This window comes from Peromyscus maniculatus, chromosome 9 (genome assembly GCF_049852395.1).
Source record: "Peromyscus maniculatus bairdii isolate BWxNUB_F1_BW_parent chromosome 9, HU_Pman_BW_mat_3.1, whole genome shotgun sequence".
Lineage (NCBI taxonomy): Eukaryota > Metazoa > Chordata > Mammalia > Rodentia > Cricetidae > Peromyscus > Peromyscus maniculatus.
The window spans coordinates 35,408,450-35,550,453 of record NC_134860.1 but is presented as its reverse complement, the minus strand read 5'-3'; the positions used below and the strand labels follow the sequence as shown (position 1 = coordinate 35,550,453).

General features: G+C 44.1%; 3 protein-coding genes, 2 long non-coding RNA genes and 1 pseudogene across 14 annotated transcripts; 3 read left to right on the top strand and 3 right to left on the bottom strand.

Moving 5' to 3' along the window:
- Positions 1-26,690: 26,690 nt before the first annotated feature.
- On the bottom strand, positions 26,691-62,736 carry LOC143267293 (disks large homolog 5-like). 4 transcript variants are annotated; one of them, XM_076544591.1, is made up of 9 exons: positions 61,081-62,736; positions 48,182-48,297; positions 39,554-39,641; positions 33,884-34,043; positions 31,898-32,041; positions 30,864-31,044; positions 29,913-30,028; positions 27,903-28,000; positions 26,691-27,744 (listed from the first exon to the last, which is right to left on the bottom strand). In XM_076544591.1, the coding sequence occupies exons 4-8, from the start codon at positions 33,949-33,951 to the stop codon at positions 27,916-27,918; spliced, it is 594 nt and encodes a 197-aa protein (XP_076400706.1). In that variant the 5' UTR covers positions 33,952-34,043; positions 39,554-39,641; positions 48,182-48,297; positions 61,081-62,736; the 3' UTR covers positions 26,691-27,744; positions 27,903-27,915. The 4 variants fall into 4 exon arrangements, with proteins under 4 accessions (XP_076400706.1, XP_076400708.1, XP_076400707.1 ...); XM_076544593.1 differs by lacking the exon at positions 48,182-48,297; XM_076544592.1 differs by lacking the exons at positions 48,182-48,297; positions 61,081-62,736 and adding an exon at positions 46,377-46,472.
- A 7,100-nt stretch (positions 62,737-69,836) lies between these two features.
- LOC143267290 (glyceraldehyde-3-phosphate dehydrogenase pseudogene) lies at positions 69,837-102,695 on the top strand (annotated as a pseudogene). 2 transcript variants are annotated; one of them, XR_013042277.1, is made up of 3 exons: positions 69,837-69,984; positions 70,202-70,403; positions 101,470-102,695. The product of XR_013042277.1 is annotated as a glyceraldehyde-3-phosphate dehydrogenase pseudogene, transcript variant X1 (transcript). The 2 variants fall into 2 exon arrangements; XR_013042278.1 differs by having other exon boundaries at positions 69,850-70,403.
- On the bottom strand, positions 92,113-95,418 carry LOC143267292 (uncharacterized). Its single transcript, XR_013042284.1, has 3 exons — positions 94,230-95,418; positions 92,952-93,083; positions 92,113-92,296 (listed from the first exon to the last, which is right to left on the bottom strand). It is a non-coding gene; the product is annotated as an uncharacterized LOC143267292 (long non-coding RNA).
- Positions 102,696-103,378: 683 nt separating the features above from the next.
- On the bottom strand, positions 103,379-120,381 carry LOC143267291 (uncharacterized). 4 transcript variants are annotated; one of them, XR_013042282.1, is made up of 8 exons: positions 119,814-120,381; positions 118,348-118,433; positions 116,163-116,315; positions 115,883-116,045; positions 112,837-113,007; positions 111,548-111,661; positions 110,493-110,581; positions 103,379-108,319 (listed from the first exon to the last, which is right to left on the bottom strand). It is a non-coding gene; the product is annotated as an uncharacterized LOC143267291 (long non-coding RNA). The 4 variants fall into 4 exon arrangements; XR_013042283.1 differs by having other exon boundaries at positions 120,121-120,381; XR_013042280.1 differs by having other exon boundaries at positions 103,379-110,581; positions 119,814-120,377.
- Positions 120,382-121,031: 650 nt separating this feature from the next.
- LOC143267115 (DNA-directed RNA polymerase III subunit RPC1-like) lies at positions 121,032-126,318 on the top strand. Its single transcript, XM_076544028.1, has 4 exons — positions 121,032-121,038; positions 121,504-121,667; positions 121,859-121,990; positions 126,181-126,318. Exons 1-4 carry the CDS (start codon positions 121,032-121,034, stop codon positions 126,316-126,318), a joined length of 441 nt encoding a protein of 146 aa, XP_076400143.1.
- A 2,884-nt stretch (positions 126,319-129,202) lies between these two features.
- Positions 129,203-136,726, top strand: LOC143267289 (disks large homolog 5-like). 2 transcript variants are annotated; one of them, XR_013042276.1, is made up of 6 exons: positions 129,203-129,376; positions 130,430-130,589; positions 132,279-132,410; positions 133,289-133,472; positions 134,467-134,582; positions 135,705-136,726. XR_013042276.1 is itself a non-coding variant. In XM_076544589.1 (5 exons), the coding sequence occupies exons 1-5, from the start codon at positions 129,244-129,246 to the stop codon at positions 134,482-134,484; spliced, it is 627 nt and encodes a 208-aa protein (XP_076400704.1). In that variant the 5' UTR covers positions 129,221-129,243; the 3' UTR covers positions 134,485-134,612. The 2 variants fall into 2 exon arrangements, 1 of the variants encoding a protein (XP_076400704.1); XM_076544589.1 differs by lacking the exon at positions 135,705-136,726 and having other exon boundaries at positions 129,221-129,376; positions 134,467-134,612.
- The last annotated feature ends 5,278 nt before the right edge of the window (positions 136,727-142,004 follow it).

Genomic DNA, 142,004 nt, shown 5'->3' with positions numbered 1-142,004 from the left:
AAAAGAAATCAGGAAACCCAGAGCTATCTGCCTATGTGTTTGTTTGTTTGTTTGTTTGTTTTTCCAATACAGCATCAGTGATAACCACACAACAGAGATAAGACCTTTCAAGTCACTTTGGAAAATAGCTTTTTGTAGATTCTGTTGCCCTTGACCATGTATTTGATTTTTTTTTCTTTTTAGATTTATTTTTATTTTATGTGAATGGTTGTTTTTCTTTTTGTACATCTGTGCTAGACATGACTGCAGTTCCTGAAGAGGACAGAAGAAGGCAACAGGTCCCATTATAGCTGGTTGTTAGACATCATGTGAGAGAGCATCAAATGCTCTTAACCTTTGAGCTCTCTCTCCAGCTCCTGCCATTGGCTTTTGACCTTCCAGCCGTATGGTGCTGTATTGTTGAACTGGATCACCTCTGATCAAAGAAAGAAGTCTCTGGTAACGTGTAGGGATGGGTACATGAAGTAGGCAGGCTAATTGTCTGAGGCAGCCTGGTACCTATGCAGGGCTCTGGTGTCCCCACTGATCTCTGTGGGTTCAGGATCATGTTCTAGAGTTACTCATAGTCAGGGTTGGAGCAGATCTGTCACCTCTCATCTAGGATGACAATGTAGACTAGGCACATCTGATGAAATGCAGAGTTGAGGTGACCCTCCTTGGGCCTGGGTATGGGGTAAGGAATCCTTGATAGCAAGAAAAATCTCCAGCTAAGCAGTGCTGGGAGGAAGCTCCAGGTCAGGCACAGTGCAAGAAGGCTGCTGCAGAGAACACAAGCTTCTGGGGGAGAGCATGACCATGCAAGCTTGGGAAAGAAGAGGGACGGGACTGTTGAAGCTGCCCTTGACCATGGCAGATATCAGAGTATATTGAGGAAGGGTGTAGCTGGAGGGGTTCTCTCCAGGTCCCACCATGCCCCCACAGTCCCACAACCCACTTGAAAAATAATCACTCAGAAGCTTATATTACTTATAAACTGTATGGTTGTTGCAGGCTTCTTGCTATCTAGTTTTCTTTTTCTTTTTCTTTCTTTCTTTTTCTTTTCTTTTTTTTTTTTTTGGTTTTTTGAGACAGGGTTTCTCTGTATAGCTTTGTGCCTTTCCTGGATCTCCTGTAAACCAGGCTGGCCTTGAACTCACAAATATCCATCTGCCTCTGCCTCCCAAGTGCTGGGATTAAAGGCGTGTGCCACCACTGCCTGGCTGCTATCTAGTTCTTAAATTAACCCATTTCTATTCATCTATACCTTGCCACATGGCTTGTTGCTTGCCAGTATCTTTACATGTTGTTTCTCATGGTGGTGGCTGGCAGCGACTCCTCCTCAGCCTTCCTGATCCCAGAATTCTCCTTTCTCTTTGTCCCGCCTATACTTCCTGCCTGGCTGCTGGCCAATCAGCCCTTTATTTATTAACCAATCAGAGCAACACCTTCACAGCATAGGGAACATCCCACAGCAGAAGGGTTTCTTCCAGGTGACTGTTTTATAATTTTAGAGCTCCCTGGAGTAAATCCAACTTCTGAGACTGTAGATGAGTCACAAAGTTAAGTGTGGAGGAAGTAATCCGGTGGGTCCCAAGACAGGTGCTGACAAGCTTTTACAATCTCAGCAGCCAGAGTAATGGGGTAGGGGCTTTGTTTACTCTCTGTCATAGGTCACCTTCTCTGTTTTGCTGACCCTATCAGAAAACAGGCCATCTATAGACACACTGGAAACTAGATGAGACTTGGTTTAGGCCACACTACCAAGTGACTACAATACTGAGTGGGTCTCCATGGCCATCTTCTCCGTGTCTGGAAGGAGCCTGGGGCCAGGTGTGCTTTAATCACTTGTGCGTCCTCAGCATAGTGTTTGCCTGGTTTGGTAAATTCCACCAGATAGGTAGATTAACCTGGCTTTTTCTACTGGCATTGTGTATGTAAATAATTGCATATCAACCTTTCTCACTCTAAACTGTCCTTATTTCACAGTGTAACCTGTGGACCTTCCTTTTATCTCTCAGATAACTAAACTTTTCTAGTCTTGAAAGCATTATCAGCCATTCTCTCGGACAGGTCTTTGGGTGCCCAAGTTGACAGCTGACAGTCTTCATCCAGCCTGCCTTTTAATTGTTGAAGAAGATGAATCAAGGTTCAGACCTGGGATGTAACTTAGTGGTCTAGTAGTTGCTTAGCATGCACAATGCCCAGGATTCAACCCTAGCTTTAGTGGCTAGAGGGGAAGAAAAATTGAGAACCCAATTACATCCAGAGAGTGTTTGACAACCAAAGGGGAGGGTCCAGAGAGGCTTTTTATTTCTCTAACCTCATGCCACCCCATAGCTCCCTCTATGAAATGAATTTGTTGAATGTATTTTCTCTAAAGTAATCATTCATTCTTGGATGAAAAAGAATCAACTCTATATGAATAAAGTTCTGATATGTACATATTGAGAATATACATACAGGTACATAGCTTCTTCAGGTCCATGGTTGAGGAGACTGGCTGGTAAGATGGCTCAGTGGGTAAAGGTACTTGATGACAAGCCTACAGTTCTGATTTCTTCCCTGGGACCCACAGGGTAGAAGGAGACAATAAACCTTCCAGAAACCGTCCTCATTTCTTCATGAATGTGTGCATGTGCACCCACACAACCACCATAACTGATTTAAAAATCACTCAGAAAACAATTGTCAAAGAAGCCTGAATATCTCTGTCAGTATTATCTTGTTGTGTCTTGCTAGTAAACACTGGAAGGGTTGGGCTACTTTATCTACCCCTTGAAACCTGTCAGTGTGGCTGTTCTCAGGGAGACTGTGATTTGCATTATCACCATGGAGAACAGCAAGAGTTCCATGTATTACATGCTGCAGTTCCCAAGGTGAGGAAAAGCCTCTTCTCCTGGAGAGACAGCCAGCAGTTAGGGGTCACTATTGAGATAAAAGTCTGCACCCTTTCCTGACCACATTTCCAAATGATCAGACAGGTTTTTGTGCCAGCTCTCACACCAGGACTCAGTCTATTAGGTTTTGTTCTGTTCTCTCATCCAATTGATTACAAATGGGCTGCATTTCCCTAAGTTGCGTTTCTCCCTGACCCAGACAGCACACAAACACTCCCAGGCTAAGTATATTTCTGATGGTCACTGACGGCAACAAATAAGGCATAGTGTTCCCAGTTCTTGCAGACACTCAAAGTTCCCAAACTTGCAGGAGCCTCCTGGTGTGTCCTTTTGACAACATAGTTCAGTGTACTATTTCTGACCTTGGCTCCTTTCCCTGTCTGCAGCTCAATATAGACACTTTGTGCCCCTGAGACAGAAGCCTGGATAGCCTCACCTGTGCCCACGTCCCTAGCTTCCCTAGGAATGGTTCCTGAGATGGGCAGCAGCTCCTGGCTCCCATGCCTGCACCATACAGTGTAGGACCTGAGGAGTGTTTGTTATTTCTTTTTTTTTTTTTTTTTTGGTTTTTCGAGACAGGGTTTCTCTTGTGTAGCTTTGCGCCTTTCCTGGAACTCACTTGGTAGCCCAGGCTGGCCTCGAACTCACAGAGATCCTCCTGCCTCTGCCTCCCGAGTGCTGGGATTAAAGGCGTGCGCCACCACCGCCCGGCGAGTGTTTGTTATTTCACAAATAGTGTCAGAACCATTCCTTCTGGACAGGAACAGGCCCTAGCCAGGTGTCCTTGCTTCATTCATACATCAGCTGCCATAGTATCACCATACTTCTACACCCAATGAACTCATGGAAGTATATTAGTATTTGTCCATTGGAGGGATTTGGACTTTTTTCAGTTTACTTTTGTTCCCAAGAAGCCATAGAAACCAAGAAAGCTGGCCTCAAACCATCACCTGAAAAACAGAATAAGTGAATGTGGCCATCAGAAATTTGTAACTGAGTTGAAACCTTTGTGACTCCCAATCTCCTCTAAAGGGTCTTCTATATATCTCTGGATAATCGTTTTCATTGTTTAGTTCTGAATGTCTCTTAGAGACACTTTTCTGCATCAAACTCAGGCCAGTCCCTGTGACTTGTTGAAGCCTCACTGGAGCTTAGAGCCTACTTTAGAAGGCCTGGATGATGCACAGCTGGTCCAGGTCACCTGCACTGTCTGATGCTGTCATCCACACCCCTCTGAGATGTGAGCAGTCTGTCCTACCACCCGGAGCCAAGGAATGCACAGGACTAACGCTTGTATGTCCAGACAGACACCAGCTGGTGTACGCAGAGAAGTTCATGCCAGCCAAGTCAAATTGTTGAGTGATTAAAAAGGTAATGTGCAAAAGGAAAAAAAAACAAAAGCAAGAAATCGAAATATTGAAGTAATGTTTTCTAAAACAAACACTATCTTCAGACTTCGCCTAGTTGATTTCCTAAGCTCTGCGTTCCTGTTGCTAAGGAGCTCAGTATGGCCATGGGTGTTTGGAGCAGACATGGAGTATGTTTTTCTTCCATGCTGACATGGTTTTATTCTCTAGCCCAGGCTAGCTCCTTCCACTCCCAGAGTCACCCCTACTGTTTTTCTTCCATGCTGACATGGTTTTATTCTCTAGCCCAGGCTAGCTCCTTCCACTCCCAGAGTCACCCCTACTGTTTTTCTTCCATGCTGACATGGTTTTATTCTCTAGCCCAGGCTAGCTCTTCAACTCCTTCTTCCTCAGTCTTCCCAGTGCAAAGATTTTAAGACTGTACCAACCACACCTAGTTCCAAATCAACAATTTCTGACCTGATACTTTTTTTATAACCAAGGGACAGGTTTCATGGGGCAGAAAGATTGCCTAAGACCAAAGCAAACCAATTCCACAATGCAAGGAAGGCTCTACCGTCAACTGAGATTTGTAGTTTAAGGCTGCATTATCTCTGCATCGACCAGGCTGACCTTCAGAGCATCAGTGATGTGAAAATGAACTTTTCTTCATTTGTTCCTGCTAAATGAGCTTTTCTGAGTCATAACAAAGGATCCAGGCCATTAAGTAATGATGACTCAGGCTTTACACTCCCATGAGATCCAGAGAGAGAGAGAGCCATAGAGTTTGTGTGTGTGTGTGTGTGTGTGTGTGTGTGTGTGTGTGTGTGTGTGTGTGTGTACAGCTACTACCCTGCATAGCTCTCTGAAAAGAAGACCCAGCAACACAAATCACACGATAGCAAGGAGCAGTGGAATGGAGCAGAGACCGACATCAGGCCATTCTGCTTGTGACCTACTTGAAATGAGAGTTGTGTCCTGTCAGGAGCATGACAAGTGTCCTGGTGGATGATGGCACAGATGGGTCCTATGGGTTTTGGGTGCAGGTAAGTAAGTGACATTCTGTGCATGAGCTGTCATGGGTCAGTGTGATAATAGAAAGGAGCACATCACAGACTGAGAAGTCACCCCCCAACTATTTCCTGGTACCCCCAGCCCTTCTGCAACCTCCCACTCCCAGGGTCACCCCCACTGAACATGGTGTGTTGATCCAAACCCTGGCTGCCATTCTCTCAGCTCTGTGGCTTTCAGATCATGCTGCTGCATCCGGGCCCTGGCTCCTGAAGACAGGCTCTGCTCAACAGCAGGCTTCATCCAGGTGAAGAGCAAGGTCCTACAGACCCAGCAGGTCCGAATAGAGGATGATCAGGACCACGGGCCTGAGTGCAGGTGTCTGAGATGGTCTGAGATGGTCTGCACTTGGCTGTGCTGGGGGAGGAGGTCTTTTGCTCCACCCCTTGGCGTCTCTATAAAAACCCTGGGCCAGAGACAGTCAGGGCCCGTTGGAATAGGTTCCAGGCCCTCTCGAGGTTATCCTTTATTTTCTATCTGTTTATCTCCGCAAGAGTCTCTGCAATAAATCCTTCTATCTAATATTTCCTGCTGCTCACACTCAAGAAAACTCTGGGAAGCTGTGGGGTTGGTAGGTAAACGCCCCACAGAGGACCTAGTGCAGACCCATGCATGCTCCCTGAGTATGCTTCAGTCTCTGTGAGCCCCTGTGAGCTCTGCTTAGTTGATTCTGTGGGCCATGTTCTTAAGCTGTCCTCCACCCCTCTAGCTCCTACAATCCTTCCTCCCCTTCTTCTGTTCTTACTAATGTTTGTCTGTGGTTCAGCTGCTGGAGGAAGACACTCTGGTGATGATTGGGCTAGGCACTGATCCATGGGTATAGCAGAATATCATTAGGTATGGTTTGATTTACTTTGTGGGTGGATTGGAATAGGAGGGATATAGTAGGGGGAGGAGTAGAGGGAAAAAGTACAAGGAGAGATGTATGAAATAGGAGTTCCTATAGGGGCCTAGCATGGAAACCTACTGCAGTGGAACTTATGAGGGTGACCCTAATGAGGAGTCCTGGTAATGAACCATCCATCCTCTATAACCAGGCAAGGCTCCTGGTAGTAGGACTTGGACCCATCCTTTTCTACCACAAGAAGTGTTGGAGTTATGGTGGCTTGAAGCTTGCATGTGTAGCCAACCAATGACAGGTCTAACTTGAGGCCCAAATCAAACACAAAAACCAAACTGACAAAAAAAAGTCAATGAAAGATTCACATGCTTTATGGAAAACTATTTTCATAACATATAATTTCCTCTTGGGGGCCAGAGATATGGCATGGTCATTAAGAGCATTTGCTGTTCTTCCAAAGGACCCCCAGTTCAGCTCCTAGCACCCATGTCAGGTATCTTACGACCACCTGTAACTCTATTTCCATAGAACCAGATACCCTCCTTTGGCCTCAACACGCATAAACACACACACACACAAACACACACACACACACACACACGCACAAATGCAAAAATAAAGGAAAGAAAAAAGGAATCCCATTGCTCCAAATTGCTTACTTTGGTCCTGAAGGCATCCTTACATTTCTTTTTCCATTCCTTTTCTTTTACCTTCCTCAACCTCCCAACTTACTCCATTTGTTTGCTTGCCTGTGTGTTTTGGTGCTGATTGAGTCCAAGGGCTTGTGTGTACTAAACATCCAGTTTCCCCTGATCTGCACCTCAGCCCTTTATGAACTGGGTTTAACTTCACAGACACTTATTGTTGGTTACACTGCAGCACTCGTGGCTGGCTGCCGCCCATGCTGGCAGAGGAGAGTGCTGATCGGAAGAATCACAAGACACAGTTACCTTTCTAGAGCTTTATTGGGAGAGGGAGGGAGGGAGGGAGGGAGGGAGGGAGGGAGAGAGAGAGAGAGAGAGAGAGAGAGAGAGAGAGAGAGAGAGAGAGAGAGATTGAGAGGAACAGAGAAACAGACCATGTGGAGGGAAGAGAATGGAGAATGGAAGGAGAGAGTGGGAAAGGAAGAGAATGCACAGAGGGCACATCTGCTTTTTAGGCTGGGATGCCGACACAGGCTGGTGACATAATTAAGGACAGAATCCTTACATCCCAGACTTTCGATTATTATAAAAAAAAAAAAAAAAAAGCAGGTAAATGGGAATAGGGGCGTTGTTCATCTCAAAAACTGCTTCCAGCTGACTTTTGGACATCAGTTGGATCTGGGGGAATGGAGAAGGGAAGTCGTCTGAGGGTAGACAGGTGTTGTGGGATGTTGTCTGTCATCTGTTTGTTCTGGAGACATGTATCCCTCTTGGCTGTGCCTGGGAACTTCCTATTTGACAAGATGCTGGTGACACAGAAAAAAACTTAGAGAAAAGAATCATTATTATTTTATGTTGGTAGATCCGTCCTGTCCAGATGGATTTTGAAGCATGTTAAGCTTTATCAGAGAGAGATTGTTTTAAAGTACCTGTTTCCTTTACTAGTTCAGTATCCAGGAGACAGATGATTGTTAAAATAATCTCACAGTAATAGATGTTTATATTGAAGTCTTTTTTGTAGCACCCAGGCGCTTTTGGGTCTGGGGGTGTAAATACCTTTTAGCTCTTAACAGATTTTTACTTGATGATATCTGAACTCCGGTTCTGTGGTAGTTCTGTATCATTGGCTAAACAGTGAATTAGAACAGGGAACTGGGAAGAGAAAAGCTTGTGGTGCATGGGAACTTATATTTTTGGAATTAGGGACAAGGCAAAGATCAGGGCCCTGTCTGTATGCACAAGAGAAACACAGGCAGTAACTCTAAAGGTGCAGTTAAATCTGGTGAGGTGGTAAGGCTGTCCTCCGTACCTGACAATAAAGGAGAGTGACATCCCAAAACTCCCAGGACTGAGTCAGTGGCTCTGGTGTCCAGAAGGAAAGAAACAGATCGCTTTTCTGCTGCTATCTGGGTTCCCTGTCATGTCTGTAGCCAAGCCTAGGTCTGCTGGATGTCTTAGCTAGATGTACCCATGTGTCTTGGCACCTGGGGGCAGTCAGCTGACTGGTTGTGTTTCTTTTAAAAGGCTGTTGTTCACCTGTAGCCTTTTCCTCACTTAAAACAGGGACCCAACAGCTTTCAGGAGTCAGCAATGCCAGCACTTGACAATTTTGTTTGGGGGCTTTTATCTCTTCCCTGGCACACCTTAAATGCCACAGATGACTCTCTTGCCTGTGGGGTCAGGAGCCTTGCTCTCCAGATGCTTAAGTTTTAGTCGGGGAGGTCTGGGGAACAAGAGACAGATTGTATTCCATGTACTGAACCTTTTTTCCTGATGATTGATGGCTTAAGGACAGCTATCGGAAGATCTCCCAGTAGACAGACTAAACCTATCCTTTTGGAAGACTTGTCTGAGGCTATAAGATGATATTTGGCTTAAGAGCCATCCTGATTACTGTAAACTTATTTGTATGGATCTTAGCCGCTTCCAGATCCTTCTGTGTCTCTCAAGGCAGTTTGAAAATGAGTGGGTTGAGTTAAGGTGAGTTAGGGCTAGAGTCAGTAGAAGCTGCCCAAGCCTGCCCATTTGAGCTCACCAACTGCTGGTGGAACTGAGACAGAAAAGGTTGCACATGGCAGATGCAGAAGTGGGGAGTGAGAAGGGTTTAGAGCTTTAGCAGAAAGTTTAGAGACAAAGTAACTCTCTTCTTTGCCTGTTGGCTGGCAGAAGTTCCCACGACTCTGTTATGTGGTCAGATTTACCGGTACCCGCACCTGTCCGCCAACGTAGGTGGTAAATGTATCTGTCCCTTTGTCCCATGGCTGTAGCCGAGAGAAAAATAAAACATTAAAATAACAAACCAGGATCAGACTCCAATCTCGGGAGTCCCCAAGGAGTAGAGAGAGATCTATGAAATAGCTCAAGTTCCCTTCCTCTTTGTCAAGGGATGGGAAGGGCTGCGGCTGTACTGCAGTTGGTCCACCGTTTACCACTAGACAGCATTGACCCCCTACAGAAGACACTGTTGAGGTTATCAGACCTCTAATCTAGGAGAAGATTTCCAAGATCAAACCCTTTAAAGTATTTGCCTCATATTTAGAAACTGTTTATGCTAACTATGAGGTTTTAGAACATTCTTTGTTTCAGCTTCTCTTACTTCTCCCAACAAGTGTCCTAATTTTAGATTAGTACACGAGAACCTGCATGTTTCCAGCTGTGTGGGATAATTTCTTACTCTCAAAGTATGGATTTGACAATGTTACCCTCTGATTTCTCCTTTTCCCTTTTCACTCTCTCCTATAATTCCCCTCCTCTGATATCCTAACAATTACCATCTCTACTACAAGACCACTCTACCAAGAAACATCACTACACAATCACCTGTTGGTCAACTACAAAGACTCACCATAACCTAACAGTATCTAACATCTCCCACAAGCCAACACCTTTCAAGGCATATTGACTGACTTCTGCTCAGTTGCTTGGTACTTCTCAACCAAGCAAAGTCAGCCACCCTCTTGGGTTTTTCCCTCCCAATACATACCTTGTGTGTGCTGTGTTGTATGGTGTGACTGTGGTATTTCTTGTCTCCTGATTGCCAGGATAACTTCCAGAGTAGAGTTGTAACACTTGCATTGGGAAACCTTCCCCTACCAGAGCAGAACTGTTACATTTCCACTGGGGAAACTTTGCCTGACAGGGCAGAGTTATGACAGTTCTGTTGGGGAAGCCATTCCCATCAAAGCTGTAATATTTAAACCAAGTCCCAAGTAGAGGCCTGAGGAAGAAGGAATGCTTGAAACCCATGAAGCCCTGAAAGAACAGGTCAGCTATCCTCAAGCTGGTGCTGTGGATATCGCTCTGTATGCTGTAAATGTGTTGCTCTGATTGGATGATAAAAAAAATGTTAATTGACCAGTAGCCAGGCAGGAAGTATAGACGGGATAAGCAGAGAGGAGAATTCTGGGAAGACAAAGGCTGAGTCAGTAGACACCATCCTGACATCCAGGGAGCAGCATGTAATGGCACACAGGTAAAGACATGGAAAACGTGACAAAATATAGATTAACAGAAATGGGGTGAGTTTAAATGTAATAGGTAGTCAGTGGTAGGCCTGAGCTAATGACCAACCAGTTATAATTAATATAAGCTTCTGTGTGTTTACTTGGGGGATGTGAGTAGGAGAGATTTGTCCCAAGTACAGGACAGTCAAGAGCTTGGTGAATACACAAGGTAGTTAATCTACCAATTATTAACATCAATATCCATGGAAACTAAAGTAATTAATGGAGGGTGAAGTTCAGCAACACCCTATCCTGATATGGGTCTTTTATCTGTCATCCTGGGTCTCTTGCTTCCCGGACTCTACTCCCAACAATAATAAAATTAGAGCACTCTCAGCCCAGTAGTTGCAGATTGATCATTCCTGGATCTCTGCCAAACTAACCCTCAGAAATCCTCCACTCTATGCCTGCTATTTACAAACCTAGAGAAGCAGGCAGACCCATTGTTTCCCAAAGTCTCCCAGCTGCTGAGTCCCATTCTTGAAAGGCCCAGCTCAAGGCCTACCTCCTCCAGGAAGCTCCCCATCCCCTGAACAAAACTCACTGTACCTTCACCTGGAACATTTATTTCTTGATGTTTTACCCTAAGACAGATGGCCAGCTTCCTTCTGCCCCTCTCTCTTGTCTAGACTGTCTATTCTCTCTCCGAAGTAGCATTCTCAGTCTCACCAACATGTCTCTGTGAACCCCAGAGGCACTGTGCAAATGCCCAAAATGGCAGTTGGTGTTGCCTCAACGGTGGTGACATCAAAGAGGATGCTCAAGGCTCTCCAGAGTACAGTAGAATGTTCAGGGAAGGTACTGTTAGGGTCACTGCCAACAGCCCTCATCTACCTGCTAACTAACTATTCCCCAATTAACCAGTAGTTACCGTTTTAGGAGCCTTCCCAGAGACACAGGGGATGCCCTTCAGCACCTCCTCCTTACAAACCCAGAGATTTCTCTCTGCCTCATTAGAATCTTTTCTCTACTTATCTGTAGGGAGTTAAAGACACATTTTCCAGAAATAGCCCAAGAAATACCACTTTCCTTCTTTAAGAGCTCTAATCAATAAGATGAGAAATAAAGATTGCTAGGAAATTAGTTTAGGATGATGGGGAGGAAAGACCAGTCTCCTGTAGTGAATATTCACAGTGAGTACCATCCACAAAACTATTACAATATGTGGGGGTGATGGGGGCATTCTGGATGTCCTGTCAGAACAATAATAAGTCCCGTAGGTAATGATGAAAATTTCCCCAAAAGCTTCAGCAGAATACACTACAGTCATCATGATGTTAGCAAAGGTGTGATCAACTATTGACAGGTCAGACCTGGCTCCCCAGGTGAGCCCTCAGGCACCAAGAACAAACACTCCCATGAAGAGACATGTTATTCATACACTTGAGTTTAAGGAAAGATGTCTGGCTAGTGAGAGGCTAATCAGGGTGATGTAAAGACATTCTCAGAGAGAAAATCAAACATGTCAGAGTCATGGAGAGAGTATGTTGTGTGTCACTGATATTGTACTTCACCTAAAGCTACATAAAATGCCAATTCCTTGACCTGGAGCCACCTGTGACAATGCATATGGCTTAGGAAAGGAGATGCAGTCAGTGTTGTGTAAACCATCCTTTGGATCTTAAGAATGTCAGTCAAAGGGTACTAAGAGCTGTACCAGAGCCCCTCTTCACCCTTTAAATTTACTGACAGCCCAGGAAGTGAAGAGCTGGTAACATGTTCAGCCTGGATTGCACAATCTGCAGAATGCTGGACTGTGGCTTCAGAAGTATACTTGGTGGACCCAGAACAAATGAGTGACACGAGGTTAACTGTGTCCTTTTATATGTTGTATCACACTGACAGTCCATGCTAGCCAAGGTCAGCTATCTCAGGAATATCCAATTCTGGAAGCCAAGGAACCATGCCTGCCCTACACACTGCTTCATCTCAGTCAAAGATGGCACACAGATACTTAGAAAAAGACTATCAAATGAGAATTTGCCCTAGCAGGTACTGAAAGTCCTGACTTCATTCTCCCCTTCTGTGGCTGTCAATTCTCCCATCCCTTTATAGGTAGAGGGTGTCTCAGAAGTCAGCTGGTTTCCTCTGCCTCCCTGTACAAGGTGACCCAAGAGACTACTTCCTTGAGCTTATTCACAGTTGCACAGGATGCAACTTGGCTTCAGAGCCTTCAGTCTTCTTTTGTCAGAGCCAGAAGAAATCTGGTACTATCCACAAGCACTCAGGAGTGTGGGGGGTGCCCAAGTCACTTGCTGGATGCTTCAGACCTTCACATTGATGGAAAATTCATGCAGGATAAAACTTGGTCATCAGATTCACCTACCCTTCCTCACTTACAGCTGAGGACACCCAGGGAAGTCAGGAAGGGGACAGTCTCTGTCCTAATGCACTACCTCTAAAAGCTCTTAGGCTACACTGGAGATCTTTGTGCCACTCATACAGAAGGGATCTCAGTAACCTTAGGACTCACTGGTAGACAGCAATGCCTGGGGACTCCTACCCTGCTAGTGGTTGTAATGTGAAGTGTGAAAACTTTAAGCTTTGCCAGGGCAGTTTCCTCTCCCTATTTTTAGTACAACAATTCCTAAAGAAATGGAGTGGGGATGAAGAGCAGTGATGATAGTAAAATAGTTCCCCTGATTCCTTCCTCACTCAGAGGGAAAGCAGAAGACCTCCAGCAGAGCAGGCTGTCAACTCCTGACTCTCTGCCAAACTAAACATCAGAAATCCATAACTCTGGGTCTGCTTTTTAGAAACTCAGAGAAGGATAGGCTCGTTCCTTCCCAGAGGAGCTGCTGAGCCTTACTCCTGGGAGGCCCAGGGAAAGTCCAACTCCTCTGCGAAGCTCCCTATCTCCTGCCCAGTAATCACTGTGCATTCCCCTGGAACATCTATTTTTTTTTTTTGCTGTTTTACATGAGACCAAATGCCAGCTTCCATCTGTGTGTCCCTGGTCTCCTTGTGCTCTCCATTCTATCTCTCTAGTAGTCTGCTCAGTCTTTTCTCTAACATGTCTTTGGTTGAGTCTTATAGGCACTGGACAAATGCCCTAAGGGTCATGGGTGTCTCCACAACACTGGTGACATCTCATCACCAGATGATGACAGAGCTCTCCAGGATACAAGAGATTGTCCAAGGAAGGAATTGCTAATGTCACATGGTACAGTCCTCACCTCCCTGAAGCCAATGTGCCTTTTCCAGGAGCTTCTCCATGGCCAAGGGGAAAGATGAGAAAGTGTCACCAGACACAGATGGAGCACTGGGTTCAACCAGATCCTAGCCCCACTCAGTGAGCTGAAATAAGATGGGGTGCAGGAAGGCTTCCGGGGCTGCTAGGCACTCCCATCCACTGTACTCTCTGAGGTTTACCGAGGCTCAGTGATTCCTTTCAGGTCGAGAATGAGCATCAGACAAGGCTGTGTCTTCTCCAGCACAGCATTAAGGTACTAAAAATGGTACTAATGACTACAGCTATAATCCCAATCCCCCAGCACCTCCCCATAAGTAACAGGTCACTGAAGAATGAACAACTGGTCCAGTTCAATGAAGGTCCAAACTGAGGGAGGTTTGCAAACTCTCTCTAATCCCCGAAAGTGGTGGCAGGTGGTGGTTTGCCACAACACCAATAATTATGCTGGATTAGGATCTTCCACAACTGAGGTACAAGATAGCAGCTGCAATCCTCTTCCCTATGGACTCAAGGAAAGAAATTTAGGCTAGAAGATTTTGTAAAGGTTCCTCTCTAAGTCCCTGTACTATTGCTGTGAAGAGACATCGTTGCTGTGGGATGGTCTGTATGTCAAATTGCTCTGATTGGTCAATAAATAAAACACTGGTTGGCCAGTGGCCAGGCAGGAAGTAGGTGGGACAAGGAGAGAGGAGAATTCTGGGAAGCGGAAGGCTGAGGCGGAGGGACACTGCAGCCGCCGCCATGACCAGCAGCATGTGAAGACGCCGGTAAGCCACCAGCCCACCAGCCACGTGGCAAGGTATAGATTTATGGAAATGGATTAATTTAAGCTATAAGCACAGTTAGCAAGAAGCCTGCCACGGCCATACAGTTTGTAAGCAATATAAGTCTCTGTGTTTACTTGGTTGGGTCTGAGCGGCTGTGGGACTGGCGGGTGACAAAGATTTGTCCTGAGTGTGGGCAAGGCAGAAAACTCAAGCTACACATCGTGACCAAGTCAACTCTGATAAAAGATAGGATTTAATTGTGGGCTCGCTTACAGATTCAGAGATTTAATCCATTACCATCATGGTGGCACCAATGCTGCTGTAGCAGTAGCTGAGAGCTACGTCCTGATCTGCCAAGAGAGAACTGGACTACTCCTGGCTTCTGAAACCTCAAAGCCCATCCCCTAGTGAAACACTTTCTCCAACAAGGCCACACATCCTAATCCTTCTCAAGTGATGCCACTCCCTGATGACTAAGCATTCACGTATATGAGCTGAATATAGGGATCTGTTGCTGGATCCTAAGTGCTCCCTTGAAAGAGGGGGTTAGAAGTTGTGTCAATGACACAGACACTGGGAGTCAATGGAAGGGAGACATCAGACTCCTTTAATCAGTAACAGAGAAGGCCTTATATACCCTCCTCCCAGCAACCAGTCTGTGTTCCAATCTTGTGGCATTACATAGTTGTCCCTCGTTGGCTGAACATGATCAGGAACTGTGACTGTAATCAGGAACTCTGACAGTGCCTGTTGTTAGGGCCTGTGTCAGACTCCACATGATCAGGAACTCTGACAGTGACCAGGAACTCTGAAATTGACAGTTGCTAGGCCCTCAGGCAGACTCCAGAGTGGCTCATAAGGAAGTATATTATGTGCATGCCTTGGCAACTGCTTTGAGCCAATATCCTCGACCCTATGGGCCTGTCCTACTACAGGGATCAATCTTATTTGAACCACAACAATGCCCATGTTTACAATGCAAGGTTGATCTCATCATCAGCATAAGCATCTATGTATATCTGGATGGCTCAGTTGTCTTATCTATAAAATAGAATGATAATGTTGAACTTAATTATTGTAGGAGAAAAATGCATTTGCTTTTTTTGGAACCACCTAATAGTCCTCCCTCCCCACCCCCACTCCTGTACCCTCTAATCTCAGTTCAGTGGCCATATAACATCCTTCCTCTTACTTTGAACACTCAGGAGGTCTGGTTACTTTCCTTTTTATTTCTGCATGGATCCTGACCTCCAGGCAGGTAACATGTTTGCTGTTGAAGGTGGTGCAAGTGTTACAGCTCCAGAGGGAAAAGTAACCTGACTTTTTGGGAAGTCAGACCATACCTGAAGCAGTGAAGGGAGGTATCCTGGATACCTACAGCACTGGAGAGAAAGGTATTCTGATTTGTTGGGAAGTCAGGCTATACCTGAAGCTGGGGTCTGGTGGAGGATGGTCTCCCTAGAATCATTCTGGCAGCCTCACCTTCTTTCATCGAACATTTGTTTAAAAATCTCAAGGAAAACATGGTTTTCCTTCATGATTTTGCCATAAATGTCTGTGTCACTCGAAAAGAAAAGTTTGAGAGCTGCCTGGTATGGAATTCTGTCCTCAAAAACTTTTATTACATTTACTCATCTGTATATTTATATATGTGTTTGCACACATGTGCAGAGCATGGATGTAGGTCAATGGACAAGTTGCAGCCATTGGTTCTCTACTCTCACCATGTTCATCCCAAGGTCATACTCAGGAATGCTGATTCTGTGGATGCCTTGGCTCTGGGTGGTGTATAGACTGCTCATAGCTAAGAGGAATGTGGATGACAACAGAAGGACCTGGACCAATTTTGAAACATTCAGAACACATTATCCTCATTTGAGGAGTCAGTCAGCTCCAGTTTGGCATGGACAAGTGTAGAGACTGTCTTGCATTTGCCACAATGTATGGATTCTTGGAGAAAATAAGGACACAATAAATCATGGTTAGCCAAGCATCTATAGAAGATGTGTTGGGGGCATTTGGAGAGCAACAAAGGTCTTAGCAAATCTACAAACTTGAGATGACCACATTCTCTTAATCTGTTTCTCTCATAATGTTTTGCTATTGACCTTCTTTATTTCTATGATTTGTGTAGCCAAGATAAATTAAGAAAACGTCCCAAATCACTCAAATGAAATACATAGTAATATATTTATATGTGTGCATCAGTTAGAGAGATTATAGCACAAATGAGAAATGGGAAGCCAGTTGTCTCAGCTTCAGTAGGCCAAGACCTGGCACCCCCAACTACATACCATTCAGAGAACAATTTGTGGCACATTTTATTCTCTCCATCAGTAAGGTGGGTCTCAGGGGTACAATTGCATGTCTCTAGGCTTGTCTGCATTATCTTTACCTGCTTGGTCATTTTCCAGTCCATCACCCAAACCACAGATTTTAACATGCTACATATCCATGTTTATGGTCTCTGTGTATATATGTCCTATACTGGAAATATTCATCCTCAAAATGGATGTTTGCTACAGTTAACTAAAGGGAGGAAATGGAGGTGGGAGGAGTTTAGAAGCTTCTAGGAAACCTCCAATTCACTGTATGACACTCCATAGGATGTACCAGTGTTCATTTTACATCCCCATCATCCCTAATGTACTAAGATTGAACTAAGCACATGTACTTGCTAGGCAAGTATTCTGTCTCTGAGTTATATTCCTGTCTTATAACTCCATTCATCTGCTACAACTACTAGAGGGCAGAAATCAAGAGGAGCTTTAACTGTCAATTTAGCACCCATAAGAATGGTCCACTTGAGTAGCTGACAGAAACTTTAAAAGAGTACACATGCTTATCTGAGACAGAAGAAGTGCCCCAGTCCACATTACACACTCTGCAGTTCAGTCTGCGAAAGGCTGATAGTAAAGGCTGATCTGAACAAATGCAAGGAGAAGAAGCCATGTAATCTATCTGGTAGCATTTATCATAAGAGCCAAGAACAATGCTGAGGATTCACATAGAATAAGGCATGGCTGAACATAGGCTCCTTACCAATAATGATAGATGGACAGGAAGACACATGCCACAAGTTGGTGAATGGTAGTGTAGGATGAATGAAGTCTTAGCTGGTTCCAGTGTGTCTACAGGTACTGTGTCAGAGTCAGTGCAGAATGAGAAATTGACCAATGAAAGGGAGGAACTGAAATGAACCACCTGCTTCTCTGTCTTTAGAGATCTTAAAAGCTGTGGTTTGAGAGAAAGAGACTGGAACTTACAAGGATAATTCCTTCACACATTAACTCTCTGACTAACTGTGAGTCGCAGGTCAGATCCATTCCAGGAAAACTTCAGAAGAATAAAGCCTCAATCTGAAAGAAAGCTTTCCTCAATTCACTGTGACTTCTGCTGTGGTAAAAGAGTAGCATCAACCATCCGTCTCCCTTTCAAGCCTTGCAGAGACACACTCTCCACTAGAGGCATGTGGCTTTGCTGCAGGTTCCATCGACCCAGGTAAATGTGAAGTTTCCACTTAACACTGCTTAGCTGGTGCATCACAGGTACATCTTACCCCATCTCTATTGTTGGAGACCGACTCTGGACAGCGGTGTCTTGAACCTTGTGTTACCTGCCACGATTTATCAAGCCTCGTGTAAATAAGAGGCTTTTAGTCTAACCTAGGAATGTAGGATTAAATAAACCTCTTTAAATCAGCTAGCTGCAGGGGCCTGGGACCAAAGCGACCTCCTGCTGACCCTCCTTAGGAATTTTCTTTGTCCTCTCCTCACTCCTGCTCCCCCTCCCTACCTGAAGCCCTGTTTATAAGCTCTAACACCCAGTCAATAAACGAGGCCTTGACGCAACTCAGACTGCTTTGTCTTTCTTCACGCGCTTGGTCTCCTTTCCCTCTCGCCCCCCATTGATTCACAGGTGGTCCCTCCTCGAGACCCTCGAATAACCTGGCCTGCTGGACGGGTCAAGTGGCGCCCGAACGTGGGGCTCGAGGCACGGCGGCTCACTACTGGACGGCAAAGAGAAAACGTGGTCTGGCCAGACTCACTAGGGTAGAGGTGCCCCAACAGCATCACTCGTGCGCCGCGGGCAGCCTTGAGGTAAGTGCCGTTCATCAATCAATGGGTAAAGCACTCTCTAAAGAGGCTCTCTTCATTAAGGAAATGAAGAAATCAGGGAGAGGGGAATAAGAGTCAAAAACAAAGAAAGAAAAAAAGATTTAACTAAGTTTTTCTGTTTCGTGGAAGAAAAATGTCCCTGGCTGGTTATTAATGGCCCGGGCATCCACCCTTTGACGTGGAATAAAGTTGGAAAGGATATCAATAACTTGCTTAAGGACGGAGAGTACGTCCCCGATGCATTCTTTAGTTTCTATGGAGTAATCAGAGATGTTTTAAAGGATTCAGAAAAAGATAGTAGGGTGTCACATCTTCTGGCACTTGCTGAGGATCTATTAAACGATGTGTCCATCCCAGAAGACGGTAAGAGTGAGGTTGCCACAAATCACATTGAACAAAAGACCAAAAGACCCCACTGGGACCCTCAAGGGTCCAGAGGTTTATTGACATCTACCGGTAAGAGCGCTCTCTGTCTTGTCTCTGTCTCTGTCTTGTGTCGTTAAGTTTTGTGCCAGTTGACTGATTTGTACTTTGCAGGCTCACTGGGACAGACGTGTCCGGACAGTGATCCTGGGAGGGAAAGTGAATCATCTCATTCCCTGATTTGGGCAAAGGACCCCCTAGTCCAGAGCCATTTGGGGCCACCTCAGAGGTGACCATTTGATTTTAGGAGTCTCCTCCAGGGAGTGCTCAGGAGAGGAGCATCTTTGGGTACCTTTCCCCATGGTGGGAGGAAGTGCCACTTTGTATTTTGTCCCGGGAAATTGTTAGAGCCATTTTGTGGGTTTTTTGTTTTTGTTTTTTTTGTATGTTTTATTGTGGTCATTGTTACTTTACACTCTGTTTCTCTTCCAAGAAATAAGGTACATGTCTGACTGACAGGGATGTGAAAGCCCCCTGATGTCTGTTTGATCAAGGACAGAGATCCTCTAGTCTGGATTGTTTTTGGTGTGATTGAGCCTGGAGGGTCACTCTCCACAGAGCACATCAGGCTGTCATTGTTCTTGGAGCTTTGTTGGCTGTCTCGTTGGGGCAAAGTTTTTTTTCGTGTGCCCTTGGTCTTGTGTGTAGTGTGTTAACTGTTCTCATTGTTGACTTGACTGTGACGGATGCTATGGGACAGTCCCCTTCTTCTCCACTAGACCTTTGCCTATCCCACCAGAAAGATGTGCGAGCCACAAACGAGGGGCTTGGTTGCTGTGAGTGAGGCCATCATCATCTCAGTGCTGATGTGCCGGTACTTGGATTGTCTGTGTAAATGTCATCTGTTTCTGCTACTCATCTCCCTTATTTTCCTGGAGAGAAGGAGAGAGAGGCACAGCGAGGGCCACCTCCCTCCCTCCCTAGCTCTCTTGCTATCAGGACTGCAGGCAGCTGGCTGCTCTCACAAGGGTGGGGGTGCGTGCTCTTGGTACAGGCGGGCTAAGATTTTCATGTCCTGCTCTGGACAGGACAATGGCTGCCTACAACTGACAAAACTGTGTGAACACTGAACAGAGAATCTGACTTTAGTCAGAGGAGTTAACAAAAACTTTTTTTTCAGGAACACTGGCAGCCAAGGAGATACTTTATGACCACTGCTCCCCCTCCCTTCCTTCACTGTGATAACTTCAAGGTCTCTTCTGCCAGCCAGGAATTTCTCTTGTTAACCCTTCTCTGTCCTGATTGTGAGACCTCAGTAACCCCCCCCACACACACACACACTTCATTCCCTACAGACAAAGAGAAGCTAAAACCAGGATTCTTAAATGTAGATAAGAACTTAGACGCCTTTTTCCAGGTGGCTTTATCAACTACAGAAACTTAAGAAAACACAGAGTTAGGATATAGGACCATCTGCCAGAGACTAAGTGGTCATAAAACATCCCAAACTCCCCAAACTCCCCAAACCCCGGGGACAGCTCATAAAACTCCTAAACACGGTTGCTAAACAAATGAAAAATAAAGATAACATGAAAAACTACTGATATGAACCCAAAGAGGGATGCGGGCGTGGGAGATGAATTATGTGGTCTGTATTAACTTCACAAAGAAAGGCATGTGCTCCTTCCAACCTCCCTGCTGTGTGTGAGAGGTTTGGAACTAGCCCCCCTGCCGAGGCTTGTAAACTTCATTTGTATAAACCTTGCTTTTGCATTCTGTACCTGAGGTCTCCAGTGGCTTCTTTGGGGACGCGATCTGGGCATATCACTGATATTGCTTAAAAAAGAAATGTTAAATTACCAGTTCAAGATACTGGGGAAATTATGCTTTTGTTTCCACAGGAAAAATAAAAATTTACATGGGTTTTGGTCATTTGAGTTCAATGTGTTACAAATACTTGTCATCATTTAAGAAAATTGGTTTCAAATTATTGTTGGTTAAGATAAAAGTTTAAATAAATGATTTTTTGACTTGAGGAAGCAGTTTAAGATGTAAAAATTTAAAGGCTTAAGCATGTCATGAGGTTTTAAAAAAATATAATAAAACTTTAAGGTCTAACTTTAAAGTTTAAGTAAACATGTTTCAGATTTCTTTCTCTTGCTATTCTGCTGTTACATGGAGACTCCAAAGGGTCATAGTTTTAAAAATGTCTGTCTATTCTGCAGGTATGAATGAAAATGTGGCCACATGTATGTTTGGTTTTGAATGTCTAAGTTTGCATGCATGTCCTTTTGTGTTCAGGAATACAAGTCAATACTAGTCATCTGGCTATCCAGATACTAGTTTAAAGCATAAACAGTTCTATTTAAATAAAAACAAACTGAGAGGTATATTTGACTAATATATCTATAGGAGAACAAATTAGCCTGGTCATTATTATCAAACTTAGAGATATTTTCAAGATTAGGCCTAGATTTGTTTGGCTCAGATACATTTAATAGATAATGGTCCTCAAACCTGTCAATGATCTGATGAATATGACATTTAAATTATTTGATTAAAAACTTACTATCAGAAACAGAGACTCCTAGCTCTCCAGCTCCTAGCAATGATTCCCAAGGTCTCCAAAGAAGATATGGAATGACAAGAAGATGCCACCTGAATTGCGAACAACACTGACCACAGGGCAAGATGCCCCAATGCAACACCTGCCTCCAGGACCCAGCCCAGACTGTGGACAAGTAGTAGGACACTGTCAGTCTTCCGTGTCCCTTTTCCACAGAAAAGGTACTCTGCCTTATGGGCTTGATGGTGGTAGAAGATTGATGTTGTTCTGACTGGTACCTCCAACGCTATAGAGACCTGGGTAGGGATTGATCACTGTAATTTATAGGATTGGATGCTTCTTGGTCTGCACTCAGATATAGTTTATCCTTCTCAGATCTTTGATGGCTAGGCTAGCTCTAACTTTGTCAGCATGGCAGCATCAGACAACCAGATCCTTCTGCAAGGCCATAGCTAGCCTTTTAGCTCACTTTAAAAGAAAATGTTCTAAGATATAAAAAGTTAAATAAATTATAAAGGTTTGGATATGAGTCTAAAATAAGATATGTTTCAGATTACTCTCCTGTTCTATGGTTCAGAGCTTAACATTTAGGAGTCCTGATGAGCTGATAGAGCAATGACCACTTACTGTCCAGTCACAAGCTCAATATTTTGGATTTGTTTTAGATGTCTTCTAGATATGTATAAATGTAAACCTAAAAGTGCTTTTCACCAGGCTTAAAATCTCTGTCCAACTTACACCTGGCTTTCTGGACAGAAGTAAAATGCCCAAATCTGTAGTTCTTGTTGGGACTCAAAGGTATAAGTCTACTTCTGCTGTTTTACAGATACCCATTATCTGCTTTGTCTACAATATGGATTTCAGTACAGATTGGTAATACTAATGTATCTAAAACTTTTATGTCATTTTGTAAGTAGGCCTCAAAGGATTAAAAGAGTCATAAAAACATAGACCCACTTCACAGAGGTCGAAAGAACCCCAGATAAGTATTCCTAAAGATGGTATTTTTCCTTTCTCCTGGTCTTGGGATTACTGCTTTTCCCATTACTATGGGTATAAACCTAAGGGTTCCAAATAAATTCATAAATTTTAACCTCTGTTCCTAGTTTAAATCTGTCTCAACAGATTTCTACTTGGCTGGCAGACACCTCCAAGTTTCAGTTGCTGACTCCACCACTCCAGATGACTGTGGACTCCGGACGTGCTAAAGGCTAACGTGGACCAGCCCAGCTAACATGATTCTTCTCTGTCACTATGGTGTCAGGCAGCTACATGCTACTGACGAATGCCCCCTGCCCAGTCTTTGACCAGATTTTCAGCCTTTTGGGGGAGGGGCCCTGATAACGACACCCCAATGCCAGCTTGAAGCAGTTCCAGAAGAGAATACATCGTCCCATTTTCCTTGATCAAAAAAGGCTGAAATGCTGAGTCAAAAGAAAACTCCCTGGCATAGAAACAAGATGGCTAATTATACATAGACTATGCATGGACATTACAGGCCATGAGTTACTAAAATAGGCCATGAGTTACTAAATGTAATACCATAATTTTAAGATTAAAATTTGCCAAAAAGAAAATGGGGGAATGAAAGACTCTAGCCCTTCAGGCATACACCCCCAAGCCTCAGGAAAAGAGAAAACTTCAAGCACCAGGAAATGAGAAACTAAAAATCTAGTTCCAAGAGCAACCTGACTTAGCCATTGTTCAATCTCCCCTGCAACCATATAACAATGTAAAGAGATTTCTGGTAAGAGATGTGCTCAACTGTGACTGGGATAGTTGCAGGTGTTCCAGGAAGGACCACTGTGACCTTTGTGTAAACTCCACTCCCGCCTTGATACCCCCCCCCTTGAGGTTTCAGGAAAAATGTACCTGTTGATGCAAATTACCTGTCTGTGATCACTCTGTACCCAGACCATGATCTTGTGAAACGAAATTGTATGGGAATTGTAATCTTATGGGTTTTTCCTTTATTAGCCTTTATGGGGCTGCAGTAAGATGCGGCTCTTGCTCTTAGGAGCAGGGTTTGCCCTTCTATATAAAAGCTTTAAAGAATCCCCTTGGCCTTTTACCCTGATCCCCACCCTCCTGGCCCCCCTGATTATTTTCCTTCTCCTTCTCATTACCTTTGGTCCCTGGGCCTTTCAGCGGTTGACTCGTTTTATCAAAAATCAGATTGATTTGGCCTTACCACGACACGTTTCGATTCATTATCACAGAGTAGATTCCTAGGAGACCAGCCAGGAGACCCATCAAGGACTCAGATTCAGTGTCCTAAAGCCCTAACATCCCCACGGTCTTGCTAGAGAGAACTCAATGACGGGAATAGTACAGGGCCCACGCAGGAGACAACAGCGTACAGAGGTCGTTGAGACCGGCTCAACATGGCACCTGTCATGCGTGGGAGTCCACCTGTATAGCCTAAGACAGAGGCTCTCTCGGACCTCCGCAACCCCGATCACATGGACTTGGTCCATTTTTGAGAAAAGAGGGGGAACTGTTGGAGACCGACTCTGGACAGCGGTGTCTTGAACCTTGTGTTACCTGCCACGATTTATCAAGCCTCGTGTAAATAAGAGGCTTTTAGTCTAACCTAGGAATGTAGGATTAAATAAACCTCTTTAAATCAGCTAGCTGCAGGGGCCTGGGACCAAAGCGACCTCCTGCTGACCCTCCTTAGGAATTTTCTTTGTCCTCTCCTCACTCCTGCTCCCCCTCCCTACCTGAAGCCCTGTTTATAAGCTCTAACACCCAGTCAATAAACGAGGCCTTGACGCAACTCAGACTGCTTTGTCTTTCTTCACACGCTTGGTCTCCTTTCCCTCTCGCCCCCCATTGATTCACAGGTGGTCCCTCCTCGAGACCCTCGAATAACCTGGCCTGCTGGACGGGTCACTCTATCCCCAGGAGGATCTTAAAAGTCTGCATTTCATCTGATGGGCCTACTCTGCATTGCCGTCTAAATGAGAGGTGACATAACTGCCCCAACTCTGACAATAAGAGATGTTGAGCAATGATCCTTATCCCGGGAGCACTCTGCTTGAATGCCTGGCATCTCAAGCAGTCTCCCACACCTACCTCATGGTCCTGTCCCTACAATTCTACAGAAATGTCTCTCTTTAGTTGGGTGTAATCCTGTCCAACTAATACACTAGAAGGCAGGAAGGACAAAAGTCAAGTGCAGGAGCTGGAGGGATCATTCATCCTTTTAGAGTAGCTCTCACAGAGAACCCACAGGGGAGCTAACAGTCTTCTGTAACTCCAGTTCCACGTGGAATCCACTGCCCTTTCTGGCTTCAGTGCAATCTGATTGCTTGTGGAGCATAGAAAGCAGGCAAAATATCCATATACATAAATACAAGTTAATGAATCTCAAAGAATTCCATGCAAAATTAATAGTCAAGGCAACAGCACATGAAAAAGACCACATCTCAATAGTCTTAGAAGGTTACTGGCCCTGCATTGCCACTGTCACTAGTGGTGTATTACAGGAAAAGAAAGGCAGACAGCTATAGGTTTCCTCGTTTCTTTCTTTCTGCTATTGAAGTTTTTATTATCACCACTTCAATCTGCAAAGCTACAAAAGTCATAGATGTATAAGCAGGCTTGGCAGTGCACACCTATTATCCCAACACATGAGAGGTAGAGTCAAGAGGACCAGTTCAGGGTCATTCAGTCAGCATGGACTATATGAGACTCTGTTTCAAATAACACAAACAAAACCCCATAGATTTGCTATCCTCAGAAGGAAGGGAGTTAAGCTTCATATACCCACAAAGAAGGCCATCCATGGTGCACTAAGTCAGAGAGCATTTGGAGAATAAGCACAAACAAAACTGTGCTTGTACACACAGACACTGTTCACAATGGTCATCCTGGAGTGGGCCAAGAGACAGGGAATAGGAACTGATTTCATAATTTTCACTTTATATTACTCAGAACTGCTTAAATTCTTTTTACATTATTAGTTTCATAAATAGAAAAGCAAACATATTGTGCTTCCCATATAAGAGCCTATCAAAGAAGGATAGAACAGCCATGGCCTCATAGGGAGAGGTCTCACTTGTGTTTGCTTCCATTCTTGACAAGGTCTTCAATGTCCAGGATGGGCGTAGCCAACTCCTGCTCCAGGCTTTACTCTTCTTCATTGTTGTAGAAATGGCAGGAGGGACTTGCTACCTTTTTGCGGCATAAATGAATCTGCATGTGGTTACTCTCCTGCTTCACTTCAGGGTGAATACAAAGCTGCTCCTGGGAGCCCAGCACACACATCTTGGCCCAGTAGGAAGTATTCCAAAGCTCACTGATGACCTGAGTTAGCTATGCGTGTGTTCTAGAAGTATAGATGATTTTGGGATGTCTGTGTAGCAAGCTATCGGGTCTCCACAGGTAGTAGCAGCATTCCAGGATGACAAAGACCGACTGGCAAAGAGTTCACCTTGAGCTCTCTCAGCAATCTTTAGGGAAAAAACAGCATCACGGAGATGTTCCGTCCAGGCCAATGTAGTGCAGAGGTGGCAGAGCATCTTCCCAGTGCCTGTGGGGCTCTCTGGGATGCCATTTACTTCCTTCTGGAGACATTCAAGCACCTTGGTCATGTACTCCTGTTGAAATTGGTAGGGCTGGAAAGGGAAATCCACTGTCACACCATTCAGGACTACCCTGGGCATATCAGCCAATATTCAAGAGGACACAGTGTTGGGCCAAGATAAAGGCTGTTTGGGTCTGTCAGACAAATCCCTCTGAACATCTCAGGGTTTCAGTCACTCCAGGTAAGTGCTGGCAACATGTGGCACCAGTTTTCTCTCTGCAGCAATTCCTTGTCTCGGTGGGGGTGCCTTTCAGTACCCGGGTCTCGAGGGATCCTCATTTCTTCTATACTCCTGTAACGAATGTTCTCATTTCCTGAGATGCATTAGAAAACATAGATGTATTTCTCAAAAATTTGATATGAATGATCATGTCATGAACATATGTGTATCTATTCTCCACTTTTTGGAGTAGCTAGACATGTGAAGTCAGGTGTTTAACATGGATCGTTTTCCATCATGAAGTGGATATACATGAAGTGGGCCATGCTATTCACACCCAAGACACCATCTTGGTTTGTAAGCCTCTCTGGCTGGGAACTCACAATATAGCCTAAGGCTCCTAGAACTTGCAGAGATCCATCTCTGCCTGTTGAGTTCTAAGGTTACAGGAGTGTGACACCACACCTGACTACAAAGCTACTTTCAGAATGAAGAGAATGTACCAGGGTTAGCTGTCCCCCATGGGAGAACTTACCCTGTTGGAGGAGGGATAGAGGGGTAGAGGGGAAGGTGGGAGGGAGAGGGAGGAGGGATGGGAGGTGGACCTGTGCTTGGTATGTAAATTGAATAAAAAAATTTTTTAAAAAAATGAAGAGTTGGAAGTTACTTTTTTATTTGTGAAATTACAGAGATTTGATTGAATAGGGGCTTAAAAGGGCACTTAGTATATCCAGTGTATAGCCTTAGCAATATATAAAATCAAGAAAGAACAAAAGAAGCAAACAGTAACAAACCAGCAAAACAAAACAAAGAACACAAGATAAATTCATGCAAACCCAAAAACAAACCAAAACTATTTACACTAAGAAGCATTCTCATCATGCAGTGCACTGTCCTACAACCCTTGGCTGGCTTTGGACACAAGTTGGAAGACAACGCTGAATTGAAATAATCTCTTCAAGACAAGTCTAGTCATGCCACTTTTGGGCTCTTAGGTTAGGCCATTGCCAAAGTTGATCTTATGCTATGTTGGCCACTATATGATTCTATCAGCTAACATGTGTCTGTGTGCTGATTCAAGACAAAAAAGAACATGGGAGCATCTGCTCTTCAAGACATAAAAGGTCATGGTGGCATCCTTCCTAAATAATTTCTCAGAACAATTCACTTCACCATCACATGTGCACGACATTGAGTAGCTCAGGACTGGACTGGAGTGAGAATATGATGCTTCCTTTGTGTGGTCTGCCTGGATAGCAGCATGACATCAACATAGTCTCTGTTGACATATCTCCCTCCACATATGAAGGATCGAAGACTCAGTCAGCTCACAAAAGTTTGTAGCAATAAAATTTCAGAGTGACTATGAGCAGAAACATATTCTCTCTCCATGTTGTTGTGGCTCTCACAGGGAACACTTGCTGGTAGATGTCAGTTTTTTCTGCATAATTCTTGTTTTTTTTTTTTTTTTGAAACTCAGTAATCTTCTTGATGGTTTCTTTACTCCATAACTAGTGAATCAACAGACACATGGATCAGATTATAGAGGGACCACATGTAGGGCAGATGATATTTGCCTCACTGGTGATTTGACAACCTGTAGTACATGTCTTGTTCTGAGGAGGCCTTGATCCTAGAGTGGAGAATGTCAGGGGTTCCGGTTGACTATGGATTCCTCCAGCCTCCTCAGTTCTCATAAAGGGTGCTGTGAGAGAAGAAAAGGCAATCAGATCCAACAACAGCCTTGCTGGTTTTCTGGTTAGACAAATTCAGGGCTTATTCACACAGAGGAAACTGGAATCAAGGAAGAACTCCACCCCACAAATGCCATGTTGCTGGGGATGGGATGTCATGGTGGCTCACTTGCTTATGACACTTAGTGCTCCTGCTGCAGCAGCTCTGTGGGCAGGAGGCTCTCATCCTGAGCTGTGCACTGTTCCAGATCATGTAGTTTTTCTGACCTAGAGGAGGAAGTTAGTAAGCACAGAGTCCTGGTGGGGATCCACCATGTCCCCTGTCAGTCTGTGATATCAGAAGAACTCAATTGTGCTGGAGAGTCAACAATGATCTTTGGCAGCAGTCATTGTTTGTACCCCTAAGGAATAAGTGTCACACAATAGCTGGGCCTTGAATTATTTATTGCCCTTAACAAGTATCAGATGTTGATCTGAGTACTTTATGTACTGTGCTCTAAGAGAAAGAACAGGACATTTTCCTACAGTCTAAGGACATCATTTTAAACAAAAAGAATACCATATTAAATTCATACATAACAGCACAGTGGAGATGCACAGATTGTTCATGATGAGTTTCTTAACAACCACCTCATTTTTTTCCTTCTCCAATTTCTGTTTATTTCTTTCTAGGCAGAGTTATAATATGCATCTCTGGCTTGCTTGATACATGTTCTAGGATAGCTACAAAAGGCCACAGATTTCCTGCCTGTGCTCCCAAAGAGTTTGAATTAAAGACATTCACCATCACACACACACCTGTCACTATTCCTGATTTTTAATTGATATTTTATTTTTCTCACCATATTGTATAATGCTGTCACAGGTTGAAATAGAAAACCTAAAATTTCAAGTTGTTTTCCTTCTATTCTTTTTAAAGGGATTACATGAGCAAGCATCGTAAAGACCTTGATGGGGAAATCTACAGAAACAACTGAACCAAGCTCAAAGGAACTCAGAAAATTAAGATGTACAGCTGTGGAACCTGCATGGGACTGGTTTAGACCCTCTACATATGGGAGACAGTCATATTGCTAGGTCTGTTTGAGGGGCCCCTGGAAGTGTGATCAGGATCTATACTGGTGCATGAGCTGTCTTTTTGGATCCCATTACCTAAGGTTGAACACCTTGCTCTTGCTTGATAAAATGGGGAGGGGCTTTGTCCTGTCTCAACAGAATGTACCAGGCTTAGCTGTCCCACCATGGGAGAACTTATCTTGTTGGACGAGGGGATGAAGGGTGGGAGGAGAAGTTGGGTGGAGAGTGGGAGGAGGGAAGAAAGGGGGATCTGTGGTTAGTATGAAAAATGAATAAAAATTAATTTAAAAAAGACCATCTCGTTTTTATACATAGACTTAATACAACTTTGCAAACTAGACAGCTGAATAAGATCATGTGAAATGATCAGGCCTCCTGCTTAGAAGGCACCTTAAACCCAGGTAATATGCAAGATAGAGCCTGTCATACTAGAGCAGCATTTCTTGAGTCATGTGTCTGTGAATATTGTCACTGCATGATCTCTGGCAATAAACAAAAACAGCTGTGTTATCCTTAGGCCTACACCTGGGAATCGACATCCTGGTACTCAAGAGGAGGCTGTTATACAACACTCTGTGAAGGTTCTGAACAATCCTCAGCAGAGACATCTGCTTGGGTTCATCCGGCCAATGACTAAACTTATTATATCCCCAGTACACTTTACATGGGAAATCCTCAAACAATGAAGACAGTAAGTGTTACATAAAATAGTGACAAGGGTGTGAATCTCATCCCTACAGGTGATATTCCTGAATAAAGATGTAATTTCAGATATGGTGACACACACCTTTATTTCCCATCACTTGTGAGGCATAAGCAGGTAGAGCTCTGTGAGTTCAAGGAAAGCCTGCTCAGAACATACCAGAGATATCAGAAGGGAGGCATGGGGCACAAGTCTACAGATACAAGAAGTATCAAACATATTGTTTGCTGGATAAAAGTTCTTATTGACGTGACCAGCATAATACACTGAGTTCTGAGTTGGACTACCCTTGCTTGGAGTGGGGAGTCTTGCTGATAAGCAAAAGCCCACAAAGGATTGAGAGCCCTAGCATAGGGGACCCAATTGGATCCATACCCCAACTTCAGCCTGGGTTCCTACCTCATCTGGGAGACAGTCAAATGATGCTGCAGCTTTATTGCCAAGTGCAATTGCTGTGAGACCAGCTCCCTCTGCTTCAGCAAGCTCTGGAGTCTCTCCTCCATTCTTTGCTGCTCCTGTTCATTAGAAGATTGTGTCTTTAGTGGAGGCTTGAGTATAGTATAGTTAATACATTTTCACAAAAGTGCAAACACACAGAGAGGATCCCAAAAGCTTGCTGGTCAGTCAGTCTCACCAAATTTCAAGCTCATGGGGACATAAGAAAGCCTGCTTCAAGTTCATAAGACAGAGACTAACAGAGAGAAACCCAGTGGGCTCCTCTAGCTGTCATCCACATGAAATATGCACTGCACTCCCACATGCCTCTGTTACACACACACACACAAACACACACACACACACACACACACACACACACACCACAGACAGACAGAGAGAGAAAGAAGTGAGACAAAAACAACCAAGTGATAGAGGAGCAGGTATCTTTAGAATAAGCACAATGGCCTTTAGGAAAAGTCCCAAAACTCAGCCTTCATTCCTTGGGAACTAAAATGGTCTAGGAGAGCATACTCTACTTGGTCAGTCTGTGTGGAGGTGGTTAGAGAATTTTTTACTCTTGAACTCAAGTCTGTGTATAGCAATCCTTCCATCACAATGACAGGTAGCTGTGTGATGAGTGATTGACCTATTTCCCCCTTTTGACTACAGCTTCAATCAGAGCATCAGGAATTGCATGCCAATGACCTAGATTCTCAGAGGATGCTCACTTCCCAGAAATACTAATGCAAAGACACAGAATGAACAATTTAATGTCATGGAGTGGGTGGATGAATGGGTGTATGGATGAGGAAAGTGATGAGAAAAAGCACAGGTGTCTGGATGGGTAGACTGGTTAAGGTTACATAAGTAAATGGTGCTGGACCTAACTGTGACCCAGCTGCCTGTCCCTACCTGCTGTTCCTCGTTCTGGAGGTCACTGGTCTCTTCTTGGTCCTTACTGGGCACTTTCAATTCACCCAAGTGGTGCTTGAGCAGGGCCCATTCCTCCAGTAATTTCTCCTTCTCTAGCCTCAGCATGTCCAACTTCTTCATCTGCTGACTCTGCTCCATCAGGAGCCGGCTCTCCAGATCACTGGAAATACACTCCAAATAGTAAGAACTTGCCAGCTGCCTCTGGTCACCCAAGACTCCATGCCTCAACAACCCAACCCTATCCCAGGTTCACAGGAAGATGTAAACAAGAACCTTCAACAGCAATGAGAGTGGCACTCAAGGCCAAAAGCAGAGAACAGTTATTTCCTACAAAAATCAAACTCTTTCTCAAAATTCTCCAAAATAACAGAAATTCATGCAGTTCCATAAACAAGAGGAATACCCCACCTGTCCTAATCAGTCCACTGTCATGAGGAAACACCAGCAGGTAATGTGCAAGTACACTTGGGGAAGTAGGAGACCCAGAGGGTGCGTGGATCCCATAGCAGTCAGCCCCTGCCAGACAACCCTCTGGTGATGCCAATTGCTCTTCTACCTAACCAGTGCTTCTCAGAATGTGGGGTGTGAACCCTTTGGGATCTAGGAGCCTTTCACAAGGGACATTAATAGATGTCGTATGTAGACATTTACATTAAAATTCATAACAGGAGCACAATAAATTTAAGACATAACTACAATATAATTTTATGGTTTGGAGTCATCAAAACAATGAAGGAATGTATTGAAGTGTCACAGCATTAGGAAGGTTGATAACCTGTGATATGGAGTCTACAGAGTATGGCAATATGGTGCTAGAGGAGCTAACAGTCTCTTTAACCCTCAGCAAAACAGAGTAAAGAGGCCTAAGTCCAAAGGCTGTTTACTAATGATCTTGGCTAAGAAGCAGAAAAACTAGAAGCACATCTGCAGACCCTGCAGTCCAGAGACAAAGTTCAGAGTTCACAGTTAGCAATTGTACAACAGTTGGGGTCCCTACCAAGACAAACACTTACCAAAGGAAGACTTTCTCCTTGGTCAGCTCTCTGAGCTTCTGTGCGGCCTCCATATTCTCATTCTCAAAATTCTGCAGGTCTGACATGACCTGCTGATGTTGCATCTTGAGCTTTTCATAGAAAGGATTTGGCCTGTGGTAGGGCCTGGACCCAGATGCAAAGAATTCCATGAATATAGGCCTCAAGGATCACATAAATTCAGTGTGTGTTCTATATTACGGAATTTAATGAAATACCACAGCCTGGCTCCTATGTACTGGGACCTCCGGCTGCTTATGACCCTTGCTCTTCTGGTCCCAGGCCAGCAGAGGCAGGATATTAAGAGGGATGCAGCTGGGACTGAATGAGCTCCCTCAGGAGTCCTGCACAGACAGCTTGGTATGGAGTTCCCACGAGTCTATCACAGGGCTGGTCCCACCAGAAACTGTGATGTTTCTGCTGTCTTCAAATAAGAGATGCTCATTCCAGGGTGCTTATACTGATATGGAGGTTAAAATCATATCATGAATATTTCTTAGGATGGGACTCAATATTATTACAGCTTCTTAAATACCTCCAGGGCATTCTAGTTGGTACCAAGGTGAACACACTGGCAAAGTGCTATGCTGCTCAAAATGGGGCTCCCAGTACACCATGTAGACAACACCTAGATACTGAGACGAACAACACTTCATGCTCAACCATAGACCATTGATTGCAGGGTGAAGGGGGACATATGCACAAACACACAAACACATAGATACAGAAAGATGGAGGAGAGGGAGAGACAGGGAGACATAGAGAGAAAGTGAGAGAGAGAAGCTGAGAGAGGGAAAAGTGATAGAATGCTCTCATTGAGTTGCCAAATTAATACATGCAATTGTGTCATCTCAGAGAGGACCAAGAGCAGCAGACATCAGTAACAGGCCTTGCTACCACATATTAAGATGTGGAACCAGGCCTCTCCAGCTGCTACTGAAAAGACCTAGCAGATGCCATAACAGGCTGCTCAGTCTTCTCTCAGAGATCAGGCCTCAGTTTCAGTTTCCTGAGACTTGAACAAGCAGTCTCTGGAAGGGCCATGAACAAAAGATAGAGTCCTTGCAGTAGCTCCTTTCTGCAAGTACTCTGACTGCTCAAAGCTCAGCCAGTTGTTTAATGTCTGGGACCTCTTACCAACTTAGAGCTATGTGTATGGGTCAGTGTGAACGTGTGAGGGCCACCAGCCTCCATGGCAGCTCAAGGACAGAGCCTGAGCCACTGAGTCAGGCCCCACAGTCAGTACATGCAAGGCCAGCCATCCCCCATGGCAGCTCAAGGACAAAGACTGGGACTTGTCCAAGATGCCCCCAAAGGATAACTGTAACCCCCAACCAGTAAATTCAAAGGTTACACACCCTCAACCAATCATAGGACACCAAGGCTTGTACCACCCTGTTTGTGGTTTTTCTCTTTAAAAACCCCTCACCCTGAGATCTCAGGTCTGTCCTCCTTCACCAGTTGGACGCAGTCTAAGCATGGGTTTCTTTGTTATCAATAAACCTCAGTGTGTTTTGTGTCAGTTATCGGCTCTGTGGTGGTCTTGATGGGGGAGGGGGGGGTTGTCACTATGCAGCCACAACACTACTAGAAGCATCCAGCACACAATGTCTTGCCAGGCAAGTAAAAAAAATGACAGCATTCTTACACTAGCCACCACCACTTGACAGGATCTCTCCAAATGTATGTTGTGAACTCACACATTACTGCCTCAATCCCTGAGTTATGTGATTCAGGCCACAGGCTCTGGTTTTCATTTGGAGAAAGCAGAGCAGTCTAATATCCCCATCTCACTCCTGCCCATATGTCAGGTTTTGCTTCAGGGAAGCATTTAGGGAAATGATGTTGGGCAAAGGGACACCGTGAAGGTGCACCCAACCTCCCAGAAGCACATTTCTTAGACAAAATAAACTAAGGGTGATATTGTAGAACCAAGACAGTCACCATGGAGTTTGAAAGAGTAAATACCTCTTGTCCAAGGATCCTTCGGTTACTAAGATGAGCCGATCTCTCAGATCATTCCTTTGGGCGGTCATCTCCCGGAGCTGAGTGGTCAGACTCTCCACCTTCTGCTTCACTTGCCTCTTTGTGAGGTGGGTTGGAGTGGGTGGTGGCTCCTTGGAGGTCCCTGTGGGTAGATGAACACAAGTGAATTTGCATTGTGACAAGACATGAACAGGTCACCCTGAGACCTAAGAAGATGTTTGAGAAAGGATGTAAGCAAGCGATTCAGTGACACCCCAAAGAATTTTGCCCTGGATTGAGATGCTCCCGCTGGGCATCTCAGGTCTCCCATCTCTCTGACAGGAGATAGGTGTCTCAGCCAGCTGACTTCCTCTGCTCCTTTAGTACATGCTTCAGGTAACTCTGGAGAGAGCTTCCTCAGGGTTATTAACAGCCCTGGACTCTGCATTCAACTTGGCTGCAGCATTCACTAGTCTTGGCTTTAAAGCCAAGATAAAATTGACACAGTCCACAAGCACTCAGGTCATTAAAGATGCCTAACTATCCTGACAGGTCACTCTAGGCACATGGCAAAAATGGAGAAGCCACACAGGGGCAGAACATGGTCGCCACTCTCAACATGACTTCACAGTATTAACAGTGGATACACAGGGCTGGTGGGCAGTAAATAAATGAAGCCACTGAGCTTGAAATACACTGATGACATGCCTTTTTCTGGGCACACCACCTCCTACCCTAATACTGGCTCTTTTGTACCCTCTCAACCCCTGCCCTCCTGTAGGATGGAAAGGCAAGAGCTCCCAGCACAACAGCTTTGGCCTTACTTGCTCCTGACTTCTGGGACAGACAAATTAATCTTCTGGAATCTTTGAATTTCAGGAGCCATGACAAGCAGGGAAGTCCAGTTGGTTCCCAGAGACTCCTACCTCCTGTGTCCCATCACTGGAATGTTCTGCTCAAGCCCATGTCCTACAGGAAGTAGATCCCAATTTCCTGCCCAGAACTTACTGTACCATCTTCTGGACCATTTCCTTCTTGATCTTTTACATGGAGGCTGAAGGCCAGCTTGTGTCTGCCCCTCTCTGCTCTCTCTTCCCTCTCCATTCTCTCTACCCAATAGGCGCCTGAGTCGTGCCAACATGTTCATGGCTGAACTGTAAGGGCACTGAACCAACTGTCCAAAGGCAGTTGGTGTTGCTACAACACAGGTGACATCAGAAAACATTCTAAGGTCTCCAGGATACAATAGAATGTCTAGGCATGAGACCCCCTGATGTCATGGGGGAACTGACATTGCCTTCCTGCTAATCAGATGTCTTCATAACTCACCAGAAGTTAGGTTTCCCATTCTAGGAATCTCTCCTAGGACTCAAGAGAAATCTTTCAGCACCCTTTTATTCCATAGCCAGAGATTGCTTTCTGATTGTTTGGAAATGCCTCAGTACTTCCATGTGGGAAAGAAAGTGAGTGTTCATCTCCTACTGAATGTATATGTCCAGAAGGTAACAGTATTATAGACATTGATGTGGGATATGATTCTCCACAAGTACCTGCATCTCCTTATTATCAACAAATGATAGACTTAATGATAATCAAAAGGATACTTTTTAAACAACTTCCTGGTATGGAACCTACAGAAATAACTGCCAGCAGATAATATGCAGCTTATTTAATTTAAGTTGATAACAGGCAGTGGTGGCACATGCCTTTAATCCCAGCACTTGGGAGGCAGATGCTGGTGGATCTCTGTGCGTTCAAGGCGAGCCTGGGATACCAAGTGAGTTCCAAGAAAGATGTAAACCTACACAGGGAAACCCTGTCTTGAAAAACAAACAAACAAACAAATAATTTGATGACCACTGGCAGATTGCATTATCATGTTACTCAGGACCTATAGATAATCACTACCCAGTACATCAACTTTTAAGAGTTTTTGAAAATACTCAATGGGTATGTCACAAAATTATATCTAAAAGTCCTGTAGAGTTTGCTCTTAGTGATTTTACAGATAGTTCTTCAAAAGACCAGGAGCATATATTTTATACACAAATTCTTCACACTCCTCAAATGGATAGTACTTTCCCCTGACTGTACAGCTCAACAGTAAAATCTTACTATATTCCATCAGTTTTTATTAGACATTGCTCAGTCATAAGTTATTTTTAACTCACTTCATGTATATATTTGCACATAAAGGATAGAGTTAAACTAAAAATGGAAACTGGCTTAACCTGATAGAAAAGAATTGTTACAAAAGTGTGATAAATTTTAAAAAAGTGTAATGAAGAGATGAAAATCTCTAAGCTCTATCGACTTTGTGCTCTAACACATTTTATCCCTTAATTTCTTTGCCCCCTACCTCAAAAAATAGTATATTAAGGCATATACTTTCTTTAACTTTGGATTTGTAAATTCCTGGGGCATGGTTACAATTTGTTTAATGTATAACAAAAATCAGCTAAACTTGTAATCAAAGGTTATCACTTTAAAAATCCATATATAGGCAGCAAATATGAAAGTTATAATTCCTACTCTTCCCTTTGGTTATTATTATATCTCCTTTATAGACTAAATAGGCAGTAACAGTTCCTCAAAATATTTTGGAGAAACATGGAATTTAATATCATGAGATATCCCTAAGGAAATATAAATCTACTCAGGATAGATGAACCTGACTCAAAAGATGTTATCTAACCACTTATGTATTGCTAACTTTGAACACCAGGATTCTGGAAAAATTTAAATAAGAAACAAATATGTGACTGATAAATATGGTATATTTGATAAATAAGCTCTTAAATACCTAAGGTCTATTTAGGCTAGCAGAAATGCACTTGAAGATATTATAATGTCTTTCCCAACTTTGTTCAGCTTTAATCTTTCTGCATAAACTGAGTCATATAAGAAACTGTGATATTCTATAATGGTACACCCTGAAAGAGTAAAATATAAAATTAAATTCAATTCTATGAACTGTATTTATTTAAGTTTTATATTTAAGACTAAGGGATGGTAAGTTAAATCTTCAATCCAAATTTTTAAAACTCAAACTCAACAGGGATAAAAATTGTAAAATCCTATTCATATTAAAAGCTTTCAACTCTTTGTAAACTGTTAAAGACAATTAGGTCATACAAGTTAATGAAGATCACCATATAAATATTAAAATTCTTTAAAGTGTTCTAAAACTATGCTTGTAGTCATACTAATTACAAATCTATTTCATTTTACAGGGAAAAGCTTCAGTTAGAATGCTGTTCATGTTTTCAAGGTTAGGCCAAAAGCAATGATTAAAAATGAATGAAGTTTGTTTACACAGACAGTTTACCTTGCTGAAAGACTTTACACTGAAAGAAATAACCCTCATGATGTGTTTCAGTGGAACTTCTCACTATTCCTTTATTTCAAGGAACTTGCTTTGTAATTAGGTAAATAAAAAAGTAATAAATTCAATTCTATTAAAACATGACAGTAATAGTGAACTGCTCACTCATTTTTCTCCAGAGAACACAGAACAAAAATCTTGCCGAGGAGAAAATCTAGAAGAGGTCCTGACTCAGGCTGCAGGCAGGAGGCTTAACCAAAGGCTTGGTGCCATGAGCTGTCTGTTACTGAGACTGTAGGAGCTTTCCCTGCTTATGCCTGGTCCAATAATGCACACATCCAATGTGTACAGTGCTAGCAAAAGAAATTTTGTCTTGTCTTTAACATAAACAATGGAGACATTTTAACTGTATATCTTTCAGAAATTGAAAGCCAGGACACCACTCATATTCCTTGTATTTGTGATTAGTAAAGCTTACTTCTTTCACATTTATATATTTGTATATCATAAGAAGTTAAAACAATGTAAACAGGCTTAGCTGGGTTTAAAAATAAGAGTGAATATTAAAAAAGGGTTTTCTACTAGATAATATAAATATAGTGTCCAACAAGAAAAAATAATCACATGTTGCTATAATTCCCTTGGAGGCCAAAATGTGTTAAACAAAAATATAATCAGCAGAAGTTAGAGTGTTTGGTAGTTTTTATCTAAACTTATTCTTTCTGAGCCATCAATTATCTAGATGTCTATGCCCAGAATAGGATTGCTACAGGCATGCATGATGCCTCTCTCTAGCCAGTCAGTTGCAGAGCACAACCTGTGTTTAGCATGGGCCACTGGCACCTCCACAAAAATACAGTTGTATCTTATCTAAAACTTGACTTTGTCAAATAGCTCTTTATGTGTGTCCTTTCACAGACTCCCATTACAACTTAAAACTGGAAATGGTCTTGCTTATACTAGCCAACACCTTCAAGAATTTTATACTTTATGGAATATTAATCATGTTAATAAAATCCCTTACCATCCACAAGATCCAGTTATTGTAAAACACCGTCAAATAATTAAATGGCAAGTTTCAAAAATAAAAGGGCAATATTTAGGAACCAAGGTAAATCTACACAATATACTACATTTATCCAAGTTAACCATTAATTTTTCCACTTTAAAGAATAATCCTTTTCTGCTTCTCTTAAAGCATTTTGCCTTAAAGTAGACACAGGCTAAGAATATATTAAGTCAAAAGATATAAAAATTAAACAATGAAGAGGGCCTGATAATTTAACCTTGAGGCAAAAATATGTTTATATTATTCCATGAAATTCATGAAGTCCTAGATGGCTTTCGATCTGACCAGTACAGCATCCCTGAGACCACCTAATAATGAAACAACTGAATGTAGACAACAAACCCATGAATGTGAGATGGAGAGTAAACCTATCTTTAACTTGGAGCAAGAGACATCAAGATGCTTTCTGATCACTGAGATTTTGGGGTGAAAACAATGTCACTTATATTACTGAATCAAGAATGATGTTGTTTTATTTCCTGACTGTATTATACATGTTAACTCTAACCTTCTCAATGTAAAATCTAGTTTTTGATAAGAGGGATAAAAGGCACACCTATAATTGGAGGCAGTATGAGGTTGTTTTGCAATGCTAAGGATCATTTGTGAGCTTTTATACCCAGTCCCAGGAAAGGTTACTGGAATATGAAGAGAGATCTCAAATATGGTATCTAGGATTAGTAAAATTACTACTATTACAGTAAAAATTACCAGATACTAATCAAGAGATGGATGAAATGATTAGTACCCAAGAAAGGGACCAGGACTGGTCGAGTGCACTACTTTATTAAATCTGACTACTACTCACAGTCATGAACACTATACTAGACCTCACTTTGGAAGGCCTATACTAAAGGATTTCTCAGAGCTCTCACTGAGGCTAATTCATGTCAGGAGGTACCAGAGGAACATTCCATCATTGAGAAGACTTTAAGAAAAAATTTTTCTTATATAAGGAGCCCTACCTCTTCCTGTCTGGACCTGAGAAAACATTAGCTGACATTCTGCTCAGCAGGGAACTGACTCCTTGCACATTTTACCTTGCTTTGCCCCTCTGGAGTAATAACCCTGCTCCTCTGACCAGCACTATCATCTTTGTCTACACAGGGGACAATATCACCTCAATACAGGATTTGGAAAGGATTTGATCAATCTGGAGGAGGGTGAAAGATCCTGAACACCCTGGATATCTACCTTGCTGGTCTACAACCAGGAACAGTGATTTTTCATTGGATCTCTTTCTTCCACAAGACTTAGTAACAGCTCAAATGATTTTTACCTGTGAAGCACTGTGGTGTATCTTTAGTTCTTCTAGTATCAGGTCTTTGGAATAGCTCGGGGAATCACTAGGGGCTTACAGAAAATGGCTGCAAAGCAAGCAAGAGAAATAGAAATCAGAGTTATTTGGGTTTGTAGGAAGGACACCAAATGGCTGAAATGTCTACTGAAGTTGTTCAATGTTGCTAGCTCATTAAAATTTTCTCTTTCATGTTACCTATAGCCACGAAGCATAACAATGATGCTGGGGTAGTGTGAGTATTAGTTTTTAATTATTCTGATACTTATTCAAACTAGAGTCACCTGGGAAGAGAGAGCCTCAATGAGGAATTCTTTAGATTAAGTTGGCTTTGAGCACATCTTTAGATTAAGTTAGAGATTTATAGATTGTTAATCAGATGGAGATCTCATCCTAAAGTGTGCAGAAACACTTCATTGCTGGGACCTGAACTGTGTAACAGTGTAGAAGCTGGAACATATGCAGAGGCAAGCAGGCAGCATGGATACATTTGTATCTCTCAGCTCTTGACTGTGGATGTGATGTGACTGAGTTCCTGCCTCGATATCCCCAAAATGGACTATTACCTGGACCTGTGGGCTAAAATCAATTCATGCCCTGTTGTTCTTGGGAAATTAATGTAAAGACGATGCTAATAAACCACCGTGTGTTACAGGGGTTTGCACAAGTCAGTGAGATGTGAAAGTAATTCATGACATGCTCAACAGCAGCATATCTGTCCCAGAGCAGGAGATCCTGTTTTTTCCTAAACCCAACATGTGTTTCTCTATCACAGATTTAAAAAGACACAGAGACACCCATTGACACAAACATCATCACCTTGTTAACAAATGACTCTGGGGCCAGGTGGTGGTGGTGCACACCTTTAATCCCAGCACTTGGGATGTAGAGACAGGCAGAATTCTGTGAGTTCGAGGCCAGCCTGAGCTACCAAGTGAGTTCCAGGAAAGGTGCAAAGCTACACAGAGAAACCCTGTCTTGGAAAAAAATGGCTCTGGGTAGTGTCTTGCCCTCTCAAGTGCCGTTCTAAATTCTTCTCATCTATAAAATAAAGCAACATTAACTTCAATGTAATGTACTGTTCTATGGGTTTCCTTACTATTAAAATTTGGGGATATGGGGAAATGGATCTGAAATCACAGTCCTAGAGATGAATATCAACCTTATGCTATGTCCTTCTTTGGAGGTCAGGAGAAGCTCCTTAAAGGACAGACCAGAGAAGCACCTTAACTACCAGGTATTGGGGGATGTTAGATATGAGTGGCAATGTCCACTAGTTACCTAGGGCTGAGGCACACACATCCCTGTGAAGACCTCTTGGTTGCCCTCGAATTCTGTGCTTCTTCAGCTAGATTTCTAGATCTTTGACAAACTTCCTTCTTCAGAGATTAATAGAACAATTAGAAGGGAAAAGTCATTTTGATTTTGTCCTTCTTTTCCTAGGACATGTGACAGTCCCTTCTGAACAATGTCAAAGGGTTATAGAAGAAGACTAAGGTCTCAGCCCAGGAACTGCAATAACCACAGCTACTGGGACAGATTGCAGATCTGAGGAAAAGAGGGCAAGAGCCAGAATTCCAAGGAGGAGACAGCAGGGACCCTCATGAAATGCTCTGTTATATGGTTGGCAGTATAGCCTCTCTGTATGTGAATGTCTTCCACCTAGAGAAAGGATGATGGAAATGGACCATGGAGATAAGTGCTGCAACCAGGAACAGCTTGTAAAATAATGTCCTTCATCATTGGGACTTTTAATGGCCACAGAAACAGGTCTTTTTAAACTATGGCCCACAAATTGCTAAAGGATTTTTTCCAGCTCCCTTCATTCTCTTTCCTTTACCAGCTTATGGTTATTGATTTTATTATGTGGATTAATTCACAATTAACAAAGGCAGGACCCACAGAAGGGTCACTCGCATGCTCTTTCAAGGGTTGCATGTATTAAATAAACAACACACAATAATTGAAAGTCTTGGCCTTAAATCCTTCTTTAGCATTTTAACCACAGCAGCCATAGTTTTCTATTATGTTAGAATATAAATAATAGACAGAGCACATGCAAATCACAGCATTTAAATGTGATAAGTTAAAGTTCCTGCAAGGATACACACCATGAGTGGGAGCTCTCTTCCTTCCTCTGTTCTATGCCTTCCACTCTCAGCTCAGTCAGGACAAGCCTATCATCAGGAACAAACTCCCAGCAGAACCGCTCACTGAATATACACTTATAAATCAGTGACTTCCACATCAAGAACACAGGGTTCCAAAGGACAGCACTCACAGGAATCAGTCAGCAGCTCTCCTCCAGTGGGAACTCAGCCCTCAGGGAGGGAACTGAGCCTCACCAACCATTACTGGATTTTCACATGGTGTCATGTAACTTCCTAAACTTCTGGGCCATTACTTCCTAAAGCAAAACATGTATGGCATTGTGCATAATTCACAGGTATCTGGACCAGCAAGGATACTGAACTTCAGGAAGCAAGAAGGAAAAAAGCACAGAGAGAAAAGGAACTTGTAATACTGAAATGGATAGGCAGGATCAAAACTTAGGCTTTCTTTTCTACCCCTAGCAGAGAATCTCTTCTTACTGATTTCAACTTCTGGTCCCAAGGGCTAACATATGGTGAGGAGTTTAGAAAAGAGGATGACCCACAACTTTCCAAGGTGTTCTACCACCTGCATGTGACACTGGACATTGTGTCCCACTGAGGACAACCAGGACAGGGAAGGAAAGGCTTTTGCTATTGTTATCATGTTATTGTTCCCTGAGAGAATCAGAACAGAGGCAGTATGTATAAATTCATGTCCAGCCACTGGTCCCTTCCCCTGTGGGATAAGAAGGAAGTTGTCACCCTTGACATTCAGGTAGAGTAGTGACCACTACCAGATCCTAGACCCACTGGGTGAGCTGCAGAGAGAAGATGTGTCTGGAAGTTCAGAGGGGCCCCAGGGAACTACTACTCACCCATGCCCTCAGTGTGCTGTGGCAGTCTGAAGATGCCCTTCAGGCAAATAATGGGCAGAGGTTGAGCCTGAATCTGCCTCAGTGAAGTGAGAAGGTCCTGCAATTCATCCTGACTCTTAGTAGGGTGCACCTGGAAAAGCAGCTACTCTTTGGTGTCCCCAGCCTCCTTACCAAGCTGCTCCCACTTGCCTGGGTTCAGAGCTCCCACTACCTTGAAGCATGGCCTCCACCCTAGTCATGACCTGGGCCAGGGTCTGAGGCCAAATGCCTAGCAGTTGCTGGTGCTGAGGATCTACACTGTCTGACCAACCTGCTTCACCTTGCCCAGCTCTGTGAGATGGCACCAGGGCTATCAGAGACCTTGGTGCTATGGGCTGAAATGGGTGACTTCTGAGGGTACTGATAGCCACCAGGCAGCAGGAGCCATGGGCTGGATTCTGTGGGCCTGGGTCTCCAGAATTCCAGTGGTGCTCAACAGGTACACCTTGGGATCCTAGGCATAGCCAAGATGACTAAAAAGGCAGGAATATTGGAAGAGGAGGAGGAGTTAGAGAAGACAGAAGGGACCCTGGTGGGGATGGTAAACTTCATTGACTCATTCAATAAATACGCTGTGAGTGGTCACTTACTGCATGCTAGCACACTACCTAACCATGGTGGGGATGGTAAACTTCATTGACCCATTCAATAAATACACTGTGAGTGGCCACTTACTGCATGCTAGCACACTACCTAACCAATGAGGTTACAGCGGTAAGCAGACAAACACCTACTGGAGTTGAAGTATACACAAGTTAACAATAAATGAGACAGGCACACATATAGACATATAGTAGTTAGAGGATGAAAAGAGAATTTTCTGTACTGTAGGGGTAAGATGGAAGGAACATAAACGAGAAGGACCAAGTGGGAGAAGCTGAGAGCACGTGATATCAGCAAAATCGAAGGAAATATAAGAAAAGCCTTGTTCAGCCTTGATGCATGGGGGAGGGGCTCTGTCCTGCCTCAACTGAATGTACCAGGCTCTGCTTACCCTTATACTTTTGGAGGAGGGAATGGGGAGGGTGGGTCCGGGGAAAACCTGGGGGAGAAGCAGAAGGAGGGATGAGACAGGGATCTGTGATTGATATGTTAAATGAATTTTTAAAAAGTCTTTAAAAAAAACTTTAAAAAAAGAAAAGAAAAGACAGACAAAAATATTCAAGAACAGGTAGATGCTGGAGTGTTCAGTGTCACTTGCCTTCAGGGACAGAGACAGAAAAATCCAAGTTTAAGTCAGAGATGAAACAGGAGCCAGATCTATCTGTGTCAGGAGACACTGGCAGGTACTGTGAGTGGAACTGGAGGCAAGTGGGTTCTTGGTGAGGAACAGCAGTCTGCCTTCTTTGTGGATGAATTCATCTAACCACAGGACAAGGCAATGGGCTTTCCTCACATTTGTAGGCTGTGATGATTGTGTTTATATAACGCTGCTTTCCATATAAGTGGAAATGGGATCCAACTATGTAAATGATTGTGATACTGAGAAATGCCTGACTATGGCCTTGAGTATAAACCCATCACAGTAAAATATGTTCATCATGAATGTCAGCCCAAAAGAGAATTTGTTTTGTAAGTCAAAAATGATTATCTCTTTTCAACATATGTCACGGTCTTACTTATCCTTTTCTCCTGTCTCCTTAATAACAGAATCCTAGCTGTGAGTATGCCCACTGTGTCTTTGTAGAGTGGGTTCGTTTTCTTTGTGCTACAGCAGCAGTAACAACAGCAGTTAACACATGCAGCAGAAGCAGCTGCAGCAGCTGGAGCCTCTAGAGAGGAAACAGAAGCATGAGAAGCAGAAACAGCAGAAGCAGCAGCAACAGCAACAGATGTGGAAGTGGAAGCAGAGGCAGAACCAACAGTTTAAGCAGTTATGTGATTAGAGTTCTCCAGTGTGACCTCCGGTTCCTGGAGTCAGTACTTACTCTCTTTTTGAGCCTTTAAGGAAAATTCGAGATGTGTTATTTTACATAAAAAGGGAATGTTACACTTTCATTCCTTTATCACTTGTCAATGCCATTGTCTCGATTTTAGTCCACAAATATCTGTGTATTCATTTCAATTTTATCATTAGAGACCACTGACATTTTTTAACCTCTGCTTCATTTCTGCTGAGTAACAACCCATGGTTTCATAAATCTCAAAAGCAGATATGACCACCTGGCTTTAAAAAATATGCACTTTGTTACCTAACACAGTCACAGCTCACACGTCTGTAGAGATGCCCCAACTCCACAACTTCCCACAATGGTTCTGGCTGCAGCTTCTCTGCTGTCTGGATGATATGGCAGCAGAGAGCAGGAGGTGATCTGTGGATGGTGTACCATAACTTGGGTCTTATTCATGGAAGCCGAGTGAGCCTGCACAGCTCATGGAACCCCTGCGAACTGGCACTTCTCCCCTTACTTGCATGTGCTGCTCTTCTTGAATGCTTGGCACAGCCTGGTCTTGTAGTGCATGGAGGTGATGTGAGAGCCATTGCTCAGCTGCTGCTGCTGCAGGTGAAGGGGAGGGAGTGCTGGATGTGATTAGTATCCTTGCTGAACAAGCAGTTGAGAAATTTCTCTCCTTATTGACCAGTGCCATGCCACTGCCCCCTGAAACCTCCTTGAGCTGGCAGCAGGGGTCCTGGCCACTTGTACCTGCTGTGTCCTCCTGCCTCATTCGGGGTGAATGGGAACATGGGTGAGCAGCTATCTCAACTTGGAGCTGGGTGGGTGAGCACATGTAAGTTGCTGGACATGGCTCAGCAGTTAAGAGCACTAGCTGTTCTTCCAGAGGACCCCTGTGTGAATACCAGACTCCAAATAACAGCTCAAAAATACCTGTTAATCTAGCTGCAGGGAGTCTGTCACCCTCTTGACCTCTGTGGATACCAAATGCACATGGTACACAGACATACAAGAAGGCAAGAACCTAATAAAATTGAAATAATAAAAATTAAAAATTGATTAATTTTTTTTCTCATTCTAGTTGTAGTCATAGAATAATTTATGTTTACCTTAAGAAAACTGGAGAGATATAAACATGAAAATATACTAGAGAAATTATTGTTTCCTTAGAAAGAATGTGGTAAAATCAAAACCTTACAGTATAAATAGGCCAAATAGAGAAAATGGTGGTTGAGGTTGGGGATCTGTAGACTTAAGCAAAGAAATGCAGTCTGTAATGATCTGTTATGGACAGCCTATAAAAAACTCTGCATAATGGAACTCCTATGGGAATCGATGCAGTGAGGACATTGTGGCTAAATTCTGAAATATAAAGCTTGGCTGAAGTCCAGAAATGACATGATAGGATTATAGTTTGGGGAATGACTTTCTCTGTAATCCCTGTCTTAAAGAATGCAAAAGAATATATAGGTATGCTATTATTTTGAATGGGAATTAGACACTCATTATCTTTAATACCTGTTGGTCTATGATTGTAACTTTGAGAGCAATGGCCTAGAATGACTTGGTCAAATGAGGCAGAGTAGCTTGAAAACATCACCAGAACCTTTAGAACTGGTGCCCCTTCTTGTTGTAACTCCCATTCATCCTGTTTTCTTTAGAAATGGGCTCCTCGTGTTCAGGGGTACTTTTATATTTGTGTGTTCTCGACTGATTCTTAGACTCTGCACTAAGGTAAACCTCCAGCTGTCATGTGTAATGTGACCTTTTCATATTTAAACCCCACAACATCCCTGTTCATAATACAGGCCAGATCTAACCCTCAACATAAGCATCGAGGCACAGCCGGGTATCTCACTTCCCTGGAAACTTCTGACCTCAGTTCAACAGCCATATAACTCACTTAATCTTACTCTGAGCATCTGTGAGATCTGCTTCCTTTCCTTGTTATTCAAGCATGGAGCCTGGCATCTAGGCAGGAAATAGCTTTTCTTATTACAGGTGGGTTTCTCCAGAGGTTTCTAAGCAACCAGACTTGGTCCTGCCTTTCCTCTCTGCTGATTGGCCAGACAAGCAAGATGATGAGGATTATGGGAAATCCTACATGTGTCAGTGTAGTCCTGTGGTGAGAAGTAAGATTGCTCAGAGCAGACACACAACAGAAATGTGTGTGTGCAGGTGCTTCCCAACACAAAAATGCCAACAGTTGCTTTGGAAAAGAGCACTCTCCTTGCTTGTCAGGCTTCAGGGGTGATGAACTGTATGTACCTGGCTTCTGAGCTTCTCAAATTCAGTCAGGCAGCTTCTCCCTCCCTGGAATGACTTCAACCTCAGACTGTCACAGTATTAGGAAGGTTGACAAACACTGCCCTAGAGGGTCTTGTTTACATGCAGATGTCTGTGCTTTGGATTAGACCCTCTGGGCACGCCCACTACTATATTAAACCTGCTTTTGCACACTGTCAAAGTTATCAGTAAGACTCCAGTGAGCCAGGACGCAATGAAGTCCTTCTGTGAAGTGTCAAAGTTGCTTATTACTGCTTGCATGTGAGCTAGGAGAGCATCCCCCTACTTATACCTCGGGCTTTCATATGCAGACAGCCAGCAACTGTCTTCAAGGCCTTGGCTCTGATGGTTGTCAAGGGAGGGTTCTGCCTGCTGCAGGAAATCCAGGCTTGTCTGTCAAACAGAACAGACTTTCAGCTCCCCAACTGCTACATCCTCTGGGAGCAAAGACCTGAGAGCACACAGGGCTAAGTCAGGCCATGTTACCACAGATTGCTCTGTCAACTCTGTCTCCACTGTGAAGACAGGCTCTTCTTCATTTTATTTATATTATTGTCTGAGATAGGGGCTCAGGTAGCCCGGGCTTGCCTCAGACTGGTGATCCTTCTGCCACTGCTTCCCCGGTGCTGGGATCAGTGGCATGTCAGCACAACCCCAGGCATGGTATCTCATTTTATTGGATGTTCCCTTCAGTGGCACACCTTCATACCTGGTGACAATTTAGGAACCTCCCATAATTGGCAGCTGAATGACCTGTTAAGGGCGGGTGAAGACATACTGTTAACAGCAAACAGTAATCCAAACAAAATGCAGGAGGTGCTAAATGGTAGTGGAATGTGCCACAGCTGGCAGGAAGTGAAGGGGAAAGACATTGTCTCCCCTCTACTGTCCCATCATTGTCAAATCTACCTCCTTTCTGGTCTCTGTCCATTCAGAAAACATCATAGATGGGTGGGTCTCTTGTCATACACAGATCCAAGTCTCCCTCCTTCCTTTGTGTGCAATAATCCTTCCTGAACCTCCAAAGTCTTTGATGTCCCCTCCCAAGCATCATTCTGGCCGCCTCTTCTTCTTTCATCCCTTTGTACAGAACTTGGAGGGAAATTTGATTTTCTTTCATCATTTGACTATAAAAGTGTTTGTCACTTTACTATAGAGAGTTGAGAGTTGGCTGGGGTGGAATTATGTTTTCAAAATTTTTATCACATTTATTTGTGTACTTGTGTGTATGGGCACAAATGTGAAAGAGCATGGTTGTGGATCAGAGGACAACGTGCAGTCATTAACTCTCTTCTTCCAACATGTTAATCCCAGGGTCATATTCAGGAGTTCTTATTCTGTGAATCCCTTGTCTCTGGCTAGGGTATAGACTGCTTACATCTAAGAGGAATGTGCAAGAGAGCAGAAGGCAGTGTGGGTTACCTGGACCAATTTTGAATCATCCAGAACATGTCGTGCTCATTTAGGAGGCTGTTAGCTTTAGTGAAGCAGGAACAAGCCATAGAGACCGTCTAGACTTTCACCAGAAGTTTTGTGCTCTTGGAAATAATAAGGGGAAGACAATAAATAATGGTTACCCAGGCATCTATAGGAGACATTTTGGTTCAGTTTGTGCCTAACAACAGTCTTAACACATTTACAATTTCCAGATGCCCACATTCCCTTAACATGTTTTCAGGTGATGGTTTGATGTTGGCCTTATATGTTTCTTTGAGTTCTTGCAGCCAAAGTAAGATGACAAAAGTCCCAAATCACGCAAATGAAAGACATAGTAATATATTTATAGGAGGGCACCAGATGGAGAGATTCTAGTGTAAGTGAGGAATGGGAAACCATATGTCCTAGCTTTATAGTGTGGGGACCTGACACCCCCACCTATATGCAGCTCAGAGAACAATTTGTGACTTTCCCCCCTCTCCATCAATAAGGTAATTCTGATGGAAATAAATGCATGTCTACAAGCTTGTCTGCATTACTTTACCAGATTAGTCACCTTCCAGTCCACTACAACAACCACAGAATTTAATGAGCTAACTATTTATATTCATTATCTCTGTGTATATCTGTCTTTCATTAGAAATTTTCATCCACTAAATGAAGGTTTGCCACAGTTAATTGAGGGCAAGAAACAGAGGTCAGAGTATTTAAAAAGCTTCTATGAAACCTCCAGTTTTCTCTGTGCCACTTCACAGGACATAACAGGGTTAATGTTCCATCCCCTTTAACCCTAGTACTAAGATTGAACCTAGCACATTGCACATTATAGACAAGTACTCTATCTCTGAGTTACATTCCTGACCTATAACTCCATTTATCTGCTACAAATACTACAGGAAATACATCAAGATAAGCTTGAATTTCTATTTGGCTAAACCAAGACTGGTCAATGTGAGTAGCTGACAGAATGCTTTCAAAGTTAGGGATGTTTATATGAGAGAGAAGAAGTGCCCAGTCCACACTGCACAATCTGGACAGTTTAGTCTGAGAAAGACTGATAGTAAAGTGTTATCTACCTGCACAAATGCAAGGGGGAAAGTCCATGCTGATCTGTCTGGTAGCATTTATCATAAGAGTCAAGTGCTTTGCTGAGGACTTACATGGAAATAAGGGATGGCCTCGTATAGACATCTTCCCCATGATGGATAGATGGGCAGTGTGACCCATGCCACATGCTGGTGATTGGTAATGTATGATGAATGTAGTCTCGGCTATTTCCAGTGTGTCCACAGGTATGCTTTATTGTATCAAAGTCAGTTCAGAATGAGAAGGTGACCAATGCCAGGGAGGCACTTAAATCCTTCTCAAGCTTAAAGCTCTTTAAAATGATAGTTTCAAAGAACCAGACTGGAACTTACAAGGATAATTTCTTCATACATTAAATTTCTGACTCATTGTGAGTCTCAGGTCAGATCCATTGCAGGGGGAACTTCTGAAGTATAATGCCCTCATCTGGAAGAAACCTTTCCTCAAAACACAGTGTCATCTGCTGAGGTAAAAGTGCAGCTTCAACTATCCTTCTCCCTTTCATGCCTTGCACAGACATGCTGTCTCTCAGAGGCATGTGGCTTTTGTTGCAGACACCATTCACCCAGGCTAATATGAAGCTTCCTTTTAACACTGCTTAGCTGCTGCATCAACAGGGATTTATTACCCCACCTCCATCTCCAGTAGGATCTTCTCAATTCTTCATTTCATCTGATGGGCCTCTTCTTCACACATAAAAACAGATAAATGAATCTTTAAAAAAATTAGTTTGAAATCAATAGTCAAGGCAACAGTGCCTAAAACACCATGTCTCAAATTGTCTTAGAATGTTTCAGTCTCTACATTGTGGCCATCATTGGTGCTGTAGTTCAAGGAAAACAGGCAAATAGCTACAGAATTGTTTTTTTGTTTCTTTATAATCCTGTATTGAATGTTCTCACTTCTTAAGATGAATTAGAAAACATAAGTGTCTTTCTCAAAATATGATATGAATGATCATGTCATGAACATATGTGTATCTAGACTGTGGGGTTTTTGTTTGTTTGTTTGTTTGTTTGTTTGTTTGTTTGTTTTGAGCAGCTAAACATTTGATGTCAGGTGTAGAATATGGTTTTTTTTTAATCATGAAGTGGATATCTGTTGCAACATACTTTGTTTGTGTTCTGACAAATGAAGCTTGCTTGGAAATCAGAGAGTGGAGTTAGCCACTGGTTAAATATAAAGGCCAGGAGGTGTTGGCACACTTGAATCCCAGCATTTGGGAGGCTCAGGCTTTTGATCTTAGCACTTGGGAAGATCATGCCTTTGATTCTACCACATTGGAGGCTCACACCTTCTATACAAGCACATGACATGTGGAGACAGGATCTCTGCATATGGTCTGAGGATTCATAGGAGTAAGAAGTTTCTAGTGGTTGCTGCTCTGCTTCAATGATCTTTCAGCTCTTACCCTCAATATGTGACCCCGGATTTTTTTTTTTTTTTTTTTTTTGGTTTTTCGAGACAGGGTTTCTCTTGTGTAGCTTTGCGCCTTTCCTGGAACTCACTTGGTAGCCCAGGCTGGCCTCGAACTCACAGAGATCCGCCTGGCTCTGCCTCCCGAGTGCTGGGATTAAAGGCGTGCGCCACCACCACCCGGCGTGACCCCGGATTTTTATTGTTAAGACTCCACTTGATGGAGTCCACACAAAAGGCACCATCTCTCTTTGTAGCCCTATCTGGCTGGGAAATCAAAATGTATCCAAAACTGTCAAATGTGGGGTAGGTGAAGATCTTTTCCCATTCTGTAGGCTGTCGCTTTGCCTTGTTGATTGTATCCTTTGCTCTACAAAAGCTTCTCAGTTTCAAGAGGTCCCATTGATTGATTGTTTCTCTCAGTGCCTGTGCTACTGGTGTTATATTTAGGAAGTGATCTCCTATGCCAATGTGTTCAAGACTACTTCCTACTTTCTCTTCTAGCAGGTTCAGAGTAGCTGGATTTATGTTGAGGTCCTTGATCCACTTGGACTTAAGTTTTGTGCACAGTGACAGATATGGATCTATTTGCAGCCTTCTACACATTGATATCCAGTTATGCCAGCACCATTTGTTGAAGATGCTTTCTTTTTTCCATTGTACACTCTGACAGAGGACTGATATCCAGAATATATAAGGAACTCAAGAAATTAGACATCAAAACGACCAACAGTCCAATTAAGAAATGGGCTATAGAACTAAACAGAGAATTCTCAATAGAGGAAACTCAAATGGCTGAAAGATATTTAAGGAATTGCTCAACATCCCTAATCATCAGGGAAATGCAAATCAAAACAACTCTGAGATACCACCTTATGCCTGTCAGAATGGCTAAGATCAAAAACACTAAGGACACTTTATGCTGGAGAGGATGTGGAACTTGGGGAACTCTCCTCCACTGCTGGTGGGAATGCAAGCTTGTACAACCACTTTGGAAATCAATATGGCACTTTTTTAGAAAATTGGGAATCAATCTCCCCCAAGATCCAGCTATACCACTCTTGGGCATATACCCAAGAAATGCTCAATCATACCACAAGAGCACTTGCTCAGCTATGTTTATATCAGCATTGTTTGTAATAGCCAAAACCTGGAAACAACCTAGATGCCCTTCAACTGAAGAATGGATAAATAAATTGTGGCACATATACACAATGGAATACTACTCAGCAGAGAAAAACAATGACATCATGAGGTTTGCAGGCAAATGGATGGATCTAGAAAAAATCATCCTGAGTGAGGTAACCCAGACTCAGAAAGACAAATATGGTATGTACTCACTCATAGGAAGATGCTAGATGTGGAACAAGGATAACTGGACTGCTACTCACATCACCAGTGAGGCTACCTGGAAAACGGGACCCCAAGAAAGACACGGAGAAATGGATGAGATCTACATGAACAGCCTGGACATGAGTGGGAGCAATGAACGGCGAGGGTCAAGGGAAAGAGAGCGGGAGATTCCACCTGGATAAAGAACAGAAAGGGAGAACAAGGAATAGGAGAACATGAGAAAAGGAAGAAACAAAGTGCTAAAGAGGCCCACAGAAATCCACAAAGATACCCCCACAAAAGACTGCTGGCAATGGCCAAGAGACAGCCAGGACTGACCTACTCTGGTGATGGGATGGCCAAACACCCTAATAGTTGTGCCAGAAACCCCATCCAAGGACTGAAGAATCTGGGTGCAGAGATGCACGGCTAGGCCCCATGTGGAGCACTGGGAGTCTAATTAGCGAGAAAGAGGAGGGTTTATATGAGCGAGAATTGTTGAAACCAAGGTTGGATAAAGCACAGGGACAAATAGCCAAACGAATGGAAACATGAACTATGAACCAAAGGCTGAGGGGCCCCCAACTGGATCAGGCCTTCTGAATAGGTGAGACAGTTGATTGTCTTGATCTGTTTGGGAGGCATCTAGGCAGTGGTACCAGGTCCTGGGCTCGCTGCATGAGATAGCTGTTTGAAACCTGGGACTTATACAGGGATGCTTGGCTCAATCTTGGAGGAGGGGACTGGACCTGTCTGGACTGAGTCTATCAGGTTGATCTCAGTCCTCGGGGGTGGCCTTGATCTGGAGGTGGTAGGAATGGGAGGTGGACTGGGGGAAGGGGAGGGGGCAAGAAGGGGGAGAACAAGGGAATCTGTGGCTGTTATGTAGAACTGAATAGTATTGTAAAATAAAATTTTAAAAAAAGAAAACAATAAACCCCCAGCTGCAGAAACGTTAAAAAAAAAAAAGTATCCAAAACTACCTGGAATTTTCAGAGCTCCATCTCTCCCTGCTGAGTCCTAGGGTTAAAGGAGTGTGACACCACACCTGAGCCAAAAAGCTGGATTAAGAATGAACAGTTGAAAGTTGCATTTTATTTAGGAAAAAACTTGTCTTGAAAAGGGTATTACTATCTGTGACTTCATTCCTACTCTATGTCCTAAATCAGTCACAGAGTTTAGGACAGTGCCACTAAATCATCATGAAGAGAACTCTGCTTCATGTAAATTTTTTGTTTGTCTTTGGGTTTTCTTGCATTGAGGTTTTGGTTTTCTTTGTTTTGATTTGATGTGTTTTATTTTTTGGTTCTTTCTTTTGTTTTTTCCTTGAATTGATATTTTGCTAAGGCTATACACTATAGATGCTGAATGCCCCTTTAAGCCACCATTGAGTCTAATGACTGTTTTTTCCTAAATAAATGGGTATGGACCCACTCATAAGTGGTTACTAGAAGTAAAGCAAAGGATAACCCGACAACAACCCACAACTCCAGGGAAGCTAGCTAACAAGGAAGACCCAAAGAGGGATGCATGGATTGCCATGGGAAGGGGAAATAGATGAGATCTCCATGAGTGAAATGAGGGTGAGGGGTGGGCAATAGGGTTAAGGCATGAGTGATGAGAACATGAGGGAATGGGATGGTTGAGCTGGAACAGAGGGAAAGCAATGAAAGAGATACCATTATAGAGAGAAATAACATGGGGATAGAGAGAAACCCAGTGCTGTGGAAGTTGCCAGGAATCCCCAAGGATGACCACAGCTTAGACTACTAGAAATAGTGGAGAGGGTGCCTGAACTGAACTGGCTTGCCCCAGTGATCAGATCAGTGAATACCCTGTCTTCACAGAGCTTTTCTCCAATGACCGATGGAGGCAGATGCAGAGATCCACAGCCAAACACCAGGCAGAGCTCCAGGAGTCCAGGCAAAGAGAGAGAGGAGGGATTTTATGAGCAAGTGCATCAGGATCATGATGGGGAAATCTGCAGAGACGACCAAACCAAACTAGTGGGAATTCATGAAAGTTGGATCAAAGGCAGTGGAGCCTGCATGGGACTAGACTAGGCCCTCTGCATGCTTAGAAAACTGTGTAGCTTGATTGGCTTGGAGGGGGGAGGGTTGGAGGTAGAATCAGAATCCATCCCTGGTGTATGAAGGGGCTTTTTTGAGCCCACTACCTATCATGGGACACCTCATGCAGCCTTGAGGCAGGGAAAAGGATTTGGACTTGCCTCTACTGGATGTGCCTCCCTTTGGAAGGCCTTGCATTCTTGTGGAGAGTGATGGGGTGGTCTGCTGGGGGTGGGTCGGGGGGAGGACTGGTGTGGTGATGGGAGGGAAGAGGTGGATCTCTGATTGATGTGTAAAATGAAAAAACCTTTTCTTAATAAAAAAAAGTGAAAAAAAAAGAAAGTAACACAGGGCTGGTTTTCCAGACACACACAGTGGCAAACACAATAAAGAGGAGCAACTTGGATGGATCAGCTGAAAAAGAACTCACCATGAAGCCTGATGACCTAAGTTTGTTCCTGGGAACTCATGTAAAGTTGGAAGGAGAGGATATACTCCCCAGATTTTCCCTCTGATCTCCACATGCAAGCAATGGCATGCACACAACTCTCTCTATACAGAGAAAAAAATACAATCCAAAGAGACCCTGTCTCTAAGAGGAAGGTAAGCACCAGGACCTAAGACCAATCACTGACCACAACATCCATGCTCACACTCCACAAACACATATGTACACATGTGCGCGCGCACACACACACACACACACACACACACACACACACACACACACACCACAGTTTAAAAAGAGCAACAACAAAATCCCCCATCTAGCCTATACTGTCTCACAACTCATTCAGACATCTTTAAAATATTACCTGGTAGACTTATGAATTTTCAAGTTTGACACTCAATCCAGTCAACCAGCAGAAATGGATCTAGACCAGAATGGCCAAGTCTCAAGTTCTAGTCACCACTCTGCATGCGCTGGGAGTCATCCAGAGCTAGACGTCGGTATATAAGCTTTAGGAAAACACATACTAGCCACCACTGTTCTGTATCAAGTCTCGGTATATTCTTACCTCATCCCTCTTTCAGGAATTGTCTTGAGCCCCACCACCATGACTATAACAATGCCAAGGCCTCACAGAACTGGTGCCTTTGTGGAATGCAGTTGATCTAACCATCTTTAGAGCTTCTGACACAAGAGCCTCCATCTAAGCTGGGTGTGTTTCATTTTGCTTGCTGTCTGTCTCCCCAGAAAGATGTAAGCAATGTGACGTTTGATTTGTTGAATAGTGCTCATCTTCAATGCTGGCACAGGGTCTGCTGTACAGAAAGCACTGCTGGGGATGTTGTGAATGTGATTGATTGATAAATAAAATGCTGATTGGACTGTAGCCAGGTAGGAAGTACAGTATAGGCAGGATAAGCAGAGAAGAGAATTCTGGGAAGAGGAAGGCTGAGTCAGGAGCTGCCAGCCAGAGACAGGAAGCATGATGTGAAAGTACCTGTAAGCCACTAGCAACATGGCAACTTACAGATCGATAGAAATGGGTTAATTTAAGATATAAGAACTGGATAGAAAGAAGCCAGGCCATTAGCCCAAACAGGTAAATAATATAAGCATCTCTGTGTTTATTTGGATCTGAGTGGCTGTGGGCCAGGGTGGGACTGGAGTTAACTCCAGCAACAAAGCACTATAAACATGCAAGCCAGAAGTAGGACATGGTGGCCCTTGCCTTTGATCCCAGCACTCAGAAGGCAGAGGCAGTTAGATGTCTATGAGTTTGAGGACGGCTTGGTTTACCAAATGAGTCCAGGAGAGCCAGAGCCTCATAGTAAGACACTATCTCCAAAAACAAACAAACGAAGAAAGAAAAAGTGGGTTGGAGAGTTGGGTCTACAGTTAAGAGCACCTGCTCATTGTAGAGAATAAGGGTTCAATTCCCAGCAACCACACAGAGGTTCAAACACACTCTTCTTGCCTTTTCAGGCACCAGGAACACATGTGGTGCTCAAACATACCTGCAGGAAAACACTCATATACATAAAAAATGAAATCAATATTTAAAAACGGAAAAAACAAAAAGTTAAAATAATATACATATGCAAGTCAGGGGCTTATGAAAAGGCTCAGCAAGTAAAGGTTAGTTGTACTAACCTGGAGACCTAAGTTCAATGCCCAGAATTTTCATAAACGTGGAGGAAAATGAAAAATGAGACCAAACAAAGTAGTCTTTAGACCTCTACATGTTCGCATATACAAAATATAATTTGTAAAAATAAAAAAAGAGAAAAGAAATTTTCAAAAAAGACAGCCAAAGAACTGTCACATCAGTTAGGTTGGAGATATGGCTCTGTGATAGAGCACAGGGAAGGGCCTGTTTCCATTCTTAGCACCTAATTAAAACACACTAAATATGTGGAAGGAAGTGAATTCAAGCTCCAATGTTCTCTGAATTTAGCATGAAGGAGTGAGGGTCCTGGAGCCCAGAAGACCTGCCTGGAATCCCTGCTCCCTATGACATTGACCCTCATCTGACCTGGAGCCAGGCTCAGGGGGCCACTTTGCTGCAAAATCCCCCTTTTCAAGGACTACACAAGCCAGAGCCTATTGTCCTTGAACTTTTTAAAAAGGCTACATTATAATTTTGCCCGACAGGGTGCTTCACAGAACCAGATCCAGGACAATAAGTAATGACACTTCCTCACTTCCTCCCCCATTCCTGCCTGCAAGCCTAGGGCCCATGCCTAACCCCAACACCAAAATGCTTCTAGCGTAGAACACTATGGGTAATTTATTTAGGGGTCTCTAAATAATTACTTAAGTGTCACCATGGTTGGAGAGTGGCCATGGAGATTGGAGCAGAAAATGTCCCCATGGAGCCATTACTGAGAGGGGTCTGCATCCTCCTTGACAATTGTTTTCACCATGGTCTTTTGAATGATTTTTAAAGCTATGGTGAGTGTTAGGATGCATAAGAACACACAAATGAAGCTCAGACAACAATTTTGTGAAGGTTTGTTCTCTCTATCATGTGGGTCCCAGACAAGAAACTCAGGTGTGTAGTCTTGGCAGCAAGTACCTTTAGCAGCTGAGCGATCTCACCAGCCGATCACCTCAATCAAGTAATTTTAGAAGGTGTGCATCAGTATTTATGTTCTCTGAGTAGATCTCTGTGCTTTATTAGTAAGTGTAGATTCTTTCCACTGCCCAAAAAATGAATGATTGCCTTAGTGAAAGTCCCTCTTCAACAAATGTAGACCGTGGAGGAAGCTGTGGAGGATGGTGTGTAGGTGGGAGCTCTACCTCAACCCCTGGCACCCTGGATCCCTATACCCAAAGAGTCTGGAATGTTCTGGTGGAAGATCCACCTCAACTCCCCTCCCCCATCTTTTCCCCCAAACCTGCTCCTTCAGAGTCCACCAAACACAGCTTCTTCCCCAGAGAGGCTCAAGACCACTCACACGGGGTATATAAGCTGTATCCCAGAAAACAGGCATGTGGTTCTTCTCGTCTCTCTTCCCTGTCTCCTCTCTAAGGACCCAGGAAATCATCCAGGAATGCTTTATCCATTAAAACTGGGCTTTTCCTAATTTGGATTGCTGTGTCAGTTGAGAGGCCTATCAGGGTGCACAAAGACTTACAATCTGGAGGTTCCACCGAGGGGGTGGGGGATTTTTTCCCCACTGGCCCAGGGTAATGTGGTACGAAAAACCCCCTGTCCCCTACACCTGCTCTCTGACAGACTGAGATCACTCCCAGATTGGTAATTTTCCATTCCAAATCATTGCCTAGCCCCAAGGCGTCTTCATTTTTTCAAGATGTCCTGTCAAGGACTTGTCCACGCCAGGCCCCCTGACCCGTTCCAAAGCAAGGGGCTGCCTTTGTTCCATGGGACTCCTTCTCCAGAAGATATTCTGTTGAAGGGAATTCCCCACACCCCCTGTTTTTGACCCAAGACTTACCACAATGGACACATTGTGCTAGGCTTCAGGTCCCCAGCATAGACTTCAGAAATGGTGCTTGCCATTCAAAGCCTGATCCCAAAATGCGCCTGGAGGTCTTTCACAAAATCTATTCAAATTTTGGCTATCTGATATAATTGGACAGAACTGGCCTACATCCATGGTTTTTTTGGGTTTGCATTCCTACCTTTCTCTGGGGCCACGAATCTAAGACCCAATTCCTCCTCCTTACCCTCCTTCCATTGCTCCCCCCATCTCCCAATGCCTCAACCTACACACTGACCCAAGGCCTCCAAATCTTCCCCAGATTCTTCTTATACTCCGTCTCACCCAACTCCTGCCTACCCACCCATTTCATTTCTCAGTCAGTGCCAGATGTTAGAAAAAAATTTAAAAAGGCTGAGGAGGATCCCCAAACTCTCCTACAAGAATTGGTGAAAATGGCTTCTAAAGTTTTTATGCTCAATAATAACAGCCGAGTCAACCAAACAGACAAGGCTGAAACAGAATACGCTCCAAGCCCAAGCCTTAGCAGCTGCTCTGAGGCCACCAGGGACCCCCCACAAGGGGTACAAGAGAAGTTGGCCATGAGGCTCCATCCCACTGGAGTTCAGCCCACAGTCAACTCTGCCAAAACTTGCTTCAAATTTGGCAAGCAGGGACACTGGTCACAGTATTGCCTTGACCACACAGCCGTCCAGGAGGCCATGCCCAATCTACAGAGAGCCTGGGCACTGGTCTCTTCTTCTTGGTCCTCACAGATCAATTTCAATGCCTCCAAGTGGTGCTTCAGCAGGACCCAATCATCTTTCCGATTCTTCTTCTCCTGCCTCAGCATGGCTAATTGCTCCATAAGCTGAGTATGTTCCATTAGGACCTGGCTGTGAAGACCACTGGAAAAGACCCTGTGCAGAGTAAGGACCTGCCAGTCTCCTTCTGCCACCCCTGCCTCCAGGGACCATCATGACAAATACCCCAGGTTCTCAGGAAGACGTAGCCAAGAGCACAAAATAGCCATGACAGCTACACTCAAAAGACCAAATAAGAAAGTAGCTAATTAAAAAAAATAGAAATATTTCAGAAAACCCAACACCAATAGGCATCTATGTCCTTTCAAAGGAAAGAGGAGTCCCTCAACTGTCCTGAACTTCAGCAATAGTGGACAAATACCCTCTGAGAGAGGAAAGAAGACCCAAGGGAAGTTTATTCTATCTACAGTTTTCACAGAAACCAGATCTGTAAAGCCTAGTCCTGGGCTCCCAGATGCCCAGGGCTGCCTGACATTCCCCTCATAGTGTAAATCGCTTGTCTTTTCTTTATTTTTACTTTCCTTTTCCTTTCTTCTTTCTTCCTTCCTCTCTTTCTTTCTTTTTGTTTGTTTGGTTTTTGACACAGGGTTTCTATGCTTAACAGTCCTATCTGCCCTGAAACTCTGTAGACCAGACTGGCCTTCAGATCACAGAGATCTGCCTACTCTGCCTCCAGAGTACAGCTCACTTTGCTCTTCTACCTAGAGGTTCCTGAGGCTCCAAGACAATGGTGGGAGGAGTGGATAGTCTCTTTCATACTTAGCAAACTAAGTACAAGTGACACAAGTCAAAGAGATGCTTGCTAAGGTGCAAAAAGGACAGAACCAGAGCTGTGGACTCTCCAGTCTAGAGACAAAGGAAGGCAGAGATGACCCACTTTGGAAATCAATATGGCGTTTTCTTAGAAAATTTGGAATCAATCTCCCCCAAGACATAGCTATACCATTCTTGGGTGTATTCCCAAGGAATGCTCAATCATATCACAAGGGTACATGCTCAGCTATGTTTATAGCAGCATGGTTTGTAATAGCCAGAACCTGGAAACAACCTAGATATCCTTCAACTGAAGAATGGATTGATAAAATGTGGTACATATATACAATGGAGTACTACTCAGCAGAGAAAAACAATGATATCAGGAGGTTTGCAGGCAAATGGATGAATCTAGAAAAAATCATCCTGAGTGAGGTAACTCAGACTCAGAAAGACAAACATGATATGTACTCACTCATAGGTGGATAATAGATGTAAAACAAAGGATGACTAGACTGCTACTCACAACTCCAGGGAGGATACCTAGCAAAGAGGACCCTAAGAAAGACACAGGGATCACCCAAAGGCAGAGAAATGGATGAGATCTATATGAGCAAACTGGATGTGAGGGGTGGGTAATGAAGGACAAGGGGTGGGGGAAACAGAGCTTAGGGGAATGGGAGATTACAGCTGGATTAGGAACAAAGAGGGAGAACAAGGAAAGAGAGACCATGATAAATGAAGACCCCATGGGACTAGGAAGAAGCAAAGTTCTAGAGAGGTCCCGAGAAATCCACAAAGATGCCTCCACAATAGACTACTGGCAATGATCGAGAGAAAGCCTGAACTGACCTACTCTGGTGTTCGGTTGGCCAAACAACCCTAACTGTCATGGTAGAACTCTCATCCAATGACTGTTGGTAGCAGATGCAGAGATCCATGGCTAGGCCCAAGGTGGTGCTTTGAGAGTCCAGTCAGTGAGAAAGAGGAGGGATTGTATGAGCAAGAGATGTTGAGACCATGATTGGAAAAAGCACAGGGACATATAGCAAAACTACTGGAAACACATGAACTATGAACCAATAGCTGAGGAGCCCCCAACTGGATCATGCCCTCTGGATATGTGAGACAGTCGATTAGTTAAACTGTTTCAGAGACCCCCCAGGCAGTGGGACCTGGACCTGTCCTTTGTGCATGAGCTGGCTTTTTGGAGCCTGGGGCCTATACAGGGACACTTTGCTCAGCCTGGATGAAGGGAGTAGGGTACTGGTCCTGCCTCGACTGAATCTACCAGACTGAGGTGAATCTCCAGGGGAATCCTTGCCCTGGAAAGATGGGAATGGTGTATTGGGGGACAGGGGAGATAAGGCAGGGTGGGAGGAGGGAGGACATGGGAATCTGTGGCAGATATGTAAAATTAAATTAAATTATAAAATTAAAAAATAATAATAAAAGAAAGGCAGAGATGGCCACTCAACAACTATTGGGGTCCATGCCAACAGGCACTTACTGATAGAAGACTGTCAGGTTGGCAAGCTCATCCACCTTCTCTGAAGTCTCGGTGTTCTCATTCTGCAATCTCTGTAGGTCAGTCATGACCTCCTCATGCTCCATCTTCAGATCTTCATACCAAGTATTTGGCCTGTGGGAGGGCATGGCACCAGGAACAAAGATCTTTATGAATATAGGCCTCAAGGATCATGTGAACACATGCTGTTGTCCTGATCTACTGCAACACAGTGGAGGTCTCAGTCTGGCTACTATGTACTGAAACTTCCTGGTGCTTAATTAACTTGTAATCCTGGCCCAGGCCAACAGAGACTGAGTGTTCAGATGGAGGGTGTCCTTGCTGCATGTGTTCCCTCAGCAAGCCTGGAGAGGCAGTCTAGCTCTCTGTTCCTAGGAGTCTATGCTAAAGGTTTTGTCCCACAAGAAACATGCAATGATGTTTCTTTTGTTTCAGGACAAGGATTCTTGAGCCTGGGTCATTACTAGTGCATGGATAGACAGAGCACATAATTCTGGAGATGAGACCCAACATCAGGACAGCTAGAAAATCTCCCCAAGGGATTCCTATTTGGCATCAAGATGAACACATAGGACAAGAGCAGAGCTGCTTAAAGTGAGGATCACAGATCTCATATCAGCACTGGAATCACCTGGAAATGTGACACAGGCAAATCATCAGGCCCACCATAGATGCCTTGCTCCCAGAGTGTGTAGGAACACACAAACATGGAAATGCTCATAAACATATAGACACAGACACAGACAGACAGACAGACAGATACACACACACACACACACACACACACACACACACACACACACATACACATGCCAGCATGCATGCTCCATGCATACAGGAGAAAGAGAGAGAAAGAAACAGAGAGAGAGAGAGAGAGAGAGAGAGAGAGAGAGAGAGAGAGAGAGAGAGAGAGGCAGAGAGTGCAAGAAAGAGTGAAGGAGAGGAGAGCACACATGGGATACTGAAGAAATTTGTGGAGCAATATTGTCCAAGAGTATAACTCACGAGAAATAGAAAAACAGTGACGAGCTCTAGGACTTTCAGTCACTCATTGAAATAAATCAAGTCAGATCATGTCTGACAAGCTGCTACCAGGATCTTCCAGCACATAATTACCTACCAGGTAAGTTCAAAGACTCACACAAACTCACAGCAGCTAGTATCTCACACAAGCCATGTCATGGTCTTTTCAAGTGCATGCTGGGAACTCAAACAATACTGCATCAGTCCCTGAGTTGTGTGACTCAGACTCCAGGCTTGGGTTTTCATTGAAGGAAGCAGAATAGTTAGAATCCCCATCTCCCTCCTTCCCAGGTTTCAAGTTCTGCCTCTTCATTGAGAGGCATTTAGGGACATGAAGTAGGGCACAGATAAACCCTGAGGGATCAAGCTCCTAGAATCCAAGACATTAAAATGAAGATGAAGGTGACTTTGCAGATGCAAAATTGATACCAGGAAGTTTGAAACAAGAGATGCCTATTGTGCACGGGTCCTTTCCTTATGAAGAATACTTGATCACGCAGCTCATTTCTCTCCCTTGTGACCAGCTGCAGCTCCATGTTCAGCCTCTGCATGTCCTTCTTCATTCCTTTCTTGCTGAAGAAGGGGTTGGGTGGGATGAGGGCTCCATAGCAGCCTCTGTGGGAAGATGAACACAAGTGAACTTGCATAGTGAGAAGGGAAGGCATAGAGGATGGACAGACCACCCTGAAGCATAAACAGAAAGATCACATCTGCAACCCAGTGACAACCCAAATATTTGAGGCCAGGTGAAGATGTACCCTTTGTGGATCTCAGCTTTCCCATCATTCTGTAGAGATGTGGCTATGTAATCAGCCAGGGGTTTCCTCTGCCTCCCTACACATGCCTCAGGGAACATAGTGATGGCTTCTTCGGGCAAATTCATAGCAGCACAGGATGCAACATGCATGGACCCAGAGCCCTGAAGTCTGCCTGTGCTTTCAGAAGCCAGGAGAAAAATAACACAGTGCACAAGCACTCAGGTGTTGTGGACAGTTCCCATCTCCTGCCTGGTCACTCCAGGCCCATGGCTGGGATTGAAATGTCATACTGAGACACAACATAGTTAATAGACTCACCAAGTCATCCAACTGCCAGCCCAGGACCTGCAGAGCTTGTACAAAGGAGCCAATCTCTGCCCTGGTTCCACATCTCTACAGCTATTTGACTACACTAGAGATCTACCTGCCCTTCTCAACTGCTGATTCAGGACCCAAAGGGACCACTGTCGAGGAGAGGTGTTCAGAGGAGTCTGCTGGACAGCCTGACAACATGATGTCTTGTCCAGAAGCACTTGTTTCTCCATGTGACTAGTGTCCACAGCCACTGCACCTAAAGGAAACTCCCGAAGCTGAAGTGCAGTGATGCCTGGCCTCAGCTGGGGACACATTAGTCCCTCTGCTCCAGCTCCTCTGCCACTTTACTTGAGGGCCCAGGTCTAGCCCACCTCCTCCAGGAAGCCCCCATCTCCTGCCCAGCACTCACTGTGCCTTCCCCAGAAACCCTTTTGGTTGTTTTCCTCTGAGACTCAAGGCCAGCCTCCTTCCGTCTCTCTCTGTTCTCTGGATGTTCTCCATTCTCTCTTCCAAGGAGACCCCTCAGTCTTGCCAGCAGCATGTCTATGCTCTACCCTGTAGGCACTGAAGGATACCCTGAGGGCATTTGATGTTGCTACAACACTGGTGACATCACGGGATGACATGAGCTCTCCAGGATACAATAGAATGTCCAGAGAAGGGACTGCTGATGCCATGGGGAACAGCCTTTGCCACCCTACAAATTGGTTCCACCTTAACTGACCAGAAGCCCAGATTCACTTTCTAGGAGCCTCTCTTGGAACATAGAGGAAGCTATTCATCACCTCCTCCTTCCAATGCCAGAGTTCTCTTAGCTTAATTGGAAGCCCCATACATAGTACATCCCATGTTGGGAACTTAGCTATACTATCCTAACACTGCCCAGGAATATCTCATTCTTTTAAATATCCCTCTGTTCATCAATATGAGCAATTAAATACTATTACACCACAGATGATACCCCAACTCCTTTCATTCAGAATACAAACTAGGATGGAGTTCAGACAATTACATTCCTGATGAGTACCATGATATACTATCCAACGCCGAGTTTTGTTATAGGACTGGGTGTAGACAAGCAATGTGTTGCTGTCAGTAAGAGGTCCTGCCCAGGACCTCTGACCATAAGAGACTTTAGAGGAACCAATCCCTCTCTTTTTCAAGACTGCTAGTGATCTTGTACAGCCTTCACTCAGAGCCACAGGCTACACAGCCCTTCAAAAGGGACTCACACTACTAGGAAACTACAAGTTTCTATTTTCTTTTTGTTTAAGGCAGTTAAATTCAGATAAACAGTGCTTAGCCAGAGACCTGCCATGTCATCCTGGACCTCACATCCTAGGTGCTTTTCCAGGAATTCATTAAAGCTGGTTTTCTTGGTTCTACAGCTTCTGGTTTCAAAGTAAAATAACAACAAGCACTGTATATCTTTCACAGAGAATAAATAAATAACAGGAATGTATTTATAGGAGCACATGAGTGGCAAATCAAGCCTGGTGAGTGGGAAACCAGGACTGTGTCCTGACCTCTGTGGTCCTAGACAGAGGGGGGATTAGGCACATGTTAGCATCCTCTGCAGAGACAGAGTGAGGTGGAATTGACACTGACCAGGCTGAACAACCATCCTGAGCCCCTGCAGGTATGGTTACAAGCAGACTCCCAGGGAACCTTCCAAGGAGCTCCTGCTGAGGCCATGGTCTTTGTCTGACCCTGTGCACCATTTAAGGTCAATCAGGCATCTGTCCAAGGGATACAAAATTCTTCTATTTAGCAGCTGACAGGACAAGGAGCCAAGGTCAGGAATGGTGACCTCCTGCCATAAACTATGTGACAAAAAATTATGCAGAATTCTTCTGTGTGAAAAATCAATGGCCTCCTGCATGGTTTGGGGTCTATGTTAGCCTTGTGCAACAACTTTATGAGCCCAGTTCCTATATTCATTGGGTTTTCCATGATGATGCTCTTTGGCAAGCCTGGAACCAACCTGAACTGAGGTCAGAGAGCTGGATTCACAGAGTGGAGGGAACATTACTGAATTAGGTTTGCAGAGTTGGGATCTGAGGTCCAGCTCCACCACGTACCACCTGGCTGAACTTGGATCACCATTTTCCTTCCCATGTATATACCCTAAGGGAATGGCCAAGGAGCACTGTTTCTGGAATGACTGTGCCTGCCTCAGACCAGCAGGTCATCAGAAGTCAGTTCAGCTCAAACCAGTTCTCTGGAACAGGAGTAAAGATCAGGAGATAGTCAGCCTTTGAGAGGCTGCTTAGGCAGCAGGATCCTTGCACATGATCAGGAGATGGTCACTTTGCCACCTGCCTCCTTAGCTTAGTGTCCTGAAGAAAAGATACCAATGGGGCTGGAAGGGCAGGGCCAGGGGCAGCATGGTCCTTATCAGACACTGGAAGGCAGGCTGTCATTGACTTCCAGAAGGGTAAGGATTTCCTCTTCTCCTAGCTCCACTTCAAGACTGTCTGTCATTCTTTTCCTTCCTTCCTTCCTTCCTTCCTTCCTTCCTTCCTTCCTTCCTTCCTTCCTTCCTTTTTTCCTTCCTTCCTTTCTTCCTTTCTTCCTCCCTTCTTTCCGTCCTTCCTCCTTTCTTTCTTTTTTCTTTCTCTCTTTTTCTTTCTTTCTTTTTTCTTTACCCTTCTTTCTTTCCTTCTTTCTTTCTTTCTTTCTTTCTTTCTTTCTTTCTTTCTTTCTTTCTTTCTTTCTTTCTTTCTTTCTTTGCTTTGCTTTGCTTTGCTTTGCTTTCCTTTCTTTCTTTCTTTCTTTCCAGACTTGCTTTGGAACTCAGAGATATGTCCACCTATGCCTCCAGTGTTCTGGGATTAAAAGTGTGGGCAACCACCACCCTGGTAGTTCAAGAGTCTAGAGCTCTATGCTAGGACTCTGATTCTACAGAAAGGAAGCAGGAGGTAGATGCATTCTAGTTTGATGACAAAGACAACTCCAGAACAGAGAGTCAAAGTGACAAACTAACCCCAACACACAGTGAGAGCTACCACTGGGCTAGAGTGCTCCACACATAGAGACAGGAGACATTTCCAGGTAGGGTGGTGGACAGAGGCTGCACCCAGGCTGCAAAGGTGTCAGTGGTGGGTGCTGGGTTTCAGTCCTGGTGTCTGACAGCTGCACTCTGGCTTGTGCATGGGCTTCTCCATTCTAACCCTCCTCACTTTTCTTTCTCTTCACTTTGATGTTGATTCGAAGAAAGGGTCTCATTGTAGACTTGTCTGACCTGGAACATGCTATGTAGAAGAAGCTGGCCTTCAGCTTACAGAAATCTGCATACCTCTGCCTCCTGAGTCCTGGGATAAAAGGCATCCATCACAAGGCCTGGATTTCACATAACCTTCTCTCTCTCTCTCTCTCTCTCTCTCTCTCTCTCTCTCTCTCTCTCTCTCTCTCTCTCTCTCTCTCATATATATATATATATATATATATATATATATATATATATATATATATATATATATATATATAACCTGTGTCTCCCCATTTTCTGTCCTACTTGTTCCTTAAAATGTTGTTCAGTGTCTCACTAGGAGGCAGGACCACAGACTACCCTACTGCTACACCTGGAGGCTCTTCCACTGTCTACCTTCTGTCAATCCTGGATAACATGCAGGCTGTTAGTCAATGTAGCCAAGTACAGCTTCAAGGACTGAAAGGTCCCCACTGGCTCAGGGTCCATATTTTCTTTTTGGAACTGAAGAACTGTCTGCACTGAAAGGAGCTCACAGAATGGGGAGAGGGGGCAGGGTGCCTTAGTTAGACTCTGGAGACAAACAATCTGTTCATTCTGAAATCCATAGGCCATCTACACTGCAGACCTACTACATACTGGGTCTTTCCTGCCGAAATTAAGCAGCATCAAAGAGATGGTCAGTTGTCTTCTCAAAGGAGGCCAGCATCTTCCCACCCTCCATCTTGGCCAGGCTATACCTGGTAGTAAACTGGTCTTCACCCTGTGCAATGAAAGATGGTCATAAGAGTCTCAAGCCATTCCAGGAAGTTCAAAACCAAAGCAGAAGGCATTATCCCAATGCTGGAACCAATAGAAACAACCAAGCAGCTATTCGTGGCACTACTAAAAGCAGATGGTTTTTAGTGCAGCATCATAGCCATTGGGACTTGAGGATCCCAAGGACAAGGAGTTTGTCTCTTGTCAATTGTACCCAGATGCTGTGCCACACAGAATTAGGAATCTGAGTTTTAAAAGGGGGGTTGCTTCTCCTTTCTTATGATCATTAAGCTAATACTAGAAACAATTTAGTTAATTCCAGTCAAGGAAATGAGCCAAACATACAACAGATCCACACAGGACTGCTATTGTCAACATCTTGTCATGTGAGGGAGTGCTTCATGAAGCCTTGTGTATGGGAAGGAAGCAAACACCCATAACAGCTTCCCCCTACACTCTCACCTGAGAGCAAGGTAATTTACTCTCTCTCTCTCTGTCTCTGTCTCTGTCTCTGTCTCTGTCTCTCTCTCTCTCTCTCTCTGTGTGTGTGTGTGTGTGTGTGTGTGTGTGTGTGTGTGTGTGTGTGTGTGTGTGTGCTGGAGATCAAACACAGGGCCCATGCATGGTAGGCAAGCACTCTATCACTGAGCTATACCTAGCCTTACTCTCTAGAAATGTTTACAGATACAGCACTAGGAAGGGGTTAGGGAACATTCACCCCAAGTCACTTGGGCATCCTAGTGTTGGTAATGGCCAGATTTGCTGTAGAATAAGACTCAGGACATGGACAGATGTTGTCTTCAAGCTTTTCTCCTCCAATAACTGGTTGTGTTGAAATTCTCACACTGAGAATTTAACAAAACACCTGATCCCATCAGCACACATGGGCCTTTGTTGGTGACACCTACTTCCTGTCCAGGTCAGTCCTCACAGAAGTGTACTTTCTATGCTGTTTACACTCTCTAGCTGTTTGCCAGACAGAGGATTTCATGACCCCTGACAACCCGGAGCATCCCTTCTCTCACACCTTGTAGGTCATCAGGTCGGAGAGCAGCATCATGAGCCTCCTGTTGATGCTCATGCCATGGTTGACCATTGTGTACTGGATCTTGTTGATGATGGTTGTCCGGGCAGCCTCAATGCCCAGAGTTTTCTCCACCTAGGGAGAGCTAGGAGTGAGTGGAGGCAGTCCCTTCTGGGAGCTACCTCACTCCTACTTCTTCCCTTTTGACAAGCACAAAGCAAACACTGCTCTATTATCAAAGTTGATTGTTGTGTAATTGCTGGGGAAGCAAATGCCAGAGACAGGAAACTGCTGGGTATTGGCTGAGGGTCCAGATGCAATGGTACCTCATAGGCGTTATTGGAAGTCATCTGAGTGCCTTTCACACTATTGGTGGCCATGACTGCCCAAAGGTTGTCACCTTCTACCAGAAGCTTGAATTTCTTCTTCCTGCTCTGCTCATTGATATGGATGACAGCTCTGGACACCCCCAGGGTGCCCTGTGCCACCACCTACATTCCACACAGAATGCTTAAGATGCTGAAACCCCTAGGTCCCTACTGAGAGCATCATAAATGGGGCTGAAGAATGGGCTGGTAACTAGTTCATGCCATTCTCAGCCCATTTATCACCAGCAGTGTGTGTACTCCAGGGGTGCCTAGGTACTGCTTGGGTTAGGGGAAAGATGGTTCAGAGGACTGTGCCCCAACCCACAGTCAGCTTGAAGAGAGAGCAGAAAAGAGACTAATGGATAGAGTTGCAGTCTCAGAACTAAGGACAAGAGAAGAAAGGCCTTTGTGCAGCTTGGGATTTTTGATTGTCTTAGCTCAGGAAACTCCATTGATTGGAAATCTGACATCCTGATGAAATGTTCTGGAATTTTCTATAAATGTAGGATTGAAGGATTGTGATCTGCAGAGCCACAGCCTGACTCCTCACAGACTACATATTCCCCCCTCCTCTGCCCCTCCCCCAGGCCCTGATTCTGAAGGAGCAGTCAGTCATCCAGAACCTCCCTGGCAGTGCCTGACTCTCAGAGCTGGATAAGAGCAACAGCGCCCTCACCATGGCCCCGTGTGGCTCCAAAGGTGAGCTAAGCCCTCTGAGTTGGCTGTTTGTGTGCCCTGCCAGGGGTTTGGCTCTAGAATGTGTCTTTGGTCGTAACATCACAGAGGCTCTTCATTTCTTTAAGTGCCTGTCTATAAATCATTCATGAAGGACTGACCTTTTGTTTGATTTGGGTGGGGACAGTTATGACTTTTGGAGAAACTGGTGGGTAATTTGGCTGACTTCCTGAGTTTGAATGTGCTTTGACTAAATTTATCATTAAAAGTGTAACCTTAGAATTTTCGGTAATAGATTTAGTGAAGCAACAGTCTTTTTTCTTTGGCATGTTGATTTTGGTTTCCAATGCTCTTTATTTAAAAATACTGAATTTTCTCATTGCTGTTTTTTTTCTTTTTGGCCTTGAGATAAAGAAAGTGAGTTACTTCATGTCTTTTTGAGAAACCCACCAGAAAGAATTTTTTTTTTTGGTTTGTTTTAAATATTAGCAGGGCCTAGGGAGCATTTCATACAGGGGCCGCTAGGTGGCAGTGTAGCGGGAGGGCGCAAAGCAGCATGTGAGAAACCTCTCTGGACAGACTTCTGGGGTGGAAGAGGAAGCAGCACGTGGGGCGGAGCTCCATGGTGGCCGAGGGACAGCGGCTGCTCTTTTATCCTAAATCCAGAAGTACCCGGGAAGCTGGATGTAGCTAAGAAAATTTAAGAGATGGCCGGCAATGGAGACTGGGGTCCCAGGTCCCAGAGGGTTCCAGGTGAGGGACAGTTGTGAAGAGAGCGAAGAGAGAAGTTCCAGGATGGGATTTCAGAGAAAGTGGGATGGACCGAGCTGTAACTCGAATTGTTAGAAGGCGTTATTAATAAAACAAACCTGGAGCCAGGTATTGGGCTGAACGCTGAATAGTCACAGAAACAGAACAAGCCACATCCAATCTCACCTTGCTAATTCCTCAGCTGATCTTGTTTCCTCAGACTCCTCATCTGAATGGATCTCAGCTGAACTGCTGCTAAAAAGCTAAAAGGTATATAAGTCCTCATGTCTTATATACCTTTCTGCTTCCTGCCATCACTTCCTGGGACTAGAGTCCTGTGTCACCATGCTTGGATGTTTCCAGTGTGGCTTTGAACTCACAGAGAGCTGGATGAATATCCCTTCGGAATGTTAGGATTAAAGGTGTGTGTGCCACCATTTTCTAGCATCTATGTCTGTCTAGTTCTGTTCTCTGACCCCAGATATGTTTTTTAGGGTGCACAGTATATTGGGGGACACAATATCACCACACCGTGCAGTGTCAGGATGGGCGTCCTGAGCCAGAAAGTCACCTCCCGAAGCCCCCAAGCCCGCACTGACTCCTCTCAGGAACTTTTTCCCTGGCATGCAGTATGTGCTGACCCAAGGGTGTCAGCTAGAAAGTGACTTCATAGGCAGCTAGGTGACAGACTGAGATCCAAGCTGCTATTCTGGACCCTCTGCCTCAGAGCTTAATTATTAAACAGTAAACCTTTCCCATGAGTTTTCAGCCCCCGACCCCCAGATCTGTTTATTTTCAAAGAACATGAGAGAGTCCTGAGGCCAGAAAGATTCTGCATGAAGGCAACATTTGCTGCTTGGTCTAGTGGAGAGTAGTCGAATCAGCCATGGTCACGGCAAATGCAAAGACAAGCAGAGAGGATAATGGGAGCACACATAATTGTGGAACCAAAATAAGACCAAAATGCTCTCACCCCAAAACTAAAGGCCTAAGACTGCTCCTTTTAGCTACAGGCCATAAGTTACTGGAACAGGCCATAAGTTACTGAGACCAGTCAGTTCAGATTCCAGAAACCAGGAAGTGTAAAAGTACAGAGCCACAAGATAGTCACGAGGTAATGCCTGCCAGACTATGGAATGTCTTCTCCCTGGTTTCCAGGGTAACTGACCACAGAAATGCCCCCACCTGAGGGCAGCCAATGAGAAATGGTGGCGGGCAACCACTCCCTTAGAAGTAATTTCTAGAAGTCCCTAGAAGCGAGCCAATCAGAATTGTACCTGTACTAGCACCCCTAAATGATGTAACCTTGTGACTTTTCCCTTTAAAAACTGAGCTTGCAGACAGGTGGGCGCTTCCTCCAGCCTCCACTGCGTTGGATGTATTAGACGAAGTCCCTGCCTAGGCTTGTATTGCTTTTGGATATCCAGAATTAAACCTTGCTTTTGCATTCTGGCATGCTCGTCTTTGGTGGTCTCTCTGGGGGTCACGATCTGGGCACAACAATAATAATAAGTCCGGGCTTACCACAGACCAGGCCTTTTTCAAAACGCATATTGGAGGAACAGGGTGGGCTGATAGAAATGAAGCAGGGGACTCACACTGTGTGCGACTTGCAAGGAGTGTCAGACTTTTGAAGTGTTTGACCAGGACAGAGTTTGAGTAAGATTCCTCCTTCTGGGAGGCCATGGCAGGGATCCAGACTGGGAATGATGATGGCCTGAACTGGGGGTGGGGGCCTGAGGATGGGTGTAGGAACATGGAGAGAAGAGGATTCATAAAGGCTTAGTGTGTAAAGTCGAAAAAAGAGTAGAGATGGAGTTAAGAGAGAAATGAGATGGATATTGTTTGTGTGAGGTTGACATTTACTAGAACAGATGTCTGACCTGGGTGATCTCCAGCTGTTCTAAGTATCCACCCCTCCCAGTACTTCACACCCACCCTATACACTTAAAATACTTTCTCTCACAGCAGCCCCAGGAAACTGTTAGAATGCAGATGAGGTCAAGTTGTGATGGCACAGGCCTGTAATCCCAGCACTCAGGCCAAGGCAGGAGGATCATAAGTTTGAGGCTAGTCGGACCCACATAGCAAAACACTTCATTTCAAAAGAAAACTAGACCTATGTTACTTGGATCTTCCAGTCGCTCTCTATTACACTGACACTTCATTCTCTCCTGATTCCCAAGTCTTGCCCTGACACCCCTCCCTCCTCAGGCCTTACTAGAGCCATCCTGTACCCTTAGCTAACTGTCTGTGCCCCATTGTGCTGCTTGCATGTGGTTGCTTGATGATGCCCAGAGTGTGTGGGCCCAGGGATCTGTCTTCTGCTTCCAATGTTCATTCTTTTAATTGCCTTATGTGTGAGCTCCTTTCCTACTTGGAATTTAGCTGGAAGGTCAGTTTTGTGGAGAAGCTTTCTGTGGAGACCCCATTGGGCCCTCAGACTGCACCATTCCATGTCATTTTGATTCTCTACATCTTTTATGAACAGTCATAATTCCATGGAATATTGGTTCCAACACCCCAGCATTCATAAACAGATACTAAATTGTGAGGATGTTAAGTCCTTTATGCAAAGTGGCACCATATCTAAGATACTCTATTTGCTCTATAAATTGTTTACCTGAGAAAATAAATACTATTCAACTGCCCAGTTATTTGTTTTCAATCCAGTGTTTCCATTTTGATAGTTCATGCTACATATAGAAGCAAGCCCCCCCACCACCACAAACACACACAGCTTTGTGAAAACATCTCATTCCACTTTGTTTCTGGATTTGTTTGCTTTTAAAAATGAGTGCTCTGCATATACATCTGCATGCCAGAAGGGAGCATTGGATCCCATTATAGATGGTTGTGAACCATGCTATGGTTGCTGCGAATTGAACTCAGGACCTCCAGAAGAGCAGCCAGTGCTCTTAATTGCTAAACCATCTCTCCAACTCATTCCACTTTGTTATACACACAACCTCTGTAACATCTACACTGGTACAGTCACAGTTACAGTTGGTGGTTGTTGGGTTTTCATTTGTTTGTTTCAGAGGTAGACAGGTAGACATCCAGCATGGGACCACATGTGCCAGGCATGTAAGTACTAGACCACTGACCTCAACACACCATGGAATCTCACTGACTCTAAGGAGACAATTCTATAAAATAGCTACATTCAATAATAGATTTTTGAAAAGTGTTTTTTGGTTTTGGTTTGATTTTTTGAGACAGCATCTCACTATGTAGCTGTCTGTCCTGGAACTCACTTTGAAGACCAAGATGGCCTTGAACTAACAGCTCTGCCTGCTTCTGCCACCATGCCGGTCTCAGCTTTTTAAGTGTTTAAAGGGGTGATGGATAAAGTACTTAAGTTACTGTGTTTGTATTCTGTTCTTATTTTTAGTGTATGTGTGTGCACACATGCATGAGTGTGAGCGCACATTTACACAAGTGTGTATGTGGAGTTCACACGACAAATTTCAAGAATCAGTTCTTGTCACAGTGAGTTCCAGTGATGGAGCTTAGGTCCTCAAGCCTGCTGGCAAGGGCTTTTACCAAACCAATGAGCCATCTCACCAGCTCTACCATATCGCTCGCTGTCAGTTAGAGACAGCTGCAAAAGAAAAAGAAAGCATATATCTGATATCTGCAAAAGAATCTGCTGTTTTCATGAATTTTAATTTTCTTTTTTCCCCAGTGCTAGAGATGAAACTGGGGCCTCATAGCCGGGAGGCCAGCTGACCTCATCCTAAGCCCATTCAGCAGTGTTTTAAAACAAAAGGGCACATCCGTCTACCTCAGGCTTTCCCCACACACCAGACCCACTCAGTCCATGATCAGTTCAGTCAGTGTCACATAGCTATTCTCGTTTGCACATGTTGGTGATGGGAGCATTTGAGATGAGTGACAGTTTGGGGTGTTGTCTTTGGAGTGACCCTTGTATCATGCTTGGTGTTTATGAATGCATCCATTCCACTTTCTATGCTACGGCTTTTTTCCCTACTGACAACACTTTCAACACCTTTGTTAGTTTAATCCTCACATTCTACAGTATTTCACTGAAAACATTTTCCTAGACAGTGCTATTAAAAAATAGGCAATGCTTCCCATTTATTTGCACAGTTTTGTAATCTAGCCATTCAGAAACTTCTGGTTGCAATGTTGTCAAAATAATAAGAATAATCAGTTCTTCCTAGTTATTTTTCTCGCTATGGTTGTTAGTTTTTAAACTGTAAAATGGCTGAGTCAAAGAGTCTGATCATTTGAAAGCTGTTCCTGCTCACCCAGAAAGCCAGCGGCCATCTGCATTCAGTTCATACTCTAGTGGCTACAGTGAGAAAGCCTGCAGCAGTCTGCATTCAGTTCATACTCTGAGTATAAGATGGTGGATACAGTGCCCCCCAGCCCTAAGCTCCATATAGAGACTTAAACCACTGTAGGGACTAGTAATAAAAGCTTGCTGATTAGGTGCATGCCTGAGTTTTATAGACAGTCTGAATCATCAATGCTTGTCATAAACCTGTTCCAAGTGTCCTCATTTGAATGAAGAATGATCTAATTATTTCCCATTACACCATTGACCAAGAAGTTACAGAGCATGACTGGAGCAGACAACAGCTCATGTTACTGCTGCCATATGTTTTGAGCCTTAGAGCCTGGTGAAAACTGGCAGATGAAGTTGCCACAGATTGCATTCACAGTACTGTGCAGTACAGTACACATGGGGAGACTAAAGACCAAAAAAGACTTAGCCAAGCCTCTTCAGATCCAGGCTCCTGTCTGCCAGTTTGCTGTTCTTGCAACTTCAGTCATGACTGGGGGCCACAGCTGCCCTGTGGTAGCTCTCTCCTCTTAGAACCTAAACAGTGAACAACTGAGTACTGTCGGCTAACTTAGAGAAAGGAAACACTCCCTTACTGGGTTTTATCACAGAGATTTCTAATTTCTTTCTGTTCTCATATGTTATCTGGCTTCTTTTTTAAAAAAAAATCATTATTTTTTTTACATGCATTGGTGTTTTGCCTTGGGTGTTGGGTACCCTGATGTATCATACCCTTTTCCACAAGGCTCAAAGACAATCATGAAAGATGAGACAGAAAGATTGTAGGAGCCAGAGGTCATGGAGGACTAGAACAAACTGTCTTCTGGTTATGACAGGACCACTGCACTCATGACCCACAGCACCTGTGGTCACTTACACAAAATCAAGCCAGTCAACTTTCAAACATAGAGTGGGAAGGGTGCTTGAGCCCCTACTCCTGACTGCTGACCTACGGATGAACAATGGCTTCTGGGAGGAGAGTCAGCTTTCTTCAAGAGTCTGCCACTGGGGTTATTAAAATGTGATTTAATGATAAAGATACAAAGTTGGGCATCACAGAGGTGGGGGCAGATTTGAGGTGGATTACTTGGAGTTGTGGGGTAAATATGATCAAAATGTAGTCTATTATCCACATATGAGTGAGTACATACCATGTTTGTTTTTCTGAGTCTGAGTTACCTGACTCAGGATGATCTTTTCTAGATCCAGCCATTTGCCTGCAAACAGAATGATGTCATTGTTCTTCACTGCTGAGTAGTACTCCATTGTGTATATGTACCACATTTTATTTATCCATTCTTCAGTTGAAGGGCATCTAGGTTGTTTCCAGGTCCTGGCTATTACACACAATGCTGATATTAACATAGCTGAGCATGTGCCCTTGTGATATGATTGAGCATTCCTTGGGAATATGGCCAAGAGTGGTATAGCTGGATCTTGGGGGAGACTGATTTCCATTTTCTAAGAAAGCGCCATATTGATTTACAAAGTGGTTGTATAAGCTTGCATTCCCACCAACAGTGGAGGAGAGTTCCCCTTGCTCTACATCCTCTCCAACATTGACTGTCTTCAGTGTTTTTGATCTTAGCCATTCTGATAGGTGTAAGGTGGTATCTCAGAGTTGTTTTGATTTGCACTTCCCTGATGATTAGGGATGTTGAGCAATTCCTTAAATGTCTTTCAGCCGTTTGAGTTTCCTCTGTTGAGAATTCTCTGTTTAGCTCTATATCCCATTTCTTAATTGGACTGTTGGGCATTTTGATGTCTAATTTCTTAAGTTCCTTATATATTCTGGATATCAGTCCTCTGTCAGATATGGGGTTGGTGAAGACCTTTTCCGATTCTGTATGCTGTCGTTTTGTCTTGTTGACTGTATCCTTTGCTCTTCAAAAGCTTCTCAGTTTCAAGAGGTCCCATTGATTGATTGTTTCTCTCAGTGTCTGTGCTACTGGTATTATATTTAGGAAGTGATCTCCTGTGCCAGTGCATTCAAGACTACTTCCTACTTTCTCTTCTAGCAGGTTCAGAGTAGCTGGATTTATGTTGAGGTCCTTGATCTACTTGGACTTAAGTTTTGTGCACGGTGACAGATATGGATCTATTTGCAGCCTTCTACATGTTGATATCCAGTTATGCCAGCACCATTTGTTGAAGATGCTTTCTTTTTTCCATTGTACACTTTTGGCTTCTTTGTCAAAAATTATATGTTCATAGGTGTGTGGGTTAATGTCAGGGTCTTCAATTCGATTCCATTTGTCTATGTTGGCATCAGTTTTTATGCCAGTACCAAGCTGTTTTTATTACTGTAGCTCTATAGTAGAGCTTGAGGTTAGGGATCGTGATGACTCCAGAGGTTGTTTTATTGTACAGGATTCTTTTGGCTATCCTGGGTTTTTTGTTTTTCCATATGAAGTTGAGTATTCTTTTCAGGTCTGTGAAGATTTGTGTTGGTATTTTGATGGGGATTGCATTGAATCTGTAGATTGCTTTTGGTAAGATTGCCATTTTTACTATGTTAATCTTGCCTATCCATGAGCATGGGAGATCTTTCCATTTTCTGACATCTTCTTCAATTTCTTTATTCAGGGACTTAAAGTTCTTGTCATATAGGTCCTTCACTTGCTTAGTTAGAGTTAACCCAAGGTATTTTACATCATTTGTGGCTATTGTAAAGGGTGATATATCTCTGATTTCCTTCTCATCCCCCTTTCATTTGTATATAGGAGGGATACTGAATTTTTTTTTTTAGTTAATCTTGTATCCTGCCACCTTACTGAAGGAGTTTATCAGCTGTAGGAGTTCCCTGGTAGAAATTTTGGGGTCACTTATGTATACTAACATATCATCTGCAAATAATGAAAGTTTGACTTCTTCCTTTCCAACTTGCATCCCCTTGATCTCCTTATGTTGTCTAATTGCTCTAGCTAGAACTTAAAATACTATATTGAATAAGTATGAGGAGAGTGGTCAGCCTTGCCTTGTTCCTGATTTTAGTGGAATCGCTTTGAGTTTCTCTCCATTTAATTTGATGTTGGCTGTCAGCCTGCTGTAAATTGCCTTTATTATGTTTACGCGTGTTCCCTGTATTCCTGATCACTCCAAGACCTTTATCATGAAGGGGTGTTGGATTTTGTCAAATGCCTTTTCTGCATCTAGTGAGATGTTCATGGGTTTTTTTTATTTTATTTTGTTTATATGGTGTATTACATTGACGGACTTTCTTATATTGAACCACCCTTGCATCCCTGGGATGAAGCCTACTTGATCATGGTTGATAATTGTTTTGATGTGTGCTAGGGGTCTGTTTGTCAGTATTTTATTGACTATTTTTGCATCAATGTTCATGAGGGAGATCGGTCTGTAGTTCTCTTTCTTTGTTGCATCTTTGTTTGGTTTAGGAATCAGAGTAATTGTAGCCTCATAGAAAGAGTTTGGTAATGTTCCCTCTGTTTCTATTGTGTGGAACAATTTAAAGAGTATTGTTATTAACTCTTCTTTGAAGATCTGGTGGAACTATGCACTGAAACCATCTGGTCCTGGGCTTTTTTTTGTTGTTGTTGTTTTTGTTTTTTGTTTTTTTGTTGTTTTTTTTGGGAGACTTTTAATGACTGATTCTATTTCCTTAGGGGTTATTAGACTATTTAAATAGTTTATCTGGTCTTGATTTAACTTCGGTATGTGGTACCTATCCAGAAAATTATCCATTTCTTTTAGGTTTTCCAGTTTTGTGGAGTAGAGGATTTTAAAGTATGACCTGATGATTCTCTGGATTTCCTTATTGTCTTTAGTTATGTCCCCTTTTTCATTTCTGATTTTGTTAATTTGGATGTTCTCTCTATCTTTTGGTTAGTTTGGATAAGGGCTTTTCTACTTGTTCATTTTCTCAAGGAACCAACTCTTTGTTTCATTAATCTTTTGTATTGTTCTCTTTGTTTCTATTATTGATTTCAGCTCTCAATTTGATTATGTCCTGGCATCTATTCTTCCTGGCAGACTTTGCTTCTTCTTGTTCTAGAGCTTTTGGGTGTGCCGTTAAGTCCCTAGTGTGATATTTCTCCAACTTCTTTATGTGGGCCTTTAGTGCTATGAATTTCCTTCTTAGCACTGCTTTTATAGTGTCCCATACGTTTGGGTATGTGGTGTCTTCATTTTCATTGATCTCTAGGAAGTCTTTAATTTCTTTCTTTATTTTTTCCTTAACCCATTGGTGATTCAGTTAAGCACTATTCAGTTTCCATGAGATTGTAGGTTTTCTGTAGTTTTTGTTGTTGTTGAAATCTAACTTTAAACCATGTTGGTCTGGTAGAATGCAGGAGGTTATTCTAATTGTTTTGTATCTGTTGAGATTGCTTTGTGGCCAAGTATGTGGTCGATTTTAGAGAAGGTTCCATGGGGTGCTGAGAAGAAGGTATATTCTTTTTTGTTAGGACTGAATGTTCTGTAGATATTGATTAAGTCCATTTGAATCATGACATCAGTTAAGTCCTTTATTTCTCTGTTCAGTTTCATTTTGGGAGATCTGTCCAGTGGTGAAAGTGAGGTGTTGAAGTCTCCCACTACTAATGTGTGGGGTTTTATCTGTGATTAAACTTTAGTGATGTTTCTTTTACATATGTGGTTGTCCTTGTGTTTGGGGTATAAATGTTCAGAATTGAAACTTCATCTTGGTTGATCTTTCCTATGATGAGTATGTAATGCCCTTCTTGATCTCTTTTGATTGATTTTAGTTTGAAGTCTATTTTGCTGGATATTAGGATGGCTACACCTGCTTGCTTCCTCCTTTTTTTTTGTTTGTTTGTCCAGACAGGGTTTCTCTGTAGCTTTGGAGCCTGTCCTGTATTAGCTCTGTATACCCGGCTGGCATGGGACTCACAGAGATCGCCCTGCCTCTGCCTTCCGAGTGCTGAGATTACAGGTGTGTGCCACCACCACCCAGCATCCTGCTTGCTTCTTAAGACCATTTGATTGGAAAGTCTTTTCCCAGCCTTTTATTCTTAAGTAGTGTCTATCTGAATTTGAGGTATGTTTCTTGTATGCAGCAGAAAGATGGGTCCTTCTTTCATATCCATTCTGTTAGCCTGTGTCTTTTTAGAGATGAATTAAGTCCATTGATATTAAGGGATATTAATGATGAGTGATTGTTCATTCCTGTTATTTTTTTGGTGGTAGTGTGTGTGTACTTCTCTTCTTTGGGGTTTACTGCTGTGGTGTTATCTATTGCCTGTGTTTTCGAGGGTGTATCTGACTTCCTTAGGTTGGAATTTTCCTTCTAGTGCTTTCTGTAGGGCTGGGTTTGTGGCTAAGTATTGTTTAAATCTGGCTTTGTCTTGGAATGTCTTGTTCACTCCGTCTATGACAATTGAAAGTTTTTCTGGGTCTATTAGTCTAGGCTGCCATCTATGATCTCTTTGCATTACATTTGTCCATGTCCTTCTGGCTTTCAAAGTCTCCATTGAGAAATCAGGTGTTATTCTGATGGGTTTCCCTTTATAAGTCACTTGGCCCTTTTCCTTTGGTGCTCTTAATGTTCTTTCTTTATTCTGTATGTTTAGTTGTTTAATTATTATGTGGCGAGGGGACTTTATGGGGGGTCTAGTCTGTTTGGTGTTCTATAGGCTTCTTGTATCTTCATGAGCATTTCCTTCTTTAAGTTGGGAAAGTTTTCTTCTATAATCTTGTTGAACATATTTTCTGTGCCTTTGAGTTGGTATTCTTCTCCTTCCTCTATCCCTATTATTCGTAGGTTTGGTCTTTTCATGGTGTCCCAACTTTCTTAGACATTTTTGTTGGCTTTAGTGTTTTCTTTGACTGATGAATCTATTTCTTCTACAGTATCTTCAATGCCAGAGATCCTCTCTTCCATCTCTTGCATTCTGTTGATTATACTTGCATCTGGAGTTCCCGTTTGTTTACTCAGATTTTCTATTTCCAGAATTCCCTCTGTTTGTGTCTTCTTCATTTTTTCTATTTCCCTTTTCAGTTCTTGGACTGTTTCCCTCATCTGTTTTGTTGCTTTTTCATGGTTTTCTTTCAGGGATTTATTGTTTTCTTCTGCTTTATTTGTCCTTTCCTCTAGTTTTTTATAGAGTTCTTCCCATTTTTTATTTGTTTGTTCCTCCATTTCATTTTTAATTTCTTCTTTATAAGCTTCTAGCATCTTCATGATGCTATTCTTAAGGTTGCTTTCTTCTGCTTCTTCCATTTTGTGATGTTCAGGTCTAGCTGTTGGAGGAGGGCTAGGTTCTGGTGATGCTGTATTGCTCTTTATTTTGTTGTATGTACTTCTGCCTTGATGTTTACCCATCTCTTTGTGGATTCATTCTTGTTCTTATAAGCGCCCTTGGCACAGACAGAGCTGACAGATTCAGGAAGCTCTCTCTGGTCTAGATGGAAGCTCTCTGGTCCAGATGGGAGCTCAGGGCTCTGGTATTTATGGGGACTCCAGGCAGGATGGGAGCTGGGGGCTGGTCTCTAAATCTCAGGAAGTGGCTGGGGTCTCCAGTGGATGGGCATGGGGGCAGGGCATGGAGATTACAGGGTCTGCCGAGGGTCTTGGAGAAGGGGAAACTTCCCAGTGTGGGGGGGTCCTGCCCGATGGCCAGAATCTGGGGCCAAGTTGAGCAGGTCTTCCCCAGAATGGCTGGTGCCCAGGAATGGGACCTAGGGGCAGGCCTCTCCGAGTATGACCCCAGGCACTCACTTCTTGTCTCTTTCTTTTTCTTTAAAGAGCACCTGTTCCTCCCTCCTGGGCCCATTTCCTCCACAGTTACTACAGGGCACATCATACTTATTTCAATGTCTAATTTCCTTTTGTACAGAAAGTGGATTACTGGCGGATGCCCTCCTTCCTAAGAAAGCAGAGATGGGTATTCAATCCTATTTCAGCCATCCATTGACATAAGGCTAATAAAAGTCATCATGACCATGAGATCTATAGCTAATCGAGATGTAACTTATGATTATTGTTACTCCTTCCTTTCACTCTCTAAGGCAACCATTTGCTCAAGAATATTAGTGAAGAGGGAATATGACTGTGATGGCTATTCTTGGTTGTCAATGTGAATTTTATATGATATTAACTAAAATCGAGAGCACATCTATGGGAGACTTCATTTGAAGAAGGAGGATCTACATCTAGTCCTGATCTTTGAGGTAGGAAGTCACACCTTTAATTCATTCTTTAACCCAGATGTAATCTGGACCACTCCTTCTGCTGGAAGCATGTATAATGAAATGGAAGAAGGAAGATTTACTCTTTCTCTGCTTGCTCTTGCCTTGCTAGCACATACATTTCTTCACTGGCATTAGAATCTACTTCTTTAAGATTATAGCATAGACTACAGACAGCTAAGATATTCAGTCCTGTGGACTGAGCAATTACTGGATTCTTGGACTTTCCATCATAGCCAGCCCTACTATGGTCCCTACCAGACCACAGCCTGGAAGTCATTCTAACGAATCCCTTTTCTAGATATAGAGAGTTTCAGTTTGTAACTTCTGTTACCCTATGAGCCCTGAATAATACACCAGGCATGTAGAGAGGATATTCTAGAGCAGTTTGTGTCTCAGCTATGTCACAAATTCCCAATGGTCACCTTCCTGTAACTATTCTTCAGGTGATGCTTTGGTGTTGGCTTTCTTGGCTCCTATACCATCTCAGTAGTGACAGTAAAATAGAGAAAGTCCCACATCTCTCCAATGGAATGCAGAGTAATACAATTAAATGAGAGCCTCAGATGGAGAGATTCTAGGATAAGTGAGGAATGGAAACAACTTTCCATGTCTTAGCTTTTGTGGGCCATGACCAGGCACCCGCACCCACATGAAGATCAGAGGACAGTTTGTCAGAGGTTTGTTGTCTCCTTCAATCATGTGAGTCCCAGGGAAGAAACTAAGGCCCATAAGCCTGGCAGTAGGTACCTTTGCCCACTGAGCCATCTCTCGAGCTGATCACATTATCCATGGAATTGAATGAGCTTTATATATATATAGATGTTCTGCATGTATATGTGTTCCTTATTTATGAAGAGTAGATTCTTTCTACCCTTGTATGACAACACCAGTTTGGCACCCCACAGGATTATTTCCTCCACACATTAACTCTCTGATTCAGTCTCAGAAGTCAGAACAGGTCCAGGGGAGTTTCACAAGAATAAAGTACTCATCTGGAAGGAACCCTTCCTCAGTATACAGTGAGATCTGCTTTGGGAAAAGAGCAGCATCAACCATTCCTCTTCCTTCCTAGCCTTGCACAGGCATGCGCTCCATCAGAGGCACATGGCTTTTGCTGCAGGCTTCATCCACTCTGGCTGGTCTGAAGCTTCCTCCCAACACTTAGCTGGAGCATCAAGAGGAACTCCTAACCACACCTACACCACCAGGAGGGTGTTCTCAGTTCTGAATTTCATCAGATGGCCCTAATCTGCAATGTCATCCAGGATGAGATGTGAAAGATATGCTCCAACCCTGACAATAAGTGATGCTGGAGCAGGATCCTGAACCCATGAACACCTTGCATGGAAGCATGGCATCCTAAGACAATTACCATGCCTACAATATATTTGTCCCTACTGGACTCTCTAAATTTCTTGGGTCTGATTCATTGCAACTAATACAGCACACATGGCTAGAAGGACAAAAGTCAAGTCTAGGCAGGGGCTGAAGAGATGGCTCCTTTACTTTGAGTAACTGTTTCTCTCCCAAAGAACCAACAGGGCAGCTGAAAAGCCTTTTTAACTCCAGTTTCAGGTAGAATTTGATACCCTCTTTGTTCTCTGGGGGAATTGCATACAGAAACACACATACATATAAATAAAAGAAAGAAATCTTAAAAAAAAAAAAAGCACTGTTGCACTAATGCATCATGAAGGCCAACAGCAGCAAAAAAAAAAAAATAATAACGTCCCAAAGTATCTTTGAATTCAATCTGTCTGTTATGAGGTTATCACTGAAGCTATATTTAAAGAAAACCAGAGGAAGATAGCTCCAGTTTTTTATTTGTTTTTATTTAAGGTTTTATTGATTCTCTGTTAGTTTCACATCATGCATCCCAGTCCCACTCTTCCAACTACCTGTTTCTTGAATCTGTGCTCTGCCCTTGATACCTCACATCTAAAATAAAAAAAAAAATTTCAAATAAAAACGGAAATCCCAAAACCAAAGAAAACAAACAAGAATCTTGCTGAGGAATCTGTACTGTGGTTCAGTGAGTCACACATTACATCCTTTAGTCTATGCATCTTTTCTTGTAAGTGTTCTGGCCTCTGATTTCTACTACACTGTCAATAATCCACCCTTACTTGGACTCCTCTTGGATATAGAATTGATATCTGTGTCATGGAGATCCTGTAGCTCTGATCTGCAGATCTGGGCCCTTCACAGGCTCCTGCAGTTCATAGAAGAAGAGGGTGTTAGGGTGGAATAATTTATAGCCCTTCTTCTGAAACTGGGTGGTAGCTGAGTTAGTGAGGCCACCAGCTGTCCCTCATCTTCACACCTGAGCAAGCGCTCCAACTCTGTCCCAGCTAATTCACTAAATGCAGCAGGCAGAATGTACAGAGGCCAATTCTCCTGCTCTCATGCTCTCCTATTTGGCTCACCCACTCTCAGAACAGAAGGACCAGCTCTACTGTTTTGGACAGGCAAGGTGTTGTGCCCACTCTCCCAATTGTTGCCATTGGAAAGGGGCAGACCCAGCTCTTCTGTTCTCATGCCCCAGAGGTCAACTCTCCCACCAGCTTCAGAAAGCATATGCTCAGGTGGGGAAGGCATCTTTTCCTCACCCTTGCCAACACAGGTCAGAAGGGGAGCAGAGTCAGCTCTTCTGCTCTCACACCCTCAGGACCAGCTCACCTGCACCACCACTAACAAGGTCAGCTCTACATGCTGCTCAATCCAGGTGCAGGACCCACTCTCCAAGTTCTCCCCAGTGCTGCAGCCTGTGAGGGGCAGGGTTAACTCTGAATCCCTATCCTGTCTTCAGTGGTAACAGCTACTAACACCAACATAAACTGAAGCTCTGGCAAGGTAAATGTTCCAGATATGGCCATTAGCAGCAACCTAGACCGGGAGGACACCATAGCCCCTGGTGGCAGCATTGGCCACTCAGAGCTGCGTGGCCCTGGAAGAAGCACAGCCCTTGAGACTGAGATGGTTCTGTGTGTCTCTTGGTTGGCAACAGAGGCCACAGACACTGGCTGCATTTGCAACTTGGACCCAGACACGGTGCTAGGCTGCTTGCTGGGCCTGGATGTCTCCATGGCCCTGGTTGGCAATGCAGGTCACTCAGATCAGCATGGACACGGCAGCAGGACCCAAGTGGGTCCATGTGGCAGCCCATATTCCAGGCATCTGCACTGTCTTTGATGGCATCCAGAGCCTGGGACATCAATGCAGACCCTGGTTTCAGCAGAGCCATGGACCCAGATGTGGCCCTTGGCAATGGTCCCGGCACAGAGGTCACAATGGTCCTGTGTGGCAGCACAGTCCTCTAAAACACACACATCCTCATGGGATCATATCCCTTTGACAGTACCATAATTATAGGTGGTGGCCCAGGCTGAAGGCACCTGCTGAGCCCTCAGTGGTAACAGGAGTCACAGATACCAAAACAGATGCCCAGAGCTGTGTCAAGGCCATGGACAAGATATGGCCCTTGGATGCCCTGGCAGGGGCATCAGCAAGGCCTGATGGCAAACAGGACTCTGGTGTTTTGCATACTCCCTTAGTAAATGTTTGGATATCCTGTGAGGCATTAAAACAGTACTGTTGTGTTTCTCATTAATATGGTTCACATGATCATTTCATGAAATGTGTAAACAGAATGCTATAGTTGAGGGATAGCTAAATATACAGTCACAAGGATACAGTATGGATCCCTTTGTCATCAGGAAATGGGTATACACTGATGGCAACACTATCCACATCCAAAGCCCTGTGTATCCCTGGCTTGGCTGGGAACTCACTATGTAGCCCAAGCTGGGCACACAGAGTTCTGGTGTTAAAGGAGGTTCTGGAGTTACAGGATGGAAACCTCACACATGATATTAAGAGTGAAGAATTGGAAACTTCTCTGTCTAGAACAACTTGACATCAACACAATCCGTGACGGATTTCCCACCACATAGAGAGGGATAGCTAGACCGCCAGAGCCATCGACATTAAACTGATAGAAAAAGTCTTGCTCACCAACATCTCTGCCCTCCATGTTGTAGTACCCCTCACAGAAGCCACATTCTGCTGATGTTAGGGTTCTCAGTGATGCTTTCTTTTCTTCAGGAGCACTGAGTCAACAGACCCATGGATCTAATGAGGGCTGGATCACCTAGAGGTCACTTGGTGTTTGTCTCACTAGTGAGATCACAGCTAAAATGGGTGTCTTCATTGAGGGTCCTTAACCCTAAGGGTGGAGAATGTCACATAATCAAGATGTCTGGGACTTCTTTGGCCTCCTTAGTTTTCCCTCAAGAGCTGCTGTCAGAGAAGGAAAGACCATCAGATCTAGAGCAGCCTGGCTGGGACACAGCTTAGACCAGCTTTGAACCCAGAGCAATGCTGACCAGAGAAATAGGTCTTAAGAGTGAAGAGTGAGGAATCACATTTTTATTAATAAAAATACAGTCATTTTTCTCAATAGTGGCTTAAAGGGAGCACAATGTAAACAGTAAACAGCCTTATCAAAATACCAAACAACAAGAACAAAAGAAAGAACAAATGAATTCAAAACCTCAAACCATAACAAAGAAAACCAAAAAACCCGAAGGAAACAAAACCCAACAAAAAAATAAGCTAAGCAGCTTGGTTAATTAAAAGATTAGGTTAATCATACAACAGACTTTGAGGCACAGTCCGACAGAGTGTGGCTGGCCTTAGAAACATGGTAGGAAGGCAGTTGCAATTGTAAAATGCCTTTTCAAAGCAAGTATAGCCATGCCCCATGGGACTTTGTAGGGTGTCTTCTGAGGAGGAGGCTTCCATCCTAGGGTGGAGAACACCATGGGTTCAAGTGGTCTATAGCTTCTTGGCCTCCTCAGTTCTCTCAAAGCTGTTGTGTGAGAAGGAAAGGCAATCAGTCCAAGAAGCAGCCTGCCTGGGCCACAGGCTAGACAAAATCAGGGCCTATTCACACTGGAAGCCAATGTCAAGAGACTCCAGTCCCCATGAATGCCATGGTTGCAGGGTTTGGAATGCAGTGGTGGCTCACTTGCTTGTGATACTTCCTGCTCCTGCTGCAGCAGCTCTGTCTGCAGGAGGCTCTCATCCTGGGCTGTAACATGGTCCAGGTCATGCTGGAGATTTTCTGACCTAGAGGAGGAAGGCAGTTAGGGAACAGGCCTGGTGGGGACCTGCTGTGTCAGCTGTTTAGCCTGAACCAGCTGTAGTCACTGGAACAGTCCAGCACGACCTTTCAGCTCAGGTCATTCCCTGCATTTCCCAGGAGTGTAGTGTCAAGGTGCACCTTATCCTGGATTTTATTCTGTGTTTTAAAATCTGCTGGAAGACAAATTGAGAACTATATCTTGCTGGACAAGAAAATCGACACATTTCTCCAGTTGACTAGATACATTGTTTTGAGAAAACATAACAATGTATCAATGTCTGAGTGACACTTCAGGGCAGATGTACATGGCCCTGATTAGATACCAGGTGAATAATAGCAACATGAGAAACTGAATGTAGTCCCTCTAGAGAGCCTACAAAATAAAATCAGTGAAGGTCATGATTATTCCTACAGCACAGAGACCTGCCTGAGTTCAACACCTCAACCCGTAAATAATCTTATGTCCAGAAAAATCTTTTCTCAGGAGACAGATGCACACTGCAGAGAGCCTGTAATCAGCAGGAGTGTGCTGCATGCAGAGCTACCCAAAAGTAGGAACTTCTTTCTAAAGGCGATGTTTTTGAAGGAAAATAAAGTAACAGGAGCACACACTGTCCTTCAAAACTAACCCTCCTCGTTCCACATCCTCTCCAGCATAAAGTGTCTTCAGTGTTTTTGATCTTAGCCACTCTGACAGGCGTAAGGTGGTATCTCAGAGTTGTCTTGATTTGCATTTCCCTGATGATTAGGGAAGTTGAGCAATTCCTTAAATGTCTTTCAGCCATTTGGGATTCCTCTGTTGAGAATTCTCTGTTTAGTTCTAAAGCCCATTTCTCAATTGGACTGTTGGTCCTTTTGATGTCTAATTTCTTGAGTTCCTTATATATTCTGGATATCAGTCCTCTGTCAGATGTGGGGTTGGTGAAGATCTTTTCCCATTCTGTAGGCTGTCGCTTTGCCTTGTTGACCGTATCCTTTGCTCTGCAAAAGCTTCTCAGTTTCAAGAGGTCCCATTGATTGATTGTTTGTCTCAGTGTCTGCGCTACTGGTGTTATATTTAGGAAGTGATCTCCTATGCCAAGGTGTTCAAGACTATTTCCTACTTTCTCTTCTAGCAGGTTCATAGTAGCTGGATTTATGTTGAGGTCTTTGATCCACTTGGACTTAAGTTTTGTGCACGGTGACAGATATGGATCTATTTGCAGCCTTCTACACGCTGATATCCAGTTATGCCAGCACCATTTGTTGAAGATGCTTTCTTTTTTCCATTGTACACTTTTGGCTTCTTTGTCAAAAATTATATGTCCATAGGTGTGTGGGTTAATGTCAGGAACTAGGGGAACTCTCCTCCACTGCTGGTGGGAATGCAAGCTTGTACAACCACTTTGGAAATCAATATGGCGCTTTCTTAGAAAATTGGGAATCAATCTCCCCCAAGATCCAGCTATACCACTCCTGGGCATATACCCAAGAAATGCTCAATCATACCACAAGAGCACTTGCTCAGCTATGTTCATATCAGCATTGTTTGTAATAGCCAAAACCTGGAAACAACCTAGATGCCCTTCAACTGAAGAATGGATAAATAAATTGTGGCACATATACACAATGGAATACTACTCAGCAGAGAAAAACAATGACATCACACGGTTTGCAGGCAAATGGATGGATCTAGAAAAAATCATCCTGAGTGAGGTAACCCAGACTCAGAAAGACAAATATGGTATGTACTCACTCATAGGAAGATGCTAGATGTGGAACAAGGATGACTAGACTGCTACTCACATCACCAGTGAGGCTACCTGGAAAACGGGACCCCAAAAAAAGACACGGAGAAATGGACGAGATCTACATGAATAGCCTGGTCATGAGTGGGAACAATGAAGGGCGACAGTCGAGGGAAAGAGTGGGAGATCCTAGCTGGATCAAGAAAAGAGAGGGAGAACAAGGAATAGGAGACCATGGTAAATGAAGACCACATGAGAAGGTGAGAAGGGGAGGAAGCAGAGAGCTAGGGAGGCCCACGGAGATCCACAAAGATACCCCCTCAAAAGACTGCTGGCAATGGTCGCGAGACGACAGGAACTGACCTACTCTGGTGATGGGATGGCCAGACACCCAGATAGTGGTGCCATAAACCCCATCCAAGGACTGAGGAATCTGAAGGCAGACATCCACGTCTGGGCCCCTGGTGGAGCACTGGGAGTCTAATTAGTGAGAAAGAAGAGGGTTTATATGAGCGAGAATTGTTGAAGCCAAGGTTGGATAAAGCACAGGGACAAATAACCAAATGAATGGAAGCACAGGATCTATGAACCAAAGGCTGAGGGGCCCCCAACTGGATCAGGCCCCCTGAACGGGTGAGACAGTCATTTGGCTTGATCTGTTTCGGAGGCAGCTGTGCATTGGTGCCAGGTCCTGGGCTCGTTGCATGATTTGGCTGTTTGAATCCTGGGACTTATGCAGGGACACTTGGCTCGGTCTGGGAGGGGGGAATGGACCTGCCTGGACTGAGTCTACCAGGTCAAACCCGGTCCTCGGGGGAGACCTTGATCTGGAGGAGGTGGGAATGGGGGGTGGGCTGGGGGGAGGGGTGGGCGAGAGGGGGAGAACAGGGGATTCTGTGGCTATTATGTTGAACTGAATGGTGTTGTAAAATAATAATAATAATAATAATAATAATAATAAAAAAAGCAAAAAAAAAAACTAACCCTCCTCTTGCTAGGTTGAGGACTACCATATGGAGATTTGTGGGGAGACATAGGGGATACTGAGAAGATATAAGATCACAGAAGGGAATAAGGGGTACAGACTCCTCAGAAACACGAAGGTTCAAACATAGTGTTTCCTGGAGAAGTTCTTGTTAACTGGGCTAGCACAATACACTGAGGTGATCTTTCCCTCACTGTGGCTGAGAGTCATCCAGATGGGGAGAATCCCCCCCCCAAAAAAACAAAAACAAAAACAAAAACAAAACAAAAAAACAGAGATCCAGGTACAGGTGACCTACATTGTTCTAACTGCTCCTCCCAGCTTGGGCTCCCACCTCATTTCAGAGACACTGAAGTGATGTTGCAGCTTTTCTGCCAAGTCCCTTTGCTGGGTGACAAGCTCCTTCTGATTCAGCAGGCCCTTCAGTCTTTCATCCAGGTTTTCTTGCTCCTGTTTTATTAGAAGATTGTGTTCTCAGAGGAGAGTTGCTCACTCACATTCACACACATAAAGTCAGGAACACACACAAGTACATGTATGCACACATACAAGCACACTGTAATGCACTAACACATTCAACCTCCCTGCCAATTCTAATAAAAGGAGAAATCACCAAGAATACTATTGAGAAGAAGATAAACTTTTGTTGGATGAGAAATGAACACAGTGGGCATGAGAGATAGGCACGGTACTTTCTCAATAAAGTTGGTCTCCACCATCATTAAAAATATTTCATGAGTAATTTCAGAGAAAAACAAACACATGAGTTTACACATTCACACACATACTTGCACTGGTAGCACCCATACTCCCAACACACACATAAGCACTTACCTCTTCACATACAGGAAATATGGGCACACACACACCCACTCACCCACAGGAGGTCATATACAGAAACCAAAGGAACACTAATGTCCAGATAATAGCCAGCATTCACACACAGAGAGAGGCTCACCCACACAGATGGACAGAAATGGGCGCGCGCACGCGCACACACACACACACACACTTCCTGAACCTATAATGGCCAATGAGAGAACTGCTGCCTTGCAGCTCCTTTTCTGCTGCAGGGGGAGGTCATGGGACTTCTCTGCTGTGTACAAGGCTCCTAGACTCAGTCAGGATCTGCTACCCTGGCCTGCACTTACTTTTCCTTCCATGAACTTTATACATCCACAAACTTACTGATCACACAGGTTTAAAATTAATTCATCATAGTCTCTTCACTAAACTTACCCTAGCTCCTCCAAGAAGACCTGGATAGCTCAAGTGAAAGAGAGTGACCATGGTCAACACCCAGGAAGTTGTCAACAGATTACAGTAAATATGGTATAAATTCAGCCCCAATTACAGTCAGAAGGAGGCCAGTGACATAACATGCAGTACTTTCCAGGAACCCAGCACTCTGCACAACTATGAGAGGGAATCTGTGCTGAGACACAGCCATGCACATGATATAGTCAGCAACACAATGTCAGCAAGGAGATGCACTGTGGGATTCCGTGTTGTGAAGCCAATGAGACAAACAAGACATTTCCTGTGGTGTTAGCTCTGTGTAGTGAAAAGGAAGAAGTCTAGTTTTTATTTTTAAAATGGCTGAATTGTTTGATTTTTGTTATTTATTAAAAACACACATATACCAAAGCAATAAAAGTGTATAAACACAAGAGAAAGCTACTCACTCCTTTTTCTTTTTAGCAATTGAAACTTGTGACAATTAGATGAGACAAAACAAGACAGAAGGCCCCATTGAAGAACAGGAGATCCGGAGTGCTGGCCAGCCAGAGGAGCCCAAACAGAAAATTTCAGGTTCAGTGAATGACCTTGGTTCGAGGGAAGAAGAGAGTAAGCAACAGATGACAACATGGGGTTTCATTATGTAGTCTCTGAATACACCGGTCTATGTACACATTTACATACACCTAAGGATCACACACAGACAACAGGAATCAAGAGCAAGCAGAAAAAAGAAAAGGATATCACATTGAGTGGACAGATGAATTTAGATTATGCACATCAGGTGCTTCAACAGAGACCACAACACAGGTATCCATTCCCTGGAGACTAAAAATGCCTAGGGTAGAGCACACAGCTTAGTCAAACTATGTTGAGGTGATTGGAGAAAATGTTCTCTTCAAGTCTCAAATCTGTAACCCCAACCCTCAGGCTGTCAAAGTCCTCCCACATCTGTGGTCATTGAGTCAGCTCCAGACTGGAAACTCCAGGATGGGAGAACTGCCCAGCACCACTCACAGAAAACAGGGCTGACAAGCTGATACTCAGCTTCTGACAGTATGAACCAAGACTTAAGCTAAAGAAAGAGAACAAAATGGGATGCAGGAAGAAAGGAGAAGCCCACATGCCACCCCAAAAGTTGACAATGAAAAACATTCACTTGACATTGGCCTAGTGCTCTAGTCCTTGCATGCTGCTTCCTACTTATGATCTCACATGACCCCAGAATGCAAATGAGCCACAGGCCACTGACCTAATTAATGAGAGCTCTGTGGTATTTTCCAATTAGCTCCCTGCATAACAGATTCTAATATAATGACATGTAGGTGTGTGGTATCTCACAGACCCATCTCTCTGAATATACTGCACTTCCAGCAGAGCAGGAGGGTAGCTTACTAATCAACCAGTATCTAGCAAGAGGCTAACTCTATGAAAAGACGTGTGAATGATCACAGAAATGGATTCTGGATGGGTGGGTGGATGGTTACATGGGTGTCTCTATGTTTATGGTTGAACAGTTGGGCAGCCTGCCCCAACTGCCTCAGCCTACCTGCTGCAGCTCAGCACAGGGATCACAGATCTTCACATGGGCCTCCTTCAAGAGCTTCTTCACCTCCTCACAGATCTCTTGAAGTTCATTCTGCTCCTTCTACAGCAATATGTTCTGGAGTCTCAACCCATGTACCTTCTTTTTTAGCTGAGTACACTCTCATAGGACCCGGCCATTGAGGTAACTAAACAATCACCAAAACATGGTGAGCCAGAGTGAGCCTCCATTTGCCATCCCTACCTCCAAGTACCACCAACCATGAAAAGTTGGCGGTCCCTAGACAGCACAAGAATGGAGCTCACAGTAGCTAAGCCAGCATCACCAAATGTAGGACAAATCCAGAGAAGAACCAAATTCCAGACAGATTCAAACTACTTCTGAAAATCCTGGTACCAAAAGGGATCCTGTGCCTCTTAGAACAGGGTGCAGTCCACACCTGTGCTTAACTGTTCCTGATATTGGGAAAGCACCAGCAGATAGAGGCGAAACACTCTCTGAAGGAGGGCAGAAGTCCCAACAGGAATAACTGCTCTCTACTGATCCCAGGCAAAACAGATCTGAGAAGCCCCTGCCAGTGCCCAGAGAACCTGGGCTGCCAGATATCCCCATCATGGTGGAAACCATTTTTCTGTCCTAGGGCTCCTGAGTTGGGCAGGACAATAATAGGAGGGCCTCAGTGCTTTTTCACACTTTGCAAAACTGAGTCCAAGAGGCACAAATTGAAGGGCCATAAGGCAGGCTACTGGCTCAGAGGCACACAGGCTAGAACCAGAGCCCTCACTTTGGGTCAAGGAAAAAGAAGGGCAGAAACAATCCCTCCCAAGCTATTGGCCACTTACCTAAAGTATTCAGTCTCCTCAATCAGTCCCTTGCACTTGTCCAAGGCATCACTAATCTCCATGGGCAATTTATGGAGAGCTGACATCACCTGCTTGTGTTCTATTTCAAGCATCGCAATTTCGAAATTCAGCCTGTGGTAGGGCATGGCCCCAGGAGAAAAGCAGCCCATGAACTCAACAAGAATCACATAAATGAGGCTGTGTCATGGACTACTCCAACACAGTGGATGCCACAGCCTGGCATTTAAACACTGGGACCTCCTGGTTCTTAGTAAACATCCTATCCTGTCCTCAGGACACAACAGCCAGGAGGTTTAAGGGGTTGGGGCCATTGCTGCAAGCACCCTCAGTGGCCTGGAGCCTTAGATAAGCACTCTAAGAAGTTCCAAGGATTCTGTGCCACATATCTGGACATACAAGAAACCTATGATAATATTTCTCCTGTATCCAGAACAGGGATTCTCATTCTTGGTTGCCTATAACTACCAGAGAACAAGAGCACACAATTATATTTCCAAGGAGGAGCCCCAACTTCAGGATGGTTTTATAAACTGCACAGGTGATTCATATGTTCTACCGAGGTGAGCACAGTGAGCAGGATGGTGATGCTCAAAGTGGGGTTCCCTTGCTTCAATAGTGGTATCACCTGGACCTATGTTAAATTCTCAGACCCTTTCCCAGCCCCAAGACTCTCAGAGGCACACACACATGGAAACACACACACACACACACACACACACACACACACACACACACACACACACCACATGATCAGGATGCCCAAGAAATGTTGAAATGTGACAATGTCACAGAGTATAAGAAGACCAGAGGGGAGCTGTGATGAGCTCCAGGCCTTCCAGCCACACCCTGAGATGGATTAATGGACCAGGGCCCTCAAGCTGCTGCCAGGAGCTTTCAGGCATTCATCTGATGGTCAAGTACAAAGACTCCACAAACTCACAGCACCTAACATCTCCCACAAGCTAACAACACCTGTCAAGGACTCTTGAAATCTATGTCCAGAGTTCACACACTACCTTCTTTACCCCGAGACTGAAATTCAGGCCTCAGGAACTGCTTTTCATTTGGAGGAAGCAAAACAGCCTGTGTCCCCATCTAATTCCAACCCAGGCTCCAAGTTCTGCATCTCAAAGGAACTCATGAAAATTAATTTAGGCAGCAGGACCCCCTGGAGTTTCAGGTTCCTGTTCCTCAGGAAACCTGGGATTGATACTGTGGTGTCAAGATGGTCAGCAGAGAACTGGGCATAATGACTACCTGTTGTTCAAATCCTTGTTTGTATAATTGGCCAGGATTCCACCCAGCTCATTTCTCTCACATTCCATATCATGTAAGCGAATGGTGAGTTTATGTTTTTCAACTGCTGCTCCTGCACATGTGATGGTGGAGAGTTGGGATGGTGACACTGCAGTAGTCCCTGCAGGTAGATAAAGACAAATGAGCATGTATTCTTGAATGGCATAGGACCAGGAGAGTCCATGCTGAGTTCCAAGAAGAAACCTAAGGAAGAGAAAATGCTAGGAACCCAGTGAAGCTTCGGAACAGCAGGGCAGCTATCCTCAACCTGGGGCCCCTGAGCTCTGTCTCTGTCCTCAACCACTGTGGATAATCATGTGCCTCACTCCCTAGTGCAGTCCCATGGCCCTGGAAGGCATAAGCTAGCCCAGCTAAGGAGAAGTGATTGACATTGTCAGCTCACATCTGATGTGATGCAAGTAAGGCCTGTTGTCCCTAGAGCTTAGAAGCACCAAGTCATCATCATATGTGTCTAGGACCAAAAATTTTGAAGATGTGTTGTGTGGCCAAAGGGGGTTTCCCTCCCTTCCTACTGGCATCAGATTTCCATGGAAACTGAAGGAATCCACTAGGATGAAGTGCAGCAACACCCTACCCAGAGAGGGACAGCTCAGTGGTCCATCTGTTTCTTCCAATCCTCTTTCTCAGTCAGAAGGAATTGAAGGAATTCCCAGAAAAGCAGCTGCAACCTGGACAATTCATGGCTCTCCTAAACTAACCTTTAGAAACTCTTGACTCTGGGTCTGCTCTTTAGAAAGCCAGAGAAGCTGGACTGGCCCATTACTACGCAGAAACTCCCAGCTGCTGAGCTCCACTACTACAAATCTCAGCTCAAGTTTACCTCCTCCAGGAAGCTTCTTGTCCCCTGCTCTGGACTCACTCTGCCTTCCCCAGAACCATTTATTTCTCCAGGTTTTACACTGAGACTAAAGGCCAGCTTCCTTCTGCCTCTCTCTCTGGTCTCTCCATGTTCTCCATTCTCTCTCCCAAGCAGCCTGCTCAGTCTTGCCAACATGTCCATGGGAACTGAAGGACTAACCCACAGTCATTGGTGCTGCCAAAACACTGGTGACATCACAGAGAACACCAAGCACTCTCCATGATAGAATAGAATCTCCATGGAAGGGATGATTAGGGTCACCCCCGGCAGTCCTCACTTATCCACTAACTAGCTCTTCTGCATTTCATCAAAACCATGTTGCCCTTCCCGGGAGCCTTCCCAGAAACACAAGGGAAGACCTTTACCACCTCCTCCTTACAAAGTCAAATTTCTCTTTCTGTTTCATTGGAATATTTTCACTACTTCATGTATGGGAAGTTGAAGACTCACTTCAAAATACAACCCAGGAAATGACTGGCCCCTTCTTGAAATCTCTAATCAATAACATGAGAAATAAATATTGCTAGGGAATTAAGTCAAAATGGTGGGAAGGAAAGGTCGATCCCCTGATGTCAACAAGCACATTGTGGAGGATTCCCAAGGCTGTTACAGTATGTGGATATGGTGGGAGGTTGTGGGTGTCCTGTCAGAACAATGAAATGTCCCTTAGTTAATCAGAAAAATTTCCCTGAATCAACACTGCAATAAATTCAAGCCAACACGATATTAGCAAATTTGTAATCAACTAGTGACATGTAAGGCTGGAGATGATAAGAACTGGGACTCTCCAGGTGAGCCCTGAGACACAAGAGCAAACACTCCCAGGAAGAGTGATGGTCCATTCCTGCACTCAAGTGTGAGGAAACATGAATAGCTAGTGAGAGGCCAGACAGAGATATGTAAGGACAAATGTGTCACAGTCAAGGGGACAATATGTAGTGTGTCACTGTTATGTTGCTTTACTTAGAGCTACACAAAGACTAATTCCTTGATGTGGAGCCACCTGTAGCAATGCACATGCCCTTAGGAAGGAAAGGGGTGCAGCCAGCTTACAGAATACTCATGGGAGCATGAGAAGGGCAGGCAAAGGACACAGGAGACATACGAGGGGTCCTTTGCCGGAGACCTTTCCAGAGCCACACATCACACTCGTGAATTTTCTGGCAGTCCTGAATTGAGGAGCTAGCAACATGTTCAGCCTGGATTGCAAATTCTTCAGAAGACTGGACTGTGGTCTCAGGAAGGTACTTGGTGGAACCAAGAACAAATGAGTGATCTGGGGTAAACCATGTCCATTCAGATGTTATATCACACTGACAACCTAATTAGACAAAGTTATGTATCTAATTGCCTAGTCTCGAAGTAAAAGCACAGTACCTGCCCTATGCACTACCTCATCTCAGTCAAACCTGACCCACTGAAAGATGCTCAGAAAGTAACTGACAGATGAGTCTTTGTCCTAGCAATTTCTCAAAGACCAGACTTGAGTCTCCCCCTCTGTGGATGTCAGTTCTCCCATCTCTCTATAGGGAGGTGGATGTCTCAGAAGTCAGTAGGTTTCCTCTGTCTCTCTAGACAATGTAACCCAGGGGACATCCTTCTAAAGCTTATTCACAGCTACAGAGAATGCTCTGTAGCTTCGGAGCCCTCAGCCAAGTGCTTTGAGAAACCAGAAAATTGCTACTGTCACACTCAGGTAGTATATAAATGATCGCCTCACTTGCTCTACACTTCAGACTCTCATGTTAATGGGGAAACCATGGGGAGGGGGTGCATCATCACTGATAGTTCAAGACACCCAGAGCTAACAGGATGGGGACAGTCTCAGTCCAGGTCCACTGAATCTAACAGCTCTCAGGCTGAACTGTAGACCTGTACGCCATCAACAGTTGGTATTCAGAAACCTCAGGGGTCATTTGAAGGCAGCAGCATTTAGTATTCCTGCCCTGATAGTGGTGAGATGTAAAGCATGAGAAAACCTTAGGCTTTGTCAGCGCAGTCTCCTTTCCCTATTATTATTGGCACACAACTAAAAAACTCCAGTGTGTGTGGGAGGGAACACAGTTATGGTACAGAAATCTTATTAGTTTCTCTGTGCCTCCTTCCCAACTCAGAGTGAAAGCAGATGACACCCACCAATGCAGCTAAAGGCTTGTCAATTCCTGAATCTGTTAAACTAACCATCATGGATCCTTGATCTGGGTCTGCTCTTTAGGAACCCAGAGCAGGATAGGCCTATTCCTTCCCAGAAGTTCCCAGCTCTTGAGCCCTAGCTCTGGAAGGCTCAAGCCCATCACATCCAGAAAGCTGCCCAGCCCCTCCTCTGAACTCACTGTGTCTTCCCCAGCACCAGAGATTTCTCCATGTTTTCAAGTGAGACCTAGGGCCTGCTTCTTTCTTCCTTGCTCTGGTCTCGCCGGGCGGTGGTGGCGCACGCCTTTAATCCCAGCACTCGGGAGGCAGAGGCAGGCGGATCTCTGTGAGTTCAAGGCCACCCTGGTCTACAAAGCGAGATCCAGGAAAGGCACAAAGCTACACAAAGAAACCCTGTCTCGAAAAACCAAAAAAAAAAAAAATGTTTTCCAGTGAGACCTAGGGCCTGTTTCTTTCTTCCTCGCTCTGGTCTCTCCACGCTGTGTATTCTCTCTCTCAACTAGACGCCTCAGTCTTGACCACATCTCTGTAGGTGAACCTTACAGCAGTGAACTAATGTCCTAAGCTCATGTGGTGTTGCTACAACACTAGTGACATCACAGGAGATTCCAAGAGCTCTCCATGATACAGTAGAATTCCAGAGAAGGGACTGCTGATGTCATTAGGCACAGCCATTGCTTGCTTACAAATTCTTCCTGAACTGACCAGAACCTGAGGTTTCCTTTCCAGGAATCTCTTCTGTGACACAGGGAAAGCTATTTAGCTCCTCCTCCTTTCAAAGCTAGAAATATCTCTCTGCTTCATTAGAATCTTTTCACTACTTCACCCATGAGGAGTTGGAAGCTCATTTATAAACACTGACAATAGTTGGCCCTTCCCATCCTATGGGGAGGCTACATACTACCCCACATTTCCCCAGAATACTCTTGAGTAGGAGCAGTAGGAATTACTTAGAAGTACAGACGACGGAGAAACAGAAAGAAAATACAGGATAACCTCCAGAGGGCCTGGCTGTCTCTGCCCTAGGGTATTTAAAGGAACACCAAGGGGTGGAGCAAAAGATCTCCCCCCAACACAGCCAAGTGCAGACCATCTCAGGCACCTACACTCAGGCCTGTGGTCCAATCATCCTCTCTATGCAGACCTGCTGGGTAAAGCCACTAAGAAACCTGGAAATAGGCTCCAACACCATTCTAATATCCATACCCAATAATATGAGAAATAAAGCATGCCAAGAATTGGTCAGGATGATGTAGAGGAGGAGAATTGAGTCCCCTGAAGTAAAAAAGCACCTAGAGAAGGGTAAGGTTAAAGGAAGGTGGCCATTGGAAATTTGTAAGTGACCTGAGACTCTTATGAAACACAAACTGTTCTAGAATGTCCTCTCTACATGCCTGGTATTTAGTCAGGGTTCTGTAGCACAACAGAATTATAAAATGAATCTTTCTATGTATTGAAAAGGGATTTGTTATAATGACTTACAAGCTGTACCCTGGCTAATACAACAATGGTTGGCTATGAATGAAAAGTCCAAGAATCCAGTAGTTGCTCAGTCTACAAGTCTGGATGTCTCAGCTGTCTGCAGTCTATGCTGTAATCTCAAAATGGATGCTCTTATGCCTGTGAAGGAATGGATGTGCTAACAAGGTGGAGGAAACAGAAGAGGAAAAGCTTCCTTCTTCTGGGTCCTTCCATATGCTTCGAACAGAAAGCATAGTCCAGATTACATATTGATTAAAGATCTGAATTAAAGGTGTGACTTCCTACCTCTAAGATCTAGACTAGAAATAGATCGTCCTACTTCAAATGAAGCAAAAATGGCCCACATCTGTGCCCTCTATTTTCTGGGTGTCAGTTGACCTTAGATGTAGGCACATTGACAACCAAGAACAACCAACACAGTTGTATTCTCCCCTTCACTGATACTCATGAGCAAATGACTTAGAGAGTGAAAGGAAGGAGTGAAGATGATCCAACATCACATCTGGATCACCTGTAGTTCTCATGTCTTGAAGATGTTCAGTGGCCTTTTCATGACCATGGATGACTAAAATAGGATGAAATACTAGTCTGGTTTCTTGGGTAGGAGGGATCAACTAGAAAGCCAGTTACAAAAGAATCCGGTCTATCTCTATAATTGAAGATTTGGAATCAAATAATTATGCTATGTCTGGTATGAACTGTTTTGGAAAAGTGTCCAAGAGGCAGAAAATGGGTACTCCTTCCTTAAAGAAATAGGAAGAAAGCAAACACGCTGGACCTGTCAGAAAGAATGGGGAGTCAGAAGGAGCCTGTGAATTTGGACTTGAACTGCTACAGGCCACATCTTGCTCACTCCATGCATTCTGGGAAAGGAAAAATCTCCTACTGAAGAAAGGGGAACCTTGGGAAGACATCTGTCGGGTCTTCATGATAAACAACAGGTAGTAGCCTATTGTTTTCTAAGCAAGAACGATTTATTAAGATTTGATCTTGCTTGCAGTCCTCGGGGGAGGATTTGCCCTGGAGGAGGTGGGACTGGGGGGTGGGCTGGGGATAAAGGGAGGGGTGGGAGGGGGGAGAATAGGGGAACCCGTGGCTGATATGTAGAACTGAATGGTATTGTAAAATAAAATAAAATAAAATAAAATAAAATAAAATAAATAAAAAGAAATTGTAGGTTTTAAAGTGAAAAAAAAAAAGATTTGATCTTGCTCTGGTGGTCAAAGAGGCAGGATTTGGAGACAGCAGCAACAGGAAACACATCATACCCCAGAGTTAAATCATGTTACAGAGCTCACCACTGACACTAGCATGATGAGCATGGGCACTGCAGTGTGTGCCACCAAGAATACTGGGTTTGTGCCTGGTGCTGCTTTAGAAGTTTTCAAAAACGATGGCTCTGAAAATGGGATACAGCCTTCCCCAAATCATCAAGCAGAATGGGCCCATCCATTTCTTTAGAACATAAGCTTATAATGGGCAGGACTTTTGATGGAAACTCCTGCACCAAAACACTGCAAGGATGGCCAAAAGTGTTGTCAGCCATCAGCTACTCCCCATGTCCACCCTGCAGCCTCCAGATGGGGCTTCAGTAGTCAAATTTACCAACTTTTCCTTTGTGGTTTGTATGATTGTCACTCATTTTAAAGTGAGTTACATTTTCCAACATAAATTCTTTGAAATTATTCTTCATACATTTGAAATTTCACTTTGGACATAGAATTCTATTGATAGATGTGAAATTTTCTTTGCGGTAAGCTGAGGTTTATGTTCTCCCCTTTATGGCTTGCTGTGATGGCTAATCTTGGCTGTCTACTTAACACGTAGTGAAGATTTGACTTCCTCAGACTAGCTTGCAGGTATGGGCCTTTGGCGTTTTTTGATTGCTAATTGATGGAGGAGGGCTCAGTCTTCTGTGGGTAGTGGCATCCCCAGGCATATGAGCCTGCACCATAGAGGAAAGGTGAGCAGAGCAGTGAGCAGCATTCCTCTGTGGTTTCTAGCCCCTGCCTTGGGATCTTGCCTTGGCTTCCCTTGATAATGGACTGTAATTTGTGAGGTGAATAAACCTTACTTTCCCAGATTGGCTTTTGGATTTTTATTAGAGCTTCAGAAAGCTAACTAGAACATTTGCCATATTCTCAGAGCATGCTCTGATAACCCATCCTTTTCATTACGGTCTCTAACCTCTTTTTTCACCAATTACAAAGTTTGGGGACACTGCATCTGTTGCAATATCCAGTCTACCAATCTCACCCACTGCTTACATAAATCTATTAAAGTATTTTTATTTTTTATTTTCATATGATGTATTTCTCTCTAATATGGCATGCTCCACTACTTTTCCCTCTTAAAAAGTACCTCTGGATGTTTCTGCCCATTCTGCTTTATAAATTATCCTTTGCCCCTTAATAGGGCAGTTATTGTTTTTATGAAGTTCCAAAGAAAATGGTGATTTATTGTACTCACACTTTCTAATTCAAGATTTATTGAATTAGTATTATCAATTTAGCAAAATTGACCTTTTCTATTACCTACTTATCCACCAAGTTTTAAAAACCCCCATTCATTTAAGTCTTGAAGGTCTCTCAGAACATCAGCTTTAAGGATCTTGAATGTATTTAGATTTCTCTTGGGTAATTCATACCTCTTTTTATTAAAGCGCTCTGCTCCTCCCTGTTCCAGAGACAGCCCCATCTTTCTGTGCAGTGCCAGCCTCGTTCCTGAGACACAATGGTGAAGGTCGGAGTGAACGGATTTGGCTGAATTGGACGCCTGGTTGCCAGGGCTGCCTTCCAGTCTGGCAAAGTTGATATTGTTGCCATCAATGATCCCTTCATTGACCTCAACTACATGGTCTACATGTTCCAGTATGACTCTACCCATGGCAAGTTCAACGGCACAATCAAGGCTGAGAACTGGAAGCTGGTCATCAACGGGAAGGCCATCACCATCTTCCAGGAGCAAGATCCCACCAACATCAAATGGGGTGACGATGGTGCCGAGTATGTTGTGGAGTCCACTGGTGTCTTCACCACCATGGAGAAGGCTGGGGCCCACTTGAAGGGTGGGGCCAAAAGGATCATCATCTCCGCCCCTTCTGCTGACGCCTCCATGTTTGTGATGGGTGTCAACCATGAGAAGTACGACAATTCACTCAAGATTATCAGCAATGCTTTCTGCACCACCAACTGCTTAGCCCCCCTGGCCAAGGTCATCCAGGACAACTTTGGCATTGTGGAAGGACTCATGACCACAGTCCACGCCATCACTGCCACCCAGAAGACTGTGGATGGCCCCTCTGGGAAGCTGTGGCGTGATGGCTGTGGGGCTGCCCAGGACATCATCCCTGCATCCACCGGTGCCGCCAAGGCTGTGGGCAAGGTCATCCCAGAGCTGAACGGGAAGCTCACGGGCATGGCCTTCCGTGTCCCTACCCCCAATGTGTCCATCGTCGTGGATCTGACTTGCCGCCTGCAGGAACCTGCCAAGTATGATGACATCAAGAAGGTGGTGAAGCAGGTGTCCGAGGGCCCACTAAAGGGCATCCTGGGCTACACTGAGGACCAGGTTGTCTCCTACAACTTCAACAGTGACCCCCACTCTTCCACCTTTGATGCTGGGGCTGGCATTGCTCTCAATGACAACTTTGTGAAGCTCATTTCCTGGTACAACAATGAATTTGGCTACAGCAACAGGGTGGTGGACCTCATGGCCTACATGGCCTCCAAGGAGTAAGAAGCCCGCCTGGACCACCACCCACCCCAGCAAGGACAGCAAGAGAGACCCTCAGCTGCTGAGCAGTTCCTGTCCCATCTCAGCCCCCCGATACTGAGCATCTCCCTCACAGTTTCCATCCCAGACCCCCAGAACAACAGGAGGGGCTTAGGGAACCCTACTTTCTTGAAAACCATCAATAAAGTACACTGCACCCCAAAAAAATTGTGTGCTTTAAAAGTATGCTAATTCAAATGTCTCATATGTTTGAAGCCTATTGTGAGTGGAATTGTTGCCCTGATTTCTTTCTCAGTTTGTTTGTCATTGGTATACAGGAAGGCCACTGACTAGTCTGTGTTAATTTTGCATTCTCCAATTTTATGAATGTATTCATCAGATTATGGGACTTCTAATAAATTGTTAGTTTTATTTGTTTAGAATCATATCATCTGCAATAAGGACATTTTGAATTCACCCTTTTCCATTGGTATCCTCTTTATCTACCTCAGTTGTCTTATTGCTCTAGCTAAGAGTTCAAGTACTATATTGAATAGGAGTGGAAAGAGAGAATAACCATTTCTTGTTCCTGAATTTTTCAAAAAATTTTTTGAGGTTTTTTTTTTCTATTTAGCATGATGCTGCCATGGGCTTGTTGTACAATGACTTTGTTATGTTGAAATATATCCTCTATATTCCTAGATTCTCCAGGACATTCATCATCAATGGGGGTTGGACTTTTTTATTATTATTATTTTTATTTTATTTTACAATACAATTTAGTTATACATATCAGCCACGGATTCCCTTATTCTCATCCCCCCTGCCCCCCTCCCCTTCCCCCCAGCCCAACCCCCAATTCCCACCCCTCCAGGGCAAAGTCTCCTCAAGGACTGACATCAACCTGGTAGACTCAGTCCAGGCAGGTCCAGTCCCCTCCTCCCAGGCTGAGCCAAGCGACCCTGCATAAGCCCCAGGTTTCAAACAGCCAGCTCATGCAATGAGCACAGGACCCAGTCCCACTGCCTGGATGCCTCCCAAACAGATCAACCCAATCAACTGTCTTACCCACTCAGAGGGCCTGATCCAGTTGGGGGCCCCTCAGCCTTTGGTTCATAGTTCATGTGTTTCCATTCATTTGGCTATTTGTCCCTGTGCTTTATCCAACCTTGGTCTCAACAGTTCTCGCTCATATAAACCCTCGTCTTTCTTGCTAATTGGACTCCAGGAGCTCCATCCAGGGCCTAGCCGTGGATCTCTGCATTCAGATCCCTTAGACATTGGATGGGTTCCTAACACAACAATTAGGGTGTTTGGCCATCCCATCACCAGAGTAGGTCAATTTGGGCTGTGTCTCAAAGATTGCCAGCAGTCTACTATGGGGGTATTGTGGGAGCCCGTTCTTGGGTTCCTCATGGCTTTACCCAGCAGGTCCGCATAGAGGATGATCAGGACCACAGGCCTGAGTACAGGTGTCTGAGATGGTCTGCACTTGGCTGTGCTGGGGGAGGAGGTCTTTTGCTCCAACCCCCTTGGCGTTTCTATAAAAACCCTGGGCCAGAGACAGTCGGGGCCCATTGGAATAGGTTCCAGGCCCTCTCAAGGCTATCCTTTATTTTATATCTGTTTATCTCCACAAGATTCTCCACTATAAATCCTTCTATCTATTATTTCCTGCTGCTCGCACTCAAGAAAACTCTGGGGAACTGTGGGGGTGGTGGGTAAACGCCCCACAGGGTATCTTTGTGGATTTCTGTGGGCCTCTCTAGCACTTTGCTTCTTCCTATTCTCATGTGGTCTTCATTTACCATGGTCTCCTATTCCTTGTGGCTACCTGGAAAACAGGATCCCAAGAAAGACATGGGGATCGCTCAATGATGGAGAAATGGATGAGATCTACATGAACAGCCTGGACATGAGTGGGGGTAATAAAGGGTGAGAGTTGAGGGAAAGAGAACTTGGGGGAGTGGGAGATCCCAGCTGGATCAAGAACAGAGAGGGAGGTTGGACTTCTACAAAGGCCCTTTTTCTTTTATACTCTGATGGTCATGTAGTTTCTGTCTTTTATTCCTTTTATGTGGTGGAATAAATAGTGTGTTTTATGTATGTGGAACTATCCTTGCAGGACTGGGGTGAAGACCACTTGATCATGGTGGGTGATTATTCTTTGATGTGAACCTGAACTTGATTTGCAAGTATTCTATTGAGAATTTATGTGTATATGTTCATCTGCATAATTGTCCTGTAATTCTATGTACCTATTCATCTATCTATCCATTATCTATCTATCTATCTATCTATCTATCTATCTATCCATTATCTATCTATCTATCTATCTATCTATCTATCCATCCATTATCTATCTATCATTCAGCATAAGACAGCTTATGCTGGAGAGGATGTGGAGCAAGGGGAACTCTCCTCCACTGTTGGTGGGAATGCAAGCTTGTACAGCCACTTTGGAAATCAATATGGCGCTTTCTTAGACAATTGGAAATCAATCTCCTCCAAGACCCAGCTATACCACTCTTGGCCATATTCCCAAGGAATGCTCAATCATATCACAAGGGCACACGCTCAGCTATGTTCATAGCAGCATTGTGTGTAATAACCAAAACCTGGAAACAACCTAGATGCCCTTCAACTGAAGAATGGATAAATAAAATGTGGTACATATACACAATGGAGTACTACTCAGCAGAGAAAAACAATGACATGAGGAGGTTTGCAGGCAAATGGATGGATCTAGAAAATTACATCCTGAGTGAGGTAACCCAGACTCAGAAAGACTAACATGGTATGTACTCACTCATAGGTGGATAACAGATGTAAAACAAAGGATGACTAGACTGCTACTCACAACTCCAGATAGTCTACCTAGAAAAGAGGACCCTAAGAAGACACAGGGATTGGCCAATGACAGAGAAATGGATGAGATCTATATGAGCAATCTGGTGGGGGTGGTTAATGAATGGCAAGGGTCAGGGGAAAGAGAGCTTAGGGGAGCGGGAGATCCAAGCTGGGTCAAAAACAGAGAGGGAGAACAAAAAAAAGAGACCATGATTAATGAAGACTCCATGGGAATAGGAAGAAGCAAAGTGCTAGAGAGGTCCCCAGAAATCCACAAAGATACCTCCACAATAGACTACTGGCAATGGTCGAGACAAAGCCCAAAATGACCAACTCTGGTGATTGGTTGGCCAGTCACTCTAACTGTCATGGTAGAACTCTCATTCCATGACTGATGGAAGCCAATGCAGAGATCCACGTCCAGACTCCAGGTGGAGCTCCTGGAGTTCAATTGGCGAGGGAGTGTAGGGATTGTTTGAGCAAGAATTGTTGAGACCATGATTGGAAAAAGAACATGGACAAATAGCCAAACTAGTGGCTACACATGAACTATGAACCAATAACTGAGGAGCCCCCAACTGGTTCAGGCCCTGTGGATAAGTGAGACAGTAGATTAACTTAAACTGTTTGAGAGGCTCCCAGGCAGTGGGACCGGGACCTGTCCTTAGTGCATAAGATGGCTCTTTGGAACCTTGGGGCTATGCTGGAACACTTTGCTCAACCTGGGTGAAGGGAGGAAGAGACTGGACCTGCATCAAATGGATCTACCAGGCTAAGCTGAATCACCAGGGGAGTCCTTTCCCTGGTTGAGATGGGAATGTGAAGTGGGCTGAGGGTAATGGGGGGGGGGACAGGGAGGACAGTGGAATCCGGGGCTGATATGTAAATTAAACTAAATTATAAAATAAAAAAAGAATGGCCTCTTAACTGTTGACTGTTTCTTCACTACACATCTATAAGAAAAGGATAGAGAAAAGTTTGCCTTCATGGTATGTACTTACAATAATTCTCAGGCCCTTATGAGATATCAATAGAAGATTCTCCCAAAAGGAATGTTAAATAGCCCTACCCTGTGCCAACAATTTGTTCAAAAACTGTTGGAAGTAATTCATGTACAGTTTCCACAATCTATAATATGCCATTATATGGACAATAAATTTTTCTTTGAAGAAATGAAAATACTGGTTGTATTTTCCCCTCAGTCAGTAAGTCTCATCACCACAGCAAAAAAGCCCACTTGTTTGATATGCAATAACAACAAACAATCATTGCAATAAATTATCTGGATTGATATATTAACAGACATTTGAAAGTATAAAACTTTCCTGTGCCTTGCTCATTTTCACGTATCATGTTATTCTACGACAACTTCTGATGGACTACAATTAACTTCATATTAATTATTAACCTTAATTTAATGCTAATGTTTAAATTTAAATAAATGGATTAACTTCTGAAGTTTACCCTTGATAATGGATGGACATAATCCATGAAGCCAACCACCTCTTTGAGTTACACTAATTTTGCTTTAAAGAACACTATTTTACATAATAACTAATAACACAAAATAAGGTTCAACAATAATTTTAAACTTAATCTTATTTCCTAGGTAGTTTCTTTTATATATGACAGGGAAGTGGCACCCAGAATATTTCAAAAATCTAGGTGAGAAAATTAACCTTTCCTAGGAACAAATCCCATCATAGGTTATCCAACCCTAAGTGGTCAGGCCATAAATGTTATTATCAAATACAAATACACATGCTGTAAACTTAATTGTAATACAGAAAATGTTTATCAAGTATAATTATATAAAACCATGAGAGAAAATTTCTCTATGATTAATGTGCCTTCTGATCCATGCAGGTTCAATATTAAGATTCTAATTTGTATTGTTGCTATGTTGTTTTAAGTGGACAGATAAAGTTAACTAGGACTTCTATTCCTTGTCAGCATGACACACAGACACATCATCTGAATACCATAACCATGTATTTCTTGTTCCCCAAATTCTTATGTTAATATCATAATATAAAACACAGTGTAATTTTTTAAAAATCCCGTAATCTTTAAAAATTACAACACTTCAAAAGTCCAAGATCTCTAAAAAACAAACAAAACAAAAGTCTATTAGTTGGATCTGGTAAACAAAATTTTAAAAAAATTAGATATTTTCTTATTCCACAAGAGAAGAGCTGAAGCACAGAAATTTTCAGATGGGAAGAATACCAAAATCCATCTTATTAATTCAAATCCTACAGCCCAATGTCCAGCATCTGGTACTCATGTGATCTTCTGGAATCCAAATGGATGGGGCATTCCTCCCTCTCCAGCTATACCCTGTGCAACACATGCAGTGCAGCTTTTCTCAGGATTAGTCTGGTTCCACTCCACATCTGTGCTTCACCTCAGTAGATGTATCATGGTCCTGCCATCTGCAGTATTCTGTGACATTCTTTTCACCTCCTCTTCCACAGGGTTCCCTAAGTCCTGAGGGAAGGAATTTAAGTGTATATGTCCTGTTTAGGGTTGAGTGTTCAAGATCTCTTCCTCTCTGCATATGCTCTAGCTGAAAGTCTCTGTATTTGTTCCCATCTGCTAAAGGAGAAAGTTGCTCTGATGAGGGCTGACAAAGGTATTGTCTATGAGTACAGCAGAATATTGTTAGGAGTCATTTTTTTGCTAAGCTCCTTGAGCAGAACAGTAGTATTTGTTTTCCCCATGGACCCTAGCCTATCAGTTCTCAGGACTTGTCCACCCATGCAGTCCTGGGTATGAGTTCCATCTCATGGAGTGGGCCTTAATCGAGTCAGATATTAGTTGGTTTCTTCCAAAAGCTTTGTTCCACTACAGCACCAGCATATCTTTGATGCGGTCACCATTGTAGCTGGGTTGGTGTTTACTTTTCTCTTTGATAGTGAGCAGGGTAACTTCCAGTGCCAGGAAATCTAGTCCATATGTGGTGAGGGATCTGGGGAGACATAAGCTTGACTGATCCATGTTCAATGAGTCGTGTTGGTGTCATCTTCAAGAATAGCACTGTCCTATCAGTTTGGAGAGCAACCAATAGCCTTACAATACCTTGATTTGTCTCGGGTCCCACTGGACCCATTTGGCCAACAAATTGACTAAATGTAACCCATTGCCAGTATTGGAAGCTTCATTTAATGACAAGAGATATCCAGTTCACCTCACTCTGCCCTCTTCAACAATATTCTTGCTCCTCTGACCACCACTATCATCTTTTTTCTGCACAGGAGACAGTATCCCATCAACACAGAGTCTTGGAATAGATCTCAGTATACTACAGGAGGCAGGAACACCTCCAACCACCCTGGATATCCAAAGTTGCTGGTCTACAACCAGGAGCAGCTATTTCTCATTTGACATTATTCTTCTGCCAAACTTAGAGAATAGGCAAATTTTTATCCCTAAAAACATGATGTATCTCTAGTTCTAATAGTCTAGGGTCTCTTGAAATATATAATTGCATCACTTGGGGTTTACAGAGAATGGCTACAAACCAAATAAGAGAAAAATCAATCAGGGCTATTCATGTCTAAGTAATGACATCAAAGGGAAGAAATGTCTACTCATCTAGTGCTCAAGAATGCTAGCTAGTTTAATATTTTCCCTTTCATGCAACCAATAGGCATAAAAATCAGGTGGCTAAGAAGTGGTTCAGAGGATGACAGCACAGGCTGCTCCTCAAGAGGTCTTGAGTTCAATTCCCAGAACCACAAGGTGACTTGCAGGCATCTGCAGTGGTGTCTGTAAGTCACTGTTGCTACTCTGTGGGTTTGGTCCTGGGTTTCTACACCAAAATGTGAGTTTTGCAACTCTGGGAAGTGTATCCTGACTACTTTGGAAGTCAGGCTACACTTTGAGCTGCTAAGACAGCTCTGACAGCTGGAGCTGTGATGAGACAGCTCAGCCCTGGAGGGCGAGGTATCCTGGATACCTGGAGCTGCGATGAGACAGCTCAGTATGGAAGGGAAGTTATTCTGACTGCTCGGGAGATTCAGGCCTGGAACTGCTAGGACAGCTCAGCAGAAAAGGGTATCCTGGCTGTACAGGTCTGTGGGATGGTCTGTATGTCAAATTGTTCTGATTGGTCAATAAATAGAACACTGATTGGCCAGTTGCCAGGCAGGAAGTATAGGTGGGACTAATAGAGAGTAAAACTGAGAGAACAGGAAAGTGGAGGGAGACACTGCCAGCCACGACCATGACAAGCAGACTGTGAAGACACCAGTAAGCCACCAGCCAAGTGGCAAGGTATAGATTTATAGAAATGGATTAATTTAAGATGCAAGAATTAGATAGCTAGAAGCCTGAGCCATTAGGCCAAACAGTTTTAATAATATAAGCATCTGTGTGTTTATTTTATAAGTGGGCTGTCAGACTTTGGGGGTTTGGCAGGACCTGGAGAGAAAACTCTCTGGCTACAAAGGTCTCCAGAAACTTCTCTATTTGGGTAAGGGGGATATGGTCCAACTGGTATAGCACACAAGAATAGAAGGACAAATCCAAGTGCACAGTCAAGACTAGCTGCATCTGTGAAACACCGTGTCCCACCAGTCTGGGAAGGCCGTACCTCTGCTGTGCCTTATTGTTGTTGCCATATTTATCTCTGGTTTTCTTGATCTTCTCAGTTACCCTTTTAATCAATGTTTGCATTTCATGAAAAGATTATACAACACACATCAACTGTATGATTCTCAATGATTTGGACAGCATCAACCTCCAACAATGGACACAGTGTAACATATCTTAGCAACTGCTAAATACACAGCATCAAGGCAGACATGTAAATATTGGTTCTCTTCCACAGTGCTTGTAAGGAGTCGGCCACTCTAGGGAAACTGACCCTCTACTTAAAATGTAGCTAGCTCTCATTACACAACCTTTTCCCATGAGTGATCTTCAACCATATCTCAGCCACAGGACTGTGGGAAGGAGGTCAGCATAACTCTAGGGACTTTATGAGGCTTAGGTAGGAGTGGTTGTCTGTACTTTACCCTGAAGCACCGCCCCTAGTGAGGCAGTAGGAAACTGCAAGGTACCTGCCCCTGCCAGGGTGTGGCCCAGACAGAGACCCCTTAAGACCTGGGAGAAGTAAATGCTTGCTCCCTCTTTGATACCTCATGGTCTTGGATGCTGATGCTGTGGATCAATGCTCTCAGAGCTCTCCTGAGAACCGAACTGGACCATGACCCAACTCTCCTGGATTCTGCAAAAAAAAACCTCAATTATTATTTTTGTCAGTTAAACCCTGAATAAATTCCTTTGACTTTCAAATAGACTCCATGGAATTATCCCATTATCTGCCCCCCCTTTCCCATTAGGCACACATTTCCACACTCACATGCCTCCACTGTGAAGGCTTCTTTGGAAGCATTATCAATCACTGTGAACATCACTGTTTCTGTCCTATGGTTACAGCTTCTCAGAGTGCCTTGGCCTAGTCAACTCTTCCTTTTTTGTTTTGTTTGAGACAGGGTTTCTCTATGTGATAGCTCTGGTTGTCCTGGAACTCACTTTGTAAAGTAGGCGGGTGCCTCTACCACCCACTGCTGGGACTTAAGTTGTGTACCACCATACCTAGCTCACCTCTTTCTTTACATTGAGAAGATATGAGACATGAAGGGTAACGCTGCAGTTCATACATCTTTCTAGATAGAAATGATTTCATTTAAGAAAGAGCTTTATTAAAGTAAGAATTAAAGTCTCAGATAGGGCTGGAGAGATGGCTCAGCAGGTAAAAACACTGGTTCTACGTCCAGAGGATCCAGGTTTAATTCCCAGCACCCACAAATTCAAAAACAAAACATAAACCAAGGTAACCCTCAAGGCACACAATGTTGAAGGCCCTCAAGAGGAATGGGAAGACAATGCAATGGGTTTCTGATCTGTGATGGAAAATGCTGCAATCTGAGACACATGGCAGTCACTAGTGACAGATGTTCAGAATGGCTGCAGAAGGAATATGAGAGTGGACGTGGACTGGTGACAGGGCTCACACAGTCCAGCTCTCTAGGTTCTTCCTCCTAATAGGAAGACAAGACATTAATTCTTCATGCTGGCTAGTGAGATACTGCCAAGAACACAATAAAAACCACATTAAGACCATGGCTTACAAAATGCAGTGGGAGGCACTTGACAGACCACATTCGCACCACCACAGGGCAGAGCCTACCTGCAGGAAGCTGTCTTGGCAGCAGAGGAACTCGTTCTTCTTCATGATGGCCTCAGTGGTCAAGATGAGCTCGTTCTTACTGAGAGCAGGTTTGCTCTGACATGGAAACACTGCCTGAGTACAGAAAGGACATGGGTTACATATGCCTGGTGAGGGGGAGGGAGAGCACTAGGCAGAGGAATTTACCAGACATAAAACTACTCAGTGAGATTTTAGCAACCTGTGGCTCAATCTGCTAACAAACTCTAGACTCCACTTTTCATCTGAAAATGAAAACCAGATAAGCTGATACTCTGCCTTTTTTTTTGTTTGTCTGAGACAGTCTTGGGTAGCTCAGTCTAGCCTCAAGCTCACTATGGAGTGAAGCTGGCCTTTAACTCGTGATCATCTTCCCTTCAAGCCACAGGACTACAGGCATGCACTATCACTCCACTCAGCAATCCCCACCTTATTTAAAGAGTTCCACTCTAATTCATGAGTATGGATCTTTTACTTCCCAATTCAACTCCAGCCCAGATTTGTATTAAAAAGGAACAATGCTGTAGCCAGGTCTTGTGGCCCACTCTGTAATCTCAGCTACTTGAAAGCTTGCCTGGCTGCAGAACATATTCAAGGCCAGTTTGGGCAGCTGAGCAAGACCTTGCCTGAAAATAAAAAGTAAAAGAATAACAAAGGATCAAGGTGTTGTTCATAACAGAGCCCTTGTCCAGCATTCCCTAGGTCCAGGCCTCAACTTCTGCACTACAAAAACCATCCAGCCAACTAAACATCTCCAGAGGGGAAGTGTGTCAACACTCCTCAAGCTCATGCGGTTTACTCAAAGTTTTAGTGCTTTCTGACCCATTCTCAACTTCTGGCTTCCAACTACTAGAAACAACTGAAAAACCAGCTCAGTGGAACCACCTCCTGCTGCTAGAAGATCTGGGTCATAAGGCACTAGACTGAAATCCAGAAGAATCTTGTCCAATTACTATTCAAAAAGATTGGTTCCAAATCACATTCCTGGCTACAGTATATGAAATGAGCCTTCTGTCCAATACCCTTTCTTTACAAAGCTTGTCTCTAGTCCACTCCAGCAGAAGAGAGGAGCCAGAGCCTCTTCCATTAGCATCTGATATGGACTAGCAATAGGCTCAGAAATGAAAACAGAATAACTAATAGCAGCAAGGTACCAATCTAGTACTGAGGCAGAGATGATTAAGTGGGAAGTGTGGTACTACAAACAGTGTCAATACTGATGTCAAAGCCCCTCAGAAGACTGTACCCCTCAATAGAGTACTGCATCTCACTTTGATGTTGTCCAGAACCCTTTTAAACTCCAGAGGCTCATCTTTGCCCTCCATGGCAGCAGGATCTAAGCCATCTCCTCCGTAGATGAACTGGATGATGTCACCAGTGGAGCTCCGCACTGTCAGATCATACTGGGAGCAGAGGTCTTCCAGGGATTTGACCAGCCTTCTCTACAGGAAGAGAAGGAGACTCAGCTGCCTGGGAAAGACTGCTTCATAGCATACAATTAGACTTGCCATTCAATTTCACGGTTACAGGTCATTTGTTTACTTGTTTGTTTGTTTTCATGGTGCTAGAGATGAACCCAGGGCCTTGTGTGTGCTAGGTAAGCACTCTGTCACCAAGCCACATCCCCAGCACGAGGTTACACTGAAATCACATCAACAGCACTTTATTAGACATCCCTGAAGAGTCCCTCCTTTGCCTGAGAACAGCAGGGCCACAAGTGCCTCACTAGCCTGTGCAGTGAGAGGCAGCTCATGCTCCAACTTCCCGTGTTACCTGTGTCAAGTCTCCCTGCAACAGAAACCTCACCAGCCCCAAGAACTCTGCACACTGCTTTCCTGGGCTTCTTAGTCTTCCCACCCAGCTCCCTATGGTGCAAAATGGTTTTTATGCAAATTCAAGACAGGGCCCATGCAGACTTCAGTGCAGAGAATCAGATGTAAGCCCTCTTTGGGGACAGAGGACAAAGAAGCAGGGCTACAGACTATAGGAATCAAGGGCAGCAGCCATTTCTCAACTATGCTTGGGAAAACCTTCCTCCACCAGCCAGCAGTGTGACTCTGGCCTAGAGACTGAGAGACACCTTAGAAAACAAACTTGTTTTTCCAGAAACCACTGCTTCTAGGTTATCCTGGTGGTCTTGGAAATTCATACTGTACTTGTGAACATCCTAAGTCACAGCTCCTCACACCACGAGTGGAAAAGACATTCACAGTTCCTTTTGACAAATGTAGCACATCTCAAAACCAAAGGGCAATTCCCAGCAGATGTCCACAGCATCAGGGGATAACAAACAAGTACAGACGAGACATTGTCTGCACAAGGGACTCTGGCCACTATCTTACCCTCTTCACCTTTATCTGGCTCACTGGCTCATCAAATCCTCACTTCCACAGAGGGACAGACAGGACACAAAGCTGTATCAAGCATGTGACCCAACAATGTGGCCTGTCACTTTTAACTAGTGTCATAAACAGTCAAGAACATGAACAATTTTGGGGGGCTAGCTTATCAGTTAATGCACTGGTCTAGCATTAGGGAGGAATTAGCCTGAGCTCAATCCCCAGCAACAGAAACACACATAGATTGTCTTTTCTTGCAACACATAGAGCTACTGATGCATCAGGGACTGGAAATGATCATGGGGTCTGGAAAGAAATCCTCTGCTGTAACCTTTAGAGAAACACAGAGGGTCAAGTTTTATAGTCATTTGTAAGTAAGCTAAGAACCCTCTCACTCAGCCTTGTCACCCTGAAGCAATAATTCCTGGGAGCCATGGAAAGGATGAATGATGAGACCTGACCAGTGGCATGGTAAGAGTCAGAGACCTCTCAGTAACTAGGAGGCAGTTATCACCCCCACGCCCCAGTTATGCTAGGAAACAGCTAAGGGAGGCTGAATGGCAAGTCCAGGCCACAAGATCAGCATCCCCCTTTAGAGGACTTAGCCACTTGGGACTCTGACCTCATCTCTACCTTTCAGAGTACACAGGATAATCTGAGCTCTGTTATTATTTTGTTTCTTTAGTTCCAGAACACCAACATGTCTAAATGTCCTCTCATGCTGTCTCTACCTGACAGCGATATGGTAGAGCTGGTGAGATGGCTCATTGGTTTGGTAAAAGCACTTGCCAGCAGGTTTGAGGACCTAAGCTCCATCACTGGAACTCACTGTCTCAACAACTGACTCTTGAAATTTGTCCTGTGACCTCCACATGCACACTTGTGTAAATGTGCACTCACACTCAAGCATGTATGCACACACATACACTAAAAATAAGAACAGAATACAAAGACAGTAACTGAAGTACTTTATCCATCACCCCTTTAAACACTTAAAAAGATGAGACCGGCACAGTGGCACAGGCCTTTAATCCCAGAGGATTCAGAGGCAGAGGCAGGCAGAGCTCTGTGAATTCGAGGCCACCATGGACTACATAGTAATTTCCAGGACAGACAGCTACATAGTGAAACCTTCTCTTAAAAAAAAAAAACCCACTTAAAAATAAGCTTATTGAATATAGCTATTTTATAAGAATTGTCAAAAAAAAAAAAAAAGAATTGTCTCCTTAGAGTCAGTGATATCCCATGGTGTGTGGAGCAGGATGTAGGTCAGTGATCCAGTGTTTACATGCCTGGCACACATGGTCCCAGGCTGGATCTCCACCTCCGGAACAAAGAAACAAATGAAAACCCAACAACCACCAGCTATAACTATGACTGCACCAGTATAGATGTTACAGAGGTTGTGTGTTTAACAAAGTGGAATGAGTTGGAGAGATGGCTCAGCAGTTAAGATCACTAGCTGTTCTTCTGGAGGTCCTGAGTTCAATTCCCAGGAACCACAGTAAGGCTCACAACTGTCTATAATGGGATCCGATGCCCCCTTCTGGCATGCAGATGTATATGCAGACAGAGGACTATTTTTAAAACCATAAAAACAATGGAATGAGATATTTTCACAAAGCTGTGTGGGTTTCTGGGGACTTGCCTCTATATGTAGCATGAACTATCAAAATGGAAACACTGGGTTGGAAACAAAGAACTGGGCAGCTGAATGGTATTTACCTTCTCAGGAAAACTTAGAATTTTGGCCACATGAACTGGCACAGCTACTTCATCAATCCGGAGGTTGGGGTCAGGTGAGATGACTGTTCCGCCAGAGAAATCCACCCTCTTCCCTGACAGATTACCTCTAAATCAATCTAAATAAATCAAAACCAACAAGGGTTCCATGATATGCCCTGTGCTGTTTCTGGGGATCTGAACAGCCATATACTCCCTCAGTAGGTAACAATGGTAGATCTTGTCAGGAACCTACCCTGCTTCCCCTTCAGGCACTGAACAAAGCCTCAAGTCCACTTCTTGGGGGCCATGTTGAGGGGGATGTCAGAGAGCTCACTGTTGATGTAGAGGGCACACTGCAGCTGCAGGAAATCCCAGTCCTCCATGATCATCTGCGTCTTGGCTCCTGAGATCCGGTGCTATGAGTACAGAAAGATCAGAAACAAACCTGCTCTCTGAGTTTTCCTGCATTCTAGTGGGCTAACATCTCTAGATGCATGTGATGCAGAATGCACAAGTTAACAGGAGACACTGACCTTTTTAATAGCATCATTTAGGATCTCACCCAAAAGTCGAGTGAGAATCAAATCAGAGGGCTTTCCAGCTTCTGGGTTCATCAGAAGTAAAGGGACATCTTCAGCTGGGATGCGCTTCAACAAATTCAGAACAACTAAGGTATTCAAGTTCTCCTATAGGAAGTAGGAAGGAAGGGAGACAGGAGGTTAGTTTCCTCAGGGTTGGTAAAGTTATCTGTTGTGTCATGTGTTGGGTCCACACTGTCCTTGGAAGAAACAGGTGCACTCTAGGATAAATTTTAGCTTTTGCTGCTGCAGGGGAGTCAGCCTCTGTCCAACTGACTCACCATAGCTTTGCAAAGGGCTTTTTTATGGAGTACAGTTCACACCTTTAGCAAGTCAATTTCTGCATACCAAAACCTCTTATCTGAAGCTCCCCAAAGAGACAAATGCCATAGCAATTCCCAGACACAGGACATCTCAGTTTGCTGAGTCCTCCCACAACCAAGCTCTGCATAGGCTTCAAAACTTTAGGAAACTCTCAGATAAGATTTACATACTTCAAACAGAAGGTACTGGACACAAAAGGTAAGAGTCACAAAAGGCAGATCAAAGCCAGGTGCCAACACTTTGGAATCAAACTAGCTGCAGAACTCTGCATACAGTTATCTATCCTTCCCTATGTTTGCTTTTCAGAAGACAGAATCCCATGCAGCCTCAAACTTTTTATGTGCTGGAGACTTGCCTAGGGCAAGCTGGCCAGTGAACCCTAGGGTTCTTCAAGTCTCCACTTTTCCAGAGTTGGGATTATAAACATACACCACCATGCTGGCTCCTTGACCACATGTGGGTTCCAGATAGTCAACTAAAATCCTTTTGCAAGCACCTAACTACTGAGTTTGTTTTCTTTTTATTACAATCAATATTTTCTTAATAAGTTTATGTTACCTTTGAATTAAGTTGATTAGTGTAAGTGTTATGTTGTGGAGGAGGGGAAGGGCTCACAACACTCCACCCTAGCTAAGGAGCCATTGCTAGTTTATGGCTTTTAGGGAGGGGAGAACCAGTTCTCTTTAAGGGTGTGGCTCCTGGTGGGTTAACTGTGTTCCAGCAGATGACCCCATACCCTTAAGAGATGAGCAGCATAAATTTGACTTGGTGGGTTATTTAAAAGATAGAGAACATGAAGTTGGGAAGAGATAGGCAGTGGATCTGAGGAGATTTAGGGGAAAAGTAGGGTGTGAACATGATGAAAATATATTGTATGCACGTATGAAATTCTTAAAGAGTGACAAATATATTATATTATATTTAAATATGAATTACTAACTTATTAAGAATTCTGCAAATTACTAGAGATCTAAAAATCCCAAGAATGGAGCTGGGCAAGTGTCACACATCTTTAATCCCTGCTTTTCAAGGCACAGGCAGGCCACCCTGGTCTACATAGTAATCTCCAGGAGAGGCAGGACTAAATAGAGCAATGGTTCTCAACCTTCTTGATGCTGAGACCCTTTAATACTGTTCCTCATGTTGTGGTGAACCCCCAAGCATTAAATTATTTTTGTTGTGACTTCATAATTGTAGTTATGCTACTGCTATGAATTGTACTATAAATATCTGTGTTTTCTGATGGTCTCAGGTAACCCCTGTGAAAGGGTTGTTTGACCCCTAGGGGTCAAGACTCACAATCTGAGAACCACTGACATAGAAAGACTCGGGCTCAAAAACAAACAAACAAATAAAAAATGGTCATTATGTGTCATGGTTTCTACTTACTAAATTTTCTGGGGATTTTATTAACTGAGTCTTAAGTTTCAATAATGAAATGTTACACTTAAGTTGACTTTAACAAACATTTTCTCTGGGGATCTAGGAGAGAAACAAAGTTAGAAAAAAGCATCTGAATAGCTACTGCCCTTAGGACCCCAGAGCATGGAAGGCATCTGTGGTGCAGCAGGGATGACACAAACCAGGGGGAGGGGTAGAGGCCCTCACCAAACACCTTCCTTAGGACCCACCTTCCTGCCATGAACACCTCCCTACCATCTGAGAAAATAAGGTAGGAAATCTTAAAGAGCATTGAGAAACGGTAGGAAGAGAACAGAGGCCAGACCGCAGTTGAGGATCTGTCAGAGCTGTACAGGACTCTGGCATGCCAGGAAACTGAAAGGCCAGAGGACTGGGAAGTCTAGAAACCACTTACTAGCGAAAGCAGTTCTCCCAGAGTGACGCAACAGCCTGCCCAGGGGCACTGGGAACAGGTACAGGCTTTCTCCCTTTCGTTATTTTCTAAAAAACAAAAAAAAAAAAAAATAAAATAAATAAATAAATAAAAACACCCAACCAACCAACCAACAGACAAAAACACAAACAATTTACAAGGCCAAATAGATTATCTAGAGATACCATGCCCCTTTGCATAAAGGAGTTAACATGCTCATAATTTAGTGTCTGTGAGTGCTGGGGGGTTGGAACCAATGTCCCATGGAGTGATGGCTGTTCATAAAAGATGTAGAGAATCAAAATGACATGGAATGGTGTCGTCTGGGGGCCCAATGGGGTCGCCACAGAAAGCTTCTCCACAAAACTGACCTTCCAGCTGAATTCCAAGTAGGAAAGGAGCTCACACATAAGGCAATTAGAAGAATGAACACTGGAACAGAAGACAGATCCCTGGGCCCACACACTCTGGGCATCGTCAAGCAACCACATGCAAGCAGCACAATGGGGCACAGACAGCTAGCTAAGGGTACAGGATGGCTCTAGTAAGGCCTGCGGGGTGGAGGGGGGCAAGACTTGGGAATCAGGAGAGTGTTAAGTGTCAGTGTAATAGAGAGCGACTAGAAGAGCCAAGTGACATAGATCTAGTTTTCTTTTCAAATGAAGGGTCTTGCTATGTGGCTCTGACTAGCCTCAAACTTATGATCCTCCTGCCTTGGCCTGAGTGCTGGGATTATGGGCCTGTGCCATCACAATTGACCTCATCTGCATTCTAACAGTATCCTGGGGCTGCTGTGAGAGAAAGCATTTTAAGTGTATAGGGTGGGTGTGAAGTACTGGGAGGGGTGGATACTTAGAACAGCTGGAGGTCACCCAGGTCAGACATCTGTTCTAGTGAATGTCAACCACACACATAATAATGTCCATCTCATTTCTCCTTTTTCGATTTTACACACTAAGCCTTTTTGAATCCTCTTCTCTCCATGTACCTACACCCATCCTCAGGCCCCCACCCCCAGCTCAGGCCATCATCATTCCCAGTCTGGATCCCTGCCATGACCTCCCAGAAGGAGGAATCTTACTCAAACTCTGTCCTGGTCAAACACTTCAAAAGTCTGACACTCCTTGCAAGTCTCACACAGTGTAAGTCCCCTGCTTCACTTCTATCAGCCCACCCTGTCCCTCCAATACGCGTTTAGAAAAAGGCCTGGTGTGTGGTGAGCCCGAACTTATTATTATGTGTGCTCCCAATATCCTCTCTGCTTGTGGTTGCATTTGCCGCGACCATGGCTGATTCGACTACTCTCCACTAGACCAAGCAGCAAATGCTGCATTCATGCGGAATCTTTAGGGCCAAACACTGGCCTCAGGACACTCTTGTGTTCTTGGAAAATAAACGGATCCGTGGGGGGAGGGAAGGAACCCTGAAAAATCATGGGGAAGATCTACCATTTAATAATTAAGCTCTGAGCCAGAGGGTCTAGAACAGCAGCTTGGATCTCAGCCTGCCACCTAGCCGCTGTGAACCCACTTTCTGGCTGACAACCTCGGGTCAGCACACACTGTCTCCTCGTGCCAGGGAAAAGTTCCTGAGAGGAGTCAGCGCGGGACTTCGGGAGGTGGCATCTTGGCTCAGGACGCCCGTTCTGACAGTGCTCGGTCATCCCACTTTCTCTGCCGCAGTTCAGGGACCCGGTAAGATCTGAAATCCCATACTGGAACTTCTCTCTCCGCTCCCTTCACAACTGTCCCTCACTTGGAACCCTCTGGGGCCGGGACCTCAGCCTCTGCCAATGGCCGCGTCTTCCATTTTCTTAGCTACATCCGTCTCCCAGAACCGCTCCTTCAACCATGATGCTGGCTGCTGGGCGCCCTTCCCAGGCCTCCGACTACAGAAACCACTGTCGCTGCAGCTTCCCGGGCGCTTCTGGATTTAGAGCTCAGAGAGCAGCCGCTGTCCCTCGGACACCGTAGAGCACCGCCCCAAGTGCCGCTTCCTCTTCTGCCACGGGGTCTGTCCAGAGAGGCTTCTCACGTGCTGCTTTGCGCCCTCTCGCTACACTGCCACCTAGCGGCTCCTGCATGAAATGCACCTAGGCCCTGCTGCTTTAAAAAAAAATCCTCTTTTTGGTGGGTTTCTCAAAATGACAATGAAGTACCGCACTTTCTCTATCTCAAGGACAGAAATAAATAAATAACAGCAATGAAAAAAATCAATATTTTTTGAATAAAGAGCATTAGAAACCAAAATCAACCTGCCAAAGGAAAAAAAAAGACTGTTACATCACTAAATCTCTTACTGAAAATTCTAAGACTAAATTCTTTAATGCCTAATTCAGTCAAAACACATTCAAACTCAGAAACTCAGGCAAATTACCTACCAGTTTCTCAAAATACATGTCTGCCCCCACCCAAATCAAATAAAAGGTCAGCCTTCCATGATTTATAGAGAGGCACTTAAAGAAATGAAGAGCCTCTGTGATGTTACGACCAACGACACATTCTAGAGCCAAACCCCTGGCAAGGCACACAAACAGCCAACTCGGAGGGCTTAGCTCACCTTTGGAGCCACACAGGGCCATGGTGAGGGCGCTTTTGCTCTGGTCCAGCTCTCAGAGGCAGGCACTGCCAGGGAGGTTATGCATCACTGACTGCTCCTTTATGATCATGGCCTGTGGGGAGGGATAGAGGAGGAGAGAACATGTAGTCTGTGAGGAGCCAGGCTCTGGCTCTGCAGATCACAATCCTTCAATTCTACATTTATAGAAAATTCGACAACATTTCATCAGGATGTCAGATTTCCAATCAGTGAAGTTTCCTGAGCTAAGACAATCAAAAATCCCCAGCTGCACAAAGTCCTTTCTTCTCTTATCCTTAGTTCTGAGACTGCAACTCTATCCATTAGTCTCTTTTCTGCTCTCTCTTCAAGCTGACTGTGGGTTGGGGCACAGTCCTCTGAACCACCTTTCCCCTAACCCCATGCAGTACATAGTCACTCCTAGAGTACACACACTGCTGGTGATAAATAGGCTGAGAATGGCATGAACTAGGTTACCAGCCAATTCTTCAGCCCTATTTTTGAGCCTAACAATAGGAACATAGTGGTTGTAGCATCTTATGCATTCTGTGTTGAATGTAGGTGGTGGTACGGGGCACCTAGGGGTATCCAGAGCTGCCATCCATATCAATGAGCAGAGTCAGAAGGAGACATTCAAGCTTCTAGTAGAAGGTGACAACCTGCAGGCAGTCATGGCCACCAATGGTGTAAAAGGCAACCAGATCACATCCAGTAACACCTATGAGGTACCATTGCATCTGGACCCTCAGCCAATACCCAGCAGTTTCCTGAACCTGGGATTTGCTTCCCCAACAATTACACAACAATCTACTTTGATAATAGAGCAGTGTTTGCTTTGTGCTTGTCAAAAGGGAAGAAGTAGGAGTAAGGTAGCTCCCAGAAGAGACTGCCTCCACTCACTCCTAGCTCTCCCTAGGTGGAGAAAACTCTGGGCATTGAAGGCTGCCCAGACAACCATAATCAACAAGATCCAGCCCAAGATGTCAACAATGGCATGAGCATCGACAGGAGGCTCATGATGCTGCTCTCCAACCTGATGACCTACAAGGTGTGAGAGAAAGGATGCTCCAGGTTGTCAGGGGCTGTGAAACCCACTGTCTGTCAAACAACCAGAGAGTTTATACAGCATAGAAAGCACACTTCTGTGAGGACTGACCTGGACAGGAAGTAGGTGTCACCACCAAAGGCCATTTGTGCTAATGGGATCGGGTGTTTCAGTAAATTCTCCATGTAAGAATTTCAAGACAACCAATCATTGGAGGTGAAAAGCTTGAATATGGCTTTTGTCCATGTCCTGAGTCTTATTCTACAGCAAAACTGACAATTAACAACACTAGGATGCCCAGGGAACTTGGGTGATGGTTCCCTAACCCCTTCCTAGTGCTGCTTCTGTAGCCATTTCTAGAGAGTAGGGCTACAGGCTCGGTGGTAGAGTGCCTGCCTAGCATGCATGAGACCTGTGATTGATCTCCAGCACACACACACACACACACACACACACACACACACACACACACACACAATGTAAATCACCTTGTTCTCAGGTGGGAGTATAAGGGGAAGCTGCTATGCTTGTTTGCTTCCTCTCTATACAGTAGTGCATTGTGTTTCCATGACCCTTTCCTGATAAGCCTGTCCTGCAGTAGAAGACATTATGGAACAAGAGATGTAGCTCAGATATAGAACAAGGTCAAGGTAAATATCCCTGAGTCCCTGGACTCAATTCAGCACCAAAGAATAAACTACACCAGGTGGGGCCATGCCAGCCCTGAAGGAGAGGGTGTCTGGAAGTATGTCTACTTCTGCTTTGAATTTTTTTAAAGGTTATGGTATTTCACTGGATCTGCAATACAAGTTTATATCTATTTGTTGTATGTACATGTAGGTGCATAATCATGTGGATGCCCCTCTGTTTATGTGGAGGTCAGAGGTCAACCTTGGGCCTTCTTCCTCATGACCCATTGATTTTGTTTACTCAAATGCATTTATTAGCAAATATTAATTATGCATAATGTAGTTGGAGTTTTTTCCAGTCCCACCCTGCCTGCAGCCACTCAGACACAAGTAAACACACAGAGACTTATATTACTTCTAAAGTGTATGGCTGTGGCAGGTTTCTTGCCATCAAGTTCTTACATCTTAAATTAACCTATTTCTATTAATCTCAATTGCCATATGATTTATGGCTTACCAGTACTTTACTGCTGTGGGTGATTGATTGATATGTAAAACACTGATTGGCCAGTAGCCAGGCAGGAAGTATAGGTGGGACTAGCAGAGAAGAGAATTGGAAGAACAGGAAGGCAGAGAGGGGTAGATACCAGCTTGCCATCCAGGGAGCAGGTAAAGCCACTGAACATGTGGCGACATATAGATTAAGAGAAATGTGTTTAGTATAAGAGTAAGAGCTAGACAATGGTAGGCCTGAGCTAATGGCCGAGCAGATTAAATAATATAAGCATCTGTATGTTTATTTTATAAGTGGGCTAAGGGACTGCCTGGGCTTGTCAGGACCCAGAGAGAAAAACTCTAGCTACAAATGGCACCCAATGGCTTGAGTTTCCACTTTAAACCTGAAAATATTTAATAAGCAATCCTAAATGGAGCCAAAACCAGGTTCCTGCTTCATGTCTCATACAGGTAGCTAGCCGCAACATGCAGGTTTGAGCTACTATGGCAGGTTCCTGGTGTATGCATTTAACCAACAGTATGGAGGGATTAAGGCATCCACAAGTGGCACATTATGCTGCGTGGTGGATTTAGTCTTTCCTAGTACAAAAAAAAAAAGAGGTTTCTGGGCTACACAATGGTTTGATAAAAGCATAGACCCACTATTTCTTCAAATTGATGGCTCCCAGAGCTGGCGGAAAACATACCACCGCCATGTTGGTAAGCTGAGGTGGGAGGAGCCAGCAGCCACAGCAGCCGATTTGGTCTTACAATTGCTGCAGTCTAAAACAATAGATTCACAATAAGACAGATTCAAATGGAATAAACCTCTAAACAGATTATAATATGTGTAAAAATGTTTGTAGGCTTGGAAGAAAATAGAAAGGAATATAGACAGTTATATTAAAGAAATAAAAAGTCTTAAAAATCAAGTCTTTAAAGAGACAGTAAAGGTAATATAGAATATAAGCCATGTAAAGATGGATATCACACAGAGAATCTGAATTATGTTGTCTTGGATATTCGTAACTGAAGGAAAACATTTGATTGTAAAAGCTGTGAGTTAAGCCAAAATGTTCACTTTAAAGGTACCTGCTCCTGGCTGCACCGATTTACTTCAGAGAGGAGGATGGGCATCAAAGGCACTCCATATGTACTTTATCCTCAAATTGGCAAAAATAGTCATTTGGGCAAGAAACTGTTCTTGCCTGGACTGTTTGATCAACTGAACATGCAGGACCCATGGGAAGGTGACCACTGAACTTTGCTTCACAAAATGGTCCTTTAGGTTCCTGCTTCACAGAGGAAACTGCCAGACATTCTACAGGACACAGAAAAAAAGGACTAAGCGACTCTAGCCCTGTGGGCTGAAGACAGATTCCCCAACTTTACAAGAAAACTTCGGATGACCATCCAGGCTGCCAGCTGTCTCTGTCTACCCTGCAAGACTACCAAAAGTTGCTTTCATCCTTCTCCCATTTCTCAGGTAATATTATATCCTTCTTAGGTCTTTGATGTAGTTGAAGTCTAGTTATAATTTCCTCAGTTATGATAAAAGATAAGTTAGATATAAAACCTTAGACTCACAAATATAAGATAGATAGGATAACTTCTTTAATATTGTAACTGTAATTCTTGCTTGATAATTGTTTTGTTATCTATAATTTTACTATTTAAAGTTAAAACCTTCCTTTTTTTTAAAAAAAGGAAAAGGTGAAGTGCTGTGGATAATTGATTGATTGATAAATAAAACACTGATTGGCCAGTAGCCAAGCAGGAAGTACAGGCGGGACTAGCAGAGAAGAGAATTGAAAGAACAGGAAGGCAGAGAGGGGGAGATACCAGCTTGCTATCCAGGGAGCCTCATGTAGAGGCTGCAGGTAAAGCCATGGAATATGTAACATATAGATTAAGAGAAATTGGCTTAGTATAAGAGTAAGAGCTAGACAATGGTAGGCCTCAGCTAATGGCTGAGCAGTTCAAATAATATAAGCGTCTGTATGTTTATTGTATAAGTGGGCTAAGGGCCTGCTGGGGCTTGTCAGAACCCAGAGAGAAGAACTCTAGCTACACTTTGCATCTTGTTTCTCATGGCAGCAGCAGCTGACAGTATCTCCTGACTCAGCGTTCCACTCCCTAGAATTCTCCTCTCTGCTTATCCTGCCTATACTATACTTCCTGCCTGGCTACTGGCCAATCGGCGTTTTATTTATCAGTCAATTGAAGCAACACATTCACAGCATGCAGAAAGACATCCCCAGTAATTCCCCTTTTCTTTTTTCAAACAGGAAGGTTTTGACTTTAACATAGTAAAATTACATATAACAAAACAATTATCAAGCAAGTTACAGCATAACATGCATTTGATTATGATCCTTTTATGTATGTATATCCTGACACACTTTGGTCATATTCACCTCCTGTTACCCTCTCTTGTGCACTTCCCACGCCCCCTTATACCCTTCCTCTTCCTCCTAGTCCTTCTATTTTGATGCCTACTTTTAACAACCCAATGAATGTCTTTAGGGCTGCTTACAAGGGCAGATGTTAGGGACAGGTTCTTTACTGAGCCACGGGCAACTCACCAGTTTTTACACTATTAGAGAATATGTCTGTCCCCACCCCACCCCAAATAATCACCACCTGGCTATAAATCCTCAGGGGAGGCTTCATGAAGTCCTCCCTCACATGATAAGATGTGACAACAGCGGTCCTGTATGAGTCTGTTATATGTTTGGCATGTTTCCTTGACTAGAATAAGCTAAATTGTTTCTAGTGTTAGCTTAATGCTCATAGGAAAGGAGAAGCAACCCCCTTTTTAAAACTCAGATTCCTAATTCTGTGTGGCACAGCATCCAGGTACAATTGACAAGTGACAGGCTCCTTGCCCTTGGGATCATCAAGCCCCAATGGCTATGAAGCTGCACTAAAAACCACCTGCTTTTAGTGGTACCACGAATAGCTGCTTGGCTGTTCCTAATGGTTCTAGTATTGGGATAATGTCTTCTACTTTGGTTTTGAACTTCCTGGAGTGGCTTGAGACTCATCTGACCATCTTCCCTTCCACAGGGTGAACACCTGGTTATTACCAAATTTGGCTTGGCCAACATGAAGGAGAGTGTATTGATGCTGGCCTCCTTTGAGAAGACAACTGACCATCTCTTTGATACTGCCTACTTTGTACAAGAAAGACCCAGTATACAGTAGGTTTGCAGTGTAGGTGGCCTATGTCCTACAGATTGAAGGGATCATTTGTCTCCAGAGTCTAACTAAGGCACCCTGCCCCCCTCTCCCCATTCTGTGAGCTCCTTTCAGTGCAGACAGTTCTTCAGTTCCAAAAAGAAAATATGGACCCTGAGCCAGTGGGGACCTTTCAGTCCTTGGAGCTGTACTTGGCCACAATGACTAACAACTTACATATTGTCTAGGATTGAGAGAATGTAGACAGTGGCAGAACCTCCAGGTGTAGCAGTAGGGTAGCCTGTGGTCCTGCCTCCTGGTAAGGCACTGAACATCATTTTAAGAGCCACATAGCCCAGAAAATGGGGAGACACAGGTTGAAGATGGAGAGAGAGAAGGTAATAAGTAATCCATTCCTTGAGATGGATGCCTTTTATCCCAGGACTCAGGAGGCAGAGGCATGCAGATTTCTGTAAGCTCAAGCCCAGCCTCTTCTACATAGCAAGTTCCAGGTCAGACAAGTCTACAGTGAGACCCTGTCTTCAAAACAACATCAAAGTGAAGAGAAAGAAAAGTGAGGAGGGTTAGAATGGAGAAGCCCATGCACAAGCCAGAGTGCAGCTGTCAGACACCAGGACTGAAACCCAGCACCCACCACTGACACCTTTGCAGCCTGGGTGCAGCCTCTGTCCACCACCCTACCTGGAAATGTCTCCTCTCTCTATGTGTGGAGCACTCTAGCCCAGTGGTAGCTCTCACTGTGTGTTGGGGTTAGTTTGTCACTTTGCCTCTCTGTTCTGGAGTTGTCTTTGGCATCAAACTAGAATGCATCTACCTCCTCCTTCCTTCCTGTGAGTAGGGGTCCTATCATAGAGCCCTAGATTCTTGAACTGCACCTGGGTGGTGGGTGCCAACATCTTTAATCCCAGAACAATGGAGGCATGAATGGGCATATATCTGAGTTCCAAGGAAGGAAGGAAAGAAGGAAGGTACCAAGGAAGAAGGAAGGAAGGAAAGAAGGAAAAGAATGACAGACAGACTTGAACTGCAGCCAGGAGAGGAGGAAATCCCCATCCCTTCTGGAAGTCAGTGGTGGCCTGCCTTCCAGTGTCTGCTAAGGACCATGCTGCCCCTGGCCCTGCACTTCCAGCCCCATTGGTATCTTTTCTTCTGGGCACTAAGCTAAGGAGGCAGGTGGCAAAGTGACCATCTCCTGATCATGTGCAGAGATCCTTCTGCCTAAGTAGTCTCTCACAGGCTGTCTATCTCCTGCTCTTTATTCCTGTTGCAGAGAACTGGCTGAGCTGAATTGGCTTCTGGTGATCTGTTGGCCTGAGGCAGGCACTGTCATTCCAGAGACAGTGCTCCTTGGCTATCCCCCTAGTGTACATACATGGGAAGGAAAATGATGAGCCAAGTTCAGCCAGGTGGTATGTGGTAGAGCTCGACCTCAGATCCCAACTCTGCAAACCTGGTTCAGTTATGTTTTCTCCAATCTGTGACTCCAGCTCTCTGACCTTGGTTCTGGTTGGCTCCAGGTGTGTCAGAATGCATCATCATGGGAATGCCAATGAACATCGGAACTGGCTCTTCAAGCACTTGCCCAAGGCTAACATAGACCCCAAAACTATGCAGAAGGCCCCTGATTTTAAACACAACTGAATTGTACATAATTTTTGTCACATATTTTATGGCAGGAGATCACTGTTCCTGACCATGGCTCCTTGTCCTGTCAGCTGCTGAATGGAAGAACTATGTATCCCCTGGACAGATGCCTGCTTGACCTTAAATGGTGCAGAGGGTCAGACAAAGACCATGGCCTCAGCAGGAGCTCCTTGGAAGGTTGACTTGGAGTCTGCTTGTAACCATACCTGCAGGGTCTCAGGATGGTTGTTCAGCCTGGTCAGTGTCCATTCCACCTCACTCTGTCTCTGCAGAGAAGGCTAACATGCACCCAATCTTCCCTCTGTCTAGGCCCACAGAGGTCATGACACAGTCCTGGTTTTCTACTCCTCAGTTAGGCTGGATTTGCCACTGATGTGCTCACGCAATTACATTACTGTTATTTATTTTTTCTGTCTGAGAGATATACAGTGTTTGTTGTTACTTTACCTTGAAACTTGAAGCTGTAGAAGGAAGAAAACCAGCTTCAAAGCATTCCTGGAAAAGCACCTAGGATGTGAGGTCCAGGATGTGATGGCTAGTTCCTGGCTAAACACTGTCTATCTGAATTTAACTGGCTTAAACACATGGGAAATAGAAACTTGTAGTTTCCTAGTAAATGGAGTCCCTTTTGAAGGTCTCTGTAGCCTGTGGCTCCCAAGTGAAGACTGTACATCATTAGCAGTATTGAGGAAGAAGACAGGTGGTTCCTCTAAAGCCTTTTATGGACAGAGAGAGGTTCTAGGCGGGGTACCTCTTACTGACAGTAAGACATTGCTTGTGTACACCCAGGCGTATAACAAATCTGGGCATTGGACAGCATACCAAGGTAATCATCAGGAATGTAAGTGTCTGAACTCAATCCGAGTTTGTATTCTGAATGAAAAGAGTTAGGGTTTCAGATCATATTGATGAATAGAGGCATATTGAAGAAGGAATTGAGACATTCTTGGGTAGTGTTTGGATAGTATGGCTAAATTCCCAACATGGGATGTACTGTGGGGCTTCCAATGAAGGTAAGAGAACTCTGGCTTTGGAAGGAGGAGGTGCTGAATGGCTTCCTCTATGTTCCAAGAGAGGCTCCTAGAAAGTGAACCTGGGCTTCTGGTCAGTTAAGGGAGAACCAATTAGCAGGGTGGCCAAGGGTGTTCCCCATGACATCAGCAGTCCCTTCTCTGGACATTCTATTGTATCCTGGAGAGCTCATGGCATCCCCTGTGATGTCACCAGTGTTGTAGCAACATCAACTGCCCTCAGGACATCCTTCAGCCTAGAGGATAGAGCATAGACATGCTGCTGGCAAGACTGAGGGGTCTCCTTGGAAGAGAGAATGGAGAACATCCAGAGAACAGAGAGAGATGGAAGGAGGCTGGCCTTGAGTCTCAGAGGAAAACAACCAAAAAGGGTTTCTGGGGAAGACACAGTGAGTGCTGGGCAGGAGATGGGGGCTTCCTGGAGGAGGTGGGCTAGAACTGGGCCCTCCAATATTAGGGCAGAGGAGCTGGAGCCTCTGAGAAGCAAATGGACTTCCCTGCTTCTCATAATTCCTGAAGGTCCAGGGTCCAGAACATTAGTGTGTGCCTCCTCTAAGCCAGGATCTGGCAAGGTCAAGGCTGTTATGCTGGGCATGCTCATCTTTTACCTTTCCTGGGTCTTGGGGGTGTAATGTGGGCACAAAAGGAGACAAGCAAGATGCAGATGGACTAATGTGTCCCCAGCTGAGGCCAGGCATCACTGCAATTCAGCTTCGGGAGTTTCCCTTAGGTGCAGTGGCTGTCGACACTAGTCACATGGAGAGAGAGACAAGTGCTTCTGGTCAAGTCATCATGTCGTCAGGCTGTCCAGCAGACTCCTCTGAACACCTCTTCCTGAGAGTGGTCCCTTAGGGTCCTGAACCATCAGTTGAGGAAGGCAGGTAGATCTCTAGTGTAGTCAAACAACTGTAGAGATGTGGGACCAGGGTAGAGATTGGCTCCTTTGTACAAGCTCTGCATGTCCTGGCTGGCAGTGGGATGACTTAATGAGTCTGTTAACTATGTTGTGTCTCTGCATGACATTTCAATCCCAGCCATGGGCCTGGAGTGACCAGGCAGGAGATCTGGACTGTCCACAGCACCTGAGTGCTTGTACACCGTGTTATTTTTCTCCTGGCTTCTTCAAGCACAGGCAGACTTCAGGGCTCTGGGTCCATGCATGTTGCATCCTGTGCTGCTATGAATTCGCCCGAAGAAGTCATCTCTGTGTTTCCTGAAGCATGTGTAGGGAGGCAGAGGAAACCTCTGGCTGCTTACATAGCCACATCTCTACAGAGTGGTGAGAAAGCTGAGATTTACAGAGGGTACATCTTCACCTGGCCTAAAATATTTGGGTTGACACTGAGTTGCAGAGGTGATCTTTCTGTTTGTGCCTCAGAGTGGTCTGTCCATCCTCTATGCCTTGTCACTATGCAAGTTCACTTGTGTTCATCTACCCACAGAGGCTGCTATGGAGACCTCATCCCACCCAACCCTCCTCACCAAGAAAGGGGTGAGGAAGGAGATGCAGAGGCTGAACATGGAGCTGCAGCTGATGACAAGGGAGAGAAATGAGCTGCGTGATCAACTATTCTTCGTCAGGAAAGGATCCATGCACAATAGGTATCTCTTGTTTCAACCTGGTGTCAATCTTGCATCTGCAAAGTCACCTTCTTCTTCATTTTAACATCTTGGATTCTAAGAGCTTGAACCTTCAGGGTTTCCCTGTGCCCAACTTCATATCCTTAAATGCCTCTCAGTGGTGAACTTGAAACCTGGGCAGGAGGGATATGGGAATACTAACTATTCTGCTTCCTCTAAATGAAAACCCAAGCCTGTGGTCTGAGTCACACAACTCAGGGATGGAGGCAGTATTGTCTGAGTTCCCAGAATGCATTGGAAAAGACCATGACATGGCTTGTGTAAGATACTAGCTGCTGTGAGTTTGTGTGAGTCTTTGAACTTGCCTGGTAGGTAATTGTGTGCTGGAAGATCCTGGTAGCAGCTTGTCGGACCTGAGGCAACTTGATTTATTTCAATGAGTGACTGAAAGTCCTGGGGCTTGTCACTCTTTTTCTATTTATTATGAGTTATACTCTTAGACAATATTGCTCCACGAATTTCTTCAGTATCCCATGTGTGCTCTCCTCTCTTTCACTCTTTCTTGCACTCTCTGCCTTTCTCTCTATCTATCTATCTATCTATCTATCTATCTATCTATCTCTATCTCTATCTCTATCTCTATCTCTATCTCTATCTCTATCTCTATCTCTCTCTCCTGCATGCATAGCTTCGTGCGTGCCAGCATATATGTCTGTGTGTGTGTGTGTCTGTGTGCTTACATGCATTTGAGGTTTGTGGGTCCCTCCAGTCTCTGGGAGCCAGGTGTCTATGGTGGGGCCTGATGATTTGCCTGGCTCATACTTTACAGGTGATGCCAGTGCTGATATGAGATCTGTGATCCTCACTTTAAGCAGCTCTGCTCTTGTGTATGTGTTCACCTTGATGCCAAATAGGAATCCCTTGGGGAGTTTTTATAGCTGTCCTGATGTTGGGTCTCATCTCCAGAATTATGTGCTCTGTCCATCTGTTCAGGAGTAGTGACCCAGGATGAAGAATCCTTGTCCTGGGGCTGGAGAGAAGGCTCAGAGGTTAAGAGCACTGGCTGCTCTTCCAGAGTTCCTGAGTTCAATTCCCAGCGACCACATGGTGGCTCACAACCATCTATAGTGAGATCTGGTGCTCTCTTCTGTCATGCAGGCATACATGAAGACAGATCACTGTGTACATAATAAATAAGTAAATATTAAAAAAAAAGCCGTGCAGTGGTGGCACACGTGTTTAATCCCAGCACTCCGGAGGCAGAGCCAGGCAGATCTTTGTGAGTTCGAGGATAGCCTAGGCTACCAACTGAGTTCCAGGAAAGGTGAAAACCTACACAAAGAAACCCTGTCTCAAAAAATAAAAAATAAAAAATAAAGAATCTTTGTCCTGAAACAAGAGAAACATCATTACAGGTTTATTGTGGGCCAAGACCTGTAGCATAGACTCCTGGGAACATAGAGCTTGACTGCCTCTCCAGGCCTACGGAGTGGACTCATGCACTCAGCAATGACATTCTCTATCTGAACGCCCAGTCTCTGTTGGCCTGGGCCAGGATTACAAATTAAGCACCAGGAAGTTTCAGTACATAGTAGCCAGACGGAGACCTCCACTGTGTTGTGGTAGATCAGGACAACAGCTTGTGTTCACATGATCCTTGAGGCCTATATTCATAAAGTTCTTTGTTCCTGGTGCCTTGCCCTCCCACAGGCCAAATACTTGGTATGAAGATCTGAGGATGGAGCATGAGGAGGTCATGACTGACCTACAGAGATTGCAGAATGAGAACACTGAGGCTTCAGAGAAGGTGGATGAGCTTGCCAATCTGACGGTCTTCTATCGGTAAGTGCCTGTTGGCATGGACCCCAATAGTTGTTGAGTGGCCATTGCTGCCTTTATTTTCTCTAGATTGGAGAGTCCACAGCTCTGGTTCTATCCTTTTTGCACCTTAGCAAGCATCTCTTTGACTTGTGTCACTTACACTTAGTTTTGCTAAGGGTGAAAGAGACTATCCACTCCTCCCACCATTGTCCTGGAGCCTCAGGAGCCTCTAGATAGAAGAGCAAACTGTGCTGTGGTGGTGCCACTCCAGTACTCTGGAGGCAGAGCAGGCAGATCTCTGTGATTTCAAGGCCAGTCTGGTCTACAAAGAATTCCAGGGCAGATAGGACTATTAAGCAGAGAAACCATGTTTAAAACCAACCAACCAAACAAACAAACAAACAAACAAAAAGAAAGAAAGAGAGGAAGGAAGAAATGAAGAAAGGATGGAAGGAAAAGGAAAGCAAAGAGGAAGAAAAGAAAAAGAAATTTGCACTGTGAGGGGAATGTCAGGCAGCCCTGGGCATCAGGGAGCTCAGGCCTAGGCTTTACAGATCTGGTTTCTATGGAAACTGTAGATAGAATAAACTTCCCTTGGGTCTTCTTTCCTCTCTCAGAGGGTATTTGTCCACTACTTGCTAATATTCAGGACAGTTGAGGGACACCTCTTTCCTTTGAAAAGATATGGACCCCTATTTGTGTTGGGGTTTTTATGAAGTATTTCAATTTTTTTTTAATCAGCTGCTCTCTTTTTGGCCTTTTGAGTGTAGCTGTCATGGCTATTTTGGGCTCATGCTACATCTTCCTGAGTACCTGGGGCCATTTGGGTGATGGTTCTTGGAGGCAGGGGTGGCAGAAAGAGTCTGGCAGGACCTTACTCTACAGAGGGTCTTTTCCAGTGGTCTGCATAGCCAGGTCCTAATGGAACATACTCAGCTTAAGGAGCAGGTAGCCATGCTGAGGCAGGAGAACAACAGTCGGACAGAAGATTGGGTCCTGCTGAAGATCCACTTGGCGGCATTCAAATTGATCTGTGAGGACCAAGAGGAAGAGACCAGTGACCTCCAAACCCAGCAACAACAGGTAGGGGCAGGTAGGTGGATCAGGCTAAGGTCTGGCACCATTTGCCCATTGCAGTCTCTGTCTACCCATCCACTCGCCTGTGCTTTCACCCATCACCTTACTCATCCATCCAGCCACTCACCTCATGCCATATGAGGTGTTCACTTCAGTGTCCATGCACAAGTACTTCTGGAAAGTTAGGCTCTTCTGAGAAACTAAATTATTGGCAAACCATCTCCGCTGTTCTGCCTGAAACTGTGGTCCAATGAGGGAAATGGGTTAATAACATATCAAACCTTCATGTCATTTCGATAGGTAGGATGCTATGCACAGAGCTTTGAATGTGTGAATTGTGGGTCCTGAGGCTCATGTGATTGGCAGGGGTCATGTGAGATCACAGAGGTGAAATGGCTTACGAGGAGTATCCCATGTAAATGCCAAATGAGTCCTCCTCATAGTCATAGATTTGGGTGGCATGTGGCCTTCTCCTTTTTTCATGAATCCCCATGTGTTCTCCTCCCTTTGACTGACTATTGGTTCACACTGACATAAGCCTGAGTAGCAGCTCATGAGCCCTGTTTTCTGTGAGTGCTCCTTGAGAGTCTACCATTGTGGAGAATACAATCTGGATTTGATTGGCTGAACAGATGGGGCTTTTGACAAGCTGAGTGCTGGGGTGGGCGATTTGCTGCTTCTGAAGTAAATTCTCTAGCCATCTCAACAGAGTCTGGCCAAACAGAGCACACTCCCCACAGCAGTATTAATCCTCACGGAATGATGGCAGAGTTGTGAGACTCTTATGAAAGTGCTGGTGTGCTTCATCTACTCATCCGTTGATCTTGCATGATGTTGTATTCTGCTCACTTCTTTTTTCCATGAGTGTAGTATAAGCTCTTTTGGCTTGCCTCACCTACCAGTATGCTATTTTGATCCTTTGTATGTGCTTCATGTGTATGAGACTGTGTGCATGCCTGTATACACCTCTCCACTAAGAACACAATGTTCTAATGAACAGGAATTTGAAAGATTTTAGGGAAGCCTGCAGGTCCTGTGGAAGCAGAAGGAGATGATCACCCAGGAAAAGGACTTGGCAGAAAAGCTGCAGCATCACTTTGAGGTCTCCCAAATGAGGTAGAAACCGAGGCTGGGGGGAGCAGGTGGTGCCAAGTGGGTCCCTTATACCTGGGATCACTGTCATTTATGGGCTCCTACTCACATGCATGGCTCCCAGCTACAAGCAGGGCAAAAACACTTCAGAGTATTGATCAGGTTGAGTGTACAAACAATTCTGTCCAGGAATCAATATGTTGAATACTCAGTGTGTCTGAGGAATTGTGTCCTTTCTCCCTTCTGAGTGCTCTGCTATGGCCTGAGCAGGCTTTCCTTATACTCACAGAGATCTGCCTGCTTCTGCCTCCCCATGATGGAATCCAAAGTTGTGAATCACCTGGCCTTGCTGAAATTACATTTTCACTTAGGAACATCCCCTGTAAAGAAGTGATTCCTACCTTTGAATACTGCTCTGTACAGCCTTTTCCCACTTCCTGGGACAAGTGTTCTCTAGATTGAATAGACTAAGGACTTTCCAGAATGAACCCAAGCAGATGACTCAGCTGCAGGGAAGATCAGAACCTTTTCAGGGGTCAAAGAGTCAGGATGCAGATTCCCAGTTCTGGTTAAGGAAATTACAAGGTTCTGTTTGATCCCAGAGTCCATCAGGGCCAGTGTTCTCAGGCACACATCTCAGGAAATGCTGCTCTAGGATTACCGACTGATTCTGTCTTGCATGTTGGTCATGTTCAAGGTGCCTCCTGGGCATGAATCCTGAGCTATATTCATGACCTTGTTTGAGTGTCCAGAATGCAAGGCTGCAATATGGCTATCAATAAAATCATGTGGTTTATCAGTAACTCATCATGATTAATGAGTATCACTCCTGTGCTGTTGGCTATATTATTAATGTTTTGATAAATTTACTAAGTGATGTCCCCAGACTGTAAGAGAAAGACCCTTTCTTTCTAATAGAACAGAAAAACCATTACTCAGCCAAATTCTTACAGGTGTTTAGGGCTGAGGAATGTTCTAGGCCCAGCTACTCTGTGACTCTTATTCCTTGGGGGTACAAACAATGACTTCAGTCAAAAGATCTATGTTGAGCATCCAGCACAGTTGAGGTGGTGGGAGGCAGCAGTTTAATAGCTGACAATGGCAGGTCCCCAGCAGGATTGTGTCCTAACTGCCTTTCCCTCCTAGGTCAGAGAAACTGATATATGAGCTGGAACAGGCCACAGCCCAGGATGAGAGCCTGCTTCAGAAGGAGCTGTTAAACCAGGAGCCACCTGCTGAGCCCAATCTCCGGGAAATTCTGGATTATGATGCACTTTCTCCCTATTATTTTATTTCCTGTGTGTGAATAGGCCTTGGTTATGCCCAGCCTTTGACCCCGGATGGCTGCTTCTGGGCCTTGACTCCATTTCCTTCTTGACAATACTGTTTGAGAAATTGAGGAGGCCAAAGGAAGGCAGACACCTTGAAAGCATGACTTCTTTCACCCTAGGATCAAGGCCTCCTCAGAAAAAGACACCCCATTATACCTCTGAACTTACCATGAGGCAAATACCAACTGACCTCCAGGTGATCCAGACCCAATCTGATTCATGTGTCTGTTGGCTCAGTACTCCCAAAAGAAAAAAAAAGCATCAAAAATGAGACTGAAATACAGAAAACCCAACAAAACAGTTACTCAGAAACCTGACATCTACCAGCAAATGGCCCAGTGAGAAATACCACACCATGGAGGGAGGAGATGTTGGAATACAAAACTTACTGTGTCAGTTTACTGTCAAGTACTTTCACAAGCTGACTGAGTCCTCAGCCCTCAACTGTGTTTGAGCCACTTCCTGTAACGTTTCTATCCTTGAACTCGGTGAAAACTGACTTATAAAGCCCCAAAGAGGCATGGCTATGCTTTTCTTGAAAAGGCTGTTGCAATCATTGACTGCCTTGCTACCTACCATCTGTCCAAGGTCAGTCACAGGCTCCAGGTCTGTGCTGCTCAGTCTGCAGTGAGAGAATTCTTCATAGCTTAAATTTTTGTTTGATTATTGGTTTAAGTTCTTTATCTTAATCGTTTTGGTTATGGATTTGTTATGTTGTTATTTGTTCTTGTTATTGATTTTCAAAATTTGCTAAGGCTACCGTTGATTACCCATTTAAAGCCCCCTTTAAAAAATATATTCTTTATGATTAAAATAAAAAGTAATTTCAAACTCTTCACACGTGGACCAGTTTGTTTTGTGGTGTGTCCTGTCATACTCCTGTAACCCTAGAACTCACCATCAGAGATGGATCTCTGCAATTTCCAGGCAGCCTGTGTTACATAATGACGTCCCAGCCAGCCAATGTGACACAGGGGATTGGTGTCTTGGGTGTGGATTGCCAGGTTTGGCCCCTGGATACACACTTTATGGTGGACTCAGTATTTATACTATATCCATGCTGTGATGCATTTAGCTACCCCTAAAATATGGTACTCTATAGACACACTTTCATGAACTGGTCATAAGGACTGAACTATTGAGAAATGCACCTTTACTGCTCTACAGACTCTCAGGAAATAAAACCATTCATTAAGAGAACCTAAAAGAAATCAGGAAACCCAGAGCTATCTGCCTCTGTGTTTGTTTGTTTATTTATTTGTTTGTTTTTCCAATACAGCATCAGTGATAACTACACAACAGAGATAAGACCTTTCAAGTCACTTTGGAAAATACCTTTTTGTAGATTCTGTTGCCCTTGACCATGTATTTGATGTTTTTTTTTTCTTTTTAGATTTATTCTTATTTTATGTGAATGGGTGTTTTTCTTTTTGTACATCTGTGCTAGACATGACTGCAGTTCCTGAAGAGGACAGAAGAGGGCACCAGATCCCATTATAGCTGGTTGTTAGACACCATGTGAGAGAGCATCAAATGCTCTTAACCTTTGAGCTCTCTCTCCAGCTCCTGCAGTTGGCTTTTGACCTTCCAGCCCTATGGTGCTGTATTGTTGAACTCGATCACCTCTGATCAAAAACAGAAGTCTCTGGAAACGTGTAGGGACGGGTACATGAAGTAGGCAGGCTAATTGTCTGAGGCAGCCTGGTACCTATGCAGGGCTCTGGTGTCCCCACTGATCTCTGTGGGTTCAGGATCATGTTCCAGAGTTACTCATAGTCAGGGTTGGAGCAGATCTGTCACCTCTCATCTAGGATGACAATGTAGATTAGGCACATCTGATGAAATGCAGAGTTGAGGTGACCCTCCTTGGGCCTGGGTATGGGGTAAGGAATCCTTGATAGCAAGAAAAATCTCCAGCTAAGCAGTGTTGGGAGGAAGCTCCAGGTCAGGCACAGTGCAAGAAGGCTGCTGCAGAGGACACAAGCAGGTGGAGAGCATGACCATGCAAGCTTGGGACAGAAGCTGCCCTTGACCATGGCAGATCTCAGAGTATATTGAGGAAGGGTGTAGCTGGAGGGGTTCTCTCCAGGTCCCACCATGCCCCCACAATCCCACAACCCACTTGAAAAATAATAACTCAGAAGCTTATATTACTTATAAACTGTATGGTTGTTGCAGGCTTCTTGCTATCTTGTTTTCTTTTTCTTTCTTTTTTTTTTCTTTTTTTCTTTTTTTTTTTTTTTTTTTTGGTTTTTTGAGACAGGGCTTCTGTGTATAGCTTTGTGCCTTTCCTGGATCTCCTATAAACCAGGCTGGCCTTGAACTCACAAATATCCATCTGCCTCTGCCTCCCAAGTGCAGGGATTAAAGGCGTGTGCCACCACTGCCTGGCTGCTATCTAGTTCTTAAATTAACCCATTTCTATTTATCTATACCTTGCCATATGGCTTGTTGCTTGCCAGTATCTTTACATGTTGTTTCTCATGGTGGTGGCTGGCAGCGACTCCTCCTCAGCCTTCCTGATCCCAGAATTCTCCTTTCTCTTTGTCCCGCCTATACTTCCTGCCTGGCTGCTGGCCAATCAGCACTTTATTTATTAACCAATCAGAGCAACACCTTCACAGCATAGAGAACATCCCACAGCAGAAGGGTTTCTTCCAGGTGACTGTTTTATAATTTTAGAGCTCCCTGGAGTAAATCCAACTTCAGAGATTGTAGATGAGTCACAAAGTTAAGTGTGGAGGAAGTAATCCGGTGGGTCCCAAGACAGGTGCTGACAAGCTTTTATAATCTCAGCAGCCAGAGTAATGGGGTAGGGGCTTTGTTTACTCTCTGTCATAGGTCACCTCCTCTTTTTTGCTGACCCCATCAGAAAACAGGCCATCTATATACACACTGGAAACTAGGTGAGACTTGGTTTAGGCCACACTGCCAAGTGACTACAATACTGAGTGGGTCTCCATGGCCATCTTCTCAGTGTCTGGAAGGAGCCTGGGGCCAGGTATGCCTTAATCACTTGTGCATCCTCAGAATAGTGTTTGGCTGCTTTGGTAAATTCCACCAGATAGGTAGATTAACCTGGCTTTTTCTACTGGCATTGTGTATGTAAATAATTGCATATCAACCTTTCTCACTCTAAACTGTCCTTATTTCACAGTGTAACCTGTGGACCTTCCTTTTATCTCTCAGATAACTAAACTTTTCTAGTCTTGAAAGCATTGTCAGCCATTCTCTCGGACAAGACTCTGGGTGCCCAAGTTGACAGCTGACTGTCTTCATCCAGCCTGCCTTTTAATTGTTGAAGAAGATTAATCTGGTTTCAGACTCGGGGTGTAACTTACTGGTCTAGTAGTTGCTTAGCATGCACAATGCCCAGGATTCAACCCTAGCTTTAGTGGCTAGAGGGGAAGAAAAGTTGAGAACCCAATTACATCCAGAGTGTATTTGACAACCAAAGGGGAGGTTCCAGAGAGGCTTTTTATTTCTCTAACCTCGTGCCACCCCATAGCTCCCTCTATGAAATGAATTTGTTGAATGTATTTTCTCTAAAGTAATCATTCATTTTTGGATGAAAAAGAATCCACTCTATATGAATAAAGCTCTGATACATACATATTGAGAGCATACATACAGGTACATAGCTTCTTCAGGTCCATGGTTGAGGAGACTGGCTGGTAAGATGGCTCAGTGGGTAAAGCTACTTGATGACAAGCCTACAGTTCTGATTTCTTCCCTGGGACCCACAGGGTAGAAGGAGACAATAAACCTTCCAGAAACCGTCCTCATTTCTTCATGAATGTGTGCATGTGCACCCACACCACCACCATAACTGATTTAAAAATCACTCAGAAAACAATTGTTAAAGAAGCCTGAAGATCTCTGTCAGTATTATCTTGTTGTGTCTTGCTAGTAAACACTGGAAGGGTTGGGCTACTTTATCTACTCCTTGAAACCTGTCAGTGTGGCTGTTCTCAGGGAGAATGTGATTTGCATTATCACCATGGAGAACAGCAAGAGTTCCATATATTACATGCTGCAGTTCCCAAGGTGAGGAAAAGCCTCTTCTCCTGGAGAGACAGCCAGCAGTTAGGGGTCACTATTGAGATAAAAGTCTGCACCGTTTCCTGACCACATTTCCAAATGATCAGACAGGTTTTTGTGCCAGCTCTCACACCAGGACTCAGGCTATTAGGTTTTGTTCTGTTCTCTCATCCAATTGATTACAAATGGGCTGCATTTCCCTAAGTTGCCTTTCTCCCTGACCCAGACAGCACACAAACACTCCCAGGCTAAGTATATTCCTGATGGTCGCTGATGGCAACAAATAAGGCATAGTGTTCCCAGTTCTTGCAGACACTCAGTTCCCAAACTTGCAGGAGCCTCCTGGTGTGTCCTTTTGACCACATAGTTCAGTGTACCATTTCTGACCTTGGCTCCTTTCTCTGTCTGCAGCTCAATATAGACACTTTGTGCCCCTGAGACAGAAGCCTGGATAGCCTCACCTGTGCCCACGTCCCTAGCTTCCCTAGGAATGGCTTCTGAGATGGGCAGCAGCTCCTGGCTCCCATGCCTGCACCATACAGTGTAGGACCTGAGGAGTGTTTATTATTTCACAAATAGTGTCAGAACCATTCCTTCTGGACAGGAACAGGCCCTAGCCAGGTGTCCTTGCTTCATTCATACATCAGCTGCCATAGTATCACCATACTTCTACACCCAATGAACTCATGGAAATATATTAGTATTTGTCCATTGGAGGTATTTGGACTTTTTTCAGTTTACTTTTGTTCCCAAGAAGCCATAGAAACCAAGAAAGCTGGCCTCAAACCATCACCTGAAAAACAGAATAAGTGAATGTGGCCATCAGAAATTTGTAACTGAGTTGAAACCTTTGTGACTCCCAATCTCCTCTAAAGGGTCTTCTATATCTCTCTGGATAATCGTTATTATTGTTTAGTTCTGAATGTCTCTTAGAGACACTTTTCTGCATCAAACTCAGGCCAGTCCCTGTGACTTGTTGAAGCCTCACTGGAGCTTAGAGCCTACTTTAGATGGCCTGGATGATGCACAGCTGGTCCAGGTCACCTGCACTGCCTGATGCTGTCATCCACACCCCTCTGAGATGTGAGCAGTCTGTCCTACCACCCGGAGCCAAGGAATGCACAGGACTAACGCTTGTATGTCCAGACAGACACCAGCTGGTGTACGCAGAGAAGTTCATGCCAGCCAAGTCAAATTGTTGAGTAATTAAAAACGTAATGTGCAAAAGGGAAAAAAAAACAAAAGCAAGAAATCAAAATATTGAAGTAATGTTTTCTAAAACAAACACTATCTTCAGACTTCGCCTAGTTGATTTCCTAAGCTGTGCGTTCCTGTTGCTAAGGAGCTCAGTATGGCCATGGGTGTTTGGAGCAGACATGGAGTATGTTTTTCTTCCATGCTGACATGGTTTTATTCTCTAGCCCAGGCTAGCTCCTCCCACTCCCAGAGTCACCCCCACTGTTTTTCCTCCAGTCTGACATGGTTTTATTCTCTAGCCCAGGCTAGCTTTTCAACTCCTTCTTCCTCAGTCTTCCCAGTGCAAAGATTTTAAGACTGTACCAACCACACCTAGTTCCAAATCAACAATTTCTGACCTGATACTTTTTTTATAACCAAGGGACAGGTTTCATGGGGCAGAAAGATTGCCTAAGACCAAAGCAAACCAATTCCACAATGCAAGGAAGGCTCTATCATCAACTGAGATTTGTAGTTTAAGGCTGCATTATCTCTGCATCGACCAGGCTGACCTTCAGAGCATCAGTGATGTGAAAATGAACTTTTCTTCATTTGCTCCTGCTAAATGAGCTTTCCTGAGTCATAACAAAGGATCCAGGCCATTAAGTAATGATGACTCAGGCTTTCCACTCCCATGAGATCCAGAGAGAGAGCCACAGAGTCACGTGTGTGTGTGTGTGTGTGTCTATGTGTGTGTGTGTGTGTCTATGTGTGTGTGTGTGTGTGTGTGTGTGTGTGTGTGTGTGTGTGTGTGTGTGTGTGTACAGCTACTACCCTGCATAGCTCTCTGAAAAGAAGACCCAGGAACACAAATCACTTAGCAAGGAGCAGTGGAATG

Excerpts from the sequence above, each read along its gene's own strand:
- LOC143267293 (XM_076544590.1), bottom strand. The coding sequence starts at position 35,105 with ATGTTTTCTGATGTCACCTGTGTTGTAGCAACACCAACTGCCTTTGGA. Across the intron at positions 34,044-34,888 it reads ATGGTCCAGAAGATGGTACA|GGACCTCCAAGGAGCCACCA; the intron begins GTAAGTTCTGGG and ends ATCTACCCACAG. Across the intron at positions 31,045-31,897 it reads AAGGAGAAAGTCTTCCTTTG|TGATCTGGAGAGCCGGCTCC; the intron begins GTAAGTGTTTGT and ends GTGTATTTCCAG.
- LOC143267115 (XM_076544028.1), top strand. Across the intron at positions 121,668-121,858 it reads CATCCAGTAACACCTATGAG|GTGGAGAAAACTCTGGGCAT; the intron begins GTACCATTGCAT and ends AGCTCTCCCTAG. Across the intron at positions 121,991-126,180 it reads CCAACCTGATGACCTACAAG|GGTGAACACCTGGTTATTAC; the intron begins GTGTGAGAGAAA and ends TCCCTTCCACAG.
- LOC143267289 (XM_076544589.1), top strand. The coding sequence starts at position 129,244 with ATGCTGCTGGCAAGACTGAGGGGTCTCCTTGGAAGAGAGAATGGAGAA. Across the intron at positions 129,377-130,429 it reads GGGTTTCTGGGGAAGACACA|AGGCTGCTATGGAGACCTCA; the intron begins GTGAGTGCTGGG and ends ATCTACCCACAG. Across the intron at positions 132,411-133,288 it reads AATCTGACGGTCTTCTATCG|TGGTCTGCATAGCCAGGTCC; the intron begins GTAAGTGCCTGT and ends GGTCTTTTCCAG.